This window comes from Oryx dammah, unplaced genomic scaffold (assembly GCF_014754425.2).
Source record: "Oryx dammah isolate SB20612 unplaced genomic scaffold, SCBI_Odam_1.1 HiC_scaffold_9, whole genome shotgun sequence".
NCBI lineage: Eukaryota > Metazoa > Chordata > Mammalia > Artiodactyla > Bovidae > Oryx > Oryx dammah.
This window is the reverse complement of record NW_024070193.1, coordinates 53,586,145-53,730,323: the sequence shown is the minus strand read 5'-3', so window position 1 is coordinate 53,730,323 and position 144,179 is coordinate 53,586,145. Positions and strand designations below refer to the sequence as shown.

Sequence of the window (144,179 nt, the reverse complement as noted above, 5' to 3'; positions counted from 1 at the left end):
CTGGGCTTGAAACCAAGGAGCACCCAAGATGGCGGGCAAGTTTCACTATCCAGCCAGGATGTGTCCAGGAGAATTATCCCTTCCAGTTAGGAGGCTGGGGTCAACACATATACATTCAGTTCAGTTCAGCTCAGTAGCTCAGTCGTGTCCGACTCCTTGCAACCCCATGAATCACAGCACACCAGGCCTCCCTGTCCATCACCAACTCCCAGAGTTCACTCAGACTCACGTCCATCAAGTCAGTGATGCCATCCAGCCATCTCATCCTTGGTCGTCCCCTTCTTCTCCTGCCCCCAATCCCTCCCAGCATCAAAGTCTTTTTCAATAAGTTAACTCTTCACATGAGGTGGCCAAAATACTGGAGTTTCAGCTTTAGCATCATTCCTTCCAAAGAAATCCCAGGGCTGATCTCCTTCAGAATGGACTGGTTGGATCTCCTTGCAGTCCAAGGGATCTCAAGAGTTCAAAAGCATCAATTCTTCGGCACTCAGCCTTCTTCACAGTCCAACTCTCACATCCATACATGACCACTGGAAAAACCATAGCCTTGACTAGACGGACCTTAGTCGGCAAAGTAATGTCTCTGCTTTTGAATATACTATCTAGGTTGGTCATAACTTTCCTTCCAAGGAGTAAGCGTCTTTCAATTTCATGGCTGTACATTACTATATATAAAATACATAAGAACTTTGATGGTGGGCCAGTGGCTAAGACTCCATGCTACCAATGTAGGGGGCCCGGGTTCAATCCTTGGTCAGGGGACTAGATCCTACATGCTGTAACTAAAGATCCTATATGTAGCAATAATGACCGAATACCCCCATGCCACAACTAAGATCTGGTGTGGCCAAATAAACAAATAAAATAAAAAATTTAAAAAACAAAGTTATGATAGCCTTGGAATGTCATGTCCAAAAACCTCTTATCTGAAGCTTAGCACCTGGGTTGTAAACTGTATACCTGGTTTGTATTGAGACTCCTCTCTCTGTCATGACTTAGACACACACCCCAGTGGGATGTTTCACTTTTTTAAACATCTTTTCTTATAACTGACATGTAACATTGTGTAAGTTTAAGGTACACAGTGTGTTCCTCTGATACATTTATGTATGGCAAACTGATAGCTACAGCGTCCTTGAGAGAAATATTAATTTTTGTTAACTCTGGAATGGATTTTATGTGTCTTTTACCCTAGCCTGATGGGTGGCTGGGCAGATTTTAACAGTCTGTGCTAACTTTTACTTTTTCATGTCTCACTGAGGGCCACAGACAATCGGGTCATCACAACACAGTGCAGAAAGAGGTTTCATTTACACTTAGGTTAAGGAAGGATGCCCGCAGGAGGTAGACTCCATCTGGGGAAAGTTGGAGTTGGCCAAATGAAGGTGGGAAGGAGGGTCAGAACTTGGCCAAAGGCCTAAGAGAGAGACGGTGGCCAGCTGGAGGAGGTGAATCAACAATGCACCAAGGGGCTTCCCTGGCGACCCAGGATTAGGACTTCATGCTTCCACTGCGGGTGACATGGGTTTGACCCCTGGTCGGGGAAGCTCCACGGGCCACACGCTGCAGCCAAAACACACACACACACACACCCCGTACACCTAGTAAGGGGGGTATGAGGCAGGAGGCGTATAACACAGTTAATTAAAGTTTATACCAAACTCTTGCCACTGAAAGGTGGAAGACACAGTCACCCTGGAGTGTATGTTCTTGGTGCAGAGAGGAGTTCTTCACATGGTCTTCCTATGTATGCACAAGCAAAGGGCAAGGAGCCTTCATGGGGCTGCTGAGGGGACCCCTCAGGCTGCCCTTTCCTGAGGCCCCTGGTTAGGGGCACAGCTCATCCTCGAAGCACAAGTAAAGCCTTTTTGTTGACTTGGCCTTGAAGCATCCTACTCTACTTCCTGGGAACATTCAAGGCATAAGAGGGAAGAGGAAAACCTGACTCCATGTTGGATCTGTTTCTTTCACTTTAACCTTTGCTTTCCATTGCTTTCGCTACTACACTTACTAAAAGGAAGCTGTCTGTAGCTGTAAGCATACATAATGGCCTGCCTCAGGGAACCCTGCCCCTCTGTCAGAATGTTAAACTAAAGTGCCTTTGTTCAGCTCACAGGGACCCTGCCCACCGGTGAAAGGCTGCGGGAAGGAAGAAATGAACACATCCCCGCATCTTCTAACCGAGGCTGGCCAAACCAGGAGATATTTTGCAAGACTTAGAAGCAAGATCCGATGCTGTAAAGAGCAATATCGCATAGGAACCTGGAATGTTAGGTCCATGAATCGAGGAAAATTGGAAGTGGTCAGTCAGGAGATGGCAAGAGTGAACGTCGACATTCTAGGAATCAGCAAACTAAAATGGACTGGAATGGGTGAATTTAACTCAGATGACCATTATATCTACTACTGTGGGCAGGAATCCCTTAGAAGAAATGGAGTAGCCATCATGGTCAACAAAAGAGTCCAAAATGCAGTACTTGGATGCAATTTCAAAAACAACAGAATGATCTCTGTTCATTTCCACGGCAAACCATTCAATATCATGGTAATCCAAGTCTATGCCCCAATCCAGTAATGCTGAAGAAGCTGAAGTTGAATGGTTCTATGAAGACCTACAAGACCTTTTAGAAGTAACACCCAAAAAAGATGCCCTTTTCATTATAGGGGACTGGAATGCAAAAGTAGGAATTCAAGAAACACTTGGAGTAACAGTCAAATTTGGCCTTGGAGTACAGAATGAAGCAGGACAAAGGCTAACAGAGTTTTGCCAAGAGAACTCACTGGTCATAGCAAACACTCTCTTCCAACAACACAAGAGAAGACTCTACACATAGACATCACCAGATGGTCAACACCAAAATCAGATTGATTATATTCTTTGCAGCCAAAGATGGAGAAGCTCTATATAGTCAGCAAAAACAAGACCCGTCAGCTAACTGTGGAACTCCCTATTGCCAAATTCAGACTTAAATTAAAGAAAGTAGGGAAAACCACTAGACCATTCAGGTATGACCTAAATCAAATCTCTTATGATTATACAGTGGAAGTGAGAAATAGATTTAAGGGACTAGATCTGATAGATAGAGTGCCTGATGAACTATGGACAGAGGTTCGTGACATTGTACAGAGACAGGGATCAAGACCATCCCCATGGGAAAGAAATGCAAAAAAGCAAAATGGCTGTCTGGGGAGGCCTTTACAAATAGCTGTGAAAAGAAGAGAAGCGAAAAGCAAAGGACAAAAGAAAAGATATAAGCATCTGAATGCAGAGTTTCAAAGAATAGCAAGGAGAGATAAGAAAGCCTTCCTCAGTGCTCAATGCAAAGAAATAGAGGAAAACCATAGAATGGGAAAGACTAGACATCTCTTTAAGAAAATTAGAGATACCAAAGGAACATCTCATGCAAGCATGGGCTCTATGAAGGCCAGAAATGGTATGGACCTAACAGAAGCAGAAGATATTAAGAAGAGGTGGCAAGAATACACAGAAGAACTGTACAAAAAAGAGCTTCATGACCCAGATAATCATGATGGTGTGATCACTCACCTAGAGCCAGACATTCCGGAATGTGAAGTCCAGTGGGCCTTAGAAAGCATCACTATGAACAAAGCTAGTGGAGGTGATGGAATTCCAGTTGAGCTATTTCAAATCCTAAAAGATGATGCTGTAAAAGTGCTGCACACAATATGTCAACAAATTTGGGAAACTCAGCAGCAGCCACAGGACTGGAAAAGGTCAGCTTTCATTCCAATCCCAAAGAAAGGCAATGCCAAAGAATGCTCAAACTATAGCACAATTGTACATATCTCACACGCTAGTAAAGTAATAATCAAAATTCTGCAAGCCAGGCTTCAGCAGTATGTGAACTGTGAAGTTCCAGATGTTCAAGCTGGTTTTAGAAAAGGCAGAGGAACCAGAGATCAAATTGCCAACATCCGCTGGATCATCAAAAAAGCAAGAGAGTTCTAGAAAAATGTCTATTTCTTCTTTATTGACTATGCCAAAGCGTTTGACTGTGTGGATCACAATAAACTGGAAAATTCTGAAAGAGATGGGGATACCAGACCACATGACCTGCCTCTTGAGAAACCTATATGCAGGTCAGGAAGCAAGAGTTAGAACTGGACATGGAACAGACAGTTTCCAAATAGGAAAAGGAGTACATCAAGGCTGTATATTGTCACCCTGCTTATTTAACTTATATGCAGAGTACATCATGAGAAACACTGGGCTGGAAGAAGCACAAGCTGGAATCAAGATTGCTGGGAGAAATATCAATAACCTCAGATATGCAGATGATATCACCCTTATGGCAGAAAGTGAAGAGGAACTAAAGAGCCTCTTGATGAAAGTGAAAGTGGAGACTGAAAAAGTTGGCTTGAAGCTCAACATTCAGAAAACGAAGATCATGGCATCTGGTCTCATCACTTCATGGCAAATAGATGGGGAAACAGTGGAAACAGTGTCAGACTTTATTTTGGGGGGGCCCCAAATCACTGCAGATGGTGACTGCAGCCATGAAATTAAAAGACGCTTACTCCTTGAAAGGAAAGTTATGACCAACCTAGAGAGCATATTAAAAAGCAGAGACATTACTTTGCCAACAAAGGTCCGTCTAGTCAAGGCTATGGTTTTTCCAGTGGTCATGTATGGATGTGAGATTTGGACTGTGAAGAAAGCTGAGCGCCAAAGAATGGATGCTTTTGAACTGTGGTGTTGGAGACTCTTGAGAGTTCCTTGGACTGCAAGGAGATCCAACCAGTCCATTCTGAAGGAGATCAGCCCTGGGATTTCTTTGGAAGGAATGATGCTAAAGCTGAAACTCCAGTACTTTGGCCATCTCATGGAAGAGCTGACTCATTGGAAAAGACTTTGACGCTGGGAGGGATTGGGGCAGGAGGAGAAGGGGACAACAGAGGATGAGATGGCTGGATGGCATCACCGACTTGATGGACTTGAGTTTGAGTGAACTCCGAGAGTTGGTGATAGCCAAGGAGGCCTGGTGTGCTGCAATTCATGGGGTCGCAAAGAGTCAGACACGACTGAGCAACTGAACTGAATCGAATGGCCATTTTACTTTACTTCCTCCCCTCTTCCTCCTCTCTGATCTATAAAAGAAACAGGCATCCGGACCCAATAAGATGGCACTGTAGGACTCCAGTCCCCCATCCTCTTGGATGCCTGGCTTTCCAAATAAAGCCGCTATTCCTTGCCTCAACACCTCCTCTCCCAATTATCAGCGTGGTAAGTACAGCCAGCTTGGATTCAGTAACAGGGGGAGCCAGGCTGGCCTTCAACCAGTGCTGAGCTGTAGGGAAGCACAATGAGACGGCAGACGAAGTGATACAGGGAGTAGGGCGGCCTGCAGGAGAGTCCTGGGTTTCGCTGTGGGTGGCATCATTCCTGGAGGGCACAGACTGCCCCCTGAAACAGGCCAGTCCTCCTGCTGGTCTCTTCAGTGGGGACATGAAGGGCCTGCGGAGGCTGTCTGCAGAGGCAGGCCTCCCAGGGCCCAGAGAGGGTAGAGAAGTGAGAACCGCGGGTCTGGAGAGACGGGGTGGAAACTCCTAGTGCAGGGGTTAATGCCGAAAGGGCTTTTCTAACCTGCTGACCCTGCCAAACAGCTGAATTTGAGAAAGTGAGATAAGCGAGTTGTTACTTACTGCAGAGCAGAGAGGGACAGACCCAAGGTTGGTGGAGCAATCAACTGCCTCCTCAGGCACCAGGTCCAAGAAAGTTTATTTAGATTTAATTGTAACTGTTTTATTTCAAGTCACTTATTATTGAATTTTAAAATCTAAAAAAGAGTGACTGTGGTCTTCCCTGGTGGCTCACTGTTAAACAATCTGCCTGCCAATGCAGGAGGTATGGACTCGACCACCAATCAGGGAAGATCCCACAAGCTGTAATCGCACCTAAGCCCGTGCGCCACAGCTCCTGAGCCTTCGCCCTAGAGTCTGGGGGCTGCAACTACGGAGCCCACCTGCCGCAACTACCGAAGCCTGAATGCTCTAGAGCCCGCAACAAGAGAAGCCGTGGCAGTAAGAAGCCCACCCACCGCAGCTAGAGAAAACCCAGAGCAGCAACAAACACCCAGCACAGCCAAATAAATAAAGAGTGACCAGAGCTGTACCCTTGGGTAAAGAAGCAAATCATACCAATTCAAGTAGCAAAAGCTGAGGCCCGGATGGCTGAGCAGATCTGGAAGAACTTGAATGTCAGGTAGAGACTTTACCCCCAGGACAGAGTGGATCCCCGGAAGGCCAAGGAAGGGGTCGAGGTGGGGGGTGGGAAGCAGGAGAGAAGCATGGCCCGCCTTGGCTGGATGATTGCCGAGATAGACAAATTTCTGCCTCCTGGCTTCCATCTCCAGGAAGGACGGACAGCAATGCCACCATCAGCTGACTTTCCCACCTAGAGAGAGTACGTCTGGAGAGGGGTGGGAACCCAGAGGAGCAGGGGGAAGCCAGTCAGGGAGGCAACACAAGGATGGGAGCCAGGACCTGCTTCCCAGCCCCGAGCCTTGAAAATATGCAGGAGGAGATTTAGAAAAGCTTAGTTCAATACACCACATTCTTTGGTTTGACTATGTCTCTAAGCTTTTGAGAAACATAAGCTGGTTTCCAGAGTGTTCTGAGTTTTCAGTCAACAAAACTATTTATCCCCAGCTTGTGCCGGGTACCCAGAGAATGGCAGAGGGTGACTCACACGGATGCTCCCCAGACCCTCACAGCTTCGAGCAGCGACAGATGCAGGAACCACTGCTTCAAAGTGTGCCAAGGCCTGAGAGCAATGCAGGGCATGTTGTAGACAAAACACCACCAAAAAAAAAAAGGAGAGCTACAATGTTTAATTGGTTTTTGAAAACAGGTGCAGAAATTGAGTTAATCATACTCCTCAGCTCAGAGCATCTACATCAGTCTCCCATTTTATTTTCTCCCTTCAGTTCCCACCCCCTATTCCCTCCCCTCCTCCTCGGATTTAATGGACTTGGTAAGTATTCTTGCATATGTTGCTTAAAATATGTTAAAATATACAGAAGTCATATCATGCCAGATATCTGAATCTGCTTCTTTCAGTCAACACTCTGATTTTAAGATCTGCCCAGCACAATTGCTGAGACATGGAAGCAATCTAAATGTCCATCAACAGACACATAGATAAAGAAAATACAATATGTATATACAAGTGAGGACAGGGAAGCAGCCTTAAGTGCTGCAGTCCATGGCGTTGCAAAGAGTCTGACACGGCTGAGCCACTAAACAATATCCAAAGAAATGCTACTAAGCCTTAAAAAAGAGTGAAATAATATTATTTGCAGCAACATGGATAGACCTAAAATTTATTATACTAAAGGAAGTAAGTCAGACAAAGAAAGACAAATACCATATGATATCACTTATAGGTGGAATCTTAAAAAAGTGATACAAATGATCTTATACACAAAACAGAGATAGACTCACAGACTTAGAAAACAAACTGATGGTTACCAAAGTGGGGAGAGATGAATCAGAAGGTTGGGCTTAACATATACACACTAATATATAAAAAATAGATAATCAACAAGGGCCTACTGTATAGCACAGGGAACTATACTCGATTTTTTTAACAACCTGTAAGAGAAAAAAATCTGGAAAAAATTAGATACATATGTATATATAACTGAATCACTTTACTATACACCTGAAACTAAATAACATTGTAAGTAACTATACTTTGGCTTAAATAAGTAAATAAATAAGATCTTCCCAGGATGCACTTGCATACTGAGGTTATATCACCTAACTGCTGAAAAGCACCCATAGGCTGATCTATTCCATAGCCCCATTCCATCAGCCTCTTGTTAAATTCTGGTTGCTTCCACCTACTCAATACCTCAAGAATGCTGACATGAACACCCAGGAACCCACCCATTCGTGGGCTATAAGCAAGTTTCCTCTGGAATGCTTGCCCACAAGCATGATGGCTAGATCCTGGCATATATGTGGCATCCTTAAGTGTGGGCACAATGCTCTCCAGAGGCCCACACTTGGAACTGTCTGACTCTAATGTTTGCTACCCCAGAAGCTATGACGTGATACCTCATTCTGCTTTGCACTTCTCAGTTACCTAACCAAGTAACTGCTGGCCATATGGATAGTCCCTATGTACATTTTTCTATTAGATTTGCTTTATAATCTAGATAGTATTTGTGTGTGACTTTTTGAGGATGTAAAAATCTCCCTGTGAGCCACCTGCCAACTTTGTCATTTGTACCATATTTAAAATAAACTCTGTTTGTTTATTTATTTGGCTGTACAGTCCCATCACTTCATGGGAAATAGATGGGGAAACAGTGGAAACAGTGGCTGACTTTATTTTTGGGGGCTCCAAAATCACTGCAGATGGTGATTGCAGCCATGAAATTAAAAGACTCTTACTCCTTGGAAGAAAAGTTATGACCAACCTAGATAGTATATTCAAAAGCATAGACATTACTTTGCCAACTAAGGTCCATCTAGTCAAGGCTATGGTTTTTCCTGTGGTCATGTACGGATGTGAGAGTTGGACTGTGAAGAAGGCTGAGCGCCAAAGAATGGATGCTTTTGAACTGAGGTGTTGGAGAAGACTCTTGAGGGTCCCTTGGATTGCAAGGAGATCCAACCAGTCCATTCTGAAGGAGATCAGCTCTGAGATTTCTTTGGAAGGAATGATGCTAAAGCTGAAACTCCAGTACTTTGGCCACCTCATGAGAAGAGTTGACTCATTGGAAAAGACTTTGACGCTGGGAGGGATTGGGGCAGGAGGAGAAGGGGACAACAGAGGATGAGATGGCTGGATGGCATCACCAACTCGATGGACGTGAGTCTGAGTGAACTCCGGGAGTTGGTGATGGACAGGGAGGCCTGGTGTGCTGCGATTCATGGGGTTGCAAAGAGTCGGACACGACTGAGTGACTGAACTGAACTGAACTGAACTGAACAGGGTCTTACCTATGGCATATGGGATCTAGTTCCCTGACTAGGGATGGAACCAAGGACCCCTGCATTGGGAGCATGGAGTCTTAGCCAGTGGACCACCAGGGAAGTTCCTAAAATAAATTCTTAACTATTAACACCTTTGTTGCCCACCTATTAACTTTTCCACCTTTTGCCGTCTGCATTCTGTGTCTTGCTTATGAGATCCTTCAACCCTACTCACATGACCAACACAGTCCCCTACATTTTCTTCCTCTGACTTTATACTTTCATCCCTCCAGGGCACCTTAGTCCATCTGTAGTCCAACTTTGTAAATGAAGAGAGGTAAGGACCCAGTTTAGTTTTTCTGCCGTGCTAGGGCACTATTTCCTTTCTCCATTGATTTGTGCCAACTTCATCATCTTTCACGTTCTCCTATACTCAAAGGTTTGTTTCTGAGCTCTCAGTTCTGTTCCATTGGGCTAGCCTGTTCATCCACAATTACCATACTGTTTTTGTTACAGTGGCTTTGTAGTGTGTATTAATATCTGGGAAGATACCCCTTCATTCTTGGTTTTTCTATTTCAAAATAAACAGCAACTTATTGACATGTATCTTTCCTTAGACACTTTAAAGGAAGATGATATGATTTCTTCTTAAAAAACAATCCATCTGAAATGTTGTGTGGACTGCATTGAATATACAGACTACTAATCAGAAGGGAATTATCATCTCTATAGTATTAAATCATCTACTCCACTATTTGTGGACTGTCTCTTCATTGATTCAGATCATTTTCTATTTCTTTTTTTTTAAAGTTTTTCAAATTTTCTCCAAAGAGGTTTTAAATACCTTCTTGATATTTTCCTAGATACTTTTTTTTTCCTTATGAAAACCATGTTTTCTGTTGTATCTTATACACGTTTATTGCTGGTATAAGACATGAATGCAATTGAGTCTTGTAAGGTGGTCATTTTTCCAGAGACCTTGCTAAACCCTTATCTATTTTGATGGTCTTTATTATTGATTGTTAGGTTTTCTAAAGTTGAGCAAGTAATGACAATTTTATCTCTTCCCTTGTTATCTTTTTACCTTTAGTTGTTTTTTATGTCTTTTTGCATTGACTAGAGCTAGCAGTACTGTGTTGGACAGTAGAGGTGATATCAAGTATCTCTACCTTATTTCTTTTTAAAAAATTTTAATTGATTGCTTGATTGATTTTGGTGAAGCCATGTGGCATGTTGGATCTTAGTTCCCCAGTTCAGTTTAGTTCAGTTCAGTGGCTCAGTCATGTCCAACTGTTTGTGACCCCAGGGGCTGCAGCACGCCAGGGGGGTCAATCACCAACTCCCAGAGTTCACCCAAACTCATGTCCATTGAGTCAGTGATGCATTCCAACCATCTCATCCTCTGTTGTCCCCTTCTCCTCCCACTTTCAATCTTTTCCAGCATCAGGGTCTTCTCCAGTGAATCAGCTCTTCCCATCAGATGGCCAAAAGTATTGGAGTTTCAGCCTCAACATCAGTCTTTCCAATGAACACTCAGGACTGATCTCTTTTAGGATGGACTGGTTGGATCTCCTTGCTCTCCAAGAGACTTTGAAGAGTCTTCCCCAACACCACAGTTCAAAAGCATCAATTCTTTGCTGCTCAGCTTTCTTCCCAGTCCAACTCTCACATCCATACATAACTACTGGAAAAACCATAGCCTTGACTAGATGGACCTTTGTTGCCAAAGCAATGTCTCTGCTTTTTAATATGCTCTCTAGGTTGGTCATAACTTTCCTTCCAAGGAGCAAGCATCTTTTAATTTCATGGCTGCAGTTACCATCTGCAGTGATTTTGGAGCCCCAAAAAATAAAGTCTGCCACTATTTCCACTGTTTCCCCATCTATTTGCCATGCCATGATCTTCGTTTTCTGAATGTTGAGCTTTAAGCCAACTTTTTCACTCTCCACTTTCACTTTCATCAGGAGGCTCTTTAGTCCTTCTTCACTTTTTGCCATAAGGGTGGTGTCATCTGCATATCTGAGGCTATTGATATTTCTCCCAGCAATCTTGATTCCAGCTTGTGCTTCTTCCAGCCCAGTGTTTCTCATGATGTACTCTGCATATAAGTTAAATAAGCAAGGTGACAATATACAGCCTTGACATACTCCTTTTCCTATTTGGAACCAGTCTGTTGTTCCATGTCCAGTTCTAACTGTTGCTTCCTGACCTGCATACAGATTTCTCAAGAGGCAGGTCATGTGGTCTGGTATTCCCATCTCTTTCAGAATTTTTCATAGTTGTTGTGATCCACACAGTCAAAGGCTTTGGCATAGTTGATAAAGCAGAAATAGATGTTTTTCTGAAATTCTCTTGCTTTTTTGATGATCCAACGGATGTTGGCAATTTGATCTCTGGTTCCTCTGCCTTTTCTAAATCCAGCTTGAACATCTGGAAGTTCATGGTTCATATACTGTTGAAGCCTGGCTTGCAAAATTTTGAGCATTACTTTACTAGTGTGTGAGATGAGTGCAATTGTGCTATAGTTTGAGCATTCTTTGGCATTGCCTTTCTTTGGGATTGGAATAAAAACTGACCTTTTCCAGTCCTGTGTCCTCTGCTGAGTTTTCCAGATTTGCTGGCATATTGAGTGCAGCACTTTTACACATCATTTTTTAGGATTTGAAATAGCTCAACTGGAATTCCATCACCTCCACTAGCTTTGTTCATAGTGATGCTTTCTAAGGCCCACTTGACTTCACATTCCAGAATGTCTGGCTCTAGGTGAGTGATCACACCATCATGATTATCTGGGTTGTGAAGATCTTTTTTGTACAGTTCTTCTGTGTATTCTTGCCACCTCTTCTTAATATCTTCTGCTTCTGTTAGGTCCATACCATTTCTGGCCTTTATTGAGATCATCTTTGCATGAAATGTTCCCTTGGTATCTCTAATTTTCTTGAAGAGATCTCTAGTCTTTCCCATTCTGTTCTTTTCCTCTATTTCTTTGCATTGATCGCTGAAGAAGGCTTTCTTATCTCTTCTTGCTATTCTTTGGAACTCTGCATTCAGATAGGTATATCTTTCCTTTTCTCCTTTGCTTTTTGCTTCTCTTCTTTTCACAGCTATTTGTAAGGCCTCCTTAGACAGTCATTTTGCTTTTTTGCATTTTTTTTTTCTTGGGGATGGTCTTGATCCCTGTCTCCTATACAACGTCATGAACCCCTGTCCATAGTTCATCAGGCACTCCGTCTATCAGATCTAGTCCCTTAAATCTATTTCTTACTTCCACTGTATAATCATAAGGGATTTGATTTAGGTCATACCTGAATGGTCTAGTGGTTTTCCCTACTTTCTTCAATTTAAGTCTGAATTTGGCAATAAGGAGTTCATGATCTGAGCCACAGTCAGCTCCCGGTCTTGTTTTTGCTGATTATATAGAGCTTTTCCATCTTTGGCTGCAAAGAATATAACCAATCTGATTTTGGTGTCGAACATCTGGTGATGTCCATGTGTAGAGTCTTCTCTTCTGTTGTTGGAAGAGGGTGTTTTCTATGACCAGTCTGTTCTCTAGGCAAAACTCTATTAGCCTCTGCCCTGCTTTATTCCTCATTCCAAGGCCAAATTTGACTGTTACTCCAGGTGCTTCTTGAATTCCTACTTTTGCATTCCAGTCCCCTATAATGAAAAGGACATCTTTTGGGGGTGTTAGTTTCAAAAGGTCTTGTAGGTCTTCATATAACCGTTCAAATTCAGCTTCTTCAGCATTACTGGTCAGGGCATAGACTTGGATTACTGTGATACTGAATGGTTTGCCTTGGAAACGAACAGAGATCATTCTGTCGTTTTTGAGATTGCATCCAAGTACTGCATTATGGACTCTTTTGTTGACCATGATGGCTACTCCATTTCTTCTAAGGGATTCTTGCCCACAGTAGTAGATATAATGGTCATCTGAGTTAAATCCACCCATTCCAGTCCATTTTAGTTCACTGATTCCTAAAATGTCAACGATCACTCTTGCCATCTCCTGACCACTTACAATTTGCCTTGATTCATGGACCTAACATTCCAGGTTCCTATGCAATGTTGCTCTTCACAGCATCGGACTTTACTTCCATCACCAGTCACATCCACAAATGGATGTTGTTTTCTTTTTGGCTCGATCTCTTCATTCTTTCTGGAGTTTTTCCTCCACTGATCTCCAGTAGCATATTGGGCACCTACCAACCTGGGGAGTTCATCTTTCAGTGTCTTATCTTTTGCCTTTTCATACTGTTTATGGGTTCTCAAGGCAAGAATACTGAAGTGGCTTGACATTCCCTTCTTGGTTTAGTTCCCCAGCCAGGGATCAAACCCATGCCCCCTGCATTGGGAGCATGGAGTCTTAACCCCTGGACCACCAGGAAAGTCCTATCTCTCCCTTATTTCTAATATTAATGGAATGCATCTAAAATTCTTCCTTAGAGTAAGATGTTTTCTATGGATCTCAGATATAAAGACTCTGGATGTTTACCATAATCCATCCTTCCTTTCTTCATTGACATATCAGCCCAGCTTCCCTGGAAAATGGAATCTAAGGTAAAAGTTTACGTGATGACACCCTACTGGGGAAAAGAGCGAACCCAAGGAAGCAAAGTCACAGAAGTAAAGCAGGAAATCGGGGGAAAGCAAACAGGGAGTATGTTCCCAGGCTGGCAACAGCATCACACGGTGATGCCAGGACCGTGCAGTGTGGCTCCAGCGAGGCTGCGTGGGATGACTGAGTCACAGAGCCGTCTGGTGAGGTGGTAAGGGGAGAATGGTTTCTGCTGGATCCTGCCTGCCCTGCCTCCCAGGGGTGGATGTCAGCCCCTGACGGCTTTAACCTCCTTCATGTTTGGATTCATCCCTCATCCCCCTTGATAGCTTCGAGATGATTAGAGCCTCCACAGGTCCATTCTGGGTGGTGCAGGGCGGGACTCCCTGGACTGTGGAAGCAGTGCTGCCACCAAGTATGCATTCAAGAAACGCCAGATGGTGACTCATCATCACCCACTCAGGTCTTCTCCCCCAACCTCTAGGTCTCTAAGGTCCCAGGAATGGCATGAGCTGCCACCAGGGGCACCCTCGCAAATGACTAAGGTAGGCACAGCCACGAAAAGCTGGAGCTGTGTACACAAGGCGGCAGAGCTACAGCCTGGCACGTTTCCTAGATGTGTCTGCAGCTGGATGAGGCCATGTGTCTAAACTATCATTATTGGAATGTAAAATGATATGAGTCATTCTGGGTCTGGGCATGCCTCCTTCGTGATGTCTTTTCACAGCTGGAACCTGGTCATGGCAGCCACCTAGCTTTCACTAGAGACAATGACATGCCAGGGGATGCTGGAACTACGACACAGGAGAAACTTGGAATCTCGAACGATGACATGAAGAGGGCCATCCATCCCCTAGACCAGGACTGCTCGCAGTGAGAGGGTTAAGTGAGAAAGAAATAACGTGTTTGTTTGAGCCACGGTTCACACCTTTTTGTTTTAGCAGGTCACTGTACGCTAATGAGATAGCCTTTATCAAGAAAACAAAATAACCATAATCTATTCCTAAGTTTCTGAGTTTTTATCGTGAGTTGTTTAATTTGATTAAATGCTTTTTCTATATTATGATAATTTTGTGATTTTTCTCCTTTAATCTATTAGTAGGGTCAGTTGCATAGAGATTTCCTAAGATCGTTGCATTATGTATGTATATGTCTGTGTAAGTGTGTGTATAATACACACAGCCAGATCTATGCATAATTACCAGTAGGTTTAACTAATATTTAATTCAGAATTTTTGTATCTGTAGTTGTGAGGTAGCCTTGAAACTAGTCAGGGTTTAATTGCATATGACAGGTCACAGAGGGCTTCCCTGGTGGCCCAGTGGTAAAGAATCCGCCTGCCAGTGCAAGAGACGTGGGTTCAGTCCCTGGGTTGGGAAGATCTCCTGGAGAAGGAAATGGCAGCCCACTCTAGTACTCTTGCCTGGGAAATCCCATGGACAGAGGAGCCTGGCGGGCTACAGTCCATGGGGTCTCAAAGAGTCAGACACGAGTTAGTGACTAAACAACAATAAGAACAACAAAGAGGTCACATAAGCAGGAAGTATTTAAATACAAGGAATTGGGAAGACTTCCCTGGTTGTCCCGTGGCTAAGACTCCATGTCCCTAACGCAGGGGGCCCAGGTTCAATCCCTGGATCGGGGAACTAGATCCCACATGCTGCAACTAAGACCCAGCGCAGGCAAATAAATAAATACATTTTTAAAAACATTAAAAAAATAAAATAACTAACTAAATAAAGGGAATTGGGTGCTTATAATGTCATAAAAGCTGACTCATTGGAAAAGACCCTGATGCTGGGAAGGATTGATGGCAGAAGGAGAAAAGGGAGACAGAGGCTAACATGGCTGGATGCTTTCACCGACGTGAACTTGGGCAAACTCCAGGAGACAGTGACGGACGGGGAGGCCTGGTGTGCTGCAGTCCACGGGGTCTCAGAGAGTCGGACTTGACTAGGTGACTGAACGGCAACAACAAAGTCGTGAAGGGGGTGGCGAAGCAGGCGCTAGGGCAGGTCTGCAGGAACGCCTCCCAGAGCAGACCAGGGGCACTGCTTCTGCTCAGAGGAAGAACTGAGAGCTGGCAGCGCCCACCCAGAGCCGTGACCCACAGGGCAGGGGGCTGCCCCACTGTCACCACAACTGCCTCTTACTCCACAGAGCTAGTGAGGGGACACAAAAATGCAAAGGCCAGGCCCCCAGGCATCCCGAGTGGTTTCTCAACACTCACAGCCAGGGACTTCCCTGACGGTCCAGCGGTTAAGAATCTGTCTGCAATGAAGGGCATGGAGGTTCGGTCCCTGGTCGGGCAACTACAGTAATATCCCACATGCCACCGAGCAACTAAGCCTGCTCACTTCAACTAGAGAGCATGTGCAACGATCCCGAGTGCAGAAACCAAGACCTGACACACATAAATAAATATTTTAAAAAAGAGCACTCACAGCCGGTGACCGGGCTCCACAACGCTGCTCCAATAAGGAAGGCGGCAGTAAGAGCACTACACCCGTGGTGGATTCATGTCAATGTATGGCAAAACCAATACAGAATTGTAAAGTAAAATTAAAAAATAAAAAAATTTTAAAATTTAAAAATTTAATAAATAAATAAATTAATTTAAAAAAAAAAGCACTGGGAAGCATGCTCCACGGTCGGCACATCTACCTTTTATTCAAGTGCAGCTGTCACGCCAAGAACTCCAGCAGCAAGGGAGACGGGAGAGGGTTGCATTTGTTTTCTAGGTTTTTGGCAGGACTGGTGGGCTCACTGTTGGCATTCCTTGGCTTGTGGCCACAACACTCTAATCTCTACCTCTGTCTTCACATCACCTTCTCTGTGAGTCAAATCTCTGTCTGCCTTTCTCTCCTTTTGGCTGTACCATGTTGCATACAGGATCTTAGTTCCCTGACTAGGGATCGAACCTGCACCCCCTGTCTTGAAAGTGCAGAGTCTTAAGTCCGGGACCACCAGGGAAGTCCCTGTTTGCCTTTCTTTTAAAAGGACACTTGTGATTCACGTAGGGCCCACCCAGATCTTTTAGGATAATATCCCCATCTCGAGATGCTTAACTGAATCACATCTGCAAAGACTTTTTTTTTTTCCAAATAAGGTAACGTTTACAGGTTCCACAGATTAGAATAAGGACACTGAGGGGAGACATCATTCAATCTATTATTGCTGTTGTTTAGTTGCTTCAGTCGTGTCTGACTCTTTTGTGACCCCATGGACTATAGCCCACCAGGCTCCTCTATCCATGGGATTTCCCGGGCAGTAATACTGGAGTGAGTTGTCATTTCGTTCTCCAGGGAATCTTCCTGAGCCAGGGATCAAATCCCCATCTCCTGCAATAGCAGGCAGATTCTTTACCACTGCGCCACCTGGAAAGCCCTCAGTCTATTACAGGAATAATTAAATAAATCGTGGTATATTTCTACAGTGAAATATTTTGCCATCACTAAGAAGAATGAAATGAAACTACATATATTAATATGAAACGATGTCAAAGATGTACTGTTAAGGATTTAAAAAGTATATTACTGAACAATAGTATAGTCTTCTACACTATAATTTACATATATTAGATATGTGCTTATGTGTGCTTAAAATATATTTCTGACTACATGCATGAAAGTAGTAATAATCACCTCTGGAGAATGCAACTGAGGATAAAACAGGAAGATGAGAAAATTCATTCTTCCTTTCTACTTTTCTAAATTGTTTGGATTTTTAAAAATCATGGACAGGTTATTTTGACCATCACTGTAAAGTGTTTTTGTTACAAAGTATTCTGTAGCCCATCAGCTTATTGGGCCCGGACCCTGTCATGCAGAAATTATTTGTTTTCCCCCCTCAATCCTTTTCTGCATGAGAAGCAAAACAAAAGAATCATTTTCCAGTGCCCTCTGAAGGTCTGCGGTTGCCCTCTTTCACTGCCTGTTGTTGAACCTGAAGAGGTAAGTCAAATAGGATTGGAGAAAGAAGCTGATGACTCAGCTTTCAGAGGTGTCGATTCAATTCGCCAGCACATAAACCTTCAACTCTACATCCACCTCAGGCTATGTCTCTTATTCTCTGGAGAACCTTGAGCAAGTGACTTAATCTTTCAGACATCCTTATCTATAAAATGAGGAAATGTTATGGTCTCTCTACGGAGAAGACTAAATGAGATACTATATTTCCAAGTAAAATGCTTGGCAGGAGCAAGTTGCTATCTGCCTAGGCATAAAGAAAGCGTTGGTGAAATTCAAAGTGGTAAACAGCAAGAACGATACCACACACAAAATCAGATTTGAAATAGCCTGGTGCACTGCAATCAAGTGAGCCCTATTCCACATGGGAATTCTGGGCTCCAGTATGGGTGCCAGTACCCAGCTGTGTGACCTACACACAAGACTCATCCCCATCCGGGCTCCAAGTTTCATCAACTAAAAATTCAAGGCACCAAAGTATGATCTGTAAGGTCCCCTCTGGCACTCACATTCTATAATTTTGCGGACTTGGACACAAAATTCATGACTGTGCTTGTCAAAGTGTTTCTGCAAGTATTTATAGAAAACACTCTTATTACTTAAAGGATAAAAATTGGGATTTTTTAATAAGCTGAATTGTCCTCCTCTCCCCAAATTTTCATACGTTGAAGTCCTGACCCCGCAAAGTGATTATATTTGGTTCTAGGCCTATGAAGAGGTAATTAAAGTTAAATAAGGCCAAAAGGGTGGGGCCTGAATGCAATAGGATTGGTGTTCTTATAAGATGAAGAGGAGTGACATGAGTAAGATGATGGAACCGGAGTCCCAGCCCTCGTTCTCCCGCCGCCCCCGCCGACACACATAAATCTTTCATGACTGAAAACTCAAAAACTAGTTATAGAAAGAATTTACCTTAACATAACAAAGGCCAGATATAAAAAGCCCATAGCTAACAGCATACTCAACACTGAAAAACTGAAAAACTGATCCTCTAAGATCAAGAACAAGACAAAGATGCCCAATCTCACCACTTCTATTCAACATAATATTGGAAGTGCTCATCAGAGCAATTAAGCAAGAAAAGGAAACGTGAGTCATTCAAATCAGAAAGGAAGAAGTAAAGCGACCTCTGTTCACAAATGACATAATCTTACATGTAGAAAATCCCAAAGATTCCACCAAATACTCTTAGAACTAATAAAGGAATTTAATAAAGTGACAAAACACCAAATCAGTACACAAAAATTATTTGTGTTTTCATATATTAATACTGTATCCAAAGAGAATAAGAAAACACTCCTAATTATAATGCTTAGAAATAAATTTAATGAAGGAGATGAAAGACTGGCCTACTGAAAACTACAAAACATTGATGAAAGAAATTAAAGAAGACACAAATAAATGGAAAACAGCCCATGCTCATGGCTTGTAAAATTTAATTCTGTTAAAATGTCCATACTATCCAAAACTATCTATAGATTCAATATTATCCCCAATGACATTTTTAAGGGAAATATTAAACATAATCCTAAAATTCATGTGGAACCACAAAAGATCCCAAATAGCCAAAACAATTGCAAGAAAGAAGAATGAAGCTGGAGGTATCACATTTTCTGATTTCAAAATATAATACAAATCTACAGAAGTTAAAAGTATGGTACTGACAGAAAAGCAAACGTATTGACCAAGGGACAGAATACAAAGCCCGGTTGGGCTGGGACCTGGGACACTTTCCTGCAGTGCTTGCACCTGGACAAACGTCTCCTCGAGCAACAGAATATGGTTTCTCTGGGAAACCATAAGGGACTAAAAATAACTGTGTGCGTGCGCCTTTAGGGTAAATTATGACCAACAAGATACAAGAAGACCAAAAATCCAGCTGCCACTTCTGAAGAGCCAGAAGGAAAGGCAGGGTCTTCTGCATGATCCTGACACACAGTACCACCAGGGGGGTGGGCAGACCTCCTCAGCCACCCCTCCCACTTGATCTACCAAGCTGCTCCCACCCTCACCCCATGTAAGGAACCAGCTCACCCCACCTTGGGGAGCAAGCAAGGGCACCACTTACTTGTTTTTGCTCCCTCCTGCCACAGCATGAGTCCCATAAAGCCTTCCCTAAATTCCCCTTCTGGTCTCTTACCAATTCCTATTAAACAAAGAGTACAAAAACCCAGGTCAGTAACATACTGATCTTGAATAAGGGTGCCAAATACACAATGGGAAAAGGACAATCTCTCCAAGAGATGGTGTTGAGAAAATGGAATTCACAGGCAAAAGAATGAAATTGCACTTCCCTGGTGGTGGAACTTCCCAGACGGTAAAGAAGTTGCCTGTGATGTGGGAGACCTGGGTTCGATCCCTGGGTTGGGAAGATCCCCTGGAGAAGTGAATGGCTACTCACTCCAGTATTCTTGCCTGGAGAATTCCATGGACAGAGGTGCCTGGCAGGCTACAGTCCATGGGGTCACAAGAGTTGGACATGACTGAACAACTTTCACTTATATTACACCACACACAAAAATCAACTCAAAATGGATTAAAGGCTTAAACGTAATATCAGGAACTATGAAACTTCTAAAGGAAAACAGAGAGAGAGCTCCTTGACAAAAAATTTTTTTTTGACACCAAGAGCAAAAATAGAGGGATTTCCCTTGTAGTCTAGTCCCTGGTGGTCCAGAAGGACTTCCTGGTGGAGAAACAAGTTCGATCCCTAGACCAGAAAGACCTCACATGCTGCAGAACAACTAAGGCCACATGGCACAACTCCTGAAGCCCACCTTCTAGGGCCAATGCCCCCAGTCAAGATAAGTCACTGCAACGAGAAGCCCGTGCACCACAATGAAGAGGACAGACCCTGCTCGCTGCACCTAGAGAAAGCCCATGTGCAGCAATGAAGACCCAGCGCAGCCAAAACTTAACTAAATTTTTAAAAATAAAAAAATTTATTTTACAAAAGCAAAAAGTAGACAAATGGGACTATATCAAAATGAAAAGCTTCGGCACAGCAAAGGAAACCAATAACAAAATGAAAAGACAGCCAGTGGAATGGGAGAAAACACCTGCAAATCATACATCTGATAAGGTGTTAGTATCCAAAATATATAAAGAACTTGTAAAACTCAATATCAAAAACACAAACAACCCAGTTACAAAACGGACAACGCACTTGAATAGCTATCGCTCCACAGAAGACATGTAATAGCCAACAGGTATGTGAAAAGGTGCTCAGCATCAGGAAGCATCAGGGGAATGCAAATCAAAACCATAATGAGGGCTTTCCTGAGGGCTCAGTGGTAAAGAGTCCGCCTGCCAATTCAGGGGACGTGGGCTCAGTCCCTGACCGGGAAGATCCCACATGCCTCGGAGCAACTAAGCCACAACTATTAAGCCTGTGCTCTAGAGCCTGGGAACTACAACTATTGAGCCTGAGAGCCCTAGAGTCACGCTCTGCAACAAGAGCAATCACCCCGATGAAGAGGCCTTGCACTGCCACGAAGAATAACCCCCACCCTCCGCAACTACAGAAAAGCCCAGACACCAACGAAGACCTGGCACAGCCATAAATAAACAAATAAAATTATTTTTTAAAAGACACAATGAGATCTCACCTCACACCTTTTAGGTCATTATCAAGACCAAAAACAACAAGCGTTGGCCAGGACGTGGAGAGATACCTGCACACCCACACTCACTGCATTATTATTTACAATAACCAAGGTATGGAAACAATCTAAATGTCTAGAGACGCATGGATGCATAAACAAAATATGCAGTATACAGAGAAAGAGAGAATGAAGCATTATTCAGCCTTTAAAAAACATGATCCTACAACCCAAACTTAACTAATTCTGTACAATTATATGCTCATTTTGCTAATCTTTCACTTTCTCCCAATATTTTCCTGCTACACACACACACACACACAGAGGTGAATATCATCCCATATTGTGTAAAGATTTAATTTAGCACTTTGATGTATGGAGAAGGAAATGGCAACCCACTCCAGTATTCTTGCCTGGAGAATTCCATGGACAGAGGGGCCTGGCAGGCTACAGTCCATGGAGTCGCAAAGAATTGGACATGATTGAGTGACTTGCCGGAGAAGGCAATGGCAACCCACTCCAGTACTCTTGCCTGGAAAATCCCATGGACAGAGGAGCCTGGTAGGCTGCAGTCCATGGGGTCGCTAACAGTCGGACACAACTGAGCGACTTCACTTTCCCTTTTCACTTTCATGCATTGGAGAAGGAAATGGCAACCCACTCCAGTGTTCTTGCCTGGAGAATCCCAGGGACGGGGGAGCCTGGTAGGCTGCCGTCTATGGGGTCGCACAGAGTCAGACTCGACTGAAGCGACTTAGCAGTAGCAGCATGTATACTATAAAGCTATATTACATGATTTAACAGTATTCCATCACAAGTCAACAGCATAGTTGGTCTAAGCAAAAACTTATAATGAGATGTTTTATGATGTTCATTTTTGTCATTACAAATAATACTTCAATAAACATTCTATACATAAAAAAAAGAGAAGATCCTGCCATATGCAATAACATAGGGGAACCTTTAGGATATTTTGTGAAATAAGGCAATAATGAAAGGACAGATACTGGGTAACTCCAATTATACAAGGAATCTAAAGTAGTCAAACCCATTATAAGCAGAGAGTAGAATGGTGGTTGCTGGGGCCAGGGGAGGCAGAAATGGAGAGATGTGGTTCCACAGGTATCAGTTCAGTTCAGTTGCTCAGTCATGTCCAACTCTTTGTGACCACATGGACTGCAGCATGTCAGGCTTCCCTGTCCATCACCAACTTCTGGAGATTGCTCAAAATCATGTCCATTGAGTCGGTGATGCCATCCAACCTCCTCATCCTCTGTCATCCCCTTCTCCTCCCGCCTTCAATCTTTCCCAGCATCAGGGTCTTTTCCAATGAGTCAGTTCTTCAAATCAGGTGGCCAAAGTGTTGGAGTTTCAGCTTCAGCATCAGTCCCTCCGATGAACATTCAGGACTGATTTCCTTTAGGATGGACTGGTTGGATCTTGCAGCCCAAGGGACGCTCAAGAATCTTCTCCAACACCAGGGTATAAATGTCTGTTAACACAAGGTGAGTAGGTTCCAGAGTTCTGGGTACAACCTAGTTCACAATACAGCATTTTGAACTTAAAAACTGGTTAAAAGACTAGATCTCAAGTTAAGTGTTCTTCCCACAAGAATAAACACAACATGAGGAAGAAGAGACACCAGGGATGCGTGTGCTCAGAAGTGGGGCCATTGCAGGCCAAGGAGAGAGGCCTTAGGAGGAGCAAACCTGCCAGCACCTGGATCTTGGACTTCCAGAAAGGTGAGGAAGAGATTTCTGCTGTTTAAGTCATCAAGGTGGTGGCATTTAGTTATGGCGTTATGGCAACCTAGCAAACTAACACAGGCTCTTAAAGCGAATTGTCAGGGACATCCCTGGTGGTCCAGTGGTTCAGACTGTGTGCTTCCACTGCAGGGGGTGCAGGTTCAATCTCTGGTTGGAGAACTAAGATCCCAGATGCCTTGGAGTGCAGCCAAAAAAAGGAAAAGCCTATTGTGGTAGGAGCTACATTTAGGAATATTTAAGACATTTGGTGGGATGACTAAACATGAAAAGGGCTTTTCCTGACATTATAAAAGGCAAGTACAGATGCTATCTCTTACTGTTTTTTAGTGGTTGAAAAAGGTTGTCGAAACGTAGCATAATTTTTCTGTTTCAGGTTTTAATTCTCCCAACAGTTCAGCTGGGGAAGCAGAATTAAAATAGAGCAGTGGAATGGTACAGAGTTTGGAGCAACCTGGACCGGAATGAAACTTAGAAGGTCTTGGGCTGACCCTGGGGCTTCCCTGGTGACTCACTGGGCAAGAACCCACCTGCCGATGCAGGAGACATCCCTGAGTCAGGAAGATGCCCTGGAGGAGGGCATGGCAGCCCACTCCAGTGTTCTTGCCTGAAGAATCCCATGGACAGAGAAGCCTGGTGGGCTACAGTCCACGGGGTCACAAAGAGTCGGACACAACTGAGTAACTGAGCATGCACACAGGATGACCTTGGTCAGTTACTTCATCTGTCTGCATCTGAGTATTCTGAGCCCTACCTCGTGGTGTTATTGAGGGAGTTAAAGAAGAGCTCACCCAGCAGCCCCGTGGCTCACACGTGGTGATTAATACTCATTTGACAATAAAAAGTCATTACTGCGGCTCTCCTTGCAAACTTCATCACTTTGGAAAGGAAACACTGTTCTCTAATAAAATACTTCCTAGACTAAATTCTCTAGTCCAATGGTCTGCTCTTTAGGAGGTCTGAGCTGCCATGGGGAGCTGGAAGGGATGCTGATGATGGCATTTCTTTACTGAGCGCTGACTTTTCATGCAGTATTTCATTCAGGCTTCTAGATTCTCAAAAAGAGAAATGTTATTATTAGTCCCATCTTACAGATGAGGAAACTAACATCCAGAGAAGTTACATAGCTTTCCAAAGGCCCTACAAGGTGAACCAGCAGCTGTTTGACTCTAAGCTAAGATCACTGTCTTAGCTATTACAATCTACTGGTCTCAAAGGATAATTATTTTTTTACAGAACTACATATTTTCCCTATGCTAAGTGTTTTATATTTTTAATTTTCACAACAACTTTATAAGGTCAGTACAAGAGTCTATCAGTTTTACAGAGGAGGAGACATGCTTATGTAACTTATCTAATATGATTTAGCAAATGGCAAGGCTGAGTTTCCAATAACTTCTGTTTGGTTCCAAGGTCCTGGCTCTTTGAGCCACGCTTTACTGCTTGCACCCTGTGCTTAGACTACATAGAGCTCTTCAAAGTGCACAAAACTGGAATTTAAGAGACCTGGGTTTTAATCTTGGCTGTGTTACCAGCAAGCTGTGTGACATCAGGTAAGTCACTTCACCTTGGAGACTCGATTTTCTCATTCGTTAATAAAGATCTTTTTCATTAATATCTCTCCTTTTTAATGTTAATGCATTTTTAAATTTATCTATCTGTACTTGCGCTGGGCCTTCCTTGCTGCCGGGGGGGCTTCGTCTAGTTAAGGCAAATGCCGGCTACTCCTCATGGCCGGGCACAGGTTTCCTCACCGCTGCGGCCTCTCTTGTGCTGAAGCAGGGGCTCTAGGCTCACAGGCTCCAACAGCTATCGCTTGTGGGCTTAGCTGCCCCGTGGCCCGTGGGGTCTGCCCAGACCAGGGACTGAACTCATGTCCCCTGCATTGACAAGTGGATTCTTATTCACTGTGTCACCAGGGAAGTCCTATATCTCCTTCCTTTAAAAAAAAGGAGGGGGCTATTTATTTGGCTGTACCAAGCCTCAGCTGTGGCATGTGGGACCTAGTTCCCCAACCAGGGAACTAACCCAGGCCCCAGGTATTGGGAGCATGACGTCTCAGCAAAGTCCCTGTTAATAAAGATTTCTAATCATCTGACCACCTGTAATGCTCTTGTCTTTAACATTCTATTATGCCAGGCGAATTCTGAGCAATTACATTAACTGTATCTCTAAACTTAAAGAAATAAGTGATTACAGACTCTTAAAAGAGCTGTTAAAACTTTGTGATAAAGAAGTTTGATCCCGGCACTTTGGAAATCACCTTTGTACATGGGTTTGTGTGCCAGTAGATGCGCAGTGGGAACAAAGATCAGACTGAGGCTCAATATTAAAGAAAAAAAAAAAAAACGGGCAGAAGACCTGAACAGACATTTCTCCATAGATAACATACAGATGGGCAACGGGCATATGAAAAGATGCTCAACATCACTAATTACTAGAGAAATGCAGATCAGAACGGCAATGAGGAAGTTCTCATTGTGACTATTCTCACACCAGTCAGAACAGCTATCATCACAAAGCCTGCACATAGAGGAGACAGTGGGACAAACTGAGAGAGCAGCATGGAAACATATGTATATTACCACATGTAAAATTAAATAGACAGTGGAAATTTTCTGTATGACGCAGGGAGCTCAGATCTGGTGCTCTGTGACAACCCAGAAGCGGCGGGATGGGGGGGGAGGTCGGGAGTTCAAGAGCGAGGGGTATATGCATACCGACGGCCAATTCACGTTGGTACCTGGCAGAAACCAACACAATATTGTAAAGCAATTATCCTCCAGTGCCGGGGTCCAGCCCCGGTGGATCCAGGGTGATTCGAAGGCCGGGGTGGGGGTGGGGGGACTGCGTCATCGTCTTTGGAAAAATACATATTTAATTACAGATATATAGAGAGATTAGAAACGGATAGTGTAGTAGGAGAATTAGTGGAGAAAAGAGGCTGAATTCAGCCAGAGAAACGGGAGCAAGAAAGAAGCGACGTGGTGGAATCAGTCTTTCTGGAAACTGATCTGATTTCTTTATTTTGGGGTTTGCTTATATACCATTTGTTACACATAGGGATGAATACAGAGTCACGCGGGGGTCTTAGGGATATTACATCATCTTCTGGCCATGAGTGAGACCTGCTGACATTCTATGGTCCTTTCTTTCTGATAACCAAAAACCTTATTTCTTCCTAGGGTGTTTTTTCTTAAACCAGGCACCACCCTCCAGATAAAGTTGCATTCCTATAGGGTGAGGGTGTAGTGAGTTACAATCAAGAAAGGAATTTATTTAACCCAAGGTTAACAGGATTAATCTTAAAGGTTAATACCTATCTCTCCTATATGCTTAAAGGTTAATACTTATTTCTCCTATATGTTAGTTATATTCATTATAAGGGTAGGGAACATGGAGATTTAGCAGCAAACATCAGCCCAACAAATAAAAATCCTTTTACCAATGCTCCCCTTAAGATCTATTTAGTCTTAAGATAGCGATAAAGTTACATTTTTACATAACAAAGACACAGTGATTTATAACAAAGCACAGTGATCTATTACAAAAGAGAAAATCCATTAACTCAAAAAGTCTAGTATTGCTAACATCAAAAACTACTATATTTTCTTTTCTATATTCCAAATACATTGATTAATATAGTCCCAGGTGCCTAAGGATATGGAGGCCTGGTGGCAATCATTGACTCAATGATAAGAAAAGCCCTATGCTAAATAAGACTCTCAAAATACTCCAAAACTCTGTGCTGTTTAGTGGCAGGAGTATGGATAATCCTGTCACACAAGCTAGTCTGTCAGCAGAGAGGTTTGACCTGAGACATCCTTGTCCCACCCAGAGCAGGGAATTAGCAGCAATCATTGACACAATAAATGAAAAACCCTTCACCAATATAATTCCTAACCAACTCACTATACTGATAATTTCTAACTCCCCCAAAGAATTTGCCTTTTGTAAGTCTAAAACATCTCGTGCCTCTCAGATTGGGAGGCTGTAAACAATCACATGTGGCCGGACAAACCTATACCGGTGGGCTAGATAACCTTCAGAGGAGTCCTTAAGCTGAAACACTCTTGTCACGCCCAGGAATTTTTATTGCCTTGGAGCTGCAAGTTAACTCCTTCTCCAAAGGAAACGGTTATGGGGGAGAGCCCCCCGTAAAGTCAGAGGCGTAGGTGAGAGCATAAAACAGACTCTGGTTTGGGGGTTATATGCTCGGGAACAGGGGGTTTCCTGAGGCTTGATCACGCCTTTGCGTATGCCAAGCCTCTTTCCTCATGACCTTTGCCATGGGCGGAGTTCCTCACGCTGGCCCCCAACACTCCAGGACCAGGGATCAAACTCGTGTGCCCTGCACCAGCGGGTGGCTTCTTATCCACTGTACCACCAGGGAAGTCCCCACTGTGTCCTGTGTGTGCTAAGTCACTTCAGTTCGCCACCCTACAGGCCACAGCCCGCCAGGCTCCTCTGTCCATGAGATTCTTCAGGCAAGAATACTGGAGTGGGTCGCCATGCCCTCCTCCAGGGGATCGTCCCGACCCAGGGATCAAATCAACATCTCTTTTGTCTCCTGCATTGGCGGGCATCTTCTTTACCACTAGCGCCACCTGGGAAGTCCGTTAAACAAAACGAAAAGAAAATAATGCTTCCTGTGTGTTCACATTGGGAACAACTGAATATAATAAGCACAAATCAAAAGGAAATCACAGTTTCAAATAACTGAGTAGTGAAATGTTGATAACAAGAAGTGAAGGGTGCAAGACATCAAAATTGGTGACAAGGGTGGGGGAAGGTCCATAAGGGAGAAAAGGGAAAAGTGATAGGAGTAGGGAGTGGGGTGGAAATGGAAAAAAGGTAATTTCCACCAGTAAAGCGTCTGCGTACAATGCGGGAGACCTGGGTTCGATCCCTGGGTCAGGAAGATCTCCTGGAGAAGGAAATGGCAACCCACACCACTATTCTTGCCTGGAAAATCCCATGGACAGAGGAGCCTGGTGGGCTACAAGTCCAAGGGGTCGCAAAGAGTCGGACACGACTGAGCCACTTCACTTCACCAAGAAAGAGTCCAAGCCACTCTTGATTTGAGGAGGTCATGCAAACATCACCACATTCCAATTTTAGAACATCGACCTCAAAACTCTTGAATTGATTTCCACAAATTTTGAGCCCTCCAAAGTCCACAGGAGTTGGAAGAAATGGGCCATCCTTCTGAAAAGTTGAGGTTGTTTTTCTATTCGGCCACTAGGGGGTGGTACATTCCATTCAATGCAACAAGCACTTAGAGGTGCCCTAGAGGCGGGACCAGTAACGCACCCTTCCTTGTGCACAAGCATGGTTGATCATCTATCTACACAAATAAGCATAGTTCTAGGAAGAAATGAGCTATGGAGTGGTATTTGAGTTAGGTCTTTAAGAAGAGGTAAAAATTCAAAATAAGCAGATATGTGTGGTAGAAGGAAAAGTTGTAAGAAAGGAAAACACTTGCAAAGAAACACTGATGACAAAGATCATGCAAGCTTCGATTATGTAGTAGGAATAGAAAGCATTTTCTTACCTTGGTGTTTTCGTACATTGAATATCTGCAGACCACTTAGTGGGGATCAGCCCCATATGTTAATAACTGAACAGAAGTGAGTTATACAAAATTATTCAGGGACTTCTCTGGAGGTCCAGTGGCTAAGACTCTGCGTTCTCAATGCAGGGGGCCTGGGGTCGATTCCTGGTCAGGGAACTAGATCCCACATGCCACAGCTATAGCACAGGGAGCTCAGCTTGGTGCTCTGTGATAACCTAGACGGGTGGAATAGGAGGGTGTGAAGGAGGCTGAAGAGGGAGGGGATACATGCATGCATATGGTTAATTCATGATGTTGTACAGAAGAAACTACCACAACATTGTAAAGCAATTATATTCCAGTAAAAATAAAATAAAGATCCCACATGCCGCAACAAAGATAAAAGATTCAAAGATGGGAGAACTCCATGGGCTGGAACAAAAAGCTGGAGCAGCCAGATAAATATATAAATACAGATAATAATAAAATTAGAAGACAATAAAATTTTAAAATAATATTCAACATATTTTTAAAAAGAAGTTATACAAGTTGTTAAATATGAACTTGTTTGCGGTCTTTCCTCATGTTATCTCCACTTGACTCCATGATCAATAGCTTGAATTGTAGTCTGATTCTTCAAGTTAGTTTCCTTTCTTATCCTTTATTTCTGCTTCACTAGACAATAGAAATCACACTTACAGATCTCCAGCTCCGGCAGCAAGGGCCTCTGCTTTTACAGTGGGTGCCAGAGAGTTGGTCAAACCTAGACTCCAAAGTCATGGAGAGACTTCTCTCAATTTCCACTCACAGTGCTCAGTAGAAGCAGATTTAAGGAGCCTAACACCCGAAACATCAGAAATCTGGATGTCTCTCCACTTACAGGATACAATTGGCTCTGATAAGCAATTTTCATAGTTTCTTGCAGCTGCTGCTGCTGCTAAGTCACTTCAGTCGTGTCCGACTCTGTGCGACCCCATAGACGGCAGCCCACCAGGCTCCTCTGTCCCTGGGATTCTCCAGGCAAGAATACTGGAGTGGGCTGCCATTTCCTTCTCCAATGCATGAAGGTGAAAAGTGAAAGTGAAGTCTCTCAGTCGTGCCTGACTATTCGTGACGCCATGGATTGCAGCCCACCAGGCTCCTCTGTCCATGGGATTTACCAGGGAAGAGTACTGGAGTGGGTGGCCATTGCCTTCTCCATTATTGATATACAATTTATATATCACAAAATTCGCCCATTGTAAATTCATTCACCCAATGATTTCCAGTAGACTTACAAAGTTGAATGATCATCACATTCAAATTTTATTTTTTTTAAAGAGCATATCTTGCTCACTTTATTTATTTACTTATGAGTGGCATGTGGAACCTTAGTTCCCCAAACCACACGTCCTGCATTGAAAGTGCAGCGACTTAACATTTGATTTTTAGAACATCCCTTCAGCCAATTCCCTAGAGCCCTTTTGCAGACAATCCCACTATCCATATCTAGCCCCAGGCAGCCACTGATCTACTTTTTTTTTTAATTTGTTTTTAATCAAAGGATAATTGCTTTACAATATCATGTTGGTTTCTGACATACATCCACATGAATCAGCCATAGATATACATATGTCCCAAGTTTGCCTTTTCTGAACACTTTATATAAATGGAATCATGGTATATGTAGTTTCTTGCATTTGGCTTTTTTCACCTAGCATAATGTTTTCAAGATTCATCAATTCTGTAGCACATCTCAGGATACTGGTACCCTAACTGGCATAATAATACCTTTTGCATATCGGAGCTTTAATAAGTTTTGAGATTGTACAACATAAATCCTCCAATTTTGATTTTCCTTTTCAAAACTGTTTGACTCTGCAAGGTTATTTGTATTTCCATATACATTTTCTGATCAGCTTATCAATTTCTATAAAAAATAGTCTGTTGAAATTTTGATAAGAATTGTATTGAATTAAGTCAGTTTTGGGGAAATTGCCATCTTAACAATAAGGAGTCTTCCAACCCATAAACTTTGATGTGTATTTATTTATATCTTCTTTCATTTCCCTCAGCAATATTTTGTTGTTCTCAGTGTATATATCTGGCACTCAGTTCAGTTCAGTTCAGTCGCTCAGTCATGTCTGACTCTTTGCAACCCCATGAACTGCAGCACGCCAGGCCTCCCTGTCCATCATCAACTCCCGAAGTCCACGCAAACCCATGTCCATCGAGTCGGTGATGCCATCCAGCCATCTCATCCTCTGTTATCCCCTTCTCCTCCTGCCCTCAATCTTTCCCAGCATCAGGGTCTTTTCAAATGAGTCAGCTCCTTCTCATCAGGTGGCCAAAGTATTGGAGTTTCAGCTTCAACATCAGTCCCTCCAATGAACACCCCCAACTGATCTCCTCCAGGATGGACTTGGAGGAACTGGTCCCTCCAAGGGACTTTCAAGAGTCTTCTCCAACACCACAGTTCAAAAGCGTCAATTCTTTAGCAGTCAGCTTTCTTCACAGTCCAACTCTCACATCCATACACGACCACTGGAATAACCATAGCCTTGACTAGACGGACCTTTGTTTGCAAAGTAATGTCTCTGCTTTTTAATATGTTGTCTAGGTTGGTCATAAATTTCCTTCCAAGGAGCAAGCCTTTTAATTTCATGGCTGCAATCACCATCTGCAGTGATTTTGGAGCCCAGAAAAATAAAGTCAGCCAGTGTGTCCACTGTTTCCCCATCTATTTGCCATGAAGTGATGGGACCAGATGCCATGATCTTCGTTTTCTGAATGTTGAGCTTTAAGTCAACTTTTTCACTCTCCTCTTTCACTTTCATCAAGAAAAAGACTTATTTTTCCTGTTTATCCTTCCATACCTTTTGAATTTTGTACCATGTACAAGTAAGTATTCCTATATGCACGCACATGCACAGACTTTTATTTTATAAAAATGCTTGTATCATAAGGAAACATAGTCACAAACAAGCTGAGAGTCACAGAAACAAGCTCAGTGTTGGAAGAAATGCTAGGAGCGGGCCACTGTTTCTGGCTCCATGGCCTTTAAGCTCAAGAGCTGGTCCTCATTAAGATTCTGTAAGAACTTTAATATTTTTTAAGGAATTCTTTTTCTTTTTTAATATTTATTTTTATTTATTTACTTGGATGCACCAAGTCTTTGTTGCGGCATGCAAGATCTAGTTTCCCAACCAGGAATAGAACCCATGCCTCCTGCACTGATGGCCTGGAGTCATAGCCACTGGACCACCAGTGAAGTCCGTAAGGGGTTTCTATTCTGCTTAATATAACTTCAACGTGGAACCCAGACTGATGTTGTCAACTACAAATTGGTACTTGTCACGGGCACTCACCATGTACCTCTACAAAGATTAAATCAGGTAATGCTGCAGTTGCTGATTTTCAACCCTCCTGATAGTAGGTCAGGTTGGAGAGAAGGAATGAGGCACTCTGTGCTCTGGGAAAATCTGAGAGAACAGGTCTCCAGATAGTTAGATATTTTCAGGAGCTGATTTTCTCAGCCCAGTTCTTGTATCTCCTCAAATCTAGAAAAGCAGTTAATCCCTGCATGATGACATCAGCTCCTCCTGACTAGCAGAAGACTTTTGCAAAGATAAATATTTGTTGCATGAACGCCCCCTTCACCAAATCACATATACATTGACTTTCTTCTCACCCCCCACCTCTTTGGAGCAGTCTCTCAGAGCTACCTGAGGTGCTGTGTCCCAGCCGCAGTCCCCATTTTGCCCCCAGTAAAGCTTAACTCACAACTCTCACGTTTTGCATTTTTTTTTAAGTGAACAATTTTATTATAGGAATGCCTAAAGGGACAGCTGAAGGAAGTGTGTGTGTCTGAAAGGTCCCTTAATGACAATTACCCTAGGGGGCTTCCTACCACACACGGTACTGGTCATTAAAGAAAACCCTGCATCAATTGATATCTGCAGAACCTTTGGCATCTTGAACAAAAGATTGTTCTTGGAAAATGACCAGCGATACTGCTAACATTCTCTCATTTCCAAACGGGAGCCCTCACAGCTGAACTTTGCAGGTGGTGCTCAGCTTCTGCTATTTTTAGCCGAGCGTGCTAAGCGGAGGAAGCAGGCAGGACTGAAATTCCCCAGAGGTCCCCCTCACTTCCTCAGTGACACTCTCAGTCCTGGGCCAGAGACACTGCAACGGCATCCACAGATCTGCCTCAGCCTCCAGACAGGCTACTGTCATGCCCAGAGAGGACAGGCTCTGGAGTTCTGGGACACAAACTTGAGTCAGAATAGCCATGTTTTGTGGAGCGGTCCTTTATTAATAAAACAGTATGTGAATTAATACCCTACATTGGGTATTGTGTACGAAAGTTATAAAATATGGATTGGAAAACAGATAAAACTCATCAGGGCCGACTGAAGTCAGGGCAAAGAGAGGAGAGGAATAGGGGTGGGACTCTGGCTTTGTCTATAATGCTTCATATTTGTTAATAAGCAGATGATATGCATATCAGACAAACAGGTAAGTTATTAACTCCTGATGCTGGGGAACTTCCCTGGCAGTCCAGTGGTTGGGGCTCAGCTCTCTCACTGATGAGAGCCTGAATTAGTGAACTAAGATCCTGCAATCCGGGCTTCGAGGTCAAAAAAGCAACCAACCAACAACATAAATGGGAATATTTGCTAAATTTTTCTCTATATTTTTCAATACGTTTTAGCTCAAAAAAACTAGTAGAAAATTGAATGTGTTCAGATTTTGTTTTTTTTGTTTGTTTGTTTTTGGGTGTTGGGTTTTTTTTTGGCTGTAACATCAGGAATCAAATCTGGGCCCAAGGCAGTGAAACCCTGAAGTCCTAACCACTGGACCTCCAGGGAATTCCGCCCTCCCCCCCGCCCCGCCCTCCCCCCCCCGCCCCCGCTTTTTTAAACTCTTTTTGGAATGTGTTCAGATTTCAACCAAGAAGATGTTGTGCAGAATCCTGCAAAAAATGGAAACGCTCCTTCAGGCGTCATAATTTAGCTTTTCTCACAGCAAGACTCCAGTAGTCATGTATGGATGTAAGAGCTGAACCATTAAGAAAGCCAAGCGCTGAAAAATTGATGCTTTCAAACTGTGGTGTTGGAGAAGACTCTTGAGAGTCCCTTGGACTGCAAGGAGATCAAACCAGTCAATCCAAAAGGAAATCAACCCTGAATATTCACTGGAAGGACTGATGCTGAAGCTGAAGCTCCAAACCTTTGGCCACCTGATGCTGGGAAAGACAGAAGGCAGGAGGAGAAGGGAACGACAGAGGATGAGGTGGTTAGATGGCATCACCGACTCAACAGACATGCGTTTGAACAAGCTCTGGGAGATGGTGAAGGACAGGGAACCCTGGCATGCTGCAGTCCATGGGGTCACAAAGAGTCGGACACAACTGAGTGCCTGAACAACAGCAATAACACAGCAAGACAAGACCTAGAGTTTCATCCTTCCTGTTCTGCTCCTAGTGTAGCAAAGGGAAGAATGGAGAGCCATCTTCCACCCTTCAGCCACCTTGGCCGTCAGAAAATACCTAGTCACTGGGTTCTGGAAGGGGGTCCTGAATATGGATGCAGGCTCAGCCTGGGGGGAAAATATTTGAGAATCTTCCTCCCTGTTCATGACGGCCCCACCGCTTCACCCAGTCATCTCTTTAGCTAGTATCTTTCAACACACCTCTCAGCCCACCTCACGTGGTCCTGCTCAGGAAGGGGGAAATACAGACGCCCTCTCAAACACACACATGCTCACACAGGTAGATGTGGGGGGTCAGCTCGGTCTTGACTTCAAATGTCTGTCTAACTGTGGGTCACGGCCAAAATGTGTGAGTGCTGCTATCCTAAGCAACACAAACATAACGTGACCAAGCCAGAAATCTTCATGTCATGCATTTTCTTCTCTCTAAACGTCTGAAAAATTCCCTCCCCCACTGTCTCCATCTCGGTAAATGACACCAGCAGCCAATCCAAGTGCTTCATCCAAAGACCAGGGGGCTGTCTTCTCTTACCCTCTACATCCCAGCCACAGGCTACAGAATAGATGATACATAATATTTGCACTGCAAGTACCGGTTTGTAAAACTTGTGTTTTGGACATAGACATGCACGTCCACACACATAATATGCACACTGCGCTGCAATATAAAATGTGTTTCTTCCTTTCTCTTGAAAAGGAAGGACTGTTACAAAGGTGCGATTTTTATATTTGAACCCTCTTTAAGGTGGTTGGAAGCAAACATCCAGCGCTCCAAGATTCCTTCTCTCCCCTTTTGTATTGCTAAATGTTTGGTATCCTCTTCATCTGCTGCCTTTCCTTTTCCACTGCTAGGAAATATGCTCTTTTTGTAAGAAAGAATTGATGCAAAGTAGGAGCAAAGAGAGACTGTGGAAAGTAGGGTGCGTTTGTGGGCTTCCCTGATAGCTCAGTGGTAAAGAATCCACCAGCCAATGCAGGAGACTCAGGTTCAATCCTTGGTCGGGAAGATCTCCTGGAGAAGGGAATGGCAACCCACTCCAGTTTTCGTGCCTGGAGAATCCCATGGACAGAAGAGTCTGGCAGGCTACAGTCCATAGGGTGGCAAAGAATTGGACACAACTCAGCGAGCAAACAGCAGCATCGAAGCATCTTTAGTCTGCTGTGTCCCTGTTGATAGTGTGAAGACCAGCTAGAAGTCTCCTCTGTCCTCTGGATTCCCCAGCGCCACTTCCCACTTTTGACCTTGTGCTGTGGGTATGGAACACATGTTTTATCCTAATTATCTATACTCTGGTTGGGGAAGGTTCCTTCTATATTTTACCTGTGTTTTCCCCCCAACCCTGCCTCGCCACCAGAAAGCCTAGGGAACTCTCCTACACCATTTGGTGGAAATGTAAGTTGGTGCAGCTGTTCTGGAGAACAATATGGAGTTCCTTAGAAAACTAAAAATAAAGTTGCCATGTGGTCCTGTAATATACCCTGATGAAACTGTAAGTCAAAAAGATACATGCACCCCTATGTTCACGGCATCACTATTTACATGAGCCAAGACATGGAACCCCATGGACAGATGGATAAAGAAGGTGTGGTACATACAGATAATGGAATATTACTCAGCCATAAAAAAATGAAATAAAGTCACTGACAGAAACATGGATGCAATTAGAGATTATCATATCAAGTGAAGGAAGTCAGAAAGAGAAAGACAAATGCCATATGTTTTCACTTATATATGGAATCTAAAATATGACACAAAATGAAAAATGAACCTGTCTATGAAACAGAAATAGAATCCTGGACATAGAGAACAGACTAGTGGTTGCCAAGGGGGAGCGGGTTGGGGGAGGGATAGAGTGGGAATTTAGGGTTAGCAGATGTAAGCACCTATATACAGAATGGATAACCAACAAGGTCCTACTGGATAGCACAGGGAACTATATATTCAGTGTCCTATGATAAATCATTATGGAAAAGAATATTTAAAAATGTATATGTATGTATAACTGAATCATTTACTGTACAGTAGAAATTAACGCAGCATTGTAAATCAACTGTACTTCAATATAAATAAATAAATAATAAATCTTTTTGAGTGACTGCCTAATTCTAACTGCCTTCCTTCCTTCCTCTGGTCCTTCCTTCTTTCTATGCCTCTGTCCCTTTCTCCTTTCTGCCTTCCTTTCTTCCTTAGTGAGCTGAAAAACTGTGCTTTAGAAACTCTTGTTTTCAGCTGGAATCAAAAGGGGCAGGGCCTTTGGAGCCAAGAGCATCCCCCCATGGCACCTGCCCTTGTCTGTCCAGTAAACAGGCCTGCAGAGAATACAATGTACGGCAAGCACAGACAAGCCTTCTTAAGAGAGACAGTGGGGACCCCCCACGTGATGCCGTGGTTAAGACTCCACTCTCCCAGTGCAAGGGGAGAGGGTTCATCCCCTGGTCCAGGAACTAAGATCCCACATGCTGCATGGCATGGCCAAAAAATTTAAAAAATAAAATAGAGAGACAACTCTCATCAACCTGGGCACAAGCAGAGTTTGTCAAGTGTCCTTGCCAATGTGAAGGAAGAAATCCCTTTATCTCATCCTGTGGGGAAATGTCTCTTCCAGTCAGTTTTGAGTGACTCTGACCTCTATGATTATCTCCAATACTCACTCTCTGGCATGGGCAAGGGCAGTGTAAGGCTCGTCTTGGCATCAGGAAGCAACGTGACCTGCAGGCAGAGGTCACTGGTACACCTTGACACTCCAGTACTTTCTCTTAGGGAGTTCAACTGCACTGCCATGGAATCTAATACTTGTGGGAAGAAAGTCTAGTGAAAATAAGGTGAAAAGGCATCACCTCACACTAAGCAATATCCATTCCCTACAGGGAGATAGAGCTCAGATAGAGTCAGAGAGACCATATGGAGACACATCGCTTTTATTTGCCGGATAATGGAGCATAGGGCAATGATTACAGCTTCTTTATGTCTCATGTGACTCCAAGCACAACCACCAGCAATCAACAAATAATTTTTAATAACAATAATAATGTTAGAGCTGAGAGCCATAAATCCTCTAACACTGCCCATTAAAAGTAGCCTGTAAACCATTTCTTGCAATTGCTTTCCAGCCAGTTCCAAACATGATTCTATTAAACCATTAAATAAAACAGAACAGACTGTCATAAAGTGAGAGTGAGGATTATGTCAAAGAAGGTTAGAGGCTAAATTGATAGTATCTAGATTTTCTTGAGGAAGCAAGTAATAAAATTTTACTAACCCTTAAGTTACATAAAATATTCTCTGGCTGGAATCACATTTTGTCCAAAAGCACTTCTCTATCTCAAGGGGGTGATAAGATAATATGAAATATTTTAACACGGGAGAGATTGAAAATAATCGAGGAGAACTAAAGTGAACTTCACCTACCAAAAAATAACAAAACACTTCACAATTATAGAATTTCAGGGAGAGCAGCAGGGTTTGTCCTGTCTGAATATACCATAAGCTCACAGATGAAACCAAGGTCATTGGTATTTATAACTTTTAATTTTTCATATAATGAACATAACTTTTTTAAAAGACGTGATTTGGACCAGAAGCTAACTTCTTGAAAAAAAAAAACAAGTTTTTTTAGATTGTCTTCCATTATTTAATCAAAAGAGCTTTGAATACACTGAAAGAATCCATAAAATTCTAATGTTAGTAGCTTTTACAAATTGTTTATTAATTTAATTATTTTAAATTTATTTTTTTAATTGAAGTATAGCTGATTTAAAGATATTTAAATGACTCTTAAATAACTATTTGGAGATGAACTCAAGAGGGAAAAAACTGATATAGGAAAAGCATATATGTAAAAGCAAACAATGAAAAATAGGAAATAGGAATACAGTGGGAAAATGAGCTGGAAATCTTAGTGTATTTCAGAATCCAGAGTGCATAGAATTGCATGCTAACCTTCAACCCAATGGAACTATGTTTCAGATTCCTGTTAACAGAACAGGAGAAGCAATCCATGGAATTCTCCAGGCCAGAATACTGGAGTGGGTAGCCTTTGCCTTTTCCAGGGAATCTTCCCAACCCAGGGATCGAACCCAGTTCTCCCACATTACAGGCAGATTCTTTACAAGCTGAGCCACAAGGAAGCCCAAGAATACTGGAGTGGGTAGCCTATCCCTATTTCCAGCTCATTTTCCCACTGTATTCCTATTTCCTATTTTTCATTGTTTGCTTTTACATATATGCTTTTCCTATATTAGTTTTTTCCCTCTTGAGTTCATCTCCAAATAGTTATTTAAGAGTCATTTAAATATCTTTAAATATCTTCCCAACCCAGGAATAGAACCGGGGTCTCCTGTATTGCAGGCAGATTCTTCACCAACTGAGCTATCAGGGAAGCCCAGGAAAAACAATAGGAAAAGTTAACCTCTGGCACATTCCCAAATGAACTCACTATTAGCACAGAATTGCAAAAAATAAGATTTGTTGTTTGTGGAGTTTCATTGAATAAAAATTCATGTCTTTACTCAAGAATATCCCATATACTTCTAGTGATAACATAAAAAAAAAAAAAGTCTTCTGAATTATTAATGCCTGTGGTCGTCGGTAGTAATATTTAAGGGCTTGTCAATCCACAATTTGATGGATTTCCTAAAGAGTTCACTTAGATTTTACAAGTTGTGTGAACACTTCTGTAATTTCCCATACCATAAAACAATTTGCAATGTGTATTAAAGCTCACAGGGGTTGGTTGGGGTTTTGTTTCTTTGTTTTGATAGAATAATTTTGGCCCAACTTGTCAAATTTTGAGGATCTTAAGAGCTGTTTCAGATATAGGAAGGCTTTCAGTTATCTGTATTAATCTTATATGATTAATTTTCATCTTAATAGGAAGTCTTATTTTTTAGCTAGAGTTAATTAACTTGAAAGCTAGTTATCCAGTAGAATTTAAAATCTGGCAAACCATGAACACCAGTCCTCAGGTTAGAAATTTAGTGATAAAATGTGCTCAGTTGCTAAGTCATATCCAACTCTTTTCAATCCCATGGTCTGTGGCCCACCAGGTTCTTCAGTCCATGGGATTTCCCAGGCAAGAATACTGGAGTGGGTTGCTATTTCCTTCTCCAGGGGATCTTCCCAACATAGGGATCCAACCCACATCTCCTGCTTTGCAGGAGGATTCTTTACCACTGAGCCACCAGGGAAGCCCAATTATAAAATACCTGGCATCTAAAAGGCACTCAAGGAATGTCTGCAGGTGCAGTGAATGAGGCAAAGGAATACCTTCCCTGGTCAACGGGTGACAAGGTCTGAATTGCACCCAAAGAATGCTGTATAAGAAAATACCTAAGAATCTTCAGATTCACATTTCATTGTCAGCTACAAGTGACATCAACTTCCACAGAAGGCAAAAAAAAAAAAAACACCAGACAAGATTCCAGTAAAGCTATTCATACCCTTTTATGACGGGGGTTACGGGGCATTTAGCCCAGAGTGAGAATATGCGCTGCCCTCAAGATGGGAAGGCAGTAAGAGCCCTTGTTATTATAAGACTTTCTTGCTCTGTCTCTAGGGCAAGAAAGAGGAGCAGCAAGGTGAGGAATAAGGCTTCATATCGAGCACAAATGTCCTCCTCTCTAAAAGCTCCGAGGAGTCCTCCAAGAAAACTAATCAATAGTTAAGAGTCCAGTCAATCACAAGCTCTGAGACTGATGAAAACTCAACACCAAGAGTCCCCTCAATAAAGAAAACGAAGCTTGGGACCTCCCTGGTGGTCCAGAGGCTAAGACTCTGCACTCCCAATCAAGGGGTCCCAAGCTCGATCCTTGGTCAGGGAACTAGATCCCACAGGCCTCAACTAAAGATCCCACAGGCTTCAACTAAAGATCCCACATACCCCAATGAAGATGGAAGATCCTGAGTGCCGCAACTAAGACCTGGCACAGCCAGATAAATAGTTTAAAAAAAAACAAACGATGGAGCTTATTGTAGTTATTTCAGGGAAAACAAATTCCTGTACTGCTCCCAGTCCACACAGTGGGAGACTTGCATTGGTCTTCAGGGCAATACCTACTATGCCGCCTGCATTCAGTCAACCCTGGTCAAGACACTGCTTGCCAAGGGGCAACAATTCCAGGCTCAGTCCATGGCTTCAGTGTCCTTGAGCTCACAGCTATTCATACTATGTCAGACAATTGTTATGAGAATCAATATTCATCAATGCATGGTAAGTCAATTTCAAACTACAAAAATCCATAAAACACATCAAAATAAGTATAGTGCATACAACTATTCCACAGTCTAAGAAAAAGAAGTTGACATATATATATATACAAATGTACAGAGTGATAATGCTGGTAAATGTGAAGTATTTTTTTTAATATTTACTTATTTGGCTGCACCAGGTCTTAGTCGTGGCAAGTGGTATCTAGTTCCCTGATCAGGGATCAAACCTGGGGCCCCTGCATTGGGAGCAGAGTTTTGGCCACTGGACCGTCAGGGAAGCCCTGTGAAGTATTTTAATACGTGATCGACAGGTCCTCTCCTATCACTGAGGCTGTTTTACAGAAACAGCAGTGTCTACACTCAGTTGCATCAAGTACACAGTCACGCCCCGCACCCAATCCCCCCACCCAGAGAGAACCTTGAGATGGGAAATGAGGAGGCAGGATATTCCATGGAGGCTATTTTATAGAAAAAAATATGTTAAGTATCATACTAAGTGAAGTAAGTTAAAAACAAGTATTATATGATATCACTTATACGTGGGATATAAAAAACAATATAAATAAGTCTATAAACAAAAACAGAAATAGACTCACAGACATAGAAAACAAACGTATGGTTACCAAAGGGGCAAGAAGGGGAGAGATAAATTAGGGATATGGGACTAACAGATACAAACCACTATACACGAACTAGATTAACAACAAGAACCTGGTATACAGCACAGGGAATTCCATTCAGTATCTTGTAATAACTTATAATGGTAAAGAATCCGAAAAAGATTTTATATATACGTGTGTGTGTGTGTGTGTGCGCACACATGTATGTGTGTGTGTGTCTGAATCACTTTCAGCTGAATACCTGAAATTCACACAATATCGTAAATCAAGTTCGTATGTATATGTGTTGAGTGGTCAGTCGTGTCCGACTCTTTGCGACCCCATGGACCACGGCCCTCCAGGCTCCTCCGTCCGTTGGATTGTCTAGGCAAGAACACTGGTGTGGGTTTTCATGCTCTCCTCCAGGGGATCTTCCTGACCCAGGGATCAAACCCTCATCTCTTGCATCTCCTGCATTGGCAGGTGGATTCTTTACCACTGCGCCACCTGGGAAGCCCATGTAAATTAATTACAGATAAATTTCAGAAAAGGAAAAAATATATGTTACAACAAAAACTCACAACAGATGTGTCATCTATACAAAAGGAACAGATACTGATGTTCTTTTTTATGAATAAAAATATTGAGAAAAAGAATGCTTGGAAGAGCCCTTAAGAGAATATCAATTTATTCTGTCCCTCAACCTTCTAGCAGGAAAAGAACTAAAGCTATGTTCTCAGATCTAACAAGCAAAAAAAAAAAAAAAAAGAGGCAAATCCATAGACAGAAAACGGAGGTTAAAAGTCTATGGTATGAAATTTCCCACCTTGAGCATTTCTAAGTGTACAGTCCAGGGGCATCAAGTACGTTCACATTGCTGTATAACCCTTGCCACCATCCGTCTCCAGAACTCTTCATCTAGTAACTTTTTCATTTAATATTTATTTTATTTATTAGGCTTCCCTGGTGGCTCAGATGGTAAAGAATCTGCCCATAATGCAGGAGACCTGGTTCAATCCCTGGGTTGAGAAGTTCCCCTGGAGAAGGGAATGGTTACCCACTCCAGTATTTTGGCCTGAAGAATTCCATGGACAGAGGAGCCTGGCGGGCTACAGTCCCTGAGGTTGCAAAGATTTTTTAATTTATTATTTATTTTGGGGGCTTCCCTGTGGCTCAAATGTTAAAGCATCTGCCTGCAATGCGGGAGACCTGGGTTCAATCCCTGGGTCTGGAAGATCCCCTGGAGAAGGCAATGGCAATCCACTTCAGTATTCTTGCCTGGAAAATCCCATGGACGGAGGAGCTTGGTGGGCTACGGTCCATGGGGTCACAAAGAGTCGGACACGACTGAGCGACTTCACTTTCACTTTCACTTATTTATCTGGCTGTGCTGGGATATCAGTTTCGGGATCTTCGATCTTCATTGCGGCATGTGAACTTTTAGTTGCAGCGGGTGGGATCTAGTTCCCTGACCAGGGATGGACCCGGGGCTCCCTGCACTGGAAGCTTGGAGTGTTAGCACTGGACTGCCAGGGAGGTTCCTCATCTTGTAAAACTGAAACTCTGTGCTCATTCAACACTACCTTCTCATTCTCCCTCCCCACACCTCTGCTAACTAACCATCATTCTACTTTCTATCTCTACATATCTGATTACTCCACATACCTCATTGTTATGTATATCTTAACACAATAAAAAAAAAAAGTTTTAAGGAAAACATAAGAAACTTTTCCCTCCTTTCCATATCAATTGCCCTGTCCTGGCCAGGCCACTGTTTTGTCTTATGTAGATAATAGCAGGAACTCCATGACTAGTCTGCATCCCTGTCATGAATCTGACCTGGGACCCACTCACCTCTCTGCTTCCATTCTGAAACTGTCAAGAATTTTCAAATTAATTTCAGCCCAATCAAATGAGCAGGTGGCTCAGTGGTAAAGAATCTGCCTGGCAATGGAGGGGATGCAGGAGACACGGTTTCAATTCTTGGGCCAGGAAGATCCCTAGTAGGAGGAAATGGCAACCTGTTCCAGTATTCTTGCCTGGAAAATTCCATGGATAAAGAAACCTGGAGGCTTGCAGCCCATGGGGTCTCATGGGGTCACAAAGAGTTGAACACAACCGAGTGACTGCATGCATACAATCAAATACAAAATCCTTAGACTGCCTCAAGGCTAACAGAAGGTGAATCACCAGCTTCCCAACTTGCTAAGATGCTGCTCCTCAGAAAGACACAGAGAGACAAGAAAAACACAGAGGTCACACAGCAAAGCCTAAGAGACCTTTCTGCTAAATGCAGCCTTTGATTGTAAAACATACTGGTAGCAGTATCCACTCGGCTCTCGGCACTGTGGAGACCCAAAAAGTAAGCTACTGTATCCCCATTCTGATCAAAGAGTTACGTGGAAGTCTGACTAGTTTTGGCAAGCTAGTTTGATCTAAGCTAGTCTAAACCAAAGTTGGGCATCACTGCCCAGACCCACCCCCACCCGCCCCCATTCAATGACAACATCTACCATTACTGATGCACCCACTGTATCTTGGGCAGTGAGCATGCTCTCAAGCAGCACTCCCAACAGTAAGTGTTGGAAGAAAGGGCTCCCCATGCACCCCAGCCAACAGGGACTATGCCTCCCAGCTCACTAGGAGGGCTGGGCTCAGCAAGCAGGAGGCAGACAGCCTTCTTACTGCACTGTGGGCAGCTTCCTGGACTGGTTCAGCAGCCAGAAAACAGTTTTCCTTCTGTCAGAAGAAAGCTGTATAGGCCCCCAGAAACTGTTGTGGAAGACAGTGCAATTCGGTTCTCCATCAGAAATCTGACATCTGCCTCAGTGAAGGGGGTAAGGAGAGTCCAGTCACCTGCCTGCTGACCATCTCCTACTTCACAGAGGGCAGAATCTGTACATCCTAGAAGAGATTTTGCAGCTTTTAAAGGAAAAAGAGCATCGTTCTGAGGACTCTGGGGAAAAAAAAAAAAACCACTGTTGCCAAAATTTAAGAGCAAAACAGTTTATAAAATAGCTGAAGGATCTGGGGCTTCCCTGGTGGTTCAGTGGTTAGGAAGCCGCTTGCCAATGCAGGAGACAAAGGTTCGATCCCTGGCCCAGGAAGATCCCACATGGAGGGGAGCAGGAGAGCAAATAAGCCCATGCACCACAACTACTGTTGGGGGAGAGCTGGGGAACTGCAGCTACTGAGCCCATGCAGCTCAGCTCCTGAAGCCTTCGTGCCCTAGAAGCAGCGCTCCACAACAAGCCACTGCTGCGAGAAGCCTGCTCACTGAAACTAGAGAATAGTTCCTCCTTGCAGCAACTAGAGAAAAACCCACACAGCAGTGAAGACCCAGTACAGTTATAAATCAATGAATAAACAAAATTAAAAAAAAAAATCTGGAGTACTGAACCAGGAGTCAGGGAGTTATACTGACAGAAAGTCCCAGAGATTTGCAAAAGGTCCTCTGGAGACCTTGGCAAAGTGCTGATTTCTGCCTGAATCTAGGAGGAAACCACCAGAAAAGAGTAGGTGAATAAACCTAAAAAATCAGAAGTACTGACACATGTAATGTGCTAAGTCCCTTCAGTCGTGTCTGACTCTTTGCAACCCCATGGACTGTAGACCGCCAGGCTCCTCGGTCCATGGGATTTTCTAGGCAAGAATACTGGAGTGGGCTGCCATTTCCTTCTCCAGAGGATCTTCCAGGCCCAGGGATCAAACCCACATCTCTTATGTCTCCTGTATTAGCAGGCACGTTCTTTACCTCAAGTGCCACCTGGGAAGCCACAACTGATCCATGGGTGGGCCTCAAAAACATTATGGTTAGTGAAAGAAGCCAGGCAGGAAAGATTGGATTATATGATTCCATTACATGAAGTGCCCAGAAAGAGCAACGCTGCTGATACAGAAAGCAGATGAAGGGTTGCCTGGGGCTGGAGCTGGGGAGGAGGGCTAACTGCAAACAGCCATGAGTTACTGGGACATCCTGGTGGTCCAGTGGTTGAGAATCCACCCACCAATGCAGGGAACACAATATGATCTCTTGTCAGAGAAGACCCGATATGCCACAGCCCACATGCCACAATCACTAAGCCTGGGTAGCCTGGAGTCCTGGTGCCACAATGAGAGAGCCCATGCACCCCAACGAAAAGACCCCACATGACGCAGTGAAGATCCCATGTGCCACAACTAAGACCCCATGCAGCCAGATAAATATTAGAAGCAAAAAGCAGCCATGAGGTATGAAACGCCATGCCAGAAATGTGTTAAAGTGGATTGTGGTGATGGTTGCACAACTCAGTACCTTTACTGAAAATCACTGAATTGTCCACCTAACCATGGATGAATTTTATGATAGTTAAATTTATATTTCAATAAAGCTGTTCAAGGTTCCTAGGTGGTACAGTGGTGAAGAATTCACCTGCCAATGCAGGAGATGTGGGTTCTGAAGATCCCCTGGAAGAAAAAATGACAATCCACTTCAGTATTCTTGGCTGGGAGATCTCATGGACAGAGGAGCCTGGCACGCTACAGTCCACGGAGTCACAAAGAGTCAACCACAACTGAGCCACTAAGCATACTCACACACACACACACAAAGCTGTTCGAAACAAAACAAAACCAAACCACACCCTAGATCAGAAGAATAAAATAAAAGGACAAAAACCTTATCTAGAAGTGAAGATAAACTGAAAGACTACTCCAAGCAAACTACAAAGGTAAATTAAAATAAAATAATTATTAATTAACTACCTAGAAAAGAAAAAGGTTAATATAAAAATTTTAGGGGCTATTAAAGAAGTCATAAAAGAGCTTTCATTAAAAATTTATTTTAAAAAAAGAAAAGAAAATAGAAATTCTAAAGGAGATGCATAAAAATACACTGAGCTTATTGAAATTTTTGAGCTTGAGCAAAAATGGATTCAAACCCGGCAGCATCTAATCTAGCAGATGGAAAGGAGCTCTGAGGTGCCACACAGAGTGGAAGACTCTTTTTTTTTTTTAATGAAGAATGATTGAATTACAATTTTAGTTTCAGATGTACAACACGGTCATTCAATATTTTTATACGCTCTAAAATGATCACCAAGATAAGTCCAGCTACCATCTGTTACCCATACATTTGCAGTATTATTACAATACTATTGACAATATTCCCCATTCTATACATTCCATACCTGTGACTTGCTTATTTTATAACTGAAAGCTTGTACTTCGTAATCTCCCTCACTTACTTCATGCATCCCTCAAGCTTTCCCTTGGCAATCACCGGTTTGTTTTCTGTAGCTATGACTATTCCTCTGTTTCATTATCTTTGTTCATTTGCTTTTATTTTTAGATTCTACCTATAAGTGAAGTCATACACTATCTGTCTTTCTCTGACTTCTTTCACTTTGCACAATGCCGCCCATGTTGTTTCAGATAGCAAGATTCCATTCTCTATCGCGGCAGACCAGGAAAATGAAAGAGTTCTGTAGCCAGAGCGAAGCAGGAGCAAGGAAGCTGCACTAGGCAAAAAAAGTGGGTTGGTGACTGCAAAGCCACTCTCCTGTAGGGTACCATAGTGCTCTATCAGGCGGGTTGCCTGACAGTGTCGATCAGGTCCTTTCAGATCGACTGGCTTAAGATTCCTGCCGTTCCCCGGTGGTCCAATGGTCAGGACTCTGCCCTTGCACTGTGAGGGCCTGGGGTTCAATCCCCGGTCAGGGAACAAAGATCCCACAAGCCACGCAGTGCAGCTTAAAAAAAAAAAACAAAAAAAGTTGATTCCATTTCTGGGAGAGGATGAAATTGTAATTAAGATTCTTTGGTATTTATGAGGTGTAGCATACCTGACTCCATTTTGGCCCTGTTGCATTGTATTTTAACAGAGGTATAAAAATGAAGAGATAGGATTTGTTTTTAACTTAAAAGAAAACAGAGGAAATACCCCTAAATGTTAAGAGTGATATTCTCTCTTTAAATTAATTATAAGTGGTTTTTATTTTCTCTTTTCTTTTCTAAATTTCCTATACGACACAATTTTGATTATAAAATTCAATTATATGTGAGCGTGTTTATAAGTAATGAATTTGAAAATTTAAGTGAAATTGATGAACTTGCAGAAAATAGAAATTACCCAAGACTTTACAGGTGGTCCAGTGGTTAAGACTCCAAGCTTCCATTGAAGGGGGATTGGTTTTGATCCCTGGTTGGGGAAATTTCTCAAGCTGTGGTATGCAGCTCCTTCCAGAAAAATTACCCAGATTGCTTTAAGAAGAAACAATAACCAGCAAGGACCTAGCATGTAGGACAGGGAATGAATTACATTCACTATTTTGTAATAACCTATAAAGGAAAAAAATCTGGAAAAGAATATATATATACATATACACAACTTAATCACTTTGCCGTACACTTGAAACTAACACAACAGTGTAAATCAACTATACTTCAATTTAAAGAAAACAAACAGGAATTTCCTGGTGGTCCAGTGGTTAGGACTCACCACTTTCACTGCCAGGGCCCAGGGTTCAGTCCCTGGTGGAAGAACTAAGATCCCACCAGCCACCAGGTGTGGCCCCTCTCACCACCATCCCCCCAAAAAAACCTAAAAAAAAAAAAAACGGGCAAAGAATTTGAATAGACATTTTTCCAAAGATATACAAATAGCTAAGGGACAAGTGAAAAGGTCTTCACTGTTATTAATCTTTGGAGAAATGCAAATCAAAACCACCACGAGGGACTTCCCTAGTGGTCCAGTGGTTAAGAATCCACCTTGCAACGAAAGGTACGCAGGTTAGATCCCTGGTAGGAGAACTAGGATCCCACACATGATGGAGTAAGGAAGTCCTTGCATCGTAACTTCTGAGCCTGAGCACCACAACGAGAGAATCCATGTGCCACAACGAAAGGTCCCATGTGCCGTGACTCAGCCAAATACATACTTATTTTTTCTTTAAGAACACACACAATGAGATACCACTGCCCATCCACTAAGATGGCTATGATCAAAACAACAGAACAAGTGCTGACGAGGATGTGAAAATATTGGAAGTCTTAAAGATTGCTGATGGAAATGTAAAACGGTGTAGCCAGTGTGGAAGACAGTTTGGAGGTTCCTCAGTAAGTTAAACATAAAACTACCACATGACCCTGAAGGGCCATTCCTAAGTTAACATACCCAAAATAACTCAAACAGGTATTCAAATGAAAACTTACCCACAAATACTCACAGCAGTATTGTTCACAATGGCCAGTGGAGGAACCTATAAATGTGTTAGGTGAAGGAAACCAGCTACAAAGGCCTTATCGTCCATGTATATGAAGAGTCCAGAAAAGACAAATCCACAGAGACAGAAAGAAGATCAGAAGTTGACAGGAGCTGGCGGGGAGGGAGCAAAAGACAGATTGCCTCAGTGCATTTGGGGTTTCCTTGGGGACAGAGATGTTCTGGGCCCAGTTAGGGGTGATGGCTGCATAGTATTGTGAATGTACTAAATATACGGATGGTAAATTTTATGTTATGTATATTTTACCACAATTTTTAAAAAAGCTGAGGCAGATCCTGTAGGAGCTGGAAGCTGCCAGACAAATGTACTTTGCAGAGCTGGGTGGCCAGTCCTTACTTGAAGGGGGCTCTGAGTGGGGCCTCTGTGTCTTCCTTACCAGGTTAGTCATGGGAGTTTTTTATGAGTTGATCACTGCTCTCTCTCTTCACTCCCACTCCCTAGACCTTCTCTTTCAGGAGAAGCTGTCCTTCCCTCCGCTCTGCCTCAGGGATGGGGTGACTCCAGGACCTGAGTCCTATCTTTACCTTTGAGTATGGAAAAGTGAGATCCTCTGGGCTTAAACATAAAAGGTTTTGGAAGGATGTGGTCAAATTCCCAGCCTCAGGGGATTAATGTTGGGTTAGAATTTAAGGAATCCTTGCTTGGGGTGGAAAAAAGATAAGGGAAAATGGTAAAATTATTTGCCCAAAGAATGGTATCTCTCAATTTTATTTGAAATAGCAATTCAATGCAGCTTCTACTTGAAACTGGCAGGGGAGGGAACTTGGATTTTTGAGAGGCAAGGGAATGAGGGAGAGACGCCAGATAGATTCGGAGGATCTAGAGGGGAAGTCTGGCTTCTATAGCTGGCTTAAAACTTACCATTCAAAAAATGAAGATCATGGCATCTGGTTTCCTCACCTCATAGGAAATAGATGGGGAAACAATGGAAACAGTGACAGACTTTATTTTCTTGGGCTCCAAAATCACTGTGGATGGTGACTGCAGCCATGAAACAGGATACAGGATGCTTGAGGCTGGTGCACTGGGATGACCCAGAGAGATGATATGGGGAGGGAGGTGGGAGGGGGGTTCAGGATTGTGAACTCATATACACCCATGGTGGATTCACGTCAATGTATGACAAAACCAATACAGTATTGTTAAGTAAAATTTAAAAAATAATAAAAATAAAATAAATAAATAAAAGACGCTTGCTCCTTGGAAGAAAAGCTATGACAAACCTGGACAGTATATTAAAAAGCAGAGACATCACTTTGCCAACAAAGATCCGTCTAGTCAAAGCTACGGTTTTTCCAGTAGTCATGTATGGATGTGAGAGTTGGACTATAAAGAAAGCTGAGCGCTGAAGAATTGATGCTTTTGAACTGTGGAGCTGGAGAAGACTCTTGAGAGTCTCTTGGACTGCAAGGAGACCAAACCAGTCAATCCTAAAGGAAATCAACCCTGAATATTCATTGGAAAGACTGATGCTGAAGCTGAAGCTCCAATACTTTGGTCACCTCATGCGAAGAGCCGACTCATTGGAAAAGACCCTGATGCTGGGAAAGATTGAGGGCAGGAGGAGAAGGGGACGACAGAGGATGAGATGGTTGGATGGCATCACCGACTCAATGACATGAGTCTGAGCAAACTCTGGGAGACGGTGAAGGACAGGGAAGCCTGACACGCTGCAGTTCATGGGGTGGCAGAGTCAGATACAACTGAGCGACTGAACAGCAGCAGGGAAGGAGCCTGATTGTCACCTCTGTGTCTCTGTGCAACTGGCCTGGCACAGGAGCGAATGGCAGTCGGTAGACAGAGAAGATAGCAAAGCACCTCCAGAGTTCCCTGCAGCCCCAGGGTGGTGCAGGAGAGCAGCCAAATCCCCTTTCTACCACCCCCACCCCCATGTCCAGTGAACAGGCGGTTCTAGGTGAACTAGAGTCGATCTCAAGAAGAACAGCAGGGCCTCTCTGGTGGTCCGGTGGTTAAGAACCCACGTGCCAGTACAGAAGACTCAAGCCCTGGTCCCGGGAAGATTCCACTTGCTGAGGGGTAACTCAGTCTACGCATTCTAGAGCCCAGGCTCTGCAACAAGAGAAGCCACCCCAATGGGAAGTCCATGTACTGCAGCTAGAGAGTAGCCCCTGCTTGCCACAACTAGAGAAAAGCCCCATGCAGCAAGTAAGGCTCAGTGCAGGCAGAAGTAATAAATGAATAAACATCCAAAAGCAGAAGAGCGGCAGGAAGGGACAACACGGCGAATCACATTCAGGGCATTCACATCTGGGCAGATGCCAGGTGGGACCGCAGTTCACCCTGACCCGGCTCCCGCCCCACGCATATGCCCCAGAGAAGGGAGGAGGGGGACTGGGCTGCAGTGATGCAGAGCGGCAGAGATCTTCCAGAACCAGGATTAAGTCTCCACGCCCTGATGGAATTTCTCAAAAGAAGAAGCAGACTGACTCACAGAAAAACGAAGCTCTGTTTCTCCTGTGATACACAGCGTCAGAGATGGTGCCTGTCACAGAGGCAGTAAAAGGTTTTCACCCCACGGCCCCCATCCACATCCACAGCCCCATTTCCTGCCTGTTTCTGCTCCACGCCAGAAACTCCAGCACACAGACCACTTCACGAGCCCTCCTACCTCCTCAGCCCACTGGGGACAAGTGTTTAAACGGCCATATGCCTCCCACAAAGGGGTGAGGGTCCATGTCTTTTACACCTTCGTGGCTCTTCTGTAACCCACAGAATGAAGTGGAAGTGATACCCTGTGACTTTCAAAGCTAGGTTGGAAAACTCCAACCTGGTTCTCCAGAAGCACTCATTTTGAAGCCCTGAGCCACCAAGCTAGAAACATCTGACAGGGATAGAGTAGGATAATCAAATTATTAGCTCAGAAACCCTATTAGGAAATTATAGATAGACAAGAACCTTCATGGGGGCTTTGGGAGACCCCAATAAGACTAATGATCCCTCAAGAAAGTAATGGAAAAATTCTGAAACAATGTGGGCTTGCTTGACTCACAAAGCAAAAACAAGTCGCTAGGCATTAAATTTGGCATCAAAGCCAAATTGGCTGGCTCAACAATAAAATCAAGCTAGCTTGCTTAGCAACAAAACCACGCAACAGAAGCACAAGACAGGCCCCAAAACAATAAAATAATGGTGTCATAAGACCTACCTCCTGCCCAGTGAGCTTAGTGAGTTAATAACTCTCAAAACACGCTCTTTGGCCCTTAAGACATGTTCTTTGCACAGTGCCCCCAAACAATAAAACAACAGTAGAGAATAAGGCCTACAACCTGCCCAGCAGAGTCATCAAGTGAATGACCCCCAAAACATGCTCTGTGCACACACAAAAAAACAATCATTTATGGAAAGGCGATTTTTCAAAATGAAAGGCCCTCACTGTACTGAGACCTGAAAATATTTTTCCAAAGTGCTACGGCAGTCCTGGCCTGACCACACAGGGACAAGAAAACTCCCTGCCCAACCTGGGGGAGGAACTGATGCTGGAAACGTGATGTCTACTCACGAAAGACAAAAAAGATCCTCTTACCCTCCCCCTCTTTCTTCGATCATAAAAATGTAGCCCACTGAGCACTTGAGGGCACTGGCATCCTATTCTAGTAAATCACTTCTGCTCTGTCTCAGGGCCTCTCACTGAACTCCTTTCTGCTCTGAGACATAAAGGATCACGGCACCAGAGTTCTTTGGAGCCCTGGAGACACACCTATCAGTTTCACATCCTGAGTCCGGCCACCATGCTGTGAGGAAGACCCCAGCACACAGAAGCCTAGGTCAGGTATCCTGCTGACAACCCCCACAAAGGTCACATCCAGTAGCCAACACCAACCACTGGACATGGGAGTGAAGATGCTTCCAGATACTTCCAGCCCCAGCAGTGGGGTCACTGGCAGCCTTGAAGCGTTTCTACTTAGGGAATCCGTTGCACTCTTGAATTCCTGATGCAGAGTGTCCGTGAGCGTAACAAAATGATCGTTTCCGCTACTAACCTTTAGGGCAGTTGATTATACAGTAGTCGCAACTGGAACATGGTTGTTGTTTGTTGCTCAGTCATGTCTGACTCTTTGCAACCTCATGGACTGTAGCCAGCCAGGCTCCTCTCTCCATGGGATTCTCCAGGCAAGCACAGTGGAGTGGGTTGCCACGCCTTTCTCCAGGGGATCTTCCCAACCCAGGGATCGAACCCAGGTCTCTTGCCCTGCAGGCGGATTCTTTACTGACTGAGCCACGAGGGAAGTCCAAGAATACTGGAGTGGGTAGCGTCTCCCTTCTTCAGGGGATCTTTCCGACCCAGGAATTGAACCAGGGTCTCCTGCATTGCAGGCAGATTGTTCACCAGCTGAACTACCAGGGAAGCCCATATGTAAACAGTACCATGTGTAAGATAGTTAGCTAGTGGGAAGCTGCTGTGTAGCAGGAGGGAGCTCAGCTCAGTTGCTCTGTGATGACCTAGAGCGGGGAAGGGAGGGGAGAGAGGCTCTCGAGAGATGGAATATATACATAATTATGACTGATTCACATCTTTGTATGAGACCAACACAACACTGTAAAGCAATTAACCTCCAATTTTAAAAATAATTAATTAATTAATTTGCAGTCTGAGATAACCACAGTATTTAATTTCCCTTAACCTGCTTTTTTTTTTTTTGTCATAGTTACAAGTTTACAAAATAAAAGAGGCCTTGCCTTTTGAGATGACACAGGGTAGGAGCCTGGAACTCACGTGAGTAAGAAAGTCTAGGTGGAGTCCTGAGTGGTTTCCTAAAGGCATTTGAGTGTGGTTCCTGCCAGTGAACATTCCAACTCCCCCTGCACACAGCCTCAGCTGGGCTTTTTCCAGGAGGCAGGGAAACACTTGTGAGTCACTTAGGAGCCAGATTCCATTCATGTCTATCATAAAAGTAAATGTAAGAGCTGTTGTGGTGACTGCGATAAGAATGAACTGATAATTGAGTTAATACTAACAGATCTATCTGCAAAGAGCCGGCAGTGATGGCTGTGAAAGAGCCTGAGCGAGGGTGCAGAAGGTGAAGCTCTGTGTACACAGCAGAGTCCTTGGGCAATGGAGACAAGGTCAACAAGGGAAGGGCTGCTAGTTTGGCTTTCCATCTAGAGGAGGTGGGGTGGGGCAGATGTCGAAAACTGACATTTAGCTTGCAGTCAGAGGTTACAAGGTTGTTTTTTTTTTTCCCTCCTGAGCTGGGTCTTAATTGCTGTATGTGGGATCTAGTTTGATGACTGGGGATCAAACCCTGGCCCCCTGCACTGGGAGCCCAGTCTCAGCATCTGAACCACCAGGGAAGTCCTGACAAGCATTTTTAAAGGCGGTATTGGCTCTGCACATTGAAAACTCCATCAGCCTCTCAGATTTCCCACACCATCTTCCCGAAGTGAAACTGGGCGGCAGGGGTTGGGGGTGGGGGTGGGGGGGGTGGGGATTGGTGACTCAGCATCCTCCTCTGTCCCTCCCCCATGGGGCTGACTCAGCAGCATGAAACAAAATCTCAGACAGGACTTGTAAGAGTATCAACTAGGAGTGAGCAGATAAAGTCTAAGAATAAATGCCATTACTCCAGGTTTGGGCTACCCTTGTGGCTTAGCTGGTAAAGAATCCTCCCACAATGCAGGAGACCTGGGTTTGACCCCTGGTTTGGGAAGAATCCCCCTGGAGAAGCGAAAGGCTACCCACTCCAGTATTTTGGCCTGGAGAATTCCAAGGACTATACTCCATGGGGTTGCAAAGAGATGGATACAACTGAGCAACTTTCACTTTCACTTGTGTGGGTATGATGAAAGGAATCATTCAAAGGATTGATAATCCATGGTGTTTTCAGGAAACCACTGATATTCAAAAGTGATCTAATAGTACTCTCAGGATCTGTGCATTTCACTGCACATAAATTTTACCTCAAAAAAATTTGTAAACAAACCTTGAACTCTAATTAATGATATGAATGGAATTGTCCCAATGTTTACAACTTTGAAATGCATTAAAAATCAAATAAATTGATGATGGTTAACTGGATAAGTATGTGCTAATGCTTAAAATTCTCCAAGCCAGGCTTCAGCAATATGTGAACCGTGAACTTCCAGATGTTCAAGCTGCTTTTAGAAAAGGCAGAAGAACCAGAGATCAAATTGCCAACATCCACTGGATCATCAAAAAAGCAAGAGAGTTCCAGAAAAACATCTATTTCTGCTTTATTGACTATGCCAAAGACTTTGACTGTGTGAATCACAATAAACTGGAAAATTCTAAAAGAGATGGGAATACCAGACCACCTGACCTGCCTCTTGAGAAACCTATATGCAGGTCAGGAAGCAACAGTTAGAACTGGACATGGAACAACAGACTGGTTCCAAATAGGGAAAGAAGTATGTCAAGGCTGTATATTGTCACCCTGCTTATTTAACTTATATGCAGAGTACATCATGAGAAATGCTGGGCTGGAAGAAGCACAAGCTGGAATCAAGATTGCGGGGACAAATATCAATAACCTCAGATATGCAGATGATACCACCCTTATGGCAGAAAGTGAAGAGGAACTCAAAAGCCTCCTGATGAAAGTGAAAGAGGAGAGTGAAAAAAGTTGGCTTAAAGCTCAACATTCAGAAAACAAAGATCATGGCATCTGGTCCCAGCACTTCATGGGAAATAGATGGGGAAACAGTGGAAACAGTGTCAGACTTTATTTTTGGTGGCTCCAAAATCACTGCAGATGGTGATTGCAGCCATGAAATTAAAAGACGCTTACTGCTTGGAAGAAAAGTTCTGACCAACCTAGATAGCATATTCAAAAGCAGAGACATTACTTTGCCGATCAAGGTCCGTCTAGTCAAGGCTATGGTTTTTCCAGTGGTCATGTATGGATGTGAGAGTTGGATTGTGAAGAAAGCTGAGCGCCGAAGAATTGATGCTTTTGAACTGTGGTGTTGGAGAAGACTCTTGAGAGTGCCTTGGACTGCAAGGAAATCCAACCAGTCCATTCTAAAGGAGATCAGTCCTGGGTGTTCTTTGGAAGGAATGATGCTAAAGCTGAAACTCAAATACTTTGGCCACCTGCTGCAAAGAGTTGACTCAGTGAAAAAGACTCTGATGCTGGGAGGGACTGGGGGCCAGAGGAGAAGGGGACGACCTAGGATGAGATGGCTGGATGGCATCACTGACTCGATGGAGAGGAGTTTGGGTGAACTCCGGGAACTGGTGATGGACAGGGAGGCCTGGCGTGCTGCGATTCATGGGGTCGCAAAGAGTCAGACAAGACTTAGTGACTAATCTGAACTGAAGTGAAAGCACCTTTAACAAAATGTTGTCAGTTATAGAATCTAACCTGATGTTATATATGGGTATTATATTGATGGTCTCTGTAAAAATCCTTTCAACTTTTCTGTATGTTTGACAGTTTTCATAATGAGATATCCAGACAAAAGTACTGACATAATAATAGATAACTAACAAAATGAGAAGAAAAAGTACTAAAAATGTGTTTTGACTATGGGGAAGTATGGGGTTTTTTCAGTTCTGACTACTTCTATGTGTTTTAACAGGTTCTAAGTCAGTAAGCATGCATCAAATGAACTCAATGGGCTATATGAATACAATAGTATACTCTTGGGACTTCCTTGTGATCCAGTGGCTGGGACGCTGAGCTTCCAGCAGCACAGAGCGCCCAGGTTTGATCCCTAGTCAGGAACTGGATCCTGCACCACAACTAAGAGTTATTAATAGAATGCTGCAACTAAAAAAGAGCCTTTGTGCTGCAATTAAGACCCGGTGCAGCCAAATAAATAAATATTTTTTAAAAATAATATTACACTCAGTTTCAGGCAGCATAATTTCTGGTCAAGCAGACAATCTATTTGACATCTTTAAAAATGTATCAGGACAATTCAGACACATTAAAGGAAGACAGGAAAGAAAGACATTCTGAAATAAGGTGAAACTGACACTAAGAGTAAATTAAGGACACTAAAAAGTAGGTGAAGTGTATTAAAAAGAGCAGTGATCAGTCAAAACAGCCATTGAGTTTCAAGTGGAACAAATGTGACCAAAATGACAAGGAGACAACTTGGAGTAGCCCATGAATGCTGGAAAGAGAAAGGACTCAATAATGAAAGAGCTTTAAGAGTTAAAATTTAAGCGAAAAAAACAGCAACCTAATAGACTAGTTAACAAAACATATGAACCGAATGTTCACAGGACAAGGAATACTAAAGGCGGCTATCTTGGGATCCAGAGGGAACCTAGCCCAGGGGATAAAGCTAAACCCTGCGGATGGCAGAGCAGAAAGGGGACAAAACCAGCCTTGACCTTCATCCGTGCTGGGACTGCTTGCTTCCAGACTTCTAAGTATTAGAAACAACGTCCTTGCTGTCTGGGCAGCTTTTAGTTAGTTCTTAGGATACCTGTGGTTTTCTCAGGTGGTGCTAGTGGTCGCTAAAAAACATCCCTGATATACTGGTACTATGTTGAGGTTATTGATGAAGAATTTATTGTAGCATTGTTCATGATGTTAAGTGGTTAGATACAACCTAAGTATCACTTGAAGGGGACTGGTTAAGTAAATTATGATACATCCATGTACATGGATACACACATCCACTCCATGATACATGGAATAAAACAGTCATTTAAAAAGATAAGGCAACAGAAAAGATGATATGCTGTATGATTCCATTTACACAAATTGTAAAAATAGGTAAAATTAATCTAAGGTTCTAGAAGCGATCATAGTGGGAGATGGCACATGAGGCAGCGTGAGTAGTGAAGAACCTGCCTCCCGTGCAGGAGACACGGGTTCCATCCCTGGGTCGGGAGGATCCCCTGGAGGAGGGCAGGGCAACTCACTCCAGTACTCTCGCCCAGAGAATCCCACGCACAGAGGAGCCCAGCGGGCTACAGTCCACGGGGTCGAAAACAGCCAGACACAAGTGAGCACACATGCAGCCGTAGTGGTGAGAGTGCTGAGTCCTAACCACTGAATCATCAGGGACATCCCGAGTGTGTGTTTAGTATCTGTTTTCCAGACAAACTGTAAGTGCTGTGGGCACAACGATGGTGTCTGCCCTTGAACCACTCCATTTCCAGGACTTAGCCCCCCAGGCCTGGCACAGAGAAGGAGTCTGTAAATATTTGTTAGGTAAGTGAAATCATAAATGAGTACTGAAGAAATGCTTTTTAAATAACTGCAGAAAAATTAAAGTTACTTAGCTATCACTGTCTGAAGTGACTGAAAGTTACTTGTGGGGGAAAACCTGAGGTCCTTACAGCCTAAAGCCCTTTCAGGAATCCACTCTCCCTTCAACCAGTCTCAGGTCTCATCCCAGGCCAATAGAGGGGGCAGGCCTTGTACACGTTGCTGGACTGGTACAGCTGGAGAGCAACTAAGCCTACTTGGGGAGAAAGGAGACGGCTAGTTTGAGGCTGGAGATTCCATAAGTGAGATTCAGTCCAGCTGCGGCGCCAGAGAACAGAGCTTGGGAAGGAACAGGGGGCGTGAGCAGGAGTGACCCTGGAGGAAATGCATCATCAAAGGAAACCAGGGCAGAAACCTGGGGTGCTCCTGACACCCTGAACCAGAAACAAGGAGCAGGGGACCTCCCTGGTAATCCAGTGTTAAGAATCCGCCTTATAATACAGGGTGCTCGGGTTCGATTCCTGCTCAGGAAACTAAGATCGCACATGTCAGGCAACGACTGTGCCTGAGTGCTGCGGCACTGGGCCCTCAGGCCACAACTAGAGAGTCTGTGCACCTCAACACAGACCTATGTGAGGAGACTAAGACCTGGACGCAGCAAACAAACTGATTAATTATAATAAAATATCTTTTAAAAATGACGAGGGAGACAATGCAGACAAAGGAGCTACCCAAGGATCGCTGGCTGTGCTGCGGGCATTGGTTTTTGACCAGCTTGACCCAAACCTGCTGTGTAGCCTTCATCAGACCACCCAGTCTCCCTGGGCCTCAGGTTCCCTGCGTGCAAAATGAATGGTTTCACAAAGACAGCACTTACTAACAGTTCAGAACTTTTGTAAATGCCGATGTTCAATGATAACACTCCCCTCAAGACACACAACGAAAGAAGAATTTGGACAAATTAAACCCTTTTCACCTTAAGGACTAGTTCCGAATTGGGAAAGGAGTACATCAAGACTGTATATTGTCACCCCGCTTATTTAACTCATATGCAGAGTACATCGTGCGAAATGCCAGGCTGGATGAAGCACAAGCTGGAATCAAGATTGCTGGGAGAAATATCAATAACCTCAGATATGCAGATAACACCAACCTTATGGCAGAAAGTAAAAAGGAACTTAAGAGCCTCTTGATGAAGGTGAAAGGAGAATGAAAAAGCTGGCTTAAAACTCAACATTCAAAAAACTAAGATCATGGCATCCAGGCCCATCGCTTCATGGCAAATAGATGGGGAAACAATGGAAACAGTGATAGACTTTATTTTCTTGTGCTCCAAAATCACTGTGGACCATGACTGCAGCCATGAAATTAAAAGACGCTTGCTCCTTGGAAGAAAAGCTATGATAAACCTAAACAGTATATTTAAAAAGCAGAGACATTAATTACTTTACCTACAAAGATCTGGATAGTCAAAGCTATGATTTTTCCAGTTATCATGTATGGATGTGAGAGCTGGAGGCTCAGCCGAAGGCTGAGCACCAAAGAATTGATGCTTTTGAACTGTGGTGTTAGAGAAGACTCTGGAGAGTCCCTTGGACTGCAAAGAGAGCAAACCAGTCAACACTAAAGGAAATCAACCCTGAATATTCATTGGAAGGACTGATGCTGAAGCTGAAGCTCCAATACTTTGGTCACCTGATGTGAAGAGCTGACTCATTGGAAAAGACCCTGATGCTGGGAAAGATTGAGGGCAGGAAGAGAAGGGGATGACAGAGGATGAGATGGGTGGATGACATCACTGATTCAATGAAGATGAATTTGAGCAAGCTCCGGGAGATGGTGAAGGCCAGGGAGCCTGATGTGCTAATGTCCACGGGATCACAGAGTCGGACATGACTGAGCGACTGAACCACAACCTTAAGGATCTCAGCTAGATCCGTGTAACAGTGCTCACTTTGGCTAAGTACTTATTTTCTTACTAGGCTCTCTAACCTAATCTATGTTTTAATCTGGTTCTAATTGTCCTGACTTTATTTTGGGGGGCTCCAAAATCACTGCAGATGGTGACTGCAGCCATGAAATGAAAAGACGCTTACTCCTTGGAAGAAAAGTTATGACCAACCTAGATAGCATATTCAAAAGCAGAGACATTACTTTGCCGACTAAGGTCCGTCTAGTCAAGGCTATGGTTTTTCCAGTGGTCATGTATGGATGTGAGAGTTGGACTGTGAAGAAGGCTTAGTGCTGAAGAAGTGATGCTTTTGAGCTGTGGTGTTGGAGAAGACTCTTGAGAGTGCCTTGGACTGCAAGGAGATCCAACCAGTCCATTCTGAAGGAGATCAACCCTGGGATTTCTTCGGAAGGAATGATGCTGAAGCTGAAACTCCAGTACTTTGGCCACCTCATGCGAAGAGTTGACTCATTGGGAAAGACTCTGATGCTGGGAGGGATTGGGGGCAGAAGGAGAAGGGGACGACTGAGGATGAGATGGCTGGATGGCATCACGGACTCGATGGACGTGAGTCTGAGTGAACTCCGGGAGATGGTGATGAACAGGGAGGCCTGGTGTGCTGTGATTCATGGGGTCGCAAAGAGTCGGACACGACTGAGCGAGCGACTGAACTGAACTGAATTGTCCTGTAGGACTTCAGCTGTTTTCAATCATAATAGCTGATGTTTGTAGGATATACATTGTCTTTAAGGATCTAGAAAGTTCTTTCAGGTTGGCCCAGACAAACATTCTTGAGTGCAGATAGGGAAACTTGTCCCAGGAGGCAGGACTGGAAACCGGAAAGGCTGGGGTGGGGGCTGCCTGCAGGACCTGCACTTAACTCCCAGCTGTGAATGAAAAATGTCACCCGCAGCATCAGAAGATGACCAGTCACTTCCATCCTCCCCCAGGGGCCCTGAGGGAACTCAGGGTGGAGCCAGATGGCTGCCACTGAAGTCACCACCTGCTGTGGGACAGCGAGAAAGAAAGTGAAAGTGAAGTCGCTCAGTCGTGTCCGACTCTTTGTGACCCTGTGGACTGCAGCCCACCACGCTCCTCTGTCCATTGGATTCTCCAGGCAAGAATACTGGAGTGGGTTCCCATTTCCTTCTCCAGGGGATCTTCCAGACCCAGGAATCAAACCCAGGTCTCCCGCATTGTGGGCAGATGCAGGCAGACGCTTTAACTTCTGAGCCACCAGGAAGCCCCTAGACAGCTAAGGTGCATATCAAAGGGGTGATTTCAGTTATCTCAGATTTTTGCACCTTTCCATACAGAGAAGAGTGCTAAATTTATTAACTTGAGATGTCTGGTTTTCTTTAGTTAACAGCAATCTTTTGATGTTCTGCCTACCTATTTTCTGTTTCAAAAACAAAAACAAAAAAATCCCAATATATCCTGTCTCCTCCCTTGGCCCTTCAGACCAGTCCCTCAGAGCATCCGAGAAACTGTACCCTCAGCTTAAGTCCTCAGGTTTATCCACCAAATAAAACAGAATTCTCAACTTTTAGGTTGTGCATTTTTTTCATTTTTGTTTTTTTTCAGTTGACACAGCAAAAGATTTGCTATTACTTATATTTTTGTTTTTTGCCATGTAGCATGTGGGATCTTAGTTCCCCGACCGGGGATCGAACCCATGTCTCCTGCAGTGGAAGTCTTAACCACTGGAGCACCAGGGAAGTCCCAAGACTTGCTATTATGAGCTTCATCTTGCATACTTAGTCATGTCTGACTCTTTGTGACCCCACAGAGGGCAGCATGCCAGGCTTCCCTATTCTTCACCATCACCCAGAGTTTGCTCAAACTCATGTTAATTGAGTCAGTGATGCCATCCAACCATCTCATCCTCTGTCGTCCCCTTTTCCTCCTGCCCTCAATCTTTCCCAGCATCAGGGACTTTTTCAATAAGTTGGCTCTTTGCATCAGGTGGCCAAAGTATTGGAGCTTCAGCTTCAGTATCAGTCCTTCCAATGAATAATCAGGGTTGACTTCCTTTAGGAATGACTGGTTTGATCTTGCAGTCCAAGGGATTCTCAAGAGTCTTCTCCAACACCACAGTTCAAAAGCATCGATTCTTCGGCATTTCAAATAAAGTCTGTCTTTTTCCAGTATGTCTTACCTTGAATATACTGCCAGAACACAGATCCTAAAGTTAGTCACAGATCTTGGACAACCTCGATTCACAGCAGTTTATGTACTAAAAATATTTATGTATTCCCTAGTCTTAATGGGCACAATAGCAGTCTTTCAAAACACCATGCAGTGGGATGTCATAAAACTTGGATTGTAGCCCTAAGTCATTTCTAGGTTTCTTTCCTTTTTTTTTTTTTTTGGCCATGTCATGTGGCTTGTGGGAATCTTAGTTTCCCAACCAGGGAGGAAGCCTGACCCTCAGCAGTGAAAGGGCCTAGCACAGAGGCCTAGTACACCAGAATGCCCGGGAAGTCCCCATTTCTAGTTCAATTCTGTTTTTTGGTTGCTGAGTCAACTTGGGTAGGTTTCAAGGGTAGAACAGCAGACCATTGCATTCCCTCTGGAGGAAGTGAGGCGTGATATTGATCTGAAATATCTCTCATGAGGTGGCTGCTGACTGTTTTTAGCACCAGTGACCAGTTAGTTCCCCATTTAATCTTGTACCGGGCTGGAGGCTGCCGAAGCAGTAAAGGGTTTAGAGCCATGTGAAGGACCCAAGGAGAAGTTTAGAGTCTCAGCTCTGTTGCAGGAAGGGGCACCCCTGCCAGGGCCCGAGAGGGGACTCTTGTCTCCCACTCAGAAATGAATTATGCCAGGAGACACACATGCTGGCAAAGCAAGAGACTTAATTGGAAAAGGCCGCCCTGGCGGAGAGCGGGAGAGGAAGGGAACCAGGAGAGCTGCTCTGCCGCGCGGCTCACAGTCTCAGGTTTTATGGTGATGGGGTCAGTTTCCAGGTTGTCTTCGGCCAATCATTCTGACTCTGGGTCCTTCCTGGTGACACCCAGCCAAGATGGATGCCAGCAAGAAGGATTCTTGGAAGTGGAAGGACATGTGCCATCTCTTTTTGACCTATCCCGAACTCTTCCAGTTGGTATTGGCGTGTTAGTACTGTGTTCCTTACCAGGACCTCCTGTCGTAAAGTAACTCATGGAAATGGTTACTGTGGTGCCTGGCCAGTTCCAGTCAGCGGGGTTTCCCTAACAGCTCCACAGCTTGGGATCTTTGCACCTTACCATCACAGTGACCAGGCCCCAGGAAAAGAGACCAATGCCAGAGGTTAAGGGCGGGGTCGTCAGAGTTAGATGAACCAGGGTGGCTGCACACTCACCATGTGCTACCCGGAAGACACAGACAAATCATGTGAGCACTCTGCACCCCCGTACCTTCCTCCATAAAGGACATAAACACAGTTTCCCTCAGAACCGCTTTGGAGATGAGATTCCTGGAGGATAAACAGAAGCTTGTCACAATTGTGTATTTGGCACCTAGTTCTCTGCTTGACTCCAAATAAGTGCTCACTGAAAAACTGTTGAATGAATAAATACATGAAGGATGAATGTGAAATGCTTGACAAAGAGCCTGCCTCATGGTAAATACTAAAAGAAGACAGGTGAACTGAACGGTTTACATAAAGAGTTTGGGACATAAAACAACATGGGGCTGATTTGTATAAGGCCTCACCTGGAAGGGACTTCCCTGGTGGCTCAGACAATAAAGTGTCTGTCTACAATGTGGGAGACCCGGGTTCAATCCCTGGGTTGGGCAATCCACTCCAGTACTATTGCCTGGAAAATCCCATGGACAGAGGAGCCTGGTAGGCTACAGTCCATGGGGTCGCAAAGAGTCAGACACGACCCAGTGACTTCACTTTCACTTCACCTGGAAGAAGAAATCTAAATGCAGGTGAACTGATTGATAGTTACTGTGTCCTCTTCTCAGTAAAGGAGCCAGCCTGGAAAAGCTAGGTGAGTAAAAATGTACAAAAAGGAGCACTCTTCTGTTACATTCATTTTGTGTGTGTGTTTGTGTGTGTGTGTGTGTACTAAGTCACTTCAGTCATGTCCGATTCTTTGCAACCCCATGAACTATAGTCCGCCAGGCTCCTCTGTCCATGCCTTTCTCCAGGGGATCTTCCCAACCCAGGGATTGAACCCACCGTCTCTATGTCTCCTCCATTGGCAGGTGGGTTCTTTACCACTAGCGCCATCTGGGAATTAAAGGAGAACAGAAACCATTTCCCCCAACACCCAGCTGGGGCCCTGAGGACTGAAGCCACCTGACCCCCACATCTCCTTTACAGACTGTGTTGATTTCACTTTAGAATTCCACCTCCTTCATTAGCATGACTTTGCCATTCCAAAAGACTCTGCCCAGACAAAAGGCTAGATTGTTCAGAACAAGAACTTCCTGAAAGATTCATGCCCTTCAGTGGGAGCCATCAACAGATACTTTGTCCCTTAGGATTCTTCAAATCCCTCACATTCCTCGAGAGTCCTAGATAGTTGCCTCCTGATCCTTATCCAGTCCTGATAAAGGGCATAAACTCAACTCCCCATTCTAATCCCTTTCCACCTTGCCTTCCCCTTGGGGCCATCCCCCAGGCACCATGCAGGTAGCGTGCAGCAAGTGACTGACAACCACAAATCGGCACTCGGCATCTGCCTTGACAAGGACTAAATCACCTGCTGCTGCAGCTGCTGATTTCCAACCCCCGCCCCCCCTCCCCGAAAGAGATGAGGCATTCTGCTCTGGGGAAAACAGGTCTTAGGGTAGTTAGATACTTTCAGGAGCCAACTTTATGAGCCCAATTCTTGTCTCTCCTCATATCTAGAAAAGCACTAAAATCCTTCATGGTGATGACCACTCCTTGTGACTAGCAGAAACCTTCTGTAAAAAACATGTGCTTGACTGCATGTATTCCCCCTTCACCAAAATCACATCTATACTGATCTCCCCCACCTCCCGCCACCTCTTTGGAGCAGTCTCTCAGACCTATCTGAGGTGCTGTCTTCCGGGCTATAGTCCTCAACCTGTGCCCAATAAAACTTAACTTGGGACTCTCACATTGTGCATTTTTAAAAAAAGTGGGCACAATAACCTCAGCTTGGTCTTTTCAGTGGGTCTTTAGGCACAGTTGCATTGATAAAAAGAGTCACAGAATGTCAAGAGTAGAAAAGCAGCCTGAAGGCACCTGGTCTACCAAGGATGGGCCCTGCTAGCAGATTTTCTTCTCCTACGAAGAGTCATCAAGCCTCTGCTCTGAGACCCCTGTCTTAAGAATCCTCCTTTCCACGGGGCCTATTCTGTCTCTGCCTGGTCCTCTCCCCATGTCTCCCACAAATCATATTCACCCCAAGACTGGCTTCTCTTCCAAGAACCAACTGACAAGGAAACCATCAGCGCTGAGTCCTTATCAGCTCCTCTGAAGGCAGCTGCCCCTCAAAGCAGGATCTAAAATATCAGAGGCCTGCTCAAAAATCTCTTATCTCCTCTCTCAAGCAGGATCAGAAATTCTTACCATTCCCATTTAGGAATAGAGATTCTGTATCTGACAAAACCAGAAAAAAAGATAATATAACTGTTCCCTCCATTTCGTCTGTCCGGGAATGGAAATAGCTGTATAGGATGCAGAGAAGGGGTCTTCCTTGGTAGCTTAGCTGGTAAAGAATCTGCCTGCAATGCAGGAGACCCTGATTCAATTCCTGGAGGAGGGCATGGCAACCCACCTACTCCAGTATTCTTGCCTGGAGAATCCCCATGGACAAGGAGCCTGGTGGGCTATAGTCCATGGGGTCTCAAGGAGTTGGACACGACGACACAGCACTTCCTTCAAAGGTAAAAAGTGAAAGTGTTTAGTCACTCAGGCATGTCCGACTCTTTGCAACCCTCATCGACTGTAGCTCGCCAGACTCCTTGTCCATGGGATTCTCCAGGCAAGAATACTGGAGTGGGTAACCATTCCCTTCTCCAGGGGATCTTCCCAACCCAGGGACTGAACCTGGGTCTCCTGCATTGCAGACAGATTCCTTAAATTTTAAAAAAAAGTTATTTCTGGGTCACATGGCAAGTGGGATCTTTGATCTCTGACCAGGCATCAAACCCACACCCTCAGCAGTGAAAGCTAGAGTGCTAACCACTGGACCATCAGGAAGTGAAAGTGAAAGTTGCTCAGTCGTGTCTGACTGTTTGTGATCCTATGGACTATACAGTCCATGGAATTATCCAGGCCAGAATACTGGAGCGGGTAGCCGTTCCCTTCTCCTGTGGATCTTCCCAACCCAGGGATTGAACCCAGGTCTCCTGCACTGTAGACGGGTTCTTTCCCAGCTGAGCCACCAGGGAAGCCCAGTAAATGTTTTCTGAATGGGGAATACATAAAACCTGTTCTATCCTTTACAAACTTCTCAGCCAAGATGAACAAAGCAGGACTTGAATCCCAGTTGCTTTGAAAATATTTTATTGTTGTTCTTTCATATAGAGGTAATGCATATCTGTTATAGACAATTTAGAAGAGATAGATAAATTTTAAAAAGGTTACCTGCTGTCTTCATCACCTGAATATTACCTCTTATCTTAAATCTTTGTATATCTTTACTGGTCATCTGTGTTTCTGCTGCTACACATTCTCTTTGCATGCCTTGTGCTCATTTTTTCTACTAGGATATTCAGTTTTCTTTCTAGTAAGTTATAAGAGCTCTTTATGTATCATTAATCTGTTCCATATTTTATACAATTGCCTGAAGTTTAACTGGCAAGAGAGGTGAAGGGTCTGGATCCTATTGGAATAAAGGAAGGTATACAGCTCAGGAAATGTCCACAAAGGTGGATCTTGGGAGCATGGGGGAATTAAAACCATTAAAACCTAGGGGCAAGTAGGGAGAAAAGACCTCAAAAAGGAAAAGCTGAGAACAAAGACTGAAGTCACAGAAGGCAAAATAAAGAGATCATGGACAGTGCAAGAGGGCTTCTAAATGGATAAACGTGTCCCAAAGGATTGGGTGGAGTTCCTTTCGATTGAGCTAGATGTGATTAACTTTTCAGCTTGCTCAGTACTGCATGGAGGGGAGCCAAGCCCACCCAGGATGGTTTGCAGTAGGAATGGGGGAGATCCCTAAGATCTCAGCTAAAGCAGCAGAAGTTCCCCTTCCAAACAGACACAGTCATGCTCTCTACATCCGTCCCACACTGTCAAAGGCTTCCTTCTTCATTTCAGACCCCTTAATGCTACCCCAGGAGTGTCCCACCTGGAAGGCCTCCAAGTTTCCTGTAAGCTCACTCCACCCTTGGTGATGGAACCGCTTAGTCTCTTTTTTAAAAAACAAAACCACAAAAACACCTTGCTGAGTTTCAACTATCTTCAGACAATCCTTTCTATTGAATTCTGTACTGAATCTGTTTGAATTTAAGCTTCTCGGACTCACTGATGGGACACTTGGAAGGAAAGTGACAGTTTATAAAAAGAGTTTACAATCCTCCCTGTGCCTAACAGTGAGACCTGAGCTCTGAAAGCTGCCTGGTTTTGACTTGCTCCCTTTTCCCTTCTTGCTCTGTATCCAGCCCTTTCTTTCTTTCTTTTGGGGGAGTGGTGGGTGGGGAGGGTGGTGCAGCATAGCATGGGAGATCTTAGCTCTGACCAGGGATTGAAACTGTGCCTTCTGCAGTGGAGGCGTGGAGTCTTAACCAGTGGACCACCAGGGAAGTCCCATCTAGCCATTTCAATTTCTGCTCTTGTAACCAGATAAGGTGAGGGGTCCCCTGATGTCTTTCTTGAGAGAAGAGAAGCCGTTTTTGGCCTAAGCTGTTTGTGATCTAGTGGGCTTCCCTGGTGGCTCATTGGGAAAGAATCTTCCTACCAGTGCAGGAGACTTGTTGGATTAGATCCCTGGATCGGGAAGATCCCCTGGAGAAGGAAATGGCAACCCACTTCAGTTTCCTTGCCTGGGAAAACCCATGGAGAGGGGAGCCTGGTGGGCTATAGTCCATAGGGTTGCAAAAGAGTCAGAAACAACTGAGCCACTAAGCAACAACGATTTTGTTATCTAAGCCTGGTCACAACCCTTGCCCTTAAATGGGTCTCAACAGTATTTATCTTAAGGGAACAAAAGAACAAACAACTGTCATCAGGCAAGAAAAGTAACAGTAGGGACTTCCTTGGTGGTTCAGGGGTTAAGACTCTGTGCTTCCAGTGCAGGGGGCGCAGTTTTGATCCCTGGTTGGGGAACTAATCCCACTTGTCTCCCAGCCTGGTCAAAGAAAGAAAAGTAACAGTAGCAAAGATAACAGATTAGTTGTAAACTCCCAGTTCTAGTTCATGGTAAAGATTTGCCTGAAGAAATTTCTTGCACTGTTTCGCAGAATTTAAACTTCCGCTGGGAACTCAACCACTGGTCAATTGGAACCAAACGGGTGATGATGTTGACCTTTTCTGACAGACACTGTGGCTTCAGTCAACTGAAACTTGGACTCTGTCAACCTTTGCCCCCATTCCGACTCCTCTGCTCAAGCCCCTTCATGAGTATGTATGTTCTCTTAGCTTAAAACTTCCCCATTTTGCTTTTCCGGAAGACTGCTTTGGGGAAGATTCCAGAATTCTCCTTGCTGCTGCTGCTGCTAAGTCACTTCAGTTGTGTCAGACTCTTCGTGACCCCATGGACTGCAGCCTACCAGGCTCCTCTGCCCATGGGATTTTCCAGGCAAGAGTACTGGAGTGGGGTGCCATCGCCTTCTCTGAGTATTCTTACTTGCTGCAAATAGTAAATCCTTCCTTCTCTCGATCTTTAGCTCAGTTGTGTCTTTTGGCTCATCATCCTGAATGGCCCGGCTCTCCTTTATATGAAGCACTCCCAAATGTCATTATCCTAACGACTGTTTTCCAGAGCAGGTTCATTTCTCAAAGGGAGAGTACTGTGGTTTCCTGGCAGGGACACGACTGAGCGACTGACATAATTTGTAGACCTGGGTTTTTGTGGGGGAGGGGGCGGGAGAGAGAACAAGCAGGAAGGGAAATCCCATATCTATAAAATGAGCAGAAAGGAACAGTCCCTCTTCCACCCACTCTCCACGCTTCCCCAAAAATACAGGTGAAAAATATGCCGAAATACACCACCCCCATAACAGCAGTCACGGTCTGAACATGTACTTTGATCACAGCTGCTACCAACCAAAGCAGAGACAGCGTTTCTCTCAGTTTTGCCTTCCCAGTTCCATAAATACACACACAGAGGAGGGAGTCATTACAAATATCTGTTAAGTAAATAAACACATGTGCTATAATATGCCTGTGTTATCATCCCCGGCTCGCTAAAGTGAATCAATAATATCTTTGGGACTTCCTTGGTGGTCCACTGGTTAAGGTTCTGCCTTCCAATGCAGGGGACGTGGGTTTGATCCCTGGTCAGGGAACAAAGATCCCACATGTGGCAACTAGAGAGGCCCACACACCTCAGTACTGAGCCCACAGCCCCTAGGGCCTGTGCCACAAGGTAAGTCCACACACAGACACACAGCAGTAAAGACCCAACACAGCCCAAAAATAAAGACAAAAACCGTTCCCTGCCCAGTCCACCCCCAATTAAGAAAAAAATCATTAAAAAAAAAAAAGTAGGAACTTCCCCGGCAGTCCAGTGGTTTGAGAATCCACCTTCCAATGCAGGGGACGTGTATTATATCCCTGGTCATGGAACTAAGATTCCAGGCCCCCCACAACTACTGAGCCCAAGAATTCTGGAGCCCACATGCTGCAACTAAGACTCAATGCAGCCAAATTAAAAAATTAAAAAAAATCAATAATATCTTTATATATGAAAGTGAGTTTGGAGTATACGTGTGATCTTTTCTCCCTTCACCTTTGACGGTAAGGCATTCGGCCTTTACCCTGCCAGGAAACCACAGAACTCTCCCTTTGAGAAATTAACCTGCTCTGGAGAACAGTGGTTAGGATAACGACATTTGGGACCTGCTGCTACCCACCCAGTTTCTCTCTGTTGACAAGCCTGCCCAACGCGCCTGGCGGTGCCTCATTCTTAACTATGAACAGCTCACAAGACCAAACATCTGAAAAACACTCTGCCTTAACAGATAGCACTCACAGGATAATGCAAAAACAAAAGAAAATGAAGGGGGAAAACCTATAATTTATAAGCTCAAAGAGATTAAAAAAAGAGAGAGAAAGAACTCTTAGAAACTGAAACCACTAACAAAGCCTTTTATAAAAGACGCCCAGAAAGAGTTGCAATATAGGATCCAGAAAATTGGGGGGTCGGGGGTAGAATGGGCGCAGGCAAACAGAAATGAGGAAAGCAAAGACTTTGGAGAAGAAGACAAGTGCTAAATGATAAAAGTTTCAGACAGAAGCTCCAGAGAAAGTGGCTAAGAGCTAGTTCTTGAAGAAATGAGACAAGAAATCTTCACAGCATTGAAAAACATAGTAATTCCAATGGAAAGTTCATCACTGGATTTAGACAGACCCAGGACAGGAGTATCATCATGAAATTTCAGGACTCTGAGGATAAAAAGAGGATCCTAAAACTTTTAAAGAAAGAAAAACAGGTCATATAGAAAGGAACAGTGTAGTAGGGAATAGACTAGGTAGCTTTAAAACAGAGATACAGAAAATGGAGCATGGTAATCAAAATACAAATTTATTCCCAGCTCCCGCCTTAGCTCAGCGGAGGAGCCCAGAGCTGGAAGGGCATGTCAGGAATCCTCACAGTCCAGCTGCTAGTTCTGAGTTTAGGGCGTGAGCCTAGGTTCCTCCATCACTTCTGCATCCCTCCTCAGGGAGAAGGGCAAAGTGCAAGGACTTTGGATGTTGATTCCTTCCAGGTTACAACCTGGAACTTCTGGCCAGAGCTTAGTCATCTGTCCAGAGCGCACTGCAAGAAAGGCTAGGAAATGTGATCTCCTTTTCATAAAAGGAAAAAGGAAGAATGGATTCTGGAGGACAAAAAGAATCAGCTCTGGAGTGTCTTACTTCACACATCACTGGCTACTAGTGGCCAATGAATAATGCCTCCACAATTTGAGAGAAAATGATCTTTACCCTCGGATGTCGTATGAGTCCAGTATCAAGGGGAGGTCAGAACAAAGCCATTAAAGACCTAGGAACAGAATGTTTGCCAAGTTCTTGACTGATGCGCTGTACTTAACTAAGGAGTAATCCAAGAAGAAAGGCATGGGATCCAAGAAGCAGGCTTGGAGAACAAGTAGGTCAGGATGGTGAAAGAGACCGATGACAGCGGGAAAGAAATCTCCAGGGAAAAAAATGGGATCAATAAAATAGCCAACACACTTGGTCATTTGGGGAAAATTACTGATAGGAATACACTTGATCCAACAGAGCAAATGATAAAACCTTAAGGAACAGCAGGAAAAAAACAAACATGTGAGCCAAAAAAACCAAGGCAATTATTAGGTGCAACTCTCCCATCCACCAGTCACCCAACTGGTGGCCCAAGTCAAAAATCTGCAAGTCATCCCTAACTTTTCCCCTCCTCCCATCCCTTCAAATGCAGCCAGAGAGATCATCTAAGAGATAAATATGAGCACATCACTTAGCCGCCTAACTGCTTCTATAGTCCCCCTCTGCCTTCAAAATAAAACCAAACCCCTACAAGAGAACCCTCTGTTGTCTGGTCCCCATCCACCTGTCTGCCTCATCCGTCTTTACCTCTTGATCAATCCTCCAACTTGCTCAACTTTGAGACCCTTCAGATCTCAAAGGAACCAAGGACTACTTCTCTTTTGCCTTCAACCCTTCAGACAGGTTGTTCTCTCTGCCACAAACACTCTTCTCCCACTTAATTCCTACACATCCTTCAGTTCAGACACCGTCCTACCAGAAAGGCTTACCTGGCCCCCTGGGCCCCCTGGGCCCCCTGGGTACCACTCCCATCTGTCCCCAGATTGACCCGTTTCCTATTGGAACAACATCAGGCTGGACTCTATGGAAGACGGTGGTGATGGTTTAGTTGCTAAATAGTGTGCGACTCTTATGATCCCATGGACTGCAACCTGCCAGGAGTCCACCAGGCTCCTCTGTCCATTGGATTTTGCAGGCATGAATACTGAAGTGTGTTGCTAATATTAGAGTGTTTTGCCATTTTCTCCTCCAGGGGAACTTCCTGACCTCGGGATCAAACCCAGGTCTCCTGCATTGCAAGTAGATTCTTTACCCACTGAGCCTTCAGGGAAGCCCCTCTATGAAAGATACTTGTTTTTATTTGATCTCCTTTCCAGACTGTAAACTTTGTCTCCATTTTCCAACATTGTATCCTCAGTTCCTGGCACAAGGCAGGAGTCCAGTGTTGAATAGCAGATGAACAAGACTCATCTAGAGCCAAGACTAGGTTAACAGTTGATTTTCCATCAAGTAGAAACTGAATAAATCTCTCTGCCTCTCTCAGGTTGGGTACAATGCTGAATCTGATCATTTCATCTTTAAAACCCCCAAGTTCTCCAAGTCATCCAAGGTGGCTGCAACCCAGATGTAATCAATAATAATACCCAGTGCTTGGCTAAGAGCTGGTTTCTAAATAAAGCTAGGTTTTAGTAGCATGATTTTCTTTCTTTCTTTTTTTTTTTTCAGTAGTGTGATCTTTAGAAGAACCAACAGATCCCCAATCTAAGGGGCTGGTGCTGAAGTACAGCTGGTGGATACAACCTGCTGTACAAACCTTGCTTGATAATTTAATAAACTTTAATATGAACAGATTATAATTGACAGTGGCTACTGTTAAGTGTCTGGAACTCTATTTGGTTCTTTCAAGCAGTGAAATCTGCCTTTTATCCACGCTTGTTTCTTTTCCCCAGGGAAGTGAGATAAAAGCCCATATAAGTTTCCAGAATGAGGCATTGTTTTTCTTTAGCCAAAAATCTGTAGTTTCTCATTAGACTGTCAGTAGCAATATTGAAGATGGGCAATTTCATCTGAAGCTTGTCGTACCAAGGATAAATGTTACCATGGGGGGTGCTGTACGGTGTGTAATTAGGAGGCAGAGAGGTGGCACATGTACTGGACGGAGTGGATAAAGTGTTTCTTGAGTGTGGCCCAAGTTTATGTCTTCCCCAGAATTAGAGGAATGAAGTTAACCAATATCAGCCTGTGAAAATATTTTCAGTGCCACAGAGAAATGAGAAAAAGAAAGATTTTGTGAGAGGAAGAGTTTTCTAAGGACTGTCCTTTATTCTTTTCACTCTTCATTTCAAGTTTTCATTATGTGAATTCATTTTTTTGAGAATGACTGATGTTTGCGATATGAAATCATGTTAAGTGGGGACACAAATAACAGAATAAGGTGTCCATGCAAGAAACTGGTAACAAGGTTTCATCAATAGACGAAAATAGGGGCTGGAAAAAGGAGGGAGAGGAACTTCCCTGGGGGACCAGTGGTTAAGACTCTGGCTTTCAATGCAAGGGGTGCAGGTTCCATCCCTGGTCGGGCAGCTAAGATCCTACATGCCTCATCACCAAAAAAACCAAAAATATAAAACAGAAGGAATATTGTTTAACAAATTCAATAAAGACTGAAAAAATAGTCAACTATCAAAAAAGAAAAAGAAAAGGGAGGGAGAGAGAATTTCACCCTACAGCCTTTCCATAGCTTCCCCCATAACTCAATGGTAAAGAATCTGCCTGCAGTGCAGGAGATGAGGGTTGGTTCCCTGGGTTGGGAAGATCCCCTGGAGAAGGAAATGGCGACCCATTCCAGTGTTCTTGCCTGGAGAATTCCATGGGCAGAGGAGCCTGGCGGGCTGCAGTCCATGGGGTGGCAAATGAGTAGGACACGACTGAGAGCAGCTGAGCACACACGGCAAATGGTTTCTGTCCTTATTTGGAAAAAAAAATTGCTAATTCTACAACAGACTTTCAGACAAGAAAAATGTGTTTAATCTATAAAATCCCAAGACCTAGGAACTATTTCGAAATATTTTTCTGACAAGCCTATATTAACTACATGCCTTCTTGCGCCAGCTAAAGAAGGCATGTGTGTCCCATCTCGGGTAATATCTGTGGTGCCCAACAGGTTAAGTTGGTGACAGCCAGTTTTCTCTACTGTGAGGTTACTCTTTTATCTCTTGTAAGAAATTTACGTGGAGATTCTGAGGCCAAGTATCTTGTCCCTCACCAAACTTCCACCACTATTTTGGCAACCACTGTTGACTGTGGAACTTAATGTTTATTTGTTGGCATGCTATTGTAAGCAAGACTGTCTCTTCTGTTGCTTTGCTTACTTATTTCTCTAAATCACCATGGACCCATGACTTTTCAGTTCATTCAAAGCCCGTTACTATCATTATTTACTTTATTTTTTAGCTACTTATTATTTACCTTCTTTTTTATTTTAGTTACAGTACACTGATTCACAACATTTTGTTTTAGTTACACAGCAAACTGATTCAGTTACATGCGTCTGTGCTCAACCATGTTCAGCTCTTTGCAACTCAATGGACTGTAGCCTGTCAGGCTCCTCTGCCCATGGGATTCTCCAGGCAAGAATATGGGAGTGGGTTGCTGTTTCCTTCTCCAGGGGATCTTCCTGACCCAGGGATCAAACCCCCATCTCTTGTGTCTCCTGCACTGGCAGGCAGGTTCTTTACCAGTTGAGCCAACTGGAAAGCCCAGTTACACACATAAATGTATATTCTTCTTTAGATTCTGTTCTCTTTTTAGGATATTATAAGATATTGAATTTAGTTCCCAGTGCTATGGAGTAAATCCTCATCGTTTATCATTATTTACTTTAATGATTGTGTTGACCCAGATTTGGCTACTGGGAAATCATAGTTTTTTTCCTTTTAAATCATAGACCACAAGGCCCTACAATTTAGTCTGCCTAAATTCTGCCTCTCTGACCACAGTTCTCCCTTATCTCACATTTGTTCACCCTTCTATAGCTCTTTCTGTTCCTTAAACACAGAGGCTATTTATTTCCTGCCGCAGGGCCTTTGCACTGGCTACTTCCTCTTCCTGGAGGGCTGGCTCCTTTGATTCTCTCAGGTGTCTCTCCTCAGAGTACTTCTCTTCTCATCTAATTTAAGGCTAGCCTCTCTCTCCCTCTCCTCCTCTCCCTCTCATTCTCTTTTCTGTGTTTTCTCCCTCTCCCTCTCTACTGGTTCCTTCCTAGGAATAGTCCAGCATGTTCTAGCCTTTTCCACATGATTTAAAGGGGGGGAAAAAACCCTTCAAAGTCTTCCCTTTCCCTTGGGTTTTGTCGTCTCTCCCCACACGACCCCAGCCCTCATCTTCTGCTGACAGCCAAACTTTTGGAAAGCAGTTTCTACACTCTCTCAAGTGCCATTTCTTTGTTTTCCATTTAAGCCTCCATCTACTTCAAGCTCTGCCCAGAACCAAAACTGAAATCTTCTGACCAGGCCCACCAACAACCAGGGAGGTGGCTACCTGTACCAGACCTTTCCAGTATGGACTGGAGGAAAGTATCCCTCTGCAAGGGCACTTGTTTCCATCTGTCAGAAAAAGGTACTCTCAAACACACATATCTACAACGTACACAGTAGGCATGGTGCCCACTGGCCTTGTGCAGTGTGTTACCTGCACAACCATACTTTGCCAGCAGCCTTCTGCTAGCCTGAAAGGTGTACTCTGGTCTCATCTTATCTGACCACCCTGAAATTCCCCTGTGACCATCCCTCCTGCTGGAAATGTGGTCTTCCTTGACGACCACAACACCACACTCTGTATTCCTTCTGCCCTTCCTCGTTCTCCCAGGCTCTTAAATGTTAAATCCATTTCAGAGTCCTGTCCTGCTTTGTCTTCCTTTGTTACCTGACCCATCTGTGTGAGTGATCTCAATCCCTTTCACTCAACGCTTACAGAGTGTCCACTCCATGACTGGCAGTGTTCTAAGCACTGAGCCCTTGAGTTCATACTGATGATCTACAAACATGTCTCCCTAACTGCCTTCCTGAAATCTATATGTGGAAACCAAATGGACTCCTTAGACTTAACTTCTCCAGATCTGAGCTCATCATCCCTCTCTTCATATCGATTACTCTTCCTGTTTTAGCAAATGATGCTCATATAATCGTCCAAGCCTGAAAGGTGGAGACATCCTACACTCTTTCATTTCTCTGCCCCCCCCCAAAGCAGTAAGTCTTATCTTTCTACTTCCTCTGCATGTCTCAGTTTCACCCACATCTTCCCATCACTGTCACCACCACTCTGACCTCCATCCTATGTATCCAGTATCACTTCCCATGTAGAATAAACACTGCATCACAGATGTAGAAAACAAACTTATGGTTACCAAGGGACACGATGGGGGAAAGATAATTGGAAGATTTGGACTGACATGCACATATATACGTACTACTATATAAAAAATAGATAACTAAGGTCTTCCCTGGCAGTCCAGAGGTTAGGACTGCCAACTTAAAAAGAAAAATGCACAACATGAAAGTTGAGAGTTAAGTTTTATTTGGGGCAAAATGAGGAATACTATGGGAGCTTCCGAGGTGGCACCAGTGATAAAGAACCCGCCTGTCAATGCAGGAGACACCGGAGATGCAGGTTCAATTCCTGGATTGGGAAGATCCCCTGGAGGAGGGCCTGGCGACCCACTCCAGTATTCTTGCCTGGAGAATCCCACGGACAGAGGAGCCTGTGGGGTACAGTCCACAGGGTCGCAAAGAGTTGGACACGACTCACGCAACTTAGCACACATGCATAATGTGTACTATAGCCTGGGAGACAGCTCTGAGAACCTGCTTCAAAGAGGTAGGGTGCAAGGTGATTTTGGTGAAGAGGGGTACATGCAGTGAAGGAGGCATTTTTTGCAGGTTTCTACTAGTCACGAGGAGTAGTGGTCATCATGAAGGATTTTAGTGCTTTTCTAGATAATGAGGAGATACAAGAATTGGGCTCATAAAATCAGCTCCTGAAAATATTTAACTATCTGAAGTCCTGTTCTGCCAGTTTTTCCTAGAGCACAAAGTGCATTTCTGCTTTCCACCCTGAAATCCTTTCAGTGGATGTTGAAAGTCAGCAGCTGCAGCAGCAAGTGATTTAATCCTTGTAGAGGCAGATGGCAAGGGCCAATTTGTACTTCACAAGATTCTGTACTTTCACTGCCTAGGGCCCAGGTTCAATCCCTAGTTGGGAAACTAAGATCGCCACATGCCACGTGATGTGGCAAAAAAATAAAATTAATAAAATAAAAAATAACTAATAAGAACCTACTGTATAGTACAGAGAACTCTACTTAATACTCTGTAATGATCTATATGGGAATGGGATCTAAAAAAGAATGAAAATATTATAGTACAGAGAATGCTACTCAATACTCTGTAATGATCTATATGGGAATGGAATCTAAAAAAGAATGAAAGTATGCATATGTACAACTGAATCACTTTGCTATACACCTGAAACTAACATAACAATGTGAATCAACTATACCCCAATAAACATTAATTAAAAACAAACAGGCTACCATCTGGCCCCTGCCTCCTGGCCCTGATGATGTCAAGCTCCTACCTGAAGCTTCTGCCCTTAGGATTTCAGTTCTAATTCTCTGATATGGTTTGCAAGGCCAATCATGACCAGACACCTCCTCCACCTCCCAACTTTCATTTCTCTTCATTTCCCCTGCCCTTCATACTCTTCCCCTTATTTGTTCTCCCTTCCATCCTTACTGAGCTCCTTTTAGTTTCTGAACATGTCATCTGTTTATAATCTCTGAATCTTAGCCAATGCTAGTCCCCCTGCCCGGAAGAGCTCCTTTGAGTCCCCTCCCAGCCTATCACCTTGCTGATTGCACCTTTTTTCTTAAAAAAAAAAAAAAAAAAAACTTATTTGGCTGCACCTGGTCTTAGCAGCCAGTGAAGCATCTTGGAAGTGAAGCCTCCAACTCTCTTTGATCATGTACCCCATGTGGAGAGAGCTGTCCCCTCTGATTCTAGAGCTAAACAAATGAATGTGGTTACCTGGAGACCTAACCTTGGGATGCTCTGTTAAGCAACAAGAAATAACCAGGGGGGTGTTGAGCCCTGGAAGTGGAGTGTTGCTGCCTGACATGCACCATTGGCTTTGGGACCTGGCAGCAGGCAGGTGTCTAAAGGCCCAGGGAGGGTGTCAGAGACAGGGTAGAAGGTTGAAGGTGGGGGCGTAAGAGAGGAATGGAGTCTCCAGTTACAGAGGAGAGTTTGGCAATACTGTTGCCATCGTCTCCTGTACTTAGAAAGTCAGAACTGTGCTTCAGGAACTCAGTGACCTGGTGAAGGAGACCGCTGGGTTGTTTCTAAAGGGTTTCCGGGCTTCTCCTAGCTGCCTGATGAGTTTTCATCAAGATACATGCATAACCCAGTCATGCTGTCTCCATGCACCATGCACTGAGTCGTAAACAACCTGGGACTTTTCCAGGTCCCTCAAGAGTCAGCTTGTCCAATGAGACTGGCTAGCATGTTGTCATCCGGGTTGTTCAACCCTCCTGGGGAAGGAGACCCACAGAAGGCCAACTGGCAGCACTGCCATCTTAGCAGACCAGGAAGGGACTGGCAGAGAACCAGAGATCTCAGCACTAGACCTTCTCTTCCCCATGCTCCTTGTTAGGTCGATATACAAAAGTGTTTCTAACATATGCACAATAATACAAAGAATAACCAACCCTCCTCTCCACTATAACCACAACCCTGCATTTTGTGTTCGTTTCCCTTCTTTTCCTTTACAGTTATGCTATGTATGTATATATCTACAGAGATACACGTAATTTTGCTCATTTCTGAACTGACAGAACTAGAATTCTACCGTGTGCAATCTCTTGCAGTTTGCTTTATTCTCTCAATGTTCTACCCATGGGTTTCACCTCTGTGGTTTTGCTTTTGATCTTTGCAACCGGTCTATAAAATAAATGGCTACTCACTATGTCCATCCTGGCACAATGTGTTGTGTATCTCGGGTGGCTGATAAACCCTCTATGATGATGCTGTGCAAGATGAATTCACAGAACAGCCAGACCACTCATTTTCACGCAGACGCAGTTGCAACATCGGGGAAACCGAGTGTCCACATGAGGAGTGGAAAGCATGCTTTGTCTCACCCACTCTCTCTCTAGGGAGTTTTTTGAGTTAGTACCATCAGTAATAGAAGTAAAATTTTTATATAATGTAGACGTAACAAAAATAACAGTTAATCCTCTGGGCATCAAACTAACAGGCCTAATATTTTTCTAGGTACTAGAGTATTTGTTTCCTCTGCCAGTCTCTGATATTTTGGTTCTCTGGTTCTCAATTTTGAGTCCTTTTGTAGTCACCCCCCTGAACATTAAAAACTTTGGATGTCTGTATCGCATTCCGGGAGATTCTGATGCAATCGGTCTGAGGTGATGCCCTTGCGTGGAGGTTTTGAAAAGTTCCAGAGACTCAGAGATGGTAGTGGAGTTGAGAAACTCTGGTTCACACCACTTCGTTTCCTCCTCAGGGTCCAGCGCGGCGCCTGGTGGAAAGTGATGCTCAGAATGGATACATAACTTTCAGTTTCTCAGGAAGGAGGGAAGCGAGGCCTCAGAACTTCAAACCCTTCAGGTGCCCTGGGGCGAAGACCACTGAGGAGCCAAGTCCTGCCAAGCTAGTGGGTGAGGGCGACGCCCCCGTGCCCAGGTCTCTCCCCAACTGCCCCGACTCTAGAAAGTTCCCACCCTGGAGGGCAGGTACTCTCCGGTCAATTCTCAAAGGCCTCAGAAGATACACGGCCACCGCGAAGTTTGGCGGTGCCAGGCGGTTTCTTGTTTCCACAGGTGAGGCAGAGTCTGAAGAAACTAAAGTGGCCTCTTGGGGCTCTGGGCCAAGCCGGGTCGACTTTAGTCCAGAGTCCTCTCTTGGCTTCATATTGCAGCCTGGCAGCACCTCCCGAGACAGGTGGAGAGGGAGGCACCAGAGAAAGCCTGCTCCGCGAGGAAGGCGGTGCGTCCCCTGCGCCCGGAGCGCGAGTCTCGGCGAAACCAGCCAGAGCTGCACGTGGCGCGGCGGGAGAGGCGGTCTGTGGAAGCGGACTACAAGTCCCGAGAGGCCTCGCGCTGGGATGGGCGGGGCCTCGGGGGCCGGGCGTGCGCAGTGGCTCTCGGGAGTGGCGGGGCTGGCCCTCCGGGCTGTCAGCTGTGGCCCCGGGCGCCCGGGCGGGGGTGGTTGCGGCCATTGGCCGAGAGGCGGCGGGGCGGGGCCGTCGTGCGCCGCAGCGGGTTCATGTCGAGCGGGTGGAGGCGGGCAGCCGATCCGGTAGGCGCGCGCCGGTCTGCAGCGTTCGGCCTGAACCATGGCAGCGGCGCCCCTGAAAGTGTGCATCGTGGGCTCGGGGAACTGGTGAGCGGCAGCGGGCGGGCGGCGCGGACTCCGCCTCCAGGAAGCCCCTCTCCAGGGCGAGCGAGGGTGCGCGTCCCCGCCGCGGCGAGGACACCCGGCACCGCGCGTGGGGAGGCGGGGCGGGCAGCGTCGCGGCCCGGCTGGGCACCGCGCACCCAGGGAGGCCGCGCCGAGGCACCAGCTGGGGAGGCCCAGAGCCCGCGTGCTCATGGAGGCGGCGCAGAGAGAGGGGACGGGGTGCCCGCGGGCACCTGTCTGCGCTCGCGGCACCAGGCAGCGGACGCACGGGGGCCACCTGCTCGCCACGCCCGGGGGGTTTGGGCAACATCCTCAGGACGTTCTCCATTCTCCTGGGCAGATCGCCTGGGTAGAGGAGTTGTGGGAGGCTCGAGCATTCTTCCTGGGGTTTCCGTGTCAAGGAAACCGAGGCAGAGGGGGATGAAGGGTGCCTGCCATGCAGGTCGAGGGCGGGGCCGGCTTTGCCCTTCCAAGTGCAAGTCCGGCTCCAGGCTTCTGCTAAGTAAGTCTGGTATCTTACTAACATATCGGGAAGAAAATCCGAGTTGCCTACAGCCTGGGCTCCTCCAGTAGCTCAAGGGCTTTGGGAATTCTTAGCTGGGGGGCCGGGGCGGAGGGGCGGTGGTGCTGTTTGCGAAGCTTTGCGTCTCCGCTGTGCTAGGCGTTCTCGTAAGCACTTTAAACGTTAGCCCTTTTAGTTCCCTTTCTCAGACTTAATACAGTTGGATTATTTGCTGTGTTTGGGTGACTGTAGAGGAAAGTGGGCTGGGGGCTAGGAGGCGGAATATGGTATATCATCTGATATTTTCAATCTTTTTCCATGGCTTCCCGCTGTTTTTCCCACATTCGAGGGACTGGTATAATAGTTAAAAGAGTGATGTCCTTTAAGTCCTGTGGCCGCACACTCATCACAGTTCACGCTTGTAGCAGTCCTACAGAAATTGGTACTAGTTACTCGGTCTTCCTCTTTAAGACTTGGCCCGGAAAGTACTTTTTGGAGGAAACCTTTTCTGATTCGCCACTTTTCCATCCCAGCGAGGCCAGGAGCCCTGTGCCCTGTTGCTAACATCTGTCACAGGTGATGCCTTATTTGATTATCTGTTTCCACTCCTCCCCTTTCAGCTCTTGAGAACAGCAGGAGCTAGGCATGTACTTGGTAAATACTAAATGAATAAACACAAACTAAGTTAAAAAAATAAATCTTTTGGCCATACTGAGCTGCATGTGGAATCTTAGTTCCAGAGTCAGGGATCCAACACTCCCCGACCCCTGCCGCGGGCGACCTGGCCCCCCCGCCCCCCGCACCCCCACTCCCCCGCCATGTATTGGCAGCATGGAGACTTGACCACTGGGGAAGTCACCCCAAACTCATTTTTTAACGAAGAAATGTAATTATATATGATTTGGCAAAAATTCACATTCACATTGTTTGAAAGGTACCCCATAACCCACCAAAAAAAAATTTATTTTCCAAGTTCCAAGACAACCCACAGTTGTCTCCCAAGGTACCTCCTGGAGGAAAACCAGTGTTATCAGTTTATTCTGTTCTTTCCGGATGAATTCCATCAGATGCAAGAGAATGTTTACAAGTAGTATTTTATCTTACATCCCTGCAAATACTAGGATATTTTGCACTTTTCTGTAAACTTTTTTCAACCACAACAAAATGTTCTGTCCTACATTTCATTGAGTCGGTAACTATCCACTGGAGAGCTTCCCTGGGACTTGCTGCTGGACTTCACCAGTTCTTATCCACAGGCACTTGAGTGAACTGTCGGCTGCCTCATGGACTGTGAGCCTGGAAACACGCCCATTCATCGGGTGTTCTTTAACACTAGTTTCCTCTTCCGAAAGAGGCCCCAGAACCACAGATAACAGCACCTTTTCCTTCTTGTGCAAGGTGCAGGAGAAATAGAATGCCTGGGCCATGCGGGATTCGGGCCTTGAGCTGGAGTCGTGAAATGACCCTCCTGCCCCCATCTCTGACTTTGGCTGCCTTCCCGCAGCTTCACTCTGATGTACTTAACTGTGTTTCTTGGCTTGCTCCGGCTCAAGGAAATGGAATGGAACTTGGCTAGTGACACTGAAGCAGAGCAATTGAGAAATGCGCCGATGGTTTGGCCTGGCTGCCAGGCTCCATTAATGATGGGATCAGATGGGAACAGTCATTGGCTTCCCAGGCTCTGTCCCGGGTACAGAGCCACGCCAGTCCTAGAGAGAGGTTCCACGACCTCAGCAGAGATTCAGGAACTTAGGAACAGAAAATAACACAGAGAGGCTGCCCAGGGGCCCCACTGAGTGTTCAGCTCTGGTCATAAACATTTGCCTGTGTGCTGCATGCAGATATAGTGGTCTTTCCAGGGGTAGGAATGCAGTGGACACCGTCTCCGCCTTCGGGTCACAAATAGATAAGGACTTGGAAGATTACGTTCAAAAGAAATACAAAGTGGAATGAAATATCTGTCACAGATTAGACGTTTTAGGTTTATTTTCCTCCTGTGGCTTGTGGGTTCTTGTTTCCCCAACCAGGGATGAAACCCACGCCCCTGCAGTAGAAGCATGGAATCTTAACCCCTGGACTGCCAGGGAAGTCCCAAGATTAGATGTTTTAAATAGTGTTTTTAATGTTGTTGTTCAGTTGCTAAGTCGTGTCTGACTCTTTGCGACCCCATGGACTGCAGCACGCCAGGCTTCCCTGTCCTTCACTGCCTCCCAGAATTTGTGCAAATCATGTCCACTGAGTCAGTGATGCCATCCAACCATCTCATTCTCTGTCATCCCCTTCTCCTGCCTTCAGTCTTTCCCAGCATCACAGTCTTTTCCAAAGAGTTGGCTCTTCATGTCAGGTGGCCAAAGGATTGGAGCTTCAGCTTCAGTATCAGCCCTTCCAATGAATATTCAGGGTTGATTTCCTTTAGGACTGACTGGTTTGATCTCCTTGCTGTCCAAGGGACTCTCAAGAGTCTTCTTCAGCACCGCAATTTGAAAACATCAGTTCGTTGGCGCTCAGCTTTCTTTTTGGTCCAACTCTCAAATCCATACATGACTATCGGGAAAACCATGGCTTTGACTATACAGACCTTTGACAGCAAAGTGGAATCCAGTGTTTTTAATAGTGTTTGTTAAAACATGGTCCAAAGACCACGTGCATCAGAATTGTGTGTGGGTATTGATCACTCAGTCGTGTCCGCCTCTTTGTGGCCTTGTGGACTGTAGCCCTCCAGGCTCCTCTGTCCATAGAATTCTCCAAGCAAGAATACTGGAGTGGGTTGCCATTTCCTTCTCCAGGGGGTCTTCCCAACCCAGGGATTGAACCCAGATCTCCTGCATTGCAGGCAGATTCTTTACTATCTGAACCAGAATTAGTACCAAGGAATCTGAACTTGCTGAATCACATTCCCTGAGGGCAGGGCAGATTTTTTTCCCTTCAGGGACTTTAGCCTTCTGCTAACTTTTTTTTTTTTTTGCCTTGCCATAAAGCATGTGGGATCTTAGTTCCAGTTCCCAGTCCAGGGATCAAACCCATACCCTCGCATTAGAACGCAGAGTCTTAAACACTGAGCCACAATCTTTTCCACAAACACTGAACCCAATCTTCCACTAATTTTAAAACAGATTACCAAAAGACAGACCCTACCAGATTCTGAGGAATAGGAAGTTGCCTAAGCAGTGTTCACCCTTGGGAACTTGAAGTTGCTGAGAATGCTTAGGTAAATAAAGGTATTACATCTGTAGCTATAAGGTGGCTCACATTAAGTTCGTCCTGCAGTGTGAATGAGCATCTATAACTATGCGGATACCTGAAGAATGACAGGCCCTGTCCCACCCTCCTGCACTTTGAGAGTGGAAGCTGGGGCACCTCACTAAGCCCTGCTGGGCTGCCCGCTGTGGGAAACCGGCACCGCGTTTCATGGGCCTGGTCCCGATGACTCATAAAAGCAACTGAAAGGAACAAACAAAAGCCTCCTAAGTTCCTGCGAAGATGAAACAAAGTTCCTCCAGCAAAAAGATCTCCAGGAGATCTCTCCTTGGGACAGCCACCCAGATACAGGGATAAGATGCAGTTTGAGAACTAAAACCTCAGGGTTGTGTTAGTGAGAGCTGGGCCTCTTTGTGCATTGATGCGGAACCAAACCCTGGAGACCAGAGCTGTGGGTGAAGTAGAAAAGGACCGCTTTATTACCTGGCCAGGCAAAGGAGGACACACCAGGCTTCTGCCTGGAAAAGCTGTGTGTCTCTTCCAGAGAACTTGATGAGGGTTTTTATAATAGTGGGTCAAAGATGGGGTTGCTGACAAGATCAGGGAGTATGCTGGATTTCAGGTGGTTGGTCTTCTAACCTTGATGAGCTGCTCTAGTCCCTTTAATCTTGCCTTAGGTGGTTTCTCAGTTGATTAGCCAATTGTTCGAATCTACCCTTTGGAACTAAGGAAAGGTATAATGGCTGGAGTCTTGCCTACCAGAAACGGTACACAGAAAGGCCTCTGTGCCTGGGAGCCCCACAGGGCCCCACTTGGTTTCAGTTGTATTTGCAGCCCCACCTCTGTGCCTGGGAGCTAAGTCCAGAAACACCCCAAACCTCCTTGGGAGGTCAGGTGAGGCAAGAGGCAGCAGTAATAGGATTCCACCCTGATCTCCTGGTTTCTTACCCTGTCATTCTAGGTCCTTGAGCAAACTGCTTCTCTCCAAGGGTCAGGTTCTGACATTGGTACCTGCTGTTTAGGATCATGGTTAGAATGAAATGAGGTGATCCAGGAGAGACCTAGGTTCAATCCCTGGGTTGGGAAGATCCCCTGGAGAAGGGAAAGGCTCACCACTCCAGTATTCTGGGCTAGAGAATTCCATGGACTTATTGTCCATGGGGTCCCAAAGAGTTGAACAGGACTGAGCGGCTTTTACTTCTTCAGGAGAACGCAGAGCGACTAGCACTCAGTAAATGTCAGCTAATGAAAAAATGTTACTTTCGTTAGTTGGGTCATCTTTGACCAGCACTGTTATCAAGTCACACAACGGACCTTTTCAAGGTCAGTGTTTAATAAAGTGGAGTGGGAACGCAGATCCTTCTAACTCCAATTCATGTCTCTCTAAATTCTTATCATTTTCAGTGAGAAGCATACTTCTACCTGAGAGCCAGTGCTAATCACAAAATGCCAAGGAACAGGGGCAGAGGAGGGGAAAAGATCAGAGAGCAGGAGGTGTTTCTAGAAGTTATCTTTTGCCCTTGTTTACACTGTCACCTCACAGCTTGACTGACTCCTGGGACTGAAGGTCAGGGAGACCTTTGGCCTACTTTGCACTGATGGCCGAAGCTGGACATGTGGGTGACTCTTTTTGTCCTGCTGGAAGCGTCTGAATATAGCCTGGATGGCTCTTCATCCCCGTGTCATCCTTTTTCTTCTGTGTTACTCAGTGTCAGTGATGATTCTTGCTGTATCCTGACATGGAGAGCTTGAACAGATTTGAGCATTGGTGTGTGAGCTCCTCTGAGGTCAGAAATGACCCTTTCCCTGTCCACAGGCAGCGGAACTGACATGCCTCTGCTCTGGAGGCGGGGGTGGGTAGTGATGGGTAGGGGCTACCTGGGAGGAGACCCACTTCCCCGACCAGCCAGGCTGAAAACACCTTCCAGGCTGATACACCTATTTCTGTTTCTGTGCAGTAAAAATATCACAGCTATTCTGGGGGTGAGTCCGGTTTTCCTATCTGAGCCCTCTTTCACCATTCTTCATTTCTTCCTTGTCTTTAAAGGGGATAATCATTATAGTAGTTACCACTTATGGGCATTTTCTGTGTCTGGGATATGTGCTATTTCATGTATATCTAATAATAAGCCTATGCGGTACTATTATTATCCCTATTTTAGATGATGAAATTGACATTGGAAAACTTCTCAAGGTCAGTGGTTAATACAATAGAATTGAAACGCAGATCCCTCTAACTTCAGTGTGCTTGTTTCTAGAAATTCTTATCATTTTTATTTAGTTTTTTGGCCATGACCAAGCAGAACGTGAGATCTTTGTTCCCAGACTAGGGATCGAACCCACGTGCCCTGCCGTGGAAATGTGGAGTCTTAAGCCCTGGACTGCCAGAGAAGTTCCTAATTCTTACCATTTTTAGTGAGAAGCATACTTTTATCTGAACAAATCCCATCTGCACAAAAAAAGTGAATATCTTACCCTCCCTAAAAAAGTCTAGTATATAAATCAAATTGAAGTGAGATCTTAAAAATCGTCCCAGAGGGACTTCCTTGGTGGCAAAAGTCTTTGGAAAAAAGATCCTGTTCAGTTTCCCTCCACAGCAGGCATCCCTTCTCCTGCAGTTATGGCACAATCACACTTTGCTGTTTATAAGGTATGCGCGCGCTCAGTCGCTTCAGTCATGTCTGATGCTGCAACGCCATGGACTGTAGCCCGCCAGGCTCCTCTGTCCATGGGATTCTCCAGGCGAGAATACCGGAGTGGCTTGCCGTGCCCTCCTCCAGGGGATCTTCCGCACCCAGGGATCCAGCCCGCATCTCCTGTGTCTCCTGCCTCACAGGTGGATTCTTTACCACTGAGCCAGCAAGGAAGCCCTGTTAATAAGGTGCCCGATCTTAAAATGAATCTAGAAAATGAATCATTAGAAAAGCCCTGTATATGAGAGACCAGCTTCCACCCAGTAGGCTCAGAGCAGCAGCCAGGTGAGCCCACTCTTTCTGAAGACACGTCCCATTGTTTAGCGAGTCATGTATCCAGCAGCTCTTCTCTGTAGTATCTCCAGGTTTCTCAGCGGTTCCTGGTGGGAAGTTGTCCAGGTGCCTCACCTCCAGATCTTGCTTCTGCCCCTCATCCCTGACTCCCAGGGCTTGACGGCATCAGGAACTAAGCCTGGCATTCCTCCAGCTCCTCTGGGGTTCTCCTCGTGGCGCTTTGCCATCCTTCTGCACTTTGAGGCTCAGCGCCTTCCACAGTTGGGTGCCAGGACTTCAGTTATCTGCTGCTGCCCAGCTATCTCCCCCCGAGACTTCCTGACTTCAAACAGCCATCACTGTTGGCTTCTGATTCTGGGGCTCGGCAGTTTGGGCTAAGCTGGGTGGGTCTGTGCTGGTCTCTCCTGGGCTCACTGGTAAGGCAGCAGTCGGGTGGGGTGTGGGCTGGGGCTCTCGGTCCTCCACACCCACTTTCATGGGGGGTGGGCTTTGGCCAGGCTGATGGGGCTGACAAGCCACATGTTTCTCTGTCTGCAGCAGGCAAGCTTGGGCTCCTCCGTGTGGTGACTGGATTCCAACTTCCAGAAAGAGTTCATATGAATTCCTCACATACGTGGAATTATACAGTGATTTTTTTTTTTTTTTGTAACTGGCTTATTTCATTTAGTATAATGTCCTCATGTTTCACTTGTACCATGTACCAAAATTTCCTTCCTTTTTAAGGCTGAATGATTGAATATATATACCACCTTCTCTTTATCTGTCCATCAGTGAACACTTGGGTTGCCACTATCTTTTGGCTCTCATATATAATTCTGCTATGAACATTGGTGTACAAATACCTCTTCAAGATTCTGCTTTCAAGTCTTTTGGGTGTATGCCCAGAAGGGGAATTGCTGGATCAGATGGTAATTCTATTTTTAGTTTTTTGAGGAACCTCTGTATTGTTTTTCATAGCAGTTGTGCCATTTTACATTCCCACCAGCAGAGTACGAGGGCTCCAATTTCTGCACATGTTTTTTCACTAATACTTGTTTTTTCGTTTTGTTTTAATATAGTAGCTACCCTGACAGGTGTGAGGTAGTATGTATTTTGTTAATTGCATATGATCATATGTTAGGTACACTTTTGCATCCTGTTTTCTGTTAAATGTAGCATTCTATCTTAGGCTTTTCACCTGCAGTTTAGATTTTGATAGACAGGCTTTTTTTTCCATCTTCTCCTTCTCCTTTTTCTGTGTGAAGTTGTTCACACCTCTGTGGTTGCTAGCTTTGATTTTAAACTTAGGAAGCCTCCCTATCCAGAGATCAAATAAGCATTCACCAAATTAAATCTGTTTTTAAAATTCTTTATTTTTCACATTTGCATCTAAATACTCTGGCATTTGATTGTACTCTAAAAGCCCTTAGCTGCAAAGAATTATGCAAAATGTTAACAGTGGTTCTCTCTGGTAGTGAGTTATTTGTAATTGGTTTTTTCATCTTTCATGAATAGCTTTTAGAAATAAGAAAGTAGATGTTATTTAAACCAAAATTGTGGAAAAGGAAATGGCAACCCACTCCAGTATTCTTGCCTGGAGAATCCTATGGAAAGAGGAGCCTGGTGGGCTACAGTCCATGGGGTCGCTAGGAGTTGGACATGACTCACAGACCAAAATTGACCATTCTCTTCCCTTGGTTACATAGGCTGGATCAGCTCTGCGCTTGGGATGAGAAGAGTCTAGCTGAACCCTTGTTTGTTCTCCCTGAAGAGTTTCCTCCTTGGTTAAAGAGGGATGGTCTTGTGGGTTCCTTTCTGGACCAGAAAGCTTCTGCACCGTGCAGTTCTGGGAATTGTCAGCCTGCCTGAATAGATATCTTGTCCCTCGGCTGATTAAAATATCACTTCTTTTGGAGAGGAAGAGAGGAGCCAGCACCAAGGGGTTGAGGGTGTTGCCTAGTGGAGGTTAGGACTTCCAGCAGGTGAGTGTCTATCCATCTGGGACCCAGGGAGAGAGAGCAGAGTGGTGAAGACATGTGAAGTGAAAGTTGCTCAGGCTTGGCCACTGTTTGCAACCCCACGGGGTATATAGTCCATGGAATTCTCCAGGCCAGGATACTGGAGTGGATAGCCTTCTCCAGGGGATCTTTCCAACCCAGGGATCGAACCCAGGTCTCCTGTATTGCAGGCGGATTCTTTACCAGCTGAGCCACCAGGGAAGCCCAGGAATACTGGCGTGGGTGGCCTTTCCCTTCTCCAGGGGATCTTCCCAAGCCAGGAATCGAACCCAGGTCTCCCTCATTGCAGGCAGATTCTTCACCAGCTCAGCCACTAGGGAAGCCCGCTGAAGACATGGCTAGGTTGCAGGTCTTCTTTGTTCATCTCCCTAGATTCTTCAGTGAACTGAGTTTCTTGCTTCCCCAGTCGCATCTCTTCCTGTCCCTTCCCCACCCCGTCCATGAGTGGCGGAGAACCGGCTTGGCCCAGAGTCACCTGGAGTTACCTCTAGCTGCGTATCTGATACATCCCTTTGCTCCTGCTGCAAAATAGCCCACCCTCCCCCAACGCAGGGCTGAAAATAACACACACGTGTTGTTGCTTGTGCGTCTCCGAATCCGCTGGTTCATTCTTGGCTTGGCCCCACTCCTCACGTGCCTGCGACTGGCTCAGTGTTGCCTGGAAGCTCTCCTTTGCCTGTTCTTCCCACCCCTAGAGTGTGAAGCCCCTTTGCTTCTCTGCAGACGTAGGGACTGTTCCCATGTCTTCTCCCTGGACCACCTTCCCCGCGCCCCCCACCCCACCTCCAACGCCAGGTCTGTCCATCGTTTCTCTCAGCTGAATCTTGGGTGTGCGAGACTTTTCGTGGATGAACTGGGTTGCATTGGAGTCCTTTGTGTTGAAAGTCTGTCGCAATTGACCCTTCTAATCATGTGTCCCTCATTCCCCTTCTCCTCTTATCACACACAGGACTGTGAATTCCTTTTACTTTGTTCTCTCTTAAGTGGGTGTGATCTCGGGTGGCCTCCGTCTACAAGGGCTTGGAGCAGGGCTTGGGTTCCCAGCTGGAGACTGAGTCCAGATCGAGGTCAGCTAGATCCTAGCCACTAGACCAGTGGTCAGTGACAGGAGCCCTGGCCCTTCAGCTCTGCAGAAAAGAACTTCCACAAAGACGGAAAGTAGTGAAGCAAGTATTTATTAAGAGGAAAAGAGTACAGTGTGTATGGATAGACACACAGGCAGACTCAGAGGGAGAGTCCCTGAGTCGCACTCTCCTGGCAGTTTGAATTACTTTTATGGGGCGTTTCTTAATGGTTTTCCTTTGGCCGATCATTTTGGTTTGCGTTCACAGTCCATATTAGAAATATCTCAGGATCCTCGCATGTGTGCGCGTACATCACTAAGCCTAGATGGATTGTACCAAAAAGGCGTATGGGTAGGGAACATCCTTGGTATCACTTCCCTGTAGCCTCCAAGGAGCCTCTCTGCACATGTGTGGCCGGGGAGGTCTCCTGACTTCGAGAATGAGAAATATGTCATCTGGGCAGGGTCCAACTTCCTCCTTTAATTGTCCTGCTGTTCTCACCTTGGAGTTTTGGTCCAAAGGGAATAAATCTCCAATTGCTTTACTTTGGGAGGCCCTCTACCTCCTGCCTAATGTGGGAAGCTTTTTTTTTTCTTTAAATATTGATTTAATATGGCTATATCAAGTCTTAGTTGTGGTATGTGGGAATCTAGTTCCCCGACCAGGGATTGAACCTGAGCTCCCTATATTGGGAGTGTGGCATCTTAGCCACTGGATCCCAGTGAAGTCCCAAGGTGGTTGGGAAGCTTTGGAGAGCACTGCTTTGTATTGCCAGCTTCCTGCCAAGTGCATTATACACAATAGGTGTTCAGGACATTTTTTGCAACCGAGATCAATGCATGAATGAAAGACTGAATAAGGCGTTGATGAAACTAAGGAGCAGGTAGAAAGCAGTCCTGATGAGCTTACAGGAGTGAACAGTATACCTGGAGTTCTCATTTTTTTTCTGTCCTAAGCCCCTTTGAGCACCATAGGACAGGGTCTGTCTGGTGGGCTTAGTTCTTAATCGTTCCAATTGTTATTTAAGTTCTCTTAACTAACTTTTCAGCAGACACTACAGTCGGTTTGTCCCTGGTTGCAAATGCTTGACTTCTTCAGGAGGCGACTAAAGGGAGAAGCAGGTGTATTCCAGTAAGACTGGACCGTGGGGAGGGCGCTTGTGGTTCTAGTTTATTTTCTCACTAGCTTTACTAGACTTGGATTCCTAGTGTCTTAGAGATCCCCACCCATCTCAGTTTGCTGGGTTCATCAGAATCACACTTGGTCTCTTTGACCTTGTGTGAATTGTCAGGATAAACATTTGGATAAAGGAGATTCTTGGCCTTTTCTTCTATCAAGTATCAGAGGAGAATTGGATTAATGGATATTTAGCTAATAAACTATCCTGCTGGCATAGAATAAGGATTTCACAGGGAGAGCCACAGTTGCACATAATCTATTGTACAGCCAAAGATAAACGCAAGGATAACCCTCTCCATCTCTTCTGTATCAGTTTGGTCCTTCCCCCTTTTTGTCATTACCCCTTACTCATTTTCCAAACTGTCTTAAGAATAATCGTTAGAAAAAATAATGAATGCCCTGACATGTGAATTCTCCAGGTGCTCCAGGCCTTTCTTTACTTTGCTCCTCATACCAGGAAGGTTGTCTAATAAACAAACTGTTTTTCCGTTCAAAGCCTGAAAAAGAAACTGATTGGCTTAGCTGGGATTAGGTACCACCCCTGGCCCAAATTGCTGCACCCAGCACATCCCTGAAATGGGCCCAGGTGCCTGAGCTGACCAGCAACATCTCTGCCATAGGGACCAGCTGCACACCCCCGGCTCTTATACGGAGGACTGGCATCAACTGCATTAACTGGCATCTTCTCTTCCCTTGGGGGAAAGCCTGTGGATGACTGATTCATTCCCAGGATATGTTTGGTGAATAGAGATGCAGAGAAAAGGGAGCTTTTAGAGGCTGCTGGGTGTCTGGTGGGGAGACCAGACCTGCAGCCCTTGCTCTGCTCTTTCTCTTGAAACCACTTGGATCTTGTCTTTCCTTTATGACTCCACTTGGGCCCTGGTGGAGTTCACCAGAACACAGCTTATTCTACAGTAACTGCATATGAATCGTCTTTTGATGGATTTGAAATATAGCCTAAAATGGCCTTGGAGACTTTGGGAACCCTTGAACTGTTTGTTTGTTTTCTTTTGCTTTTTTGTTTTCAAGATTTCTTTATTTTATTTTTGGCTACACTGGGTCTCTGTTGCTTTCCCTAGCTGAGGTGAGCAGGGGGCTACTCTCTAGTTGTGGTGGTTGGGCTTCTTATTGCCGAGGCTTCTCTTATTGCAAAGCCCAGGCTGTAAGATACATGGGCTTCAGTAGTTGCTCTAGAGCCTGTGAGTTGCACAGGCCTCGTTGCCTCACTGCATGTGGGATCTTCCTGGAGCGGGGATTGAACCTGGGTCCCCTGCATTGCCAGGTGGATTCTTAATCACTGGGCCACTGGGGAAGCCCAGAAGTGTTATTTTTATGCCATCTCTCAGGTGGATTTCTCTTCCACCTGTGATAGTCTCTTCCAAGAAAGGTTGATGCCTTCTAGTCTCAAGGGGAGCTACTTTTTGACCTGGTACCAAATTCTGAGGCTTTCCTGACCACAGGGTGGTATTTCCAAGTGAAAACAACCAAGTTTCAGCTGAGGCAATATCATATCTTGATTTATAAGCTCAGTGCTTGAATAAGAACTCAAATCTGAATTATAATCCTGTGCTTTTTCTCTTCTGCTCAAGGAGGTTTATCATTTTCTTTCTTTTTAAAAAGTTTTTATTATTTTTTAATTGTTTTCTTTTCCATTGTTTCTTTTGCAGGGGTTCAGCTGTTGCAAAAATAATTGGTAATAATGTCAAGAAACTTCAGAAGTTTGCCTCCACGGTCAAGATGTGGGTCTTTGAAGAAACAGTTAATGGGAGAAAACTGACAGACATCATAAATAACGACCATGAAAATGTGAAATACCTCCCTGGACACAAGCTGCCAGAAAATGTGGTAAGATTTGGGGGTAAAAAGTAAAAAGTTGACAAAAAAATTCACTCAGATTTTCCCACTACATCTTATGGAAAAACCAGAATGAACCTTTTGGCCACCCAATTCATTTGGTTCATTCTGAAAGTTAGGCTTGACTGAGTTAGGTCCTAGGACTTGCGGGGGTGGGAAAACTGCTTCCCCAGTCTCCTGTTCCTTTCTCCCACCAAGTTCATTGCTTGATCTGCTTTGGTTTTCCTCCCTGGTGGCTCAGACGGTAAAGAGTCTGCCTATAATGTGGGAGACCTGGGTTCGATCCCTGGGTTAAGAAGATCCTCTGGAGAAGGAAATAGCAATCCCCTCCAGTACTCTTGCCTGGAAAATCTCATGGACGGAGGAGCCTGGTGAGCTACAGTCTATGGGGTCGCAAAGAGTCGGACACAACTAAGCAACTTCACTTTCTTTATTGTGAATATGGGCCTTGCTAGGGCTGCCATGACAAAGTAAAATAGACTGGGTGTCTTAAACAATAGGAATGAATTTTCTCATAATTCAAGAGACTCCAGGTTGTCTGGAGAAAGTAATTTTTCTCTCCCCTTCTAGGTTCTACTGTCTGGCCTAAGCAATTAAGTTGACACAAGTCTGAATAACATGTAATAAAGAATCTACCTCCAGTACAGGAGAAATGGGTTCGATCCCTCGGTCAGGAAGATCCCCTGGAGAAGGGAATGGCAGTCCACTCCTGCATTCTTGCCTGGAGAATTCCTTGGACAGAGGAGCCTGGTGGGCTCCACTCCATGGAGTCACAAAGAGTCGGATACCAATGAGCAATTAAAAAAAAAAAATTCATAGGAGAGACCAAGGAAAACTTTGTAACCAAAAAGATAGAAGCCCTTACCTTAGATAATCCTGAGCTAAAGAGAAAAAGGGGATGGTGGGAACTTGCCCAGTTGTCCAGTAGTTAAGACTCTGAGGTTCCAGTGCAGGGACGTGGCTTTGATCCCTCATCAGGGAACTAAGATCATCCCACATGGCTCAGGGCATGGCCAAAAAGCAAGAAAAAGGAGGATGTTGAGGGTTCAGTTCAGTTCAGTCGCTTAGTCGTATCCGACTCTTTGCGACCCCATGAATCGCAGCACGCCAGGCCTCCCTGTCCATCACCAACTCCCAGAGTTCACTCAGACTCACGTCCATCGAGTCAGTGATGCCATCCAGCCATCTCATCCTCTGTCGTCCCCTTCTCCTCCTGCCCGCAATCCCTCCCAGCATCAGAGTCTTTTCCAAAGAGTCAGCTCTTCACATGAGGTGGCCAAAGTACTGGAGTTTCAGCTTCAGCATCATTCCTTCCAAAGAAATCCCAGGGCTGATCTCCTTCAGAATGGACTGGTTGGATTTCCTTGCAGTCCAAGGCACTCTCAAGAGTCTTCTCCAACACCACAGTTCAAAAGCATCAATTCTTCGGTGCTCAGCCTTCTTCATAGTCCAACTCTCACATCCATACATGACCACAGGAAAAACCATAGCCTTGACTAGACAGACCTTAGTCGGCAAAGTAATGTCTCTGCTTTTGAATATGCTATCTAGGTTGGTCATAACTTTTCTTCCAAGAAGTAAGCGTCTTTTAATTTCATGGCGGGAGAGTCAATTATGGGAGGTGAGCTGGAAAGCACAGGAAACAAAGGTGAAGTTTTTATACAGATTTAAACTTTACCTTCCCAGTTTTGGAGTTCGTAGAGATCTGGCCCTCCTCTTCTTCCCTTGGAGGGAGAACCCCCCCACCCCTTACAAATGGAGATTTCCTTTATAAATGTAAATGTTTTTACATAAGGGCAACTCCTATTTGTTTTTCATTGAGTCAGTGATGCCATTCAACCATCTCATCCTCTGTCACCCCCTTTTCCTCCTGCCCTAGATCTTTCCCAACACCTTAAAATAATTAATATGCTGAACTTCCTTGGTGGTCCAGTGGTAAAACTTCACACTTCCAATGCAGGGTCCCTGGTTGGGAAACTTAAGATCCCACAAGCTGTGGGCTGCAGCCAATAAATATATAAATAAAATAACTTTATAGATAATAATAATTAATATGCCCACTGCAGAAAGGGAGACAACTTCCAGGGCCTGAAAGGGACTCTTGTCTAACACTCAGAAATGAATTGTCCCAGGAGACACACAAACTGGCAAAGCAAGAGACTTTATTGGGATGGAATGCCCGGGCAAAGAACAGTAGGATAAAGGAGCCCAGGAGAACTGCTCTGCCACGTGGCTCTGCAGTCTCGGGTTTTATGGTGATGGGATTCGTTTCTGGGATGTCTTTGGCCAGTCACTCTGACTCAAGAGTCCTTCCTGGTGGCGCACACATTAGTCAGCCAAGATAGATGCCAGCGAGAAGGATTCTGGGAGGTGGTTGGACACATGGTGTCTTCTTTTGACTTTTCCTGAACTCTTCCAGTTAGTGGTGGCTTGTTAGTCCCTGTTGCTTCCCAGGACCTCCTGTCGTGAAATAAAAATTATGGCCTGTGCCTGGCCAGGGTGTGTCGTTTCACTCAGTTTGTTTCCCCTAACATACCAAAGAGGCATATTTTAAGGTGGCAAAATGTTCTCTGCTAAAAAGCCCATGAGCAAGGTGTTGGCAGGGTTGGCTTCTTCTGAGGCCTCTCCTGGCCTCTCCTTCCTGTGTCTCCACGTGATCCTTCTTCCTAATCACCTCTATATAGACACCAGTCACATTGGGTTTAGGCTCACCCCATGACCTCGTTTTAACATAATTCCCTTTATAAAGACCCTGCCTCCAAATACAGTCACAGTCTGGGGGACTCGAGTTAGGACTTCCACATGTGAATCCGGGGCCGGGGGCGGACACATTGCAGCCCATCACAGTCTACCTTCTTGGCATTCAGGGTGCTAATCACATCAAAGCTGGAACTAAGAATTGTGCTTGTCATGTTGGTACCTGACACTTGCTCCTTGGGGGAAAAGCTGTGACAAACTTAGACAGCATCCTAGAGGCGTCACTTTGCCAACAAAGGTCCGTCTAGTCAAAGCTGTGGTTTTTCCCGGTAGTCATTATGGATGTGAGGGTTAGACCATAAAGAAGACTAGGTGCTGCAGAATTGATGCTTCCGAATTGTGGTGCTGGAGAAGACTCTTGCCAGTCCATCCTAAAGGAGATCAGTCCTGGGTGTTTGTTGGAAGGACTGATGCTGAAGCTGAAGCTCCATTACTGTGGCCACCTGATGTGAACAGCTGACTCATTGGAAAAGACCCTGATGCTGGGAAAGATTGAAGGCAGGAGGAGAAGCGGGTGACAGAGGGTGAGATGGTTGGATGCCATCACTGACTTGATGGACACTGAGTTTGAGCAAACTCCAGGAGATAGTGAAGGACAGGGAAGCCTGACATTTTGCAGTACATGCGGTCGCAAGAGTCGGACACAACTGAGCAACTGAACAACAGCAAAAAGGAAGAAATGGAAATTTTATTTGAGCTAAATGAAGGATTTTAACCCGGGAACAGCATCTTAGCACCCAGAACTCTTCTGTTGGAAGTCAAGGCAGGGTTATGTAAGTTTTTTGAGGGAGCTGTATATTAAATGATATGATACTGACAGCTGTGCCAATCCAAACCTGTAGATAACAAAGCAGTGATGCTGGAAGCTTGGCTTCTCTGTATAGTGGTGTTGAATCAAATCTCAGAGACAGACTTTTGGGTGAAGTAGAAAAGAATAGCTTTACTGCTTGGCCAGGCAAAGGGGGACACAGTAGGTTCCTGTCCTGGAAAACTGTGATTCCCAGTCTGGGTGAACTTGCTGAGGAGTTTTATAACAATACTTCCAGAGTGGGCTTGCCAACCAGATGAGGGTGTGTGCTGGGTCTCAGGTCAGTACAGTCGCTCAGTCGTGTCCAACTCTGTGACCCCATGGACTGCAGCACACCAGGCTTCCCTGTCCGTCACCAACTCCTGGAGCTTGCTCAGAGTCGTGTCCATCAATTCGGTGATGCCATCCAACCATCTCATCCTCTGTCGTCCCCTTCTCCTCCTGCCTTTAATCTTTCCCAGCATCAGGATCTTTTCCAATGAGTCAGTTCTTCACATCAGGTGGCCAAATTATTGGAGTTTCAGCTTCAACATCAGTCCCAGGACTGATCTCCTTTAGGATAGACTGGTTGGATCTCCTTGCAGTCCAAGGGACTCTCAAGAGTCTTCTCCAACACCAGGGTTCAAAAGCATTAGTTCTTTGGTGCTCAGGCTTCTTTATGGTCTAACTCACATCCATACATGACTACTGGAAAAACCATAGCTTTGCTTAGATGGACCTTTGTTAGGAGAGTAATGTCTCTGCTGTTTAGTATGCTGTCTAGGTTGGTCGTGGCTCTTCTCGGGTGGTCATCTCCTAATCTTGCTGAGCTTCTTTCGTCCCTTTCACCTCGCCTTAGGTGTGTTCTTGGCTGCTCCTCCCTTGATGAGTACTAATCTGCCCTTTGGAACTCAGGGAAGGTCATGGAGGCTGGAGTCTTCCCTACAAGAAAGAGGGCACAAAAAAGAGATTTCGGGGCCCAGAAGCTCCACAGGGTCCTCTTTGGTTTCAGTGGCGGGTCACCGTGATCCCCTCCAAGATCTAGAAGGAATGTTATCTTTAGGGAATTGCTTCCTTGATGCTGGCAGAGTGTTACTCTGTGGTTGAGCAGGTATTTCCACCTATGGGGCAGGTATCGTCCGTGTATAATGCAGATACTCAATGCCCAATAGAGGGGAGTTGTTTAGGCACTCAGTTGAATCTGACTCTTTGCAGCCCCATGACTGTAGCCCGCCAGTCTCCTCTGTCCATGGGATTTCCCAGGCAAGGGTGCTGGAGTGGGTTGCCATTTCCTTCTCCAGCAGATCTTTCCAACCTAGGGATCAAACCCATGTCTCCAGCTTGGCAGGCAGATTGTTTACCACTGAGCCATCTGGGAAGTCCCCAATAGAAGGGGGAGAAAGACCAAAGGGCAGAGAAAAAAAATGTTATTGTTTTGTTTAAATTTTTCTTATCTTGCCATAAAATACGGGTTTTATTTCACATACCCTTTCTAAGTTGATGGAGTTTGGTCCATCCCTAGGCCAGCTAATGGACTGGTCTTTAATTAAAATCAAGGTTAAGACCTAAATCACTGAAGGGGATTGGAGGAAATAGAAAATTGGAAAAATGATAGTTTCAAATTCCAGCTTATTAGGCTTGAGCAGAAACCTCTAGGTTATTGCCTGGCCTCATTGCAGTGACTTGTGGAGGTAGGAAGAAATGAGATGAGAATGAAACTCGTGACCCAGCTACTGGTGTGAGTGGGGTTTGTGAACTTTTTTTTTTTTTAATATTTATTTATTTATTTTTGGCTGCTCTGGGTCTTCGTTGCGGTGCGTGGGCTTCTTGTTGCAGTAGCTTTTCTTGTTTTGGAGCACAGGCTCTATCTAGGTGCTCAAGTTTCAGTAGCTGTGGTGCACAGGCTTAGCTGCCACGTTGCACGTGGGATCTTCCCGGGCCAGGGATCGACCAGTGTCCCCTGCATTGCAAGGTGAATTCTTAACCACTGGACCCCCAGGGAGCCTAGAATTCCTGAACTTCTGTTCCAGATTCACCCCTGGGTGGCTTTTTGGAAGAGTGTTAGAAAACTAGCCCAGGGACTTCCTTGGTGTTCCAGTGGTTAGGACTCTGCACTTGCATTGCAGGGGCCACGGGTTCGATCCCTGGTCGGGGAACCAAGATCCTGGCTGCCATAAGCTGCAGACCCGAAAAAGAAAGAAAGAAAATGAAAGCCAGCCCACATGGCTGTCTGACTCCTGGCAGGGGAGGCAGATTTGTAGGCTGATGAATTCTAGCAAGTTTGGAGATGCAGTCCTTCTCACTGAGGATTGCCGATGGGCTTTGGCTATAGAGTTCCTTGGCATCAAGTGCTCTGGGAAGTAGTTCACATTTATCATATTGGTTACCTGAAAACTGAGATCACTACTTGGTAGGTGTCAAGGGAGGAAGGATTCATTATTTGCATCAAGTAAGGAGAACCTCAGGGGTCTTTCCCAAAGCAGAGCCTCCCCAACCGCAAAACTGTGGACCTTATAATCTAAGAGAACACGCATATTCACACAGGGGCTTGGGTGTTAGACAGAGTGAGTCCAAGCTTCAGTGGAATGAAATCATGAAGGTCAGAAAAGGTCAACTTCATCATTCTTTAGGGTCTAGTTGATCTGGAGGTGGAGTGCCCAAGATGGGTTTAAATCTTTCAAAACACTTAAGACAGAGCTTTAGGCTATTCTAACTGGGAGTCATTACAACTGATTTGGTATCTTTGCTATTGTTATTCTCTCCTCTGATAAGTTTGTCTTTTTGTTCCCTTAAGATCCTTTATTACTGTTCAAGGCAAGCCAGGCTTAGGTCCCAGAGTGGCTTGGGCCAGAGATGGCTTCTCTTCTGTCAAGAGAGCCATGCCTGGTTTTCCTTTCGTGGGGACCTCCTACGCTCTCCTTACAGTCTCACTGCATGTTCCCAGTGACCCTCTTAGGATGGTGCCATTAGTTTTCTTATTATGATGATGCTTCTGATCATCAGGGGAAGAAACCGGAGCTCAGAGAGGTTAATGAACTTGCCCCGGTCACGGAGCTGTCGGCTGCCAGGCCTGTGCCTGCTGACTCACGGCTTCTAGACAGTGATGACTTGATGATTTCGCTGTGTCACTGCGGGCAGCGTTTCCCTGGGGTTACTCCTGGTGCTGTGGGTGGGGAGAGGGTGGTTCCCAAGGGTTCCAAGCTGAGCAGTGAAGTTGCCTAACTATCTGGTGGCGGAAGTAAACGGGCCGCTGTTCCCACGGCCCTGGAAGGCCTCTGAGGTCGTGTCTAACCTTGCGTGGGGCAGACTGGTCCTCCGAGCGTCCCTTCTCATCTGTGTCGGGATCCACCCCTCCTTCCCTTCTGTAGACCACATGCTTCCTTAGCGGGTTCTTCACTGTGCTCTGAGCCAGCTCCTTCTGCACTCTCTGTACCCCACCTGCCCCAGGTGTGTGCACCTGACCTGCTGGGGTTTTGTTCTCCCATGATGCCCAGCAAGGTGCTCAGCAAACACAGCGGGAGATGAATCTGCTAGATGTTCACTGTCTGCATGGAGATCAGGGGGGCAGGAGGCGGAGGGGGAGCCAAAAACCACACCCCCCCCAAAGCCTAGCCCATGTGCCCAGGTGTGGACAAGGGAGGAGCTCTCTGCTCCTAGAAGGCTGTAGCCTTGTGACAGTGAGTGTATCTGGTCCACGGACTGGACGTTTGTATGGCCTCTGGTCATTTGCTTTGCTGTTGGAGACAGTGCTCCCGGGAACGGCCTTATTCACATCTGAGGTGTGTATCGCAAGGTCACAGCCAACGCAGCCTGTAATCCTCCAGGTCACACCACTGGTTTCCAGCCTGGGTGTGAAACCATGCAACTCAGATGAGGACTTGAACCCAGCCGAAACCCAGACTGGGATCGAACCCTCTGTCCTTTCATGAAGATCATATACCTGCTCTCAGGACTTACTGAAGTTCAGGTTCTTTATGTCTCGGTACAGAAAGAACTCAGTGAGAGACAAAGGGATAGGTAAGAAGGGGATGTGTTTAGAGAGATGTCCACTCCCTCGCTGAGTGTGGGCCATCTAGGCCTGCTCAGAAGGCAAATGGCCCCGAAGTATGGGGGTGGTTGGTTTTGATGGGCTGGGTAATTTCATAGGCTAATGAGTAGAAGGATTATTCTAGCACTCTGGTGGAGAAAGGGCAGGGATTTCCAGGAACTGGGGCACTGCCCACTTTGGGGTCTTTTATGGGCACCCTCAGGACTGTCAGGTGGTAAAAAATCTCCCTGCCAGTGCGGGAGTCACAGGAGATGCAGGTTTCTTCCGTGCGTCAGGAAGACCCCCTGGCGGGGGAAGCGGAAACCCACTCCAGTATTCTTGCCTGGAGGGTCCTGTGGACAGAGAAGTCTGGCAGTCTGTGGGGTCACTAAGGGTCAGACATGCCTGAACAACTGAGCACGTCAGGACTGTCATCACAACTGTTGGGTGTCTGTGGGCATGTTATTTAGCATATGCTAATCTAGATAGCATATTCAAAAGCAGAGACATTACTTTGCCAATAAAGGTCTGTCTAGTCAAGGCTATGGTTTTTCCTGTGGTCATGTATGGATGTGAGAGTTGGACTGTGAAGAAGGACTGAGGCCGAAGAATTGATGCTTTTGAACTGTGGTGTTGGAGAAGACTCTTGAGAGTCCCTTGGACTGCAAGGAGATCCAACCAGTCCATTCTGAAGGAGATCAACCCTGGGATTTCTTTGGAAGGAATGACGCTAAAGCTGAAACTCCAGTACTTTGGCCACCTCATGCAAAGAGTTGACTCATTGGGAAAGACTTTGATGCTGGGAGGGATTGGGGGCGGGAGAAGAAGGGGACAACAGAGGATGAGATGGCTGGATGGCATCACGGACTCGATGGACGTGAGTCTGAGCAAACTCCAGGAGTTGGTGATGGACAGGGAGGCCTGGTGTGCTGCGATTCATGGGGTCGCAAAGAGTCAGACATGACTGAGCGACTGAACTGAACTGAATGTGTTATAATGAGTGCGTAATGAGGCTAAGGTCTACCAGAAGTGGAATATTCTGTCATCTTGGACCTGGTCGGTGTTAGTCAGTTCTAACCAGTTTATGTTGTATCCTTAATAGCTTTGTCCTTTTAAAGGCTGTGCCCTGCCCCCTTCCTCCCTGTGTCCATTTCCACGCCCCCAGCAGGGTCTGAGAACCCACATCCTTCCACACCCTTGCTGGCCCTTGGTGCAGGACACAGACGGTATTGAAAAGTTTTATTTCTTAAGCTGGCCAAAGGTACACTGGCATTTGCTTCTTTGTCTCTTGTTTAGGCTTTCTAGATTCCAGCATTTGTATGTATGAAATGTCTTATAATGTGGGATTCCCAGGGGGCACAGTGGTAAAGAATCCACCTGCCAATGCACGTGATTGACATGGGAGACTCGGGTTTGATCCCTGGGTGGGGAAGATTCCTTGGAGGAAGGTGTGGCAGCCCACTCTAGTATTCTTGCCTGGGGAATCCCATGGACAGAGGAGCCTGGTGGGCTGCACAGTCTGCAGGGTCCCAAAGAGTTGGACAAGACAGCATGCATGCACACACACAAAATGTCTCATAAGTGATTTTAAAAGTTGAGCAGTGATGAAGTAGAGGGCCGACTCTGAATGAGTCTGGGCAGCCCTGCTCCTCCTGGTAAGATGGGCTGTTGTAAGGAGTGAATGAGATGATCCACATAAATTGTTGAGTGTCAAGAATCTGTTACAAAACTATGGCTTTGTTTCTATCGGTTTTTAAAAAAATTTTTTTTTTTTTTCAGAGTTTTTCAAATACCTCATTTGGCCATTTAAAACATAAACTAGTGTTTGACACGGAGAAGGCAATGGCACCCCACTCCAGTACTCTTGCCTGGAAAATCCCATGGGCAGAGGAGCCTGGTGGGCTGCAGTCCATGGGGTCTCGAAGAGTCGGACACGACTGAGCGACTCCACTTTCACTTTTCACTTTCATGCATTGGAGAAGAAAATGGCAACCCACTCCAGTGTTCTTGCCTGGAGAATCCCAGGGACAGGGGAGCCTGGTGGGCTGCCGTCTCTGGGGTCGCACAGAGTCGGACATGACTGAAGCGACTCAGCAGTAGCAGTGTTAGACAAGACCAATTGTTGTTACCATTATTTCAGATAAAAAGTCAGACATAAGCTTAATTGACTCGATGAATGTCCATCCAGAGCCAACAGCCAGCTTTACTCACTTCTGTCTTGTGGTCATGTCATCCACATGGCAGTGTTATTTATGACGCCTGCCACTTGCTGATTGAGGCCGGGGGTCTTCCTTGCTGGGGGCCCCAGACTGCTGCCCGCCTGACCCTTCTCCAGGTCACCACATGCTCACCGCGTGACCCCTCCACAGGGGAAGCTTCTGTAGCAAGGTCCTCACCAGGTCATCAACTTCTCACTAAAAGCTGGGGCCGACTGGGTTTGTGATTTCCCCTGAGACTTGCATGGAGGAACATTTCTTACTTCCTGTCACTGCAGGATAAACAGTGTTGGTCCTTTGTTAGAGCCGTCTTTCCAGGGCCTGTGTTTAGCGCTCACCCGGGTAGAGAGCTCTCCTGCCTCGGTTCAGCTTCCACCACCCTCGGTGTGACCCCGGGATTCATCACCGCTGCATTTTCTGTGAACTGTAGTTGTCGTGGCTCTCCTCTTGTGTCTTCTAAACCTCGCCGCTTCTTTTTCAAAAACAGCTTTACTGAGATCTAGTTCTCAGGCATACAGTTTGCCCCTTTAAAGTGTACAGTTTAAGAGGTTAAAGCTGTCGTATGACCCAGCGACTGTCCTCTAGGTTTATGCTCAGAAGGGAAAACATGTTCACACCAAACACTTTACACAGATGTTCCAATTCAGTGCTTTCTATGTATATTCGCAAAACTGGGCAACTATCGCTGCAATTGATTTTAGACTATTTCATCACCTTAAAGAGAAACCTCATATCCTTTAGCAGTCACCTCCTACTTCCTCCTATCCCCAGCCCTGAGCAACCACTAACCTACTTTCTGTCTCGCCATTTGCCGGTTCTGGACTTTTCATGTAAATGTCACCATAAATACCTCACCTTCTGTGCCTGGCCTCTTTCAATTAGCATAATGTTTTCAGGGTTATCCGTGCTGGGTCCCGAATCAGTACTTCTCTCCTTTTTGTGGCTGCCCAGTGTTCCGTCTTACGGTTGTACCATGTTTTGCCTATTTACTCACTGGTTGGTGGACATTTGGGTTGTCTCCACTTTTTGGCTATTACGAATAGTATTGCTGGGAACATTTGTGTAAAGTGTTTTGTGTGAACATGTTTTTGGTTCTTTTGAGCTTAATACCTAGGAGTACAGTTGCTGGGTCATATAGAAACTGTTTAACTTTTTGAGGAACTCTTGCCATACTTTTTCAAAGTGGTGCACCAGTGTGTTGTATGAAGGTTCCAATTTCTCCACATCCTCACCAACTCTTGTTATTATCTAACTTTTTTTTTAATACTTTATTTATTTGGCTCTGCAGGGTCTCAGTTGAAGCATGTGGGATCTTTAGCTGTGGCATGTGAACTCTTAGTTACAGCATGTGGGATCTAGTTCCCTGACTAAGGATTGAACTCTGAGCCGCCTGCATTGAGAGTGCAGAGTCTTAGTTACTAGACCACCAGGGAAGCCCCTTAGCTAACTAACTTTTTGGGTTAGGGTTAGGTTGAAGTGGCATCTCTGTTGTGGTTTTGATTTTCATTTGCCTGATGGCTTACGATATTAGTCATCTTTTCATGTGCTTATTGGACATTTTTATATCTTCCTTGGGGAAATTTTTTTTTTAAAAACCCATTTTTAAAAATTGAGTTGTCTTTTATTATTGAGTTGCAAGGAGTATTTATTAGATACAAATCCATTTTCAAGTATATAGTGTAGAAGTATATTCTCATTTTGTAAGTTTTCACTTCCTTGATGCTATCCTTTGAAGCGTAAACATTTTAAGCTTTGAAATCCAACTGAGATATTTTTCTTTGTTACTAACTTGCTGGATTTGTTCCTTGCATAGACCTCCATTCATTGCTATGTCTTCAGCTCCTGGAATAGTGCCAGGTGTGATTTGTGGTCTGATTGAGTGCTAGGGACAGTGCAGGTGGATCGGGAGAACCAACTAGACTGGGGAGTTTCATTTCAGTGGTTTAGGTGGTGTCCCATGGGATAGAAGGTTCGGCCAAGATAATTTTTTTTAAAATGGCCATTGACTTTTGGGTAATACAGTTGTGATTTTGCCTATTAATTTTAGCTTTAAGGCTTCTGAAGATTAGAATATCAGTTTAGTAGGAGCAACAGCATCAACTCTTTCCTCCCTGGGTTTAGCTTTTTTATTTTCCTTAGAGGATTCATCTTCATTGGTGTTTCTCAAACTGAAGTGTTCCTCAGAACTACTTAGAGAGTTTACCAGGGATCACTGGATCCACCTCTAGAGTTTCTGAGTCACTGGGTCTCAGGGGAGGTCCAGGTATTTGCATTTTTAACAAGTTCCTGGGTGATGGGGGTGCTGGGTGGTGAGGATGCTGAACCACACCTTGGGCCCTGCTGATCTACATGATAAGCAGCTTTTTATTTTTTTCTTCCTGAGGCAACCTCACTTACTAAAGTGGTTTGTTTATATAAGAATCTTGAGAGGGGCTTCCCTGGTGGTCCAGTGCATAAAACTCCACCTTCCATTGCAGAGGGTGCAGGTTTGACCCCTGGTTGGGGAGATAAGATGCCACGGGACTCACAGCCGAAAATCCAAGCTATAAAACAGAAACAATATTGTAACAAAAACAATACTGAAAAAATGGTCCACATCAAAAAATCTTTAAACAAACAGCAACAACAAAAAGGAATCCTCAGATCAAGTTGCCTGTACTTGAGGATCATTTTTCTGATGCCAAGGATGGCGCGCCATCATTCTGGAGCCAAGGACATGAACTTCACTTCATCTTGGCCTAAGCTAAGCTTAGGAGAACAGGAGTGAACCACAATATTTTCGAGCCTCTGCTGTGTGGCAGCTCTACTTTGCTATCTGCATTACTCATGCTGTTGTGTTTGATCTAAATGCTCACCCCCTCAACAATGCGGGCGAGTCGCCTGGGGTGCCCAGTTATTTAACTGGTGGTAGAACTGGGTCAAGATGCCCACAGGCTGCACAGTGGTAGCTAACCCAGGGGGAAAGAGAAGAACCTTCCGACTTGGCCCATAGACTTGACTGGCTCTGTTTTAAAGGTTTTATTTATTTACTTTTATGTTTGGTTGTGCTGAGTCTTTGTTGCTGCACACGGGCTTTCTCTAGTTGTGGAGAGCAGAGGCTTCTCTTGGAGAGCACAGGCTCTAGGCTCTAGGCATGGTGGCCTTCAGTAACTGGGGCTCTCGGGCTCTGCAGTGTGGACTTCAGGCTTAGTTGCCCTGTGGCCTGTAGATCTTCCCGGACCCAGAATCAAACTCACGTCCCTTGCATTGACAGGCAAATTATTAACCCCCAGGCCGCTAGGGAAGCCCTTATTGGCTCTGTTTTAAATGACTTTATTTTATTTATTATTAGTTTTTAAACATTTTTATTAACGTGAACCAAAAGCCCTGGATTCCTGAAAGACTGGGCATCAGATGGACCAGCCATGATGCCTTCATTCTAATTGGGTTTCCCTGCCCTCCTGGCCAATGACAGACAAGCCCGTTTGCTCTGAATAGTCTTTCTCAAAGCATTTCGGGAACCTTTAGTGGTGGACACCCTCAGGAAGATTTTGGCAGGAGGCCCGTGAAATAGGTCAGCGTTTCCAAAGCAGTGTCCTGATTTGGCTCAGAGTAAAAGACAGGATAGAGGCTTGGCTAAAGCTGTCATTCTGAAAGAGAATGTTCAATTTATTGTGTTTGTTGAGGAGAGCTTGTTTTGATTCTGTGTAGCAGGAATGACAGCCGTGTATACTGTATAAACACAGCTTGGGTCACATGTTGCTTCTGTGGGTTAAACCCTTAGCGCTCGGACAAGGACAATGGAAGGACATCTGTGTGTGCTTGAGGGAGTCCCCAGGCATATTGTCCCAGAGACCCGACTTACCCAACCAGCTGCAGTCTTCTTTGATTCGTTGAAAAAGGAATCGGAAAAGATGGGAAGAAATCCCGGGCCAGCTGGCAGCTTCCATGGGAGTGTTTCGTCACAGAGGACATAGCCTGGGCTGATGCCTTAAAGGTTAAGAATTGATAGGAGGCCAGTGGATTTTTCTGATGAGTAATGTCTCTCACTTATTTCATATCACTGCAGAGTGCTATTATCTATATTAATTTGAAAGTGCTCTGTGAAATAGCTGGTAGGAAAGGTGATTTTTAAAAATATTTAATTGGAGGATAATTACTATATTGTGATGGTTTTTTAATAATTAACTTTATTTTTAATTGAAAATAATTGCTTTACAGTTTCTACCATACATCAACATGAATCAGCCATAGGTATACATATAAACCGTCCCTCTTGTACCTACCTCCCACCTCCCTCCCTGTCTCACCCCAGGAAAGGTGATATTTTTAAAGTATTTACTTGGCAGTGTTGGGTCTTAGTTTTTAGACATGCAGGATCTTTCGTTGCTCTACAGCATGTGGGATCTCAGTTCCTTGACCAGGAATCAGACCCAGGTCCCCTGCACTGGAAGCGGATTCTTAACCATTGTACCACCGCGAAGTCCCAGAAAAGTGATTGTTATCCCTTTCTGTAGCCAAGATGACTGTGCTTAGTGAACAGGAGTCTGTGCAGGTCCCATAGCCAATCGGTTGCTGACATGGGACACAAATGTTTATCTTTTCCATCTTTTCTCTGGTTCTGGTGTCTTTTACATCTTACTAGGTCAGGAAATGCCCTGAAGAGAGAAAGGGTGTGTATTTTCCTGGGGCTGCGGGGGCAGGGAGGTGGATGGGGAAGTGGAGAAACAATAGGTCTAGAGAAGAAAGGTTTTCATTAAAATTCAGGCTGCCAGGCTCTCTGTGTGAGAAGGGGGTCAAGAACAGAAGTCCCTGCCTAAGTGAGGCCAGTAACCCCAGGGGGAATGGGGGGGTCCGAGTTCTAAGGAGGGCTGGGGGTGGAGACTGGTTGGGACCACCGGCAAGTATCTAAGAGCATAATGAGCCTTGTCAACAAGAGGCAGACAGCAATTGTGGTTAGGCATCAAGGCTGATGGCTTAGAATAAGAAACTGCTCTTTTTGGAGGAGGTGAAATATCCAGAGATCAAGGAAATCCTTACTACCTAGCCTAGATTAGCAAACTGGAGAAGCCCCTCTGAAGAGGAAGGCAGGTTTCCCTCCTTGGGTGTGTGAATAAAGAGAGAGAAATGCTAAGCTTCGGGTTATGAGCTTAGTCATTCTATGGGGACGACTCTCTGCCGTTCAAGTCAGCTTAAGCTGATGTTTTGGGTCATGTGACTGAAAATTCAGGTAGGGCTGGTTTCAGGTGCAGCCTAAAACAGTAGATTAAGTAATATCAACAAGGCCCTGTTGTTTTTTTTCCTGTTTCTCTACTCTGCCTTCATTCACACTGGAGCCCCTTGGCAGATCTAGGTTTTGCCCCTCACATTTGTAAAATGGCTGCAACTGTTCCAGACCTTGCACCATTATTCCATACTGATCAAGGAAAGACACAGTAGCTGGTGCAGAAGAGTAAAGAAGCAACTGTTTCTCAGAAACCCCAGCAAACATTGGTTCCCATCGTTTTGTTTGTCCATTGACCTGAATAACTTAAAAGACCATTCATGGAGGGGGTGGGGTGAGCATTTCCACCCAAACTGCATAGTTGAAGTGGCGAAGCAGTAGCTTTTGAAATGAAATTTAGAGGCATTTTTGCCAGAAAGAAAGAGAATGGAGGCTAGGTGGTAAATTACAGGTCTTCCATACCAGCCAAAGGGAGCGGTGAGTGAAATAATGCCAGGTAGATTTTCTTGGGGAATTCTTTGAGTGAGGTAGTAACTCTTGCACATGCATTAGTTAAGAGACTAGACTAAGCTGTAAAAAAACACACTAATGTAATTTAAAGAACAAAGATTTATTTCCCTCTCACATAACAGCAGTCCAGCAGCTTTGCTTCACACCGTTATTCTTGGTCCCACTTGGGTTTTCAAATAGCACAAAAGTGGAGAAGGGAAAGTGTGGAGGAAGCAGCCCCTGTTTGAAGGACTCTGGATCTTAAGTGGTATGCCCTGCTCCATCTCTCATTCCACTGATGGGAACTTGGTCCTTGACCCTGCGTATCTGCAAGGCTGCTGCGAAATGCAGTTCTGCATGCTCGGTGACCAGGGACCAGCTTGCAGCTCTGTAGTTATGGAGAAAGGGGAGAAGAAATTTTGTCAAGGAGTTGGCACCTCCATCACAGCTTCCACACTAGATTTCCTAGGAGGCTTATCCATTCTGAATGATGTTCCTGTGGCAGATAGCACTTCCTCAGAGAAGAACCCACATCCAATTTCCTTCATTTGGGGAAACCAGGAATGTTTAATCGAAACTATGTCAGTTTACAGTTAGGTTCACATGCATATGACAGAAAACCTAAGGTAGTGGTAACCTAAGCAAAGTAAACACTTGCACGTTTTTTCTCTTATGTAAAGGACGTTCATCATAATTAACGATTCATCATGGCGACAGGGACTCTGTTCCACTATCTTAGCACTGGTTTCCTTCTTAGTCCCAGATGGCTGCCCAAACTCCAGCCCTCTCTTCAGCATTTTTCTGGCCAAAAGAGGAATTCAAGGACATCTCCCAGAAACCACAAGCATATTTACACCATTGGTCAGAGCTTTATCACACAAGGCACCTAGCTGCAAGGGAAGCTTGAAGTGTAGCTTTCTTTCCTGGCAGGTATGAGCCTTACCCCAAGCTGGGGTTCTCTTGCTGAGGAAGAAGGGGAGAACGGACATTGGGCAGCAAGGGGCAGCCTCTGCTAGAGATCATATGCCCCCATGTCCATAATCAGTGCCCTCACCTCTGCCTCTGTGCTTCGCTGCCCATGTTAATTTTTTTTTGTCTGGTGGGGGTGGGCTGGGCTTTGCCACACTGCATATGTGATTTTCCCCACCAGAGACGGAACCCGTGCCCTCGTCCCCTGCGTTGGGAGCACAGAGTCTTAACCACTGGACCGCCAGGGAAGTCCTGCCCATGTGAAATTCTGAAACCCATCTTCGTACTTCTCTGAAGGATGGTCATCAGAATCGCTGGCATTTATTCAGGGTCTGTCAAGTGACAGACTCTGTTCTGCGTCATTTGTTCTTCACAACGGTGCTCTCAAAAGTACTCACATAGAAATGCTTAGTGCGGGCCTGTTGGCAGGCGTAGGCAGAGTTGAGGGAACCAGAAGGGCTTGGGGAAGTGGCCAGAGATTAGCAGCGGGAGGAAGCCACGGCCACCCCTGAAAGGGCAAGTGCCGTGCTTAGAAGTGTGAAAGGGGGGCTGACACAGAGCAGGTCAGGAAGTGGGGCTCTGGACGGGAGCCCAGGCCAGCACCCCTGCAAGCCAGGCAGGAGTGGCCCCAGGAACAGTTACACGCCCTGACCTGTCTCTCCTCCCACCTTGCAGTTCCTGGCAGCGCCGGCCTTGGGCTGAGGCCACCTAGAAGGCAGAGGGCAAGGGCTCCGGGGAGACAGCGCCTAGAGCGCAGCCTCCTGGGAACAGAGAAGGGCAGAAATGGGCGGGGGGTTGGGGAACAATAGAGAACCACCGAGCAGGATGGTTACAACCCCATTTTAAGGAAAGCGGAACCGGGCTGGGGGAGACTGGAGGGCACTGCCGGCTTGGGTTGCAGAGTGGGGAAGGTGGCACACCCCCGCACTGACCTGACTGTTCCTGTGCGCAGTGGCAGCAGCTGATGCCCGGGCAGCGCGTGTGTGTCTTGGACAGGTGTGTTTCAGGCCGGAAGTAAGCATGTCACGCTTGCCTTGGCAGGTTGCTGTCGCGAACCTCGGCGAGGCCGTGCAGGACGCAGACCTGTTGGTGTTTGTCATCCCCCACCAGTTCATCCACCGGATCTGCGACGAGATCACGGGGAGGGTGCCAAAGGATGCCCTGGGCATCACCCTCATCAAGGTGAGGCGGCCCCTCGCCACGCGCGGGCTCCTGGAAACTTCCGTACCTCTTTCATCTGCTGGGAAAAGGTGCTGAGGGGAGGGGATGGCTGCTTTGGGTTTGTTTTTTAAGGATGCCTGGAAGGGAATCAAAACCACATGTCCCCTCCTGAGCCTCGCTTTACTCAGGTTTACGAGGGGCTGCTTCCTATCTGGAGGGGGTTCACAGTGCTGGGCTCCGGCAAGAAAAGAACTTCCTGTCTATCACACAGGGCTCCGCCCTTGCCCGAGAAATCTCACATCGTTTACATTGGCTGGGAAGTTGATCATCTTTAATTTCCCACTCCTGGATTTATTCCCTGGAGAGGGCATTTTTAACCAGATGTCCACAGACCATCCCCAGAGGCCCACATACAGAATTCAGGAGGTTCATGGACCTAGGTATGGGGATGGAATTGCATTTTTATTTATTTTAACCTCTAACTGAAATGAACATCTCCTTCGCTTATGAATGTAGGCCACAAGCCAGAGTTTCAGTGACAATATGTTAGCAGGACCTTGACCCTGTGGTGGATACAAATTATAGTTATTTTCATGTTACCTTACAATGGCTTCAGATATCTCAAGATACCATTTATTCCCAACTACTTGGGAATTATAGTAATTCGACCTGCTATGGCACCTTTTTATAATTGCAATAAGAAAATACGTATATTACTTTGTCACAAATGTAGGGTGTTTTTTTTTAATATTTGATAACTGTATTTCAAAATAATTGCTTTGCTGAGTAATCTTGTATTTCGCTTTATGCATATGGAGTCTGAGAATGAATCCATAAACTTCACCAGACTGCCAGGGGCAGGTCCGTGTTGTAAAAAAGGTTAAGAACCCTCTTGAGAGACTGTGTTTGTAGGTGATTGTTTATGAAAGCAAGCACACTTCAAATGTCAGTCATTGATAGGATGGGAAAATAAATGATGGGAAACTACACAGGAGTGAACTAGAATATTCATGCAGCCACATGGGTGAATCTCCCAAATAATAATATAGCACAAAGCAGCACATCACAGGTGAGAGGCACTGTTTCATTTATAGGCTTTCAAAAACAGGCATAATGCTCTAACACACTGTTTAGGGATAGTTTCATGTGACAAAATGAACAAGAAAAACAGGGGAACAGGACATAAATGGTGTTGAGGATAGGGGTTCACCCTGACGGGGACCAGGAAGCACTAGTAAGGAGAAGGGTGAACTTGGGAAGAGACCCAGGGGACTTCAGTGGTGTCCGTCATGTTCTTTTTCTTAACCTAGATGGTGACGTTGTTCATTTTCTCTTTATTTGTTAGTCTTTAAATGGTACATGCACACTGTGTCTGTTTACTCTTAGCAACGAGATTTTTCAGTTGCCTATGCCATTGGAGGTCTGAATCTAGATGACTTATAAAGCAGCAGTCTCCAGCCTCTTGTCCTTGGGAGTTTCTTTTCCTCTAACCCACTGACGTCCTTGCAGGGCATAGACGAGGGTCCTGAGGGGCTGAAGCTCATTTCTGACATCATCCGAGAGAAGATGGGCATTGACATCAGCGTGCTGATGGGAGCTAACATTGCCAACGAGGTGGCCGCCGGCAAGTTCTGCGAGACCACCATCGGTGAGGGCCACTGGGGAAAGGGACGTTACCTTGTGTGTCTTAACAGGCACATATTCCGTTTCTGGAATTTTCCATAGTGAACTCTTCCCTGTTACCTTAACATTCCTGGGGTGGGCATTCAGTGGGGTGGAAATTCTATCTTAGGAGGCTGTTCTGTGGGCATGAAGCGTTTCTGCAAACTCGGGAGTGAAAGTAAAGCCAAGGAGACCGTGTGGCCTGCCACAACCCAGTAGTGCATCGTCGAGGCTACTCACAAAAATGCAAGGGTGCCTGCTTGTACCAAGAAGCAGATGGTTATGTCCATGGTGGAGCTCCCTAGGCCTTAGAAACCCAGCTTTTCTTTCTTTTTTTTTTTTGTTTAATTTAAACAACCGGAATTTATTTCTTATAGTTCTGAAGGCTAGAAAGTCCAAGATCAGGGTTGAGCCAACACTTTTCTATGAGAGGTCTCTCTTCTTGGCTTGTAGACAGCTGTCTCCTTGCGTGAAGGTTGTGGGGTCAGGGAAAGCTAGTCATGTCCACCTTTGTGACTCCTTGGACTGCAACACACCAGGCTCCTCTATCCTCCAGTGTTTCCCAGAGTTTGCTCAACTTCATGTTCATTGAGTCCGTGATGCTATCTAACCATGTCATCCCATGCTGCCCCTTTCTCCTTTTGTCTTCGGTCTTTCCCAGCATCAGGAGCTTTTCCAGTGAATCGGCTCTTTGCATCAGGTAGCCAAAGTTTTGGAGCTTCAGCATCAGTCCTTCCAATGAATATTCAGGGTTGATTTCCTTTACGATTGACTGGTCTGGTGCAGTCCAAGGGAAACGTAGCTTTTCTTTACTCATAAATGCCAGTATCTGGAGCCTCATTGGATGCCTTGGAGATCTAGAAATTGATGGGAGTGATCCTCACTTTCCAAAGGAATAAGCCAAGGCTCAGAGAGAAGCTCCTTGCCCCAAGATCACGCAGCTAATATTGAACCCAGACATGAACTTGGGTCTCCTGGTTCCTGAAACAGAAAGCCCTTTCTATTCTTACACATCAGTGTTGTGAACATGTCTATTTCTTTTAAAAAGGGCTTCAGAATTCCTAAGTGCCCACCTACCATGTTATAGGGGTCCTAGAATGCTTTGCAGGGTGTATGTAAGTTTATCTACCACTCCAGGACTTCCACTCTTATCAAATGCACTAGTGATGGGAGTCATTTCTCCTTGGCAGCTTCATGAAAGGAAACTCTGGGAGAGATCAGGCTCTCTTGAGTAAGATGGGATGGATGAGAAAATGTTTTTATGCATGCATGTAAGTTAGGACATTTTTATTTTTTTTTTTCTCTTTTATTTGTAATTGTACAGACATTACCTGATTACCATGGGACACAGAGATAATCAAAAGAAAGCCATTTCTTAAAAATTATTTTAGGGGCTTCCCAAGTGGCACTAGTAAAGAACCTACCTGCCAAGGCAGGAGGTGTCGGAGACATGGGTTCAGTCCTTGGGTTGGGAAGATCCCCTGAAGGAGGGCATGGCAACCCACTCCAGAACTCTTGCCTGGAGATTTCCATGGACAGAGGAGCCTGGCAGGCTACAGTCCATAGAGTCACAAAGAATCAGAAACGACTGAGGCAACTTAGCACAGCACATTGATTTTTAATTTTTATTAGAGTATAATTGATTTACAATGTGTTCATTTCTACTGTTCAGCAGAGTAAATCACTTATTTATATCCACTCTTCTTTAGATTCTTTTCCCATACAGGTCATTACAGAGTACAGAGTAGTGTTCCTTGTGCTATATAACAGGTTCTTGTCAGTTACCTATTATGTATGTAGTAGTGTGTCTAGGCCCAACTCAATCACCTAATTTATCCGCCTCCACACCATTGCTTTGTTTTCTATATCTGTGACTCTGCTTCTGTTTTGTAAATAAGTTTTTTTGTATTCTTTTTTAGATTCCACATATAAGTGATGTCATGATATTTTGTCTTTCTCTGATTTAGGAAAACCATTTCAAGTTTCATTTAATTTTTGTTATTTTTTTCTACTTGTGCTAAACTATGGTTGTAGTTGTTAATATACTCTTTTGATAACTGCTTCATTTACTTCAATCAGCATATATCTTTATAGCTGCATAGCATTCCATTGACAATCCCATATATCTGGGCACTTAGGGGTGTGTGTGTGTGTGTGTGTAATAATAATTTTGGAGAGCAGAGCTGTCACAAATGGTAAAAGGAAGGAAACAAAATGACCTATAATAGCATTACCCAGGTTGATCTTTATAAAAGCAATAAGCACAGCTAAGAAAATTCAGGGGCTTCCCAGGTGGCGCTAGTGGTGAATTACCTGCCTGCCAGTGCAGGAGACTCAGGAGACCCGGATTCCAGCCCTGGGTCAGGCACATCCCCTGGAGGAGGGCACGGCAGCCCTCTCCAGTATTCTTGCCTGGAGAATCCCATGGACAGAGGTGCTTGGTGGGTTACAGTCTACAGGGTCACAAAAGAGTTGGACACTACTGAAGCAGCTAAGCACTAAAAAAAATTCAAACAGTACAAGAAGGCATGGAATTAGAATTAAGACCTACTCCCTCTTCTCAAAGGAAATCACTGTCAGTAGTTCCTAAGTATCCTTCCATTAAAAAAAAAATTGCATATGTATGCTAGGCTTTATTAGGTTTTATTCTTTTCTTTATTCTATTCTTTTAGTTCTTTTATGATTTTAATGTAGCCTGTGAAACTGTTATGTAATCACTTTAATTTTTCAAAAATAATTATTAGCTACTTTTTCCAGCTTAATCCTATTTGCTAGTAATCAATTTGCTAGTTATTTGGTTGGGATTGGCCAATTAACCCCAGTCATTCTGTAGGGTTGAGACAGACTTCATCTCCAAATTTAAACTGATAGATTTTGGCTAGGATTTCTGCCTGCCTCTTAGCCTTGTTATAGGAAAGCTCTCATTTGGGCGCATCAGGCTTTTTTACTTTGTAAAGACAGACAAACGCACAGAAGTCACATCTGTTTCTCTGGCTTCTGTTTACGCATTGCTTCTGCTGCCTTCTGTGGATTGGACCATGACTGGCAAGAGTGATCTGAATTAAATTAGATAAAATACTCAAAATGAGATAGAACAGGAAAGTGATATTTTCTAAATTTTCTTATATAACCTGAATTTAATCAACAGGAAGTATTAGACAAAGCCAAAGGAAGGGACATGGTACAAAACAACTGGCCCACAGTTTTTTGGCGGGGAGGCAGCACCTTGTGACATAAGAGATCTTAGTTTCCCAGCCAAGGGTCAAACCCTCGCCCCCTGCATTTGGAAGCCCAGAGTCTTAAGCGGCTGACCTCCAGGGAAGTCCCACAACTGGCCCACACTCTTGAAAAATGTCAGTGTTGTAGGAGACACTGCAAGTCTAAAGGAGAAATCTAGAGGGACCTGGCCACAAAGTGCAGTTCAGGATCCTGGGCTGGATCCCGGCTGCCGTGAAAGTAACCTGGGGACGTGGGTCAAACAGGCACTGTGAGCCGTGGTGCCCCCTGGTGGTGAGAGCCCCCTTTGTGGGAATGACTTCACGGAGTCTGAGATGTCTGCTCAGCCTGCAAATACCGTTCACAGTCTGTTCTATGTCAGTAGTGGTGCTAAATGTCGAGGATACATAAGCCCCTTCTTTGTGGAAGGAGCTTCTTCTTCACCAACAGTAGAGAATTATGGACTGAGATGTGGGATGGGAAGGCGTCTTATTAAATAGGCTGATAATCTCCAAAATTTGGTGTGGAAGAGAAGGGGGATTTTCCTGTCTTTTGGTTCATATTGAGTTTGACAAGCCCTTCCACATGGCTGATGGGCATTCCCTGTTCTGGATCACATGTCCTGGGTCCCTTCTTGCCTCATCACTGCCTAAGACTGGTAATAATAATATGATCAATGTTTTCTTATCCATGACTTAAAAGATTAAAAATTTTAAAGGGTAAACATTTGATGCCATTTGCAGCAACATGATTGGATCGAGAGATGATCATACCAAGTGAAGTCGGACAGAGAAAGAGAAATATCATTTGATATCACTTACATGTAGAGTCTAAAATATGACACAAGTGAAGTTATTTATAAAATGGAAACAGACTCACGGACATAGAAAACAATGGTTACCAAAGGGAAAAGAGGGGTGCGGAAGGGATAAATTGGGAGGTTGGGATCAGCATATGTACACCATTATATAAAACTGGTAAACAACAAGGTCCTACTATATAGCACAGGGAACTAGAGTCGATATCCTGCAATAAACCGTAATGGAAGAGACTAAAATAAACAAAAGGTGCGTTTGAGAGAATGTAAGACTCCTTTAAATCAAGCTCACCTCTCTAATGAACCCCGTGCATAATTTGCAGCACAGAGGCACCAGCAGATGCCACCTTGTATCAGTGGCAGATGGAGAACGCTCGTCTCCCCTCCGCGTGTCCGGTTACTCGGAACTGCTGCTGGCTCGATCCAAGTAGCTTAGTGGAGGGAGTGGGGGTCTGTCTGTGCTGCTCGTGAGACCCCTTCGAGTTGCAGGCACCTGGCAGGGCCCACGGTGAGGGACAGAAGAGAAAGACAGTGACTGCATCGTGGTGTGGCCCTGGGGCTGGCTTACCCAGCCCAGGTGACGAGTCGGCGCTGCTGGTCTGGAGGGCTGTTTATAAAAGGAAGAGGACAGTTTGTGCAAAAAGAGGGGGTTCTAATATTTGGACGAACGAGCATTCAGCTAAATGACATCATAGCAAATGGCCTGTAGGATAGAAAATGTTTCTAAGTATCCCGTGTAGCTATCTTAAACATTTTATGATGGAAAATGTCCGTAAACCAAACAAAAGTAGAGAGAGCTGTATTAGGACCCCACAATGTCCATATTTAGTACTGATTAACTGCTGGGTAGCCTTATTCATCTGTTTCCCATCCTCTCTACTCGTCTCTGAACTTTGTTTGTTTTATTTTTTGGCATGCAGGATCTTAGTTCCCCGACCAGGGATCAAACCCACACCCTGTCCATTGGAAAGGTGGAATTTTAACCACTGGACCACTGGGGAAGGCCTCCCCTGGTCATTTTGATATTACCTTACTTCCGAGTGTAATTTTGTTGAACATCCTGTTGTTGTTTGCTGCAGTGGAAGACTGTGGCTCTAATCGTAATGTCTGTCCGTTGCTCCTCTCTTCCTGCCCCTGAGTGGACCATAGCATAGAGAGAGGTCCTGGAGCCAGAGCATCTGGGTTAGAATTTGGGCTCTGCCTCTTACTAGCTGTATGACTGAGGGCAACTCAGTAAACCTCTTTGGGGCCTCCTGTGTGTGAGTGGGGCAAATCAATCATAGGCACATAAATATCACTATCCTGTTGTGATTATATAGACCTTTGCATGCTTGTTGTAACTAATAGGCATTTTCCACACCTCATTCTTACTTAACCTCATGACAGTGCTGAATGTGCCGTAGTGTTTTACTCATGAGGTTAGAGATCACCTCAGAGGTTTTCAAACTTGTCTGCCCATTGAAGTCACTAGGAGAACGTCAGAAATTAGTGATACCTGCTTGACCCCAGAGCTTGTGATTTAATGGATGCTGGGGTGTGGCTGGCCTTTGGTGTTTTTAAAGATCTCCCAGTGATTGTAATGTGCAGACAAGCTTGGGAAACAGGCTCAGGAAACTCAAGGCTGGAAGAGCCCAAGTGCCATGGTCCCTGGGGGAGCTTTCTGCCAGCTCTGTGTGGAGAGCATGACAAGGGAGCCAGGACCAAGCTGGCAAATTTTATCACCCTGATTTCCGGAGCTGAGTGCCCCCCGCCACACCCCACCAACCAGAGCAGATCTCACATCAGGCTCTATGTGTTAAGTTTTCGTTTTGTTTTGAACTGAAAGTCTCTATAAATAGAAAAGTAATCACAACATCATTCCAGTCATGGTCCCAATGGGGAGCAGAAATAAGGAGCCCTTGAATGCATTTCCATCCTCCACCAATTGAGTCCCTGAACATGTTTGTTGATGTTGTATCCGTTCTCTGTTGCCATAGTGATGCTCAGTAACAAATAATCCTGAATTTTTGGTGGCATCCAAAATAAGCATAGCTGACACATCTGTGGGTCCACTGGGAGGCAGTGCTGTGCCCCGGTCTTACCTTCTTGTGGGGTCCAGCAGGCCAGCTGGGGTGTGTTCCCACAGTGAAGGCAGATGGACATGGGAACCAGCCCTGCTGTTGCACAAATGGGCTTCAAATTCTGCTGTGTTAGGTCCGCTCCCATTAGCCAAAGCCAGTCATGTAACTGGCTCAGGTGGTAGAGAATCCGTCCACAATGCAGAAGACTCAGGTTCGATCCCTGGGTCAGGAAGATCCCCTGGAGAAGGAAATGACTACCCACTCCAGTATTCTTGCCTGGAGAATTCCATGGACAGGGGAGTCTGGCAGGCTAAGTCCATGGGTCTCGAAGAATCTACACGACTGAGCAGCTAACACTTCACTTTGGGCCAGTCATGTGACTGAGCCCAAAGGGTGGGGAAATTGTCTCATCCACTGAGTCCAGGCACGTCTGAGGTTAGGCCTAGCATTGTTGGAAAGGGAGGTACTTCCTGTGGAGGGAGCCTGTAAGTGTTTATGGTGGCAAAAAGTTGCAACAATTTTAGATCTCAAACAATAGAAAGACACTTAGATAAAATATAATGCATGTATGCAATAAAATACAAAGCAGCCATTTATTAACAAAATAATGTAGAAAATGTAGGATATCACTGAAAATTATTCCTGCCATAAATGGGAGAAAGCTGATTGTGAAATCCATGTTATGTTCTCAATTGAGGAAAACTATGTATATTTCAAGTTTGGTAATTTAAAGATATATGCCAAATTGTTGATTTCATCTGTGGTGGGATTGTGGAATATTTTAATTTTCTATGTCTAGTCCTGTGACTTTATGAAATTTCCTATCAGGAACGTATGTCACTTTTGTAATGAGAAAAAGGTCTTTTTAAAAAGATTTTTTATTGGCTTAAAAAAACTTTTTTTAAAATTTTGGGTCACACCCCAGGGCATGGGGGGATCTTAGTTCCCCAGCCAGGAATGAAGCTGTGCCCCCTGCACTGAGTGCACGGAGTCTTAACACAGGACCACCAGGGAAGTCCAAAACTCATTTTAAACTGTGTTAGATGTGAAAGTTAAGATGAGAGGCCATTATTAATTTCCTTTTTTTTTCTAACCTTTCAATAGGCAGCAAGATCATGGAGAACGGCCTTCTCTTCAAAGAACTCCTACAGACTCCAAATTTTCGAATTACAGTGGTGGATGACGCAGACACGGTTGAACTGTGTGGTGCCCTGAAGGTAAGGCAGCCCTGTCGTTTCTGCATGCACGTGGCGTCCTCGCGCAGGGCCCCTGCTGGCGTCGTTGCGCCCCATTCTAAGACAGCTCTGTGTTCTGCGCTCCTCCTTCTGGGGAGAACAGTGAATTGGCAGCCTTGTCCGTCACTTCCTGCTCCGCCCCAGCCTTTCCCGGGTGGTTAGATTTCCTCTCGCAGTCATGGTGGGCTTCTGTTTGTAAATCCGGGAGCAGTGTGCTAGTTTGTTCTCTGGGAAGTGGACGGCATGAGCATTTGGAAAGCCAGGAGCATACTCTAATTGTAGAGTCTTACCTGGGAGCCAAGTGTTCTATATTCCTACATTTCCCCTACGTGTTGTCTTGAGCAGGAAGAGGAACTTGGTCGCTCTGGATGATCTGTTGGTTTGATGGTATGGTTGGTTGTTGTTTTTAAAGAAGAAAAAGCAATCTGCTACTGGCAGGTTTTTCTTTTTTTTTTTTTTTTTAGGTTTTTCTGAGAATAGCTTAATCTTTGCCTGTAAAGGGAAAAGATCAGATTAAAGAGGCAGCTTCTGTTGGCTAATGACTTGAGAGAGTCAAGGGAAATTTCCACATTTGGACTTGGGCTCCTGACGTGTAACCCTCTGCCTTTAAAAGTTGTGGTCAGGGGTATTTCCTAGTGGTCCAGTGGTTAAGACTTCTTCTACTGCAGGGGGTACAGGTTGGTTCCCGAGTTGGAGAGCTAAGGTCCCGAATGCCTTGTGGCTAAAAAACAAAAAATAAGCAACAGGAGCAATATTGTAACAAATGCAATAAAAATGTTAAAAATGGTCCACATGAAAAAAAATATCTTAGAAGGAAGTCATGATTGGGGTTCCTCTCTGAACTGACGATGGGCTGTAACTTCTGAACATTCTCCTCTTGGAAGAAGAGCTGCCTTAGCTGCCATCTCAAAAACAAGGAAAAATACAGAGCTTCCCTGTGAATGAATAACCCCTTTGAGTCACTTTTGAGTCATTTCTTCTGTAGCAGAAGCTACTTTTCAGGAATTTGAGCACCGAGGGAAGGAAATGAATCTGACGTTCGCCTTACTTTGTCAGGTAAAAATTGCACAGATCAAAAGAAGGCAGGGAGACCCGTCCATAGGGCACCTTCTCATGCTGTCTGCAAATTGTACGTCTTTTCTTCTAGTCATAATTTAAAACCACTTAATGTCACATGTGTATGGGTAGTCACTTCTCCATACAATGAGAGTTTTAAAAATTGAAGCCAATGAAAGACTTGGGCCCCCAGGCAGCCCACGTTCATCTTTCTGAATGCTGGCAGGGAACTCTCACGTTGCATGCAGCCTGTTTTACATTGAAGATGCTGGCTTTGGCTGCATTCTTTATTATTGTTGGGTGAGATTTTTATGCGTTTTTAATAGTCCTTCATTAAACTAATGGGCGGTCTCACTGCTCAGCACAGCCTATGTGTTCCAAAACTGTCATGAAGTGACTGGGTTATTTTGGGTGGTGGATGGAGAAGCTGTGAAAATCCACGCAGAACAAAGGTACAGGGGAAGGGGGTGGGAGAGAAGAGTCTAGATTGAGGGCCCTGAAGAAGCTTCTGCAGGTGGAACCACGTGCTGGCCCTGCTTCTGAACTAGGCACGGCTTTTCAGTTCTATTGGCAAGAAGCCTCCTGCTACCATGACAGAGTGGTTCGTTGGGGGCAGAGGTAGATGGGGATTGAGAACCATTTATCATCCTGCCCCTGGCTTTCCTTTCAACCAGGAGTAGTTACCATCATTCCTGCCAGCCTGCATCAGAGCTGGGAGCTTTAAAAACTGAGAGGCAGGTTCTTGGGCAGTAACTGAGGCTAACTATCCCATCGGATCAATAAGGAGGCAGAGTGCCAAAAAGTGAATGTCTCACATGTAGCAAATACTAGCTCGGTCAGTGAACGCGGGTTTGAAGAATCGGTCCCGGGTTCTTTGGTTACTCTGGATGACCTGACTTTTCTCGTTTGTGTCCAGGCAGTTGAATGAAATGAAGTCCTCTCTTTGCTAGAGCCTGCCCAGCAAGGGCACGTGGGCCTATTTTTCCTTGATTACATAATTAGTAGTTTTGTTTTCTTCCTGATTATACCTCTTTGTGGTATTCTCCCATACTACAGAGAGGTGTAGAGAAGAAAGTGAAAATGACTGATAATCTCCACATCCTGAGATAATCGCCGTTAATGCTTGCTGTCTATCCTTCCAGTCTTTTTAGCAAGCACAAGTATGTGTGTGTCCCCCTTTTAAAACAAAAAGTGCATCTTACTGTTCAAGTAGTTTATGTTTTACCTTTAAAAAAATTTTTTTAAACTATAGTTGGTTTACAGTGTTGTGTTTATTTCTGCTAAACAGCAAAGTGAGTCAGTTGTACACATATAATCATTCTTTTTTGGATGTTTTACTTTTTTCACATTAACAACCTTTAGTCATCTTCTCTGTTCTAAAGAAATTTTTAAGTACACTTTTTTCATGCTCAAAAACGTGAGGGCATTTGAGTTACCAAAAAAGAAAAAAAAAAAAAAAAAGAGGCAAGGTGGGGCAGGGAGAGAAAGAAAGATAACAGCTCCCTGCAATGTTGAAAGAAAAGGAACAGTCAAAGGAATTATACAAAATCAGTTTGTACCAGCGTATCTTACACCCTTCAGAATGTCCTTCATCTCTTAGCTACATTAATCTCTTAATTGGTAAGTGAGTATTCTTTTTTAAATATCACCTTTATTTAGGGAGGCCTGGCGTGCTGCAGTCCATGGGGTCGGAAAGAGTCAGACACGACTGAGTGACTGAATTGAACTTATTTAAGCATAATCCATGTACATTAAACTGTGTTGATTAAATACATGATACAATAGGTTTTATCAGTTGGGTATTATCATCACTCCAATACAGAACATTTCCATCACCCCAGGCAGCTCCATCAGTGTCTTTACACTTTACTCCTCCCTTCCAGACCAGCAGCCACCAATCTGCTTTTGTTCACTGTGGAATTTTTATAATACACATATACAGTATGTACTCCTCTGTGTCTGACTTCTTTCCCTTGGGGTGTATTTTTTAATGTAAACTTTAAGATGTTCTTCATACAGAAAAGTATAAAAATCATAAGTGTTTAGCTCAACCTGTTATTTTTAATAAATGGTTTATCAAGATTGTTTCATTAACAGAAACCCAAAATAATAGGGACTGAACAAGGTAGAACTTTCTTTCTTGTGCAGAAATCCTAATTCCATATGAAAACTCCACACCACAAAATTCTCAGGGACCCAGGCTCCCTCCAGCTCATGAGAGATGACCCTTGTCCTCATGTTCTAAGATAGTGACCAGGGCTCCAACCATCACATCTGCCTTCCAGGCAACAGGATGAAAAAAGAAACAAAGACAAAGCGCATGTGGCAGCTGTCTTTTAAGGCATTCTGGGGAGTTGCAGTGTAACATTTGGCTTTATTTTTAATTTTTTTGGCCATACCCTGTGGCATGTGGAATCTTAGCTCCCTGACCAGGGATTGAACCCACACACCCTGCAAGGGAAGACAGAGTCTTAATAACCACTGACTGCCAGGGAAGTCCTGGCTTCATCTTAATAGGCCGTTAGTACTTAATTGTACTCCCTGCTGCAAGGGAGGTTGAGAATTTTTCCACCCTCCTGGGAAAAATACACTTGCATGAAAATCAGGGACTCAGGCTCTAGAAGAGGAGAGTGTTTTGGGAGAGACACCCATCACTTCTGCCACAGATGCATGGTGTTCTCCGCAGGGCTGTCTGTGCTGAGGCTCACCACCCTAGTTGGAGGGTGTGTGGGTTTCCTCCAGGCCTTTGGCTGTGATGAATGTGCTGTGGGTCACAGACTGGTACCTAGTCTCTAGCCAGGGCTCCAGCTAGCACCCAGTAGCATATGTGGCTGTTTTCATTTACACGCAAATTAAAACTTTTTTTAAAAATTCAAAATTCTGTGTCAGAGTCACAGTAGCACCATTTCAGACTCAGTAGTCACATGAGTCTTTCGTGAGTCTCAGGGTCTAGTGGCCACTCTGCTGGATGAGCAGATATCAAACATGTACATCTCGTCAGGGTGCCCAACCTGTGGGGCTGAGTGTGGACTTGACCTTGGACTTCCTGGATGTCTCAGATGGGTGACCTTACTCAGGGCTTGACCTACAAACCACAGGTGGTACCTTGCCTGCAGTTAGTTAGCCTCCACTCTGCAGGTTTCCTCTAGGTTAGATGCACTTGAAGGTGGCCTTGGGGAGAGTCAGATGGACTCAGAAAATTCTGACTTGGGTTTCAGTGGGGCAGTTCTTCCAAGGGGATGGGAGTGTTTGCATAGCCTGCAGGTAGCATGGGCTGCTCCTCCAGTTTTACAGTTTGGGTGGGAACGAAAGACAGTGAGCCCCTCGACCCGCTGTGATGCAGGATTGCAAAGACAACACGTCGGGAAGGCTGCCTCTGAGTGTTGCCACCCCCCGGGGAAATGAGCAAGGGCTTCAGCACGTCTGTCTTCTGAAAATCACGGTATTTTTAGCTCCAGAATAGTCTAAAGCAGATTTGAATGCACAGCGGATAATGATAAATTTCACCGCTGAGTGATCTCAGAGGACATCTGCTTGGGTGCTATTCACACACGATCTGACTGCCTCAGTGTGTTTATTTTTCTTTGGACAGTGATAAGTGGTGGGGGAGAGGGAAGATTTCAAGATCCATCGTAAGGTGATTAAGCTGGCCCTGGGCCCCCTGAGGAGGGAGGGGTTGACTCTGCAGTGGCCCGCTGCTCCCCGAGGTGGGGAGGTCAGGCGTCCAGGGGAAACTGGGCAGGGGCCCCTACCTGTGTGCCCCCAGACCACGGTGGTGGGGCACGCTCCTCTGCCTTTTCTCTGAGCAGAGTGACACAGAAAGTCAGAAGCACTGCTTGGCAGCTGAGGGCTCATCCATACAGCTCCTCCGTGGATGCCTCCAGTGACCAAGAGCTCACCCCTTCGCCTCAGTATTTCCTGTTGATTGGGGTCAGCTCTTCCTGTTAGAAAGTTCAGATCTTGCTGTCCCAGCCCCTCTGTGTGTCCACTCGCTGGCTGGAGCAGCCTCGTGTGATCTGCTCCCAGGAGAGATGACGGAGCCAGGCTGTCAGGGCTCGAAACCCAGCTCCTGACTGGTCCTGACTGTGGGACCTTGGGTGAGCTACTTTACCCCAGGTGCCCAAGGGTCCTCACCTCACATTATACATAGTAACAGAACCTGCCTTGTAGGAATGTTGTAAAGATTAAATGAGTTAATAACATAGGAAGCACTTAGAAACAGTTCATTAAGGAAAGCTGTTGTTATTTTTACTATTCTTTCCCATAAATCTTTTGTCCTCCCAGGCCTCCCCCTTTTACGTACCAAGTCTCTCTGCAGGCCTGGGAGGCAGTCCTTTTTTTTTTTTTTTAATACTTTTTTTTTTTCCAATCCTGCCACACAGCATGCAAGATCTTAGTTCTCCAACCAGGAATTGAACTCAGGCCCCAGCAGTGACAGCACCAAGTCCTAACCGCTGGATGGACCAGTGGTCCATCCCAGGGGCCAGTTCTCTTTGATATCTGGTTGCAGAGGTGTCTCAGGAAGGTCTCTCGGACCCCAAGATTGGTGGGAATGGCCAGGCCACGGTGGCCACACCGTGGAAGGAGCAGAGTTGGGGGAACAATGGGCTTGTGGAGACAGGCCCTGGGGGCATGTCCCGACTATGTCAGTCACCAGAGGGATGTTCTTGGCAAGCCGTTGACCCTGTGAACCAGCTAAAGTGTACTGTTAGTCACTCAGTTGTGTCTGACTCTTTGCAACCCTGTGGACTGCAGCCCACCAGGCTCCTCTGGGGTTGCCAGTGAGAATTCAGATGAGAGAGCATGGGCAGTGGCCTGGTGGGCTCACTGTAGGCACTTTGTAAATAGTCTTTCTCTCCTCTGAGTACAGGAACCCCTTGTTGAAAGGAAGCCCCTGCTATCTCCCCTCCAGTCCATACACGTTGGCTGGAGCTGGTTTGGCAAGTGACCCCCAGAATGGGTTGTGTCATGAGGAAAGGGGGGACACCAGGGGCACAGCCCAAGAGGCATCAGAGAGCCATCGTAGCAGTCTAATCATTTGGAACCTAGGCCTGGGCACATTGCCATGGTAACTTCCATAAAACCATTTGGTGGGCTCTCCCAACAGCTGGCCTCGTGGCCTCTGCGGTCAGTCCCCCTGCACGTCCTTAGGTTTCTCTGCTGCCCCAGGGCCTTCCTGCTGTCTGCAGTCCCAGGGCAGGGCCACAACTGAGCCAGCTTCCCTGGAGGAATGCCACCACCAGAGGGGCCTTGAGAGACCTTACCCAAGCCCCAAATTTAACAACCGAGGCCAGGAAGGCTCAGAGAGGTGGAGTGAGTATCCCAGGGTCACCCAGCAGCCAAGCAGACTGGGAACAGGAGGCCCTCTGGAAGTCATGCCTATGCCTCTCGCGTCTCACGTGGCCTCCTCCAACAGGCTGCTGTGGCGGGAAGGGTGCCACAGGCAGTGCCATCTGAGGGTCACAACCGCTCCCGGGTGGCAACTTCCAGCCCCAAGCAGCCGCTGCGTGTGCAGCCATGGGAGGGGAGGCTGACCCCTGGCCCGGCGCACTTGGCATCCGGCAACATTGTGGCCAGAGGTGAGAGCAGAGGCAGAGGGAAGGAACTGGAGAGAGGCCGATAGCAAACTGGGAAACGTTCGTCAGCGCCGCCAGCTTGAGATGGGACAGCCGGACCTTTTCGAGGGGACACTGGGCAGAGACCAGAAGCCGGGGAACACCCAGGGCTGGGCCCAAACAGGTAACGGGAGGAGGGACGGGCTTAGTTTCTTTGAGCTTATTTCCCATTTGTTGCTAACTGGATTCATACTTTAAGATCTCTTAAGGCACAAATCCCTGTACAGGCATTCTGGAAAAAAATGCTTGTGTGGTTAGATGGAGACAGAATACTTGTATTTTTCCTGCATTGAAGAAGAAACCGGTAACGTAGAAAGGGCCAGAAACCTCAGGGCTCGACCGGTGTCCCAAAGAGTGTCCGCCACTACCACGCCAGGCATTACTTGCCGTATGTGACTGTCTGGTTTTACATAGGATCTGAGACCCAGCTCAGATGCCACCTCCTCTGTGCAGGCTTCCCTGCTTTGTAATGAAGCTTCTCCACATACTCCGATCCTTCTGTCTCTTGATGTGCTTTTCTGTCTTTTCCCAAGGATTCTGTCAACTCCTTGAGAGCAAGCTCTGTGTCTATTCAGCTTCCCCACCCCACGCCCACCCCAGGGCAGCCTCCACCCCTCCAGGGCCCAGCGGGGCTTCCCGCAGCCCTGCTCAGTACCCGTGAGTTGAACTGACACCTGGCCTTCATTACCTCTTATGGAATAACACTTTCTGCTGAGCATCACAGTGACTTGTGCACACACTTTATTTTCCTGTTAAGTCGGGAGTGGTTAACTTTTTCCAGAAGGGCCTCATAGAAAATGTGGATCTTGCAGACCTTATGAGTCTCTGCACAACTACTCAAATCCATTGACAGCACAAAGGCAACCATAGACAATTCGTTACTGAACAGGGGTGCTGAGTTTCCAGTACAATGTGACTTACAAAAGCAGTCATTTGACCCTAATTTGCTGATCGCGGAACTAGACGATCAGCTTCTGAAGAGGCAGGTCTGTGTCCGAGCTGCCTGGTGTCCAGCAGAGAGCCACATAATAAGCCAGTGCTTCACCAATGCTAATTTAGGGATTATCAAATGAAACAAAAGGCAGAAACTTGATTTACACATATGCATCCATCATTACCCAGTACTTCTACCCCAAGGATGCTCACAACAAAAATGCCCGCCTGGAGTCACCAGAGGCCACGTACCTAGTGTCATAGCAGAGGTATTTGCAGTGGCTCCAAACTGGAAACTACCCCAGTGCCAACTACCCAAAGGGGTGAATTGCATTGATTTTGCACAGTGGAATACAATGTGGCAATGGAAATAAATGTGTCCTGCGTTAAAATACGGCTGAATCTCACAAATGTGATGTGGAATTGAGACAGAGAAGATAGACACAAAGGATTATATCCTGTATGATTCTACTCACATAGTGTTAGGACAGGGAAAGTAAATGTGTACCATTAGGAGTCAGGAGAGCGGTGACCTTTGGTGCTGGGGTGACTGGGTCTGGGGGCCGAAGGGGGCTTTCTGGGGCCCCGGTTACCTTCTGTTCCTTGATCAGGGTGCTGGTTACATGAGTGTGTCGTTTGTGAAACTTCATCAAGCCTGTACTTAAGACTTGACTACTTTTCTTTCAATGTTATAGTTGGATAAAGCCTTTGATTTATTAAAAAAAAAAAAAAAAAGTCTGTACAAACAGTGTTTAACTGGAGATGCCTCTGCACCATTCCCTTTCTCTGGCAGATGCTTCCCTCTGAGTCCAGGTTCCAGAGTGCTCTGGGCTGTTTGCCCCATGAATGGGAGCTGGCCCCTCCTTCCTTCTCTCTCAGTACAAGAATAGGACCCGGGGAAGCCGGCCAGCATCCCTGCCTCTGCTCGTCCCGCCTCCCCGCACGCTTTCCCGCAGTGTGTGTGTGAATGACGGCATCTGCCCGCTTCTTGTCTGCTCCCCAGAACATCGTGGCCGTAGGCGCCGGGTTCTGTGACGGCCTCCTCTGTGGCGACAACACGAAAGCCGCCGTCATCCGCCTGGGGCTCATGGAGATGATCGCCTTCGCCCGGATCTTCTGCAAAGGCCAGGTGTCCACGGCCACGTTCCTGGAGAGCTGCGGCGTGGCCGATCTCATCACCACCTGCTACGGGGGCCGGAACCGCAAGGTGGCCGAGGCCTTCGCCAGGACCGGCAAGGTAAACCTGGGGTGAGGGGCTTCCGGGGCTGGGGAAGAGCCGTGTCCAGGGCACGGAGGCTGTGTGTGCGGGGCTTGTCCTGCCCACCCCCACCTGCCTTCACGCACGTGCGCTTCAGTCCTACGCCCTCTGCCTTGTGTATTATTACCTTTCCGTGGCCTGCTGCTCCCCGCCCCTTACCCTGCTTTTAAAATAAGTGATGCCTTAGGGACTCTCCTGACATTCCAGCGGTTAAGACTGGAGCTTCCACTGCAGCAGGCAGGGGGTAGATTTCTGGTTGGGGAACTAAGATCCCACATGCCATGCAGCACCGCCAACATTTTTTTTTTAAGTGATACTCTAGATGTTACAGGAGATTATGTTCATCCATTGTTTTTAAGACCATCGAAGAACTGGAGAAGGAGATGCTGAACGGACAGAAGCTGCAGGGACCTCAGACTTCAGCCGAGGTGTACCGAATCCTCAAACAGAAGGGGCTGCTCGACAAGTAAGTGCCCCATTTTCCACGAGGCCAGAGGATCAGCTGTCATTCTGCTCGCTGATGAGCACAGTCCGTGTTTGACTCAGGCATTTGCCAGGCATGGACAGAAAGTTAGCAGAGCAGTGCCGTCCTTCGTGTGTTGTGAGGGTCTACGGCAGGAAACGTCTGCCTGCCCTGAAAACAGGCATTTACCCAAAGTCCGAAATGAGGGAGGGGAAATGAGCGCTGTTAGGCACAGTATCAGGTTGGCCAAAAAGTTCACTCGGGTTTGTCCATCAGTGGAAAATCCCAAGCTAACATTTTGGCCAACCCAAGACAAAATAGGAGTTTGAGATTCTGGCTTGCCCTGTCAGGTGTTTGGTAAGAGTTACATGGGTTTTCCAGGTCATTCAGTGGTAAAGAATCTGGCTGCCAAGCAGGAAACCCGGTTCGATCCCTGGGTGGGAAAGATCCCCTGGAGTAGGAAATGGCAACCCACTCCAGCATTCTTGCCAGGAAAGAATGGACAGAGAAGCCTGGTGAACTACAGCCCATGGAGTCTCAAAAGAGTTGGCCTGACTTAAAGCATGACTTAACATGACTTAAAGCAACGTGTCATATATTTTTAATTAAAAATTTTAAATAAAGGTTACTCTGTCCTTTTAATAAAAAGATCACTCTTGTTAATGAAATGTCAAACAGTTCAGAGAAAAAGGAAGGGCGAGTCCCCCCAGGACTCTAGCACTGGAGGCGCCCTGTGTTAAGGTGCGATGAGGAACCTTGCCATCTCCTTGCCTTTCAGGTGTACCCATCCATACTCTGCTTTAAAGGAAAAAGTACCACCTGTGTGCAACCAAGATCGAACCCTAGGATCCCAGGATAGCACACAGAGAGGCTAGGGTCCAGTCCTTTGATAGGATTCCGAACTGACACGTTGGCCGGTGTGAGTCTGGGTGCGCCCTCTAACTGCAGGATGATATAGGCTGGAACAGGTGATCAGTACCTGCCTGTGTAAAAGCAGATGTAACCAAGCAGGAGAAGCCTGCCTCTCCATAGTCATGTCCCATTTCCTTCTGATTAGAAGTGGACCTTCTAACTGATTAGCAGTTGGTGATGGACAGGGACGTGCTGTGGTTCATGGGGTCACAAAGATGCGACTGAACTGAGATGTGGACCGTGTCCTGCCTGTGTTGAATGAGGTCGCCGCTGGGTTGGGGTCCCTACCCTTCTCCCAGGCTGAATGTCGAGTCCCTCAGTGTTCAGGCAGAGCTTAAGTCCTGCCATTCTCACTTGGCGCCAGCTCTTACCCGGATTTCTTTCTCTGCCGTTCCAGTCATCATCACCCTGGTCTTCCTTCCTTTCCTACTCCCTTTCCTGCTGTAGAAAGAGTGCTGAGGGGGAGGCCAGTGGCCTTATGGCTCGGCAGCTGTGTGGTCTTGGGCAGGTCATGTTTTTAGCTGTTCTATGCCCTTTTATCTACAAACGCAAACTGGTAGACCAGATGACTACCATGGTTACCTCTAACTCAGAGACCTCCTATTCTTTGAGAATGAAATTCACCAGCCTTAGGTTGGTATCTCAGTCCAGTTACCAACTTGGCTTCTAACAGCACGTCCTTATGTGCCCTGTTTAGTGGAAGTGGACCTCCCTTGCCACCTCTTTCTCAGACTCCTGTGTGCTTTTCCCTGGCAGTTTGACCTGCCTAGACACCCCCTTCATGAGCATCTCAACCATCATGGCCCATGAGGCCGCCTGGGTGTGTCCTCAGAGAACCTTTTCCATACCCTGTAGACTTAAATCACTTCGTGTACTTTGAAATTACTGTTTAGAGCAGCAGTCAGCCAACTTTTTGTGCAGAGAATCACATAACAAAATTTCACCTTTGCAGACCACACACAGGCCTCTGCCTGTGTGTCTTTGTTTCCTTTTATAGCCCTTTAAACATGTAAAAATCATTCTTAGCTTGCAGGTGGGGCAAAAACAGGTCACAGGCAAGACTTGTATTTCTGGCAGTGGTTTGCCACATCCCTGGTTTAGACACTATTGCTGCTAATGTGTTGCTGCTAAACTTACAATTTTACTTTGCTTTCTCAAGTCTGGGAGGGGGACCACGCTTCTGGGAGAAAAAAACGTTGCAATCATACAAAAAGGCGCACATGGAAAAGTGGGCCCTGATCTCCACCACAGACAGAAGCCGCTTTCTCAGGGTTCATTGAACTTTCCACACGGCGCTTTCATTGGTGTAACAGTGGCAGACTCCACAGTCTGCTCTGTCCCTTTTCTTCACTTCAGGGTATGTTTGGAAGATTGTTCAACATCTGCACCCAGAGGTCTCATTTACTGTCTGCAGAACATTCCACAGTGTGGGAGACCCTCTGTTTATTAACCAGTCTCCCCTTGATAAATGCTAAAGCCGTCTGGGTTTTAATGCTGTCATGAAATGTGCTTTCTTCAGCGTCCTTGTGCCTGTCTTTACGACCACGTGCGAGTATCGGGCGTTTGTCCGCTTGGGCTCCCGAGGCAAAATGTCTCAGGCAGAGTGGCTCACACAACAGAAATTTCTTCTCACAGTTCTGGAGGCCTGAAGTCAGATATCTATCCGCAGGATTGACCTCTCCGAAGTGTCTCTCCTCGACCTGTAGATGGCGTCTTACCCCCGTGTCTTCTGGTGTCTGTCCGTCTCCTTATAAGGATGCCAGCCATATTGGTTTAGGGCCCATCTTAATGACCCCTGTTCATTTAATTTCCTCTTTAAGTGCACCATCTCTGAATACAGTCACTCTGAGGTGCTGGGCATTGGGTGAATTGAGGAGGCTGGAGTACAGTCAGCTTGTAACAGTGCTGTAAAGGGCTGGGGCCTCATTTATATATAATTCTATACATCTCTGTGCCTTAAGGATGTCTCAGATGGTAAAGAATCTGCCTGCAATGCAGAAGACCCAGGTTCGATCCCTGGGTCTGGAAGATACCCTGGGGAAGTAAATGTCCAGTATTTTTGCCTGGAGAATTCCATGGTCAGAGGAGCCTGATGGTCCATGGGGTCACACAGAGTCAGACACGACTGAGCGACTAACACACATACATCTCTGCCTTTTCGAGGCCTGAAACATCTAAGCCCTGAGTCTCCATTAGTGGGATACTTGATTGATAGGTTTATGTCCATTTTTTAATGCAACATTGTCTGTGGTCCTCCTTTCACTTTTTGTTATTTTAAAATTTATTTTTTTGTTTAGCTATGCCAGATCTCAGTTGCAGCATGTGGGAGCTTTAGGGATTTTTAGTTGCAGCATGTGGGATCTAGTTATTTGACCAGGGTTCAAACCCAGGCCCCCTGCATTGGGAGTGTGGAGTCTTAACCACTGGACTTCTAGCGAAGACCTTCACTTTTTTTTTAACTAGCTTATTTTTTGGAAGTATAGTTGTTATGCAACATTGTATGTTACCAGAGAAGGTGATGGCACCCCACTCCAGTACTCTTGCCTGGAAAATCCCATGGACGGAGGAGCCTGGAAGGCTGCAGTCCATGGGGTCTCGAGGAGTCGGACACGACTGAGCAACTTCACTTTCACTTTTCACTTTCATGCATTGGAGAAGGAAATGGCAACCCACTCCAGTGTTCTTGCCTGGAGAATCCCAGGGACGGGGGAGCCTGGTGGGCTGCTGTCTATGGGGTCACACAGAGTCAGACACGACTGAAGCGACTTAGCAGCAGGATTGTATGTTACAAGTATACAATATAGTGATTAACAACTTTTAAGGTTTATACTCCATTTACAGTTATTAGAAAACATTGGCTTTATTTCTCATGTTGCAAAATATATCCATGTAGCTTATTGAATTCATAACAGTTTGCACACCCTGTTCTTCTGCCTCTCTCTTGCCTCTCCCTGCTTCCGTCTCCCCACTGGTAACCACTAATTTCTTCTCTAGATGTGCGTCTGCATCTTTTTGGTTATGTTCATTAATATTACTTTTTATGGCCGAGTAGTATTCCATTGTTTCTGTGTACCAAATCTTCTTTATCCATTCATCTGCTGATGGCTGTTTAGGTTGCTTCCATATTTTAGCAATTGTAAATAATGCTGCTTTGAATATTGGGGCGCACGTACCTTTTTAAATTAGTGCTTTTGTTTTTTTCAGATATATGCCCAGGAGTGGGATTGTTAGGACATAAGGCAGTTCTATTTTTAGTGTTTCGAGAAACATCCGTACTGTTTTCCACAGTGGCTACACCGATTTACATTCCCACTAACGGTGTAGTAAGGTTCCCTTTTCTCCACATTGGTGCCAGCATTTGTTATTTGTGTTCTTTTTCATGCTGGCCATTCTGACAGCTGTGAGGTTATGTCCCTTTGGACTTGCATTTCTCTGATGATTAGTGATGTTGAACATCTTTTCCTGTGCCTGTTGGCCATCTGGATTTCCTCTTTGGAAGAATATTCTGTTCTTAGGCCCATTTTGTAATCGTGCTGTTTATTTCTTGCTGTTGGGCTGTATGAGCCAGTCATAGCATTTGGAAATATGTTCCCCCATCCGGTAGGCTGTCTTCGTTCTGTTAATGGTGTCCATGTCCTCCTTCCACTTTTTAACCTTCTTTAGAGAGTTCCTCAAACTGATCTAATTGGCTTTATACTCTTAATTTTCCGATGTCCTGTGGGCCTGAAATAAGTCCTTTCTTTAAAAAAAGATTTTACTTTTGCGCTGCGGTGGGGCTTCGCTGCTACATGCAGGCTTTTTCTAGTTGTTGCACACAGGGGCTGCTCTGTGTCGGGGTACTCGGGCTTGTGCTTGTGGTGGCGTCTCTTGCTGCAGAGCATGGGCTTTAGGTGCACGAGCGTCGTCGTCGTAGCACTTGGGCTCAGTAGTTATCACTCAAGGGCTCCAGAGTTGTGGTGCAGAGGCTTAGGTGCTCCAGAGCATGTGGGGTCCTTCCAGACCAGGGATTCAACTGGTGTCCCTTACGTTGCAAGGTAGGTTCCTAACCCCTGCACCATCTGGAAAGCCCATAACATTTTAAATGATAGAAAATAGCATTTAGATGGGCGTTATAGCCTAGTGGTTTAGTGTTAGCTAGAAGAGTCAGAAACTGTGCTTCAGTTTCCTCATATATAGACTAGGGATAATATTATCTACCTTATAGTGTGGTTGTGAGGTTAAACAAGTTACTTGTCAATAGAAATGTACCCCCCCCCCCCCGTATCACTTGTCATCATCTCATCTGCAGAACACATTTTGAAAATGCTAGTTGTGAAAATTGGGAGTACTTTTGGCTTCACGAGCAACAGCCAATTAAAACACCTTGAACAATATGGCTATTTTTCTCACGTAACAGATTCCAGAGGTAGATGTTATTGGTGTTGTCTCAGTGTCTGGGTTAGAATCTTAGTGATCCTGTTGGCCATTCCTTAAAGCCTCAAGGTGGCTGCAGCAGCTCCAGGCATCACATACTCACAACTGTACTCAGCAGCATGGAGCAAGGGCGGTCTAGCAGACACTTTTGTCCAGTGCCCCTCAAGGAGAGAAAGATCTTCCCCAGAAACCCTCCCAGATGTATTCTGTCTTGCTGGCTAGAACTTGCTTACTTGGCCAATTCTGGTGTGAAAGAAAGGCTGAGATAGGGTATTTCCAATTTCAGTAAGGAGAGAAGGGGGTTGAGAATGATTTTGGGTGGCGCTCATTTTTTCATTACCTGCCACTCTGCTTGAGGAACATGCAAATTGTTCTCATCATAGGAACAGGAAAGTTAAGTCATGGAAGGACAAAGGAAGGAGTTAAAATCGCCTGGCATTAACTCCCATTCACAAAAATTCATTCGACAAACACTAAGCACCTGCCTCTTGCCTGCACTGGGCCAGGCCATTTTAATGCAGAGGTGAACAAAACTAGGCTTGGGCCCTGTCCTCTCGGATAGTCTAGAACCTTTGGCTGCAAGGTGGCTGCATTTACAAGCTGCTGTTTATTACACACATCATGTATCAAGTGTCGTATTTTCCACCTCACACGTTAAGTCACTTAATACAGCAATCCTGAGTGTCCAGTCCCATTCTGCAGATGAGCAAAGGGACAGAGGGGTTGTGAAACTTTCCCAAAGTTAATAGGCTGTGAAATAAAAGATTTTATTAAGTCTAGCTGACTCTGAAAAATGCCAGAACATTCTGCACCTTAAAAAACCTACAATGACTGTCATAAAGACATGTAGCCTATCGGCACTGTTTCCTGTTCTTAAATCATGTTATCACTGTAGAATGCTTAACTAGATAACTTTCAGAATGGTTTTTAAGATTCTTGTGATTCTTTCAAGCTTACTTTAGGCAGTGTGTATGGGTTTGAAAGCCTGTTGACATTACTTAGTTATTTCCTTAGTGATTTCTGCATTAAAAAAATAAACACTTACTGAGTGAGTGGGCAGTAGCCTGGGATAATGTTACCTTTTCTTATAGTGGATTATTAGCCCACTCCTTCATCCCCTCATCCATTTCAAACTGTCATTTATACCTGTGTTCTCATCTTAGAAGAAACAGCAGAATAAATTCCACCTCCCACATGAGATCAGCATTTTACTAATAATGAGTCCCCTTGTTGATTCTTGTGGGAGTGTTCCAGGCCTCCATTATTTATGGTGCTGTGTGGGCTGCCTCGTCTTCATCTTTGGATGATTCGTTTAAGAGAAGCGAGAGCAGTACCTGCCTACAGTTTAAAATTTATTCTCCAACCTTTTAAAATAGTGACATACACCTGAATCCATTCCAGATTCGGTCAAGAGCCTGAGCCACAACTCCTGATGTCGGTGACCCCAGATCTCCCTGTAAAGAGTCCCCCGGGACGGGCCTGTAGACAGCACACTCTGAGCAACCAGAGGATGGTTTAGGTTGTACCAGGTTCTTACAGCCACGGTGCAGAGTCTCCCTGCAGACCACATAAGGAAGGGATGTGAAGGAGGGTGCTTTGTTTTCCAATAGTAGCATGCTAGTCTGCAGAAAGCATGCTAGTCATGCTTTCTGTCCTGTTGGGCAGGACAGAAAGACTGGTTGGTTCTGTGAGGTAGACCAGATGGCTTAACTTGTCTTTTCCCATCCCCCTCCCCCAACCAGGTTCCCGTTGTTCACTGCAGTGTACCAGATCTGCTATGAAGGCCGGCCCGTTCAAGAGATGTTGTCTTGTCTCCAGAGCCATCCAGAGCATATATAGAGTGAATCATGCAACCTGTCAGGAAACGGCCTGCCTTTCGTATCAGACATTTAGATTGGTGGAAACCAGGACTTGGCAACAAAGATGTATGCCTGACTGTCATCCCATCATGGGTGTGTATGAATTTCTACCAGGTTCACTTTTGAATTGCAAGATGAAGTTCATTGGCTAAGATGTTACTGGGCAACATCTAGACGCACATATGTGACCATGTGAGTGTGTGCTCCTTTCTCATTCTATGGATGTTTCTATGAACTAAAATTAAAGGCCCTTTTTAAAAAACACTTTTGAAATTTTCCCACCGTGGTAGCATACAAGATTGGAACTATCGCAGCTAAAAGTTTTGAGTTTCACCAAAGGATTTTTTTTCTCATTCTCAAGGTTAAAATGTAACAAGCATTAACATGGCAGAGTAGATGAGTGAGGGGGTTCAAAGATCAACATACTGTAACTTAAACACTATCTCAGAGCCAGCATAATTAACTACTTCAGTTGTAGGTTGATCTTTTTTTTAAAGTAATTACGTATTTTAATTAGGTAGTCCACTCATTTATGTATTCCACTCATTGCAGTTTTCTGCACTTTCAGCCTCTTTTCTCTTCATTAGCTACCAGAATGTACTTTGGTAAAGGCACAGCAGTGGCAGAAGGCCGAGAACTCACCTGGGATGTTCCTGCTGTGTTCTTCTGTAGCTACCATTGTGTGAGGCCTTTTGTCAGGTTGTACTTCTGTTCACACATTTCTCGTAAGCCTCACAGACCCCCTGAAAGGGGGCAGCTGTTACTCCTCTTCTAAGGTACAGGCTCTCTGCCTGGTCATCTGACGAGAAGGCCAGATCCAGGGGCTCAGTCGTCACTGGCCGGGCTTGAACACCCGCTGGCTGGTCGTAGCAAATGCTGTCCCCAGGCTTTCTTGAGGGCGTGGGCAGTTGAGGCTTGCATGGGTTCTTGTCTAGAAGGATGTCACTCAGTGTGGACCTCACTCCATTTGCTCCACTTGAAGTCTCTTAGAAACATAGGTTCCCAGGTCCCTCCCCCACCCCAGCCTCTGAAGTGAGGTCTTGTATCTCTGCCTTGACATGCCTTCCATGTGTTTCGATGCTGTCTACTGTCTGAGAACCACTACTGCAGAAAATTTATTATTTAGATTGGCATTTCTCAAACCACGTTCCACAGGAAACCAGGGTCCCAGGATCCAGTAGTGGTCCTGGTGTTCTCTGGCAAGATCCAGTGAGTTTGGGAAAAGCCATGTCTGTACACCCCTCCGGAAGGGATAGATGGTGTGTTCATGGAACATGCTTATTTAACCCAGCAAGTCCCAGACAGATTATGGAGATTTTTTTTTTTTTTTGGCAAGGAAACTTACCAGAGTTTCCAAGGAACACTATTCCAGGCTGAGGCAACCACTGGACAGTGCAAGTATACTTCACTGTCTGCAAGAAATGAGAATGAATGACTACCTGTGGTATTGTTCATTCTGCACCTTTATATAAAGCTCAGGTCTGCCACAGTCTTTGCTGAAGCTTTAAGGCGACATTATCAGGTACAGCCAAGTGGATGTCAACTTCGCTGAAACGCACACTGTGTGGACTAAGTGCTTTTAATTCTAGAATTAGAACGGAAATTACTGTATCTTTGTAAATGTGATTGGTTTCAAGATGGCACTGCGGTTACCTTACATGGTAGTGGATGAGTGTTAAGGAAATGTATGAATGTCTTTTACATTTTCATGGATTTTCAGTCACTTTGAGATTTTGACCTTTTTATTTTCCAGCTTGGGATTTTTTTTCCCTTTCTATACCTGGAAAGATTATAAACTAGATTTTTTTTGTGTGTGTGGGAATTTTAAAAACTCCTATACATAGAAGAATATGAAAGCACACAAAATGCTATGCTTCATCAATTTTAGTGCCACTGTTAATCAATTTTTGCTTGTCTCATAATTAATCTTTTTAAAAGTTTGTACATAAGTAACAAAGTTACTTTTTAAGATACATAAAGGGCTGTAAGCTAATTGTGGTGTCTGTCAAGTAGCATCATCAGATGTGAGGATTCGGATTTTTGTCTTGTGTATATTCTTCATCTGCATTCAGCTTCCAACTCTGGGTTTTGTACTTGAGTGTTTTTTCCTTATAAATGCCTTCTCACCCTTCTGAAGAAGTCTTCTGACTGTACCTTTTGAACATACTTATGATATTCTGCACATATAGAAAAAGGTAAATTTTATATAAGTTTATGCTTTGCTAACTGTAGATATTTATTACTCTACGAGTTATCTATTTTTATAACCACCTGTGGTCCATCATTTATTTTAATTCACCTTTCTTACTACTAATTATGGTAATTGGGGAGGGAGACATCTAGAAAAGAAGCTTAATTTATACTGTTTCGGCCAAATCTGTGAATGTAAAAACTACACTGTTGCCTTGCGATAATCCAGCCTACTATAATGTGGAACAATATCTATCTTGAAACCCATCCTAGCAGGTGGAATTGAGCTAAACTCCTCCTGGTTTTTTATTTAAGTCTTAGCTATCATGTGGCCCCATGGCATCAGCCCAGGGAGTGGTGAGATGCCACTGTACCAAGGAATCTTCAGTTTCTTCCACGAGCTCTAATCTAAGAGCCTTTTACCTACACATGTACTATGTTTGTTTACAGACTGTAGGTGGATATGATTTAAAAGCTTGATTTAATAAAAATTGAATCCCCCCAAACCCGTGCTACTGGTCCTATTTTTTGTAAATCAGCTTATGTAATAGTTTTATTTGTTTAGGTAGCCTCTCTTATTTCTTTCCCCAAATTGTGTTACCTTGACAACAATAAAAAGGCAAATTTTAAAAGAAGGGCTTCATCTCTAATGCATTCCTCAAAAACACATCTGCTTGCATTTGTCGGTAGCTGTTCCTTTCCATTGCTTGCTGATATTTTTATGGAATTACAAGCGTAGGATGGAGGCCTTCTCCTTCCATCCATTCAGTGAATTAAATGTGAGGGTGAAAGGTTGTTGCTGAACCACAAAAGATGCCGGGATTCTTGGCCTCCAGAGGAGAAGAATTTAATCTAGGGCCAGAAGTGAGGCTTGATCGCTCAGAGATTTTGTGTGATAGAGTTTAGAGGAAGCTTCTGACATAGACATCAGAAGGGGCAGAAAGAGTGCCCCCTTGCTGGTGTTACAATGGAGTTATCTACTTTTTAATTACTTATTACAGTGATTTGTCTGGAGGTTGTAAAGACCTCACTAGACCCACTCCCATAATTTACATTTTAAGATAATAGCATTAGCCAGAAGGTGTTTTCCAGAAACTGTACTCAAGCAGGATACATTATTGTTATAGAGGGGAAAAAAAAAAAAATGTTTGTCCGTTGCCGGTGTCCAGCCTCAGCAGAGTCCAGGGATACCCTCAGGATGGACGACGTTGGCGAATGAATGAATGACACGGGGAGACCAAGCTTCAGTGAGCGAGGCCCGTCACTTTATTTTCAGAGGGAGCTTTTTACCCTGAGTTGTACATTGAGCAAAGTGAAAAATGCAGAGTCAACTCAACATTCCATCAGTATTAACTTTTATCGATACCAGGTTCCTTCCTGCAAGAGTCTTATTTTTTGTACATTATCTTCTGGCCTGGAGGCCTGTTGATATTTTATGACCTCTTTTTGATAAAAGTTGGTCAGTAATTTTCCCTTGAAGTGTTTCTTCTTAAATTGCTAGCCTGCAGCACCCTTAAAGTACAGAGTTACATTTTTATGGAGCAAAGATTCAGTGGGTTACAGCAAAGAAAGAACTTATTAACTCAAAGTCTAATGTTGCTAATGCTAAGGCTACTGCTTGTTTCTTCTATATCCTAACTATATGCACTCCCAGGAACACAATGGATAAGGGATGTGGGAACTTGGCAGCAAGCATTGGCTCAACAATGTTGCAAGAGTCTAGATAAACCTGCCAGGTAAGCTAGAATGCTAACAGGGGGTTTGAATTGAAATACTCCTTTCATGCCCAGGAGATTTATTAACTAGAGCTCTAAGTTGATTTTCTTTAGAGAAAGGTGATCAGAGATAGCCCCCTGCTGGTATCAGAGGAGTTAGTGAAAGGCATAAAATAGTAAGACAGACAGACTCTGGTTTTGGGGTAGATGCTCGAGCAGGTCCAGGGGGTCCCTCGAGTTCTGATTCGCCTTGCCTGTCAGATCTCTTCCTCATGACCTTTGCCATGGGTGGGATCGGCCCAGGGAGTCCCTCAAGTCCTGCAGCCTTGCTTATCAGGTCTCCTTCGCATGACCTTGTCATGGGTGGGATCTCCCGTGCTGGCTCCCGGCAGTCCTTTCCTCCTCCTTGAGAATTCCAGACCCCTCTCTCCTTGGGGACCCTGGACTTCTTATCAACCTGCCTAGGAATTGACTCAAGGGAAATGCCCAGAATCCTGAAACAAATGGGGACACTGGTGGCCAGAGCAGCCAGGCTTTGAGGTGACTGTGACTGCAGGAGAGGGCGTGGGAGTGCTCACTGTATCCCTAGGGGTCCGGGCTGTAAAGCTTATGCTCCAGCCCTCCAAGGGCCACACAGTTCAGGAAAAAAATGGACTAAGAAAGCACATGTATGGGCACAAGCAAGAAAGTTGGGCACCAGGTAGAGAAAAGGTTTCTGCTAAAAACTTAATCATGCCAGCGCCACAAACAGGCTTTGGGTTTGAATTTTTACTTCCAGGAGTCACAAGCAAAAAGTTAACATAAAAATCGGAACTTGGGCCAGTAATGCCAGTAACTGACAGAAACAAAAATCAGCAACATCTGCAGAAATCTCTCTGGGTCCAGGCTGCAAGGCTTCCTGTAAATATGCACTTCCCATAAGTATTCTCCATTGAGTATGTACTTTTAAAATTATAATCACAAAATAGTTCATTATGAGTGCAGGTCAGTAGATTTTTTTTTTTTAAACAGAAGAATTACATGCCCAAGGTTCCAGATATTTATTTAAGCAAAATGAGAGATGCTTTGAAAGGTACTTTTAGGAAGAAGTGTACATGGCCTGGGCAATGGTTCCTGGATTAAGTCTCTATATTTCCAGGGGCTCCACCACTCTCCTGGAGGCTCACTCAGTGACAGGTGTGGAGACAAATGAGCACAGAGACCTCACATTCACCAGCCCGGGGCCTCTTCACAAAATGAGCAGGAAATGACTCAAATGTCGAAAAAAAAAAAAAGGTCATATAAGGAAGATTAAACCATCAAGAAGGAGACTTGTAAACAAACCTATTTGAACATCTAGATATGAACATAAATTATGTCATTGGACAGATTAAAGAGTGGATTTGACAAGAGCTGCAGAGGGAATTAACAGAGTGGAAAATAGATATGAAGATATTAACAGAAAGTAGCAAAGAAAATATCTGAGAATTTAAGAGGTAAGTAGAGGATAGGATAAAATTCAATATACATCTGATTGGAGTTCCAGAAGAAAGAGGGAGAGGCGATTTTTGAAAAAAAACAATGTCTGAAATTTGTCCAGAGTTAGTTGTATACAATCAATTTTGTTATTCTCCCAAATATATTTCCGTTAAAACTTTTCTCCATTAAAATTTTATTACATAGACCTTATAACTTTATGACTGCTTGTAAAATAAGTTGATGATGAACTTTTTTCTTTTTGGAAATAAACTATATAAGAGAGCTATAAGTGTAAGCTACTAATTTACTGAAGGTCTGATGGATTTGAGTACTGGAGCAAGTTGTGTCTCCTTCGGTTTGGATGGGAGTATAGCGCTGTGGGAAGACTTGGGTTTTGGATTCTGCTTCATTGCCTTCAGTTCAGTTCAGTCGCTCAGTTGTGTCCAACTCTTTGCAACTCCATGAATCACAGCACGCCAGGCCTCCCTGTCCATCACCAACTGCCGGAGTTCACTCAAATTGCCTTTGTGTCCGTTTAGTCAGGTCAGCCAAGTCTTCTTTGAAGTGTAGTTTCCTCATTGATTGGGAATAATATCCATGCAGCTCAAGGATTACTGTGAAGGTCAGTGAGGCCGCGCACTCCAGTATTCTTGCCTGGAAAATCCCATGGACGGTGGAGCCTGGTAGGCTACTGTCCATGGGGTCGCACAGAGTCGGACACTACTGAGCGACTTCACTTCACTTCACTTCAGTGAGAAACAGGAAATAATAACTTTAAAGGAGGAGAACATAATACTAGTAGCTGCTTGTGCAGAGACAATGATATATATTTACTAAATTATTTAAAAAGATTTTTCTGAGATGTACAGTTAAACTACATTTCCCAGCCTCCCCTGCAGCTAGGTGATTGAATTCTGGCCAGTTGACATAGGGAAGGCAAAAATACCTCTTTGGAGGAGGAAATGGCAACCCACTCCAGTATTCTTGCCTGGGAAATCCCATGGACAGAGGAGCCTCGTGGGCTACAGTCCTTGGGGTCGCAAAAAGTCAGACATGACTGAGTGACTAAACCCACCTCCCTTTTGATGTTAAGACTACCTGCCCTTTGTCGAAAAACTTCTGTATAACCTGGCTCCTCCACTCACCTCTTTGGAGCAGTTCTCTCAGGGTCACTTGAGATGCTGTCTCCCTGGCTTAACGTCCTTAAAATTTCCACCAAATAAAACATAAATCCCAACTTCTCAAAAAAAAAAAAGCCTTGCTGGGGTTACCTTCAGTTTGAGTCTCCACTCGTTTCCCGTGTGCTGATTGGATATCAATTTCCAGAATGACCTGGAAGTCATACGTTGGCTCTTAAAGCCTGGATTCTGGGACCTCCCTGGTGGTCCAGCGGCTAAAGATTGCAGCCCCAGTGCAGGGGACCTGAGTTCAAGTCCTGGTGGGGAACTAGATGCTGTAAGCCACAACAAAGATGGGAGACCCTGCTTGCCACAGTTAAGACCCTGTGCGGCCAAAGAAATAAGAAGTTTAAAATAAGAGCCTGGATTCCTACATGACCATCTGGAGACGTTTCCCCCAACCTTCAGTTCACATTAACTGTGATAGTTAAAAAAAAAAATCTTCTTTATGCCACTGAGATTGAAGTGTTATTTATCATAGCATCTAGCATACTTTTCCTTAACTTGCTAAAAAGACATTTACGGAGTTAAGACGAGATGGAACTTACAGAAATATCAAGAGATTTTGGAGAATTTATTCACTGGTCCCTACAGCATCCTACTATCTATTTTGGCATCCCTTGTTGGGATATAGAAGCTGTGTTGGAATGTGGGTGGCGGTTTCTCCAGTGGTCATGTATGGATGTGAGAGTTGGACTATAAAGAAAGCTGAGCATCGAAGGATTTATGCTTTTGAACTGCGGTGTTGGAGAAGACTCTTGAGAGTCCCTTGGACTGCAAGGAGATCCAACCAGTCCATCCTAAAGGAGATCAGTCCTGGGTGTTCATTGGAAGGACTGATGTTGAAGCTGAAACTCCAATCCTTTGGCCACCCGATGTGAACAGCTGACTCATTGGAAAAGACTCTGATGCTGGGAGGGATTGGGGGCAGGAGGAGAAGAGGACGACAGAGGAAGGGATGGCTGGATGGCATCACTGACTCGATGGATGTGAGTCTGAGTGAACTTTGGGAGTTGGTGATGGACAGGGAGGCCTGGTGTGCTGCAGTTCATGGGGCCGCAAAGAGTCGGACACGACTGAGCAACTGAACTGAACTGAACTGTGGCTTGCAAGATCTTAGTTCTCCCGACCAAGGACTGAACCTGGGCCCCCTGCAGCGAAAGCCTAAGTCCTAACCACTGGACCACCCAGGGAAGTCTTTAACATGTGCTTCTTATGCCAGAGTCTCCTTATCTTCCTCAATTCAGAAGCTTCCAATTAGAAGTGTCATTCTGTTCAGTTCAGTTGCTCGGTCGTTAGATTTTCACTGTCTACATGCCAGCTGTCAACTCCAAAACCCTTGTGTAGCTGAAGCTGAAAGAGTGACTTTAACTCCCTTCAAAAAGTAAGGAATGATTGATACTGTGTATAAAATAGAGAGCTAATGAGAACCTACTCTATAGTTCAGGGAGCTCTACTCTTGCATCAGTAGTCACCTAAATGGGAAGGAAATCCAAAAAAGGGTATCGAACATATAGCTGATTCACTTTCTGTACAGCAGAAACTAACACAACATTGTAAAGCAACTACACTCCAGTAAAAATTAATAATAAAAAAAACCTCCTGAAACCAAAACCAAAAAACTAAGGGAAAAAAGATCTTTGAATTTTAACATGTTGAGTGCAAATGGGCCCATTGGAAGAATACTTCATCATTGTACTCGTGATTTGTCAAGTTGGTGTTATTCAACTTGTTGGAAATGGAAATGCTTTTATGCTTTGATGGAGGTGTTATTTGTGATTCTTTATTGTTACTGCTCTTATTTTAAAATAACATTTGGGAAACAGTCCCTTCGTTTCAAATTAAAGTCCATCTGCCCACTTCCTTAGTAGCCACTGTTATTTATTCCTAATGTGCTCTTCTAGAATTTCATTTTACATAAGCAAATATATACTTATTCTCCTTCCCACTTTTCTACACAAAATAGGGATTACTATGCATCTTGGTTTTTTTTCACTTAACATTATGTCTTGACCATCTTTTACATCAGTTGCTTTTTTTAAGCAACTTTTTAAAAACCTTTATTTTGAAATAGTTTTATCAATAGATTCACAGGAAGATAGTACAGAAAATTCCTAGGACCACCCAATTTCCCTGAATATATGAACACTTAATTTTAAAAATTGTATGTTAAAATACTAGTGGTAAAGTGCTTTTAGCTTTACTACCCTGGTACCTTGAGCACTGTGTGTGTGCACTCAGCCGTGTCTGACTCTCTGCAACCCTATGGATTACGGCCACCAGGCTCTTCTGTCCATGGAATGTTCCAGGCAAGAATACTGGAGTCGGTTGCCATTTCCCACTCCAGGGGATCTTCCCAACCCAGGGA

At 45.1% G+C, this 144,179-nt stretch overlaps 1 protein-coding gene and 1 non-coding gene across 2 annotated transcripts; both read left to right on the top strand.

Annotated features, from left to right (window-relative positions):
- The first annotated feature begins 79,149 nt into the window (after positions 1-79,149).
- Positions 79,150-137,966, top strand: GPD1L (glycerol-3-phosphate dehydrogenase 1 like). Its single transcript, XM_040246323.1, has 8 exons — positions 79,150-79,363; positions 91,976-92,153; positions 109,652-109,792; positions 111,281-111,419; positions 118,631-118,743; positions 127,369-127,602; positions 127,983-128,089; positions 135,154-137,966. The coding sequence occupies exons 1-8, from the start codon at positions 79,317-79,319 to the stop codon at positions 135,248-135,250; spliced, it is 1,056 nt and encodes a 351-aa protein (XP_040102257.1). The 5' UTR covers positions 79,150-79,316; the 3' UTR covers positions 135,251-137,966.
- TRNAA-UGC lies at positions 97,790-97,862 on the top strand. Its single transcript has one exon. It is a non-coding gene; the product is annotated as a tRNA-Ala (tRNA).
- Positions 137,967-144,179: the final 6,213 nt, after the last annotated feature.

Bases quoted from the DNA above. Each gene is read 5' to 3' on its own strand.
- GPD1L (XM_040246323.1), top strand. From the start codon at position 79,317: ATGGCAGCGGCGCCCCTGAAAGTGTGCATCGTGGGCTCGGGGAACTG. The intron at 109,793-111,280 runs GTGAGGCGGCCC...ACGTCCTTGCAG, and splicing joins TGGGCATCACCCTCATCAAG to GGCATAGACGAGGGTCCTGA. The intron at 111,420-118,630 runs GTGAGGGCCACT...ACCTTTCAATAG, and splicing joins GTTCTGCGAGACCACCATCG to GCAGCAAGATCATGGAGAAC.